The sequence below is a fragment of the Glycine max genome, chromosome 11, assembly GCF_000004515.6.
Source record: "Glycine max cultivar Williams 82 chromosome 11, Glycine_max_v4.0, whole genome shotgun sequence".
NCBI lineage: Eukaryota > Viridiplantae > Streptophyta > Magnoliopsida > Fabales > Fabaceae > Glycine > Glycine max.
Window position 1 is genome coordinate 2,558,884 of NC_038247.2, and position 107,250 is coordinate 2,666,133.

At 32.1% G+C, this 107,250-nt stretch overlaps 11 protein-coding genes, 1 non-coding gene and 2 pseudogenes across 39 annotated transcripts; 2 read left to right on the forward strand and 12 right to left on the reverse strand.

Annotated features, from left to right (window-relative positions):
* Positions 1-4,332: 4,332 nt before the first annotated feature.
* On the reverse strand, positions 4,333-5,917 carry LOC100527469 (uncharacterized). The gene is given in 4 exon segments (NM_001249556.2): positions 4,333-4,711; positions 5,401-5,478; positions 5,544-5,718; positions 5,795-5,917. Coding segments are annotated over 4 exon segments (354 nt in total). The 5' UTR covers positions 5,867-5,917; the 3' UTR covers positions 4,333-4,682.
* Positions 5,918-9,566: 3,649 nt separating this feature from the next.
* On the reverse strand, positions 9,567-16,038 carry LOC100779024 (E3 ubiquitin-protein ligase HOS1). The gene is made up of 10 exons (XM_003538938.4): positions 15,731-16,038; positions 14,561-14,951; positions 14,174-14,308; positions 13,899-14,074; positions 12,899-13,300; positions 12,632-12,790; positions 11,687-12,184; positions 11,056-11,193; positions 10,105-10,820; positions 9,567-9,954 (listed from the first exon to the last, which is right to left on the reverse strand). Exons 1-10 carry the CDS (start codon positions 16,031-16,033, stop codon positions 9,780-9,782), a joined length of 3,093 nt encoding a protein of 1,030 aa, XP_003538986.4. The 5' UTR covers positions 16,034-16,038; the 3' UTR covers positions 9,567-9,779.
* Positions 16,039-17,709: 1,671 nt separating this feature from the next.
* Positions 17,710-19,746, reverse strand: LOC100783851 (homeobox-leucine zipper protein HAT4). The gene is made up of 4 exons (XM_003538946.5): positions 19,298-19,746; positions 18,610-18,899; positions 18,446-18,525; positions 17,710-18,350 (listed from the first exon to the last, which is right to left on the reverse strand). The coding sequence occupies exons 1-4, from the start codon at positions 19,446-19,448 to the stop codon at positions 18,014-18,016; spliced, it is 858 nt and encodes a 285-aa protein (XP_003538994.1). The 5' UTR covers positions 19,449-19,746; the 3' UTR covers positions 17,710-18,013.
* An 11,167-nt stretch (positions 19,747-30,913) lies between these two features.
* On the reverse strand, positions 30,914-36,862 carry LOC100818036 (palmitoyl-protein thioesterase 1). 22 transcript variants are annotated; one of them, XM_041006580.1, is made up of 11 exons: positions 36,470-36,862; positions 35,705-35,978; positions 35,621-35,641; positions 35,471-35,524; positions 34,633-34,682; positions 33,916-33,983; positions 32,900-32,961; positions 32,663-32,701; positions 32,257-32,379; positions 32,035-32,150; positions 30,914-31,506 (listed from the first exon to the last, which is right to left on the reverse strand). In XM_041006580.1, exons 2-10 carry the CDS (start codon positions 35,783-35,785, stop codon positions 32,052-32,054), a joined length of 597 nt encoding a protein of 198 aa, XP_040862514.1. In that variant the 5' UTR covers positions 35,786-35,978; positions 36,470-36,862; the 3' UTR covers positions 30,914-31,506; positions 32,035-32,051. The 22 variants fall into 22 exon arrangements, 2 of the variants coding, with proteins under 2 accessions (XP_040862514.1, XP_014619291.1); XR_001383413.3 differs by lacking the exon at positions 34,633-34,682 and having other exon boundaries at positions 31,023-31,506; positions 32,900-32,963; positions 33,946-33,982; positions 36,470-36,844; XM_014763805.3 differs by lacking the exons at positions 32,035-32,150; positions 34,633-34,682 and having other exon boundaries at positions 32,900-32,963; positions 33,946-33,982; positions 36,470-36,854.
* A 3,238-nt stretch (positions 36,863-40,100) lies between these two features.
* Positions 40,101-41,821, reverse strand: LOC100818574 (uncharacterized). The gene is made up of 3 exons (XM_014763808.3): positions 41,315-41,821; positions 40,603-41,224; positions 40,101-40,437 (listed from the first exon to the last, which is right to left on the reverse strand). The coding sequence occupies exons 1-3, from the start codon at positions 41,489-41,491 to the stop codon at positions 40,322-40,324; spliced, it is 915 nt and encodes a 304-aa protein (XP_014619294.1). The 5' UTR covers positions 41,492-41,821; the 3' UTR covers positions 40,101-40,321.
* A 352-nt stretch (positions 41,822-42,173) lies between these two features.
* Positions 42,174-46,973, reverse strand: LOC100797619 (UPF0326 protein At4g17486-like). Its single transcript, NM_001254282.3, has 5 exons — positions 46,733-46,973; positions 46,267-46,521; positions 43,675-43,962; positions 43,299-43,379; positions 42,174-42,810 (listed from the first exon to the last, which is right to left on the reverse strand). The coding sequence occupies exons 2-5, from the start codon at positions 46,424-46,426 to the stop codon at positions 42,665-42,667; spliced, it is 675 nt and encodes a 224-aa protein (NP_001241211.1). The 5' UTR covers positions 46,427-46,521; positions 46,733-46,973; the 3' UTR covers positions 42,174-42,664.
* Positions 46,974-48,277: 1,304 nt separating this feature from the next.
* Positions 48,278-51,447, reverse strand: LOC100819109 (nudix hydrolase 8). Of its 2 annotated transcripts, XM_003538703.5 has the most exons (9): positions 51,229-51,445; positions 50,734-51,014; positions 50,456-50,521; positions 50,172-50,309; positions 49,929-50,006; positions 49,744-49,794; positions 49,593-49,627; positions 49,155-49,263; positions 48,278-48,769 (listed from the first exon to the last, which is right to left on the reverse strand). In XM_003538703.5, the coding sequence occupies exons 1-9, from the start codon at positions 51,368-51,370 to the stop codon at positions 48,578-48,580; spliced, it is 1,092 nt and encodes a 363-aa protein (XP_003538751.1). In that variant the 5' UTR covers positions 51,371-51,445; the 3' UTR covers positions 48,278-48,577. The 2 variants fall into 2 exon arrangements, with proteins under 2 accessions (XP_003538751.1, XP_040862515.1); XM_041006581.1 differs by lacking the exon at positions 49,929-50,006 and having other exon boundaries at positions 51,229-51,447.
* A 3,808-nt stretch (positions 51,448-55,255) lies between these two features.
* On the reverse strand, positions 55,256-56,207 carry LOC100800788 (ethylene-responsive transcription factor 5-like protein). Its single transcript, NM_001317437.2, has one exon. The coding sequence runs from the start codon at positions 56,152-56,154 to the stop codon at positions 55,324-55,326; it is 831 nt and encodes a 276-aa protein (NP_001304366.2). The 5' UTR covers positions 56,155-56,207; the 3' UTR covers positions 55,256-55,323.
* An 8,469-nt stretch (positions 56,208-64,676) lies between these two features.
* On the forward strand, positions 64,677-66,228 carry LOC100819649 (ethylene-responsive transcription factor 2). Its single transcript, XM_003538704.5, has one exon. The coding sequence runs from the start codon at positions 65,099-65,101 to the stop codon at positions 65,906-65,908; it is 810 nt and encodes a 269-aa protein (XP_003538752.2). The 5' UTR covers positions 64,677-65,098; the 3' UTR covers positions 65,909-66,228.
* A 3,879-nt stretch (positions 66,229-70,107) lies between these two features.
* LOC112998402 (G-type lectin S-receptor-like serine/threonine-protein kinase LECRK3) lies at positions 70,108-71,066 on the reverse strand (annotated as a pseudogene).
* A 1,584-nt stretch (positions 71,067-72,650) lies between these two features.
* Positions 72,651-75,322, forward strand: LOC100820182 (G-type lectin S-receptor-like serine/threonine-protein kinase LECRK1; annotated as a pseudogene).
* Positions 75,323-77,152: 1,830 nt separating this feature from the next.
* Positions 77,153-79,889, reverse strand: LOC100775269 (G-type lectin S-receptor-like serine/threonine-protein kinase LECRK1). The gene has a single exon (XM_003538705.3). It carries the CDS (start codon positions 79,887-79,889, stop codon positions 77,481-77,483), a length of 2,409 nt encoding a protein of 802 aa, XP_003538753.1. The 3' UTR covers positions 77,153-77,480.
* Positions 79,890-82,818: 2,929 nt separating this feature from the next.
* LOC100816782 (polycomb group protein EMBRYONIC FLOWER 2) lies at positions 82,819-95,513 on the reverse strand. Of its 6 annotated transcripts, none has more exons than XR_005887091.1 (16): positions 95,336-95,512; positions 95,017-95,168; positions 94,527-94,582; positions 93,168-93,232; positions 92,808-92,860; positions 92,259-92,312; positions 92,126-92,185; positions 91,116-91,162; positions 90,881-91,014; positions 89,815-90,091; positions 89,001-89,049; positions 84,558-84,641; positions 84,151-84,230; positions 83,905-83,994; positions 83,415-83,606; positions 82,819-83,091 (listed from the first exon to the last, which is right to left on the reverse strand). XR_005887091.1 is itself a non-coding variant. In XM_014763809.3 (15 exons), the coding sequence occupies exons 2-15, from the start codon at positions 95,140-95,142 to the stop codon at positions 83,504-83,506; spliced, it is 1,278 nt and encodes a 425-aa protein (XP_014619295.1). In that variant the 5' UTR covers positions 95,143-95,168; positions 95,336-95,512; the 3' UTR covers positions 83,311-83,503. The 6 variants fall into 6 exon arrangements, 4 of the variants coding, with proteins under 4 accessions (XP_014619295.1, XP_014619296.1, XP_014619297.1 ...); XR_005887092.1 differs by having other exon boundaries at positions 90,890-91,014; positions 95,336-95,511; XM_014763809.3 differs by lacking the exon at positions 82,819-83,091 and having other exon boundaries at positions 83,311-83,606.
* A 109-nt stretch (positions 95,514-95,622) lies between these two features.
* TRNAD-GUC (transfer RNA aspartic acid (anticodon GUC)) lies at positions 95,623-95,694 on the reverse strand. Its single transcript has one exon. It is a non-coding gene; the product is annotated as a tRNA-Asp (tRNA).
* Positions 95,695-107,250: the final 11,556 nt, after the last annotated feature.

Below are 107,250 nucleotides of genomic sequence, written 5' to 3' on the forward strand. Positions count from 1 at the left end.
TGAATTTTAGATTATAAAAATTTAAATTCTCTAATAAATTACTTTCCTCAGTTAAGATTTTCTATCCAAATGCACTCTAAAGTTATTGTTTTTCTCTCCGAAGAAGTCAGAGAATGACGAGAGGGTTACATCTGTCCAAAATGCTGGGACTTTTGAGGTTTTAAAACTCCAAATTTTTAAATCCAGATTATATAGGTCGTCTCCAAATCTCCTTTCCTAATGATGCCAGAACCCCCACACACAAGTCTGTGGCTGAGATTGGATTTTATTTTTAGACTTAAAACTCTCGCAACACGTTAAATCATTGAAAATCTATCATTATGTGAATAATGATATAAAGATTCAGGATTCAACCCTTTTTGTTTCTTATATTTGTGCTGCATTACTTGCCTTTTAAGTTTATCTTATCATTTCAACCTTTCCCTTTCTTGAATTTTACACAATGCTCAAAATATTTGTATTATCTTAATTAGTAGATAAGGCAATTTTTTACTAGAACGGTATTATCGCACGTGAGAAACATTTTTCTTTCGTTTTAAACGTTGCTTGCTTCTGTACTTTTCCTAGTTTAAAATGATACTTAGTTGTCTAAATGATACGAAAAGCCTAAATCCACGGGATTGTTGGTTCTATTGGAATTTCAATAATGGAGATGAAAGTATTTTAAAAATGAATAGTGAAACTTATGTATGTCAAGTTTATTAGAAAATAATTTTATAACAAAACATGTGAAATCTCGGCCCAAAATTACTAAAAATTAATCAAAACTACCTAATTAGCTTGATTTTTGTGTCAAAACTTTAGTTGGTAATACCATCACTACTTTCTTTCCTTTTCTATTTTTTTATTATTTTTCTAAACTAGAATTATATAGATCAACAGTTCAATAGAATCCATGCAAAATCAGTCAAGTTTGACATCATTCTCATTCATATACTTTGTAGAAAAGACATATGGCAGAGTGGCACTTTTGTAAGGCAACTAGGAAAAATAGAGAGAATGTTCTAGATGTTGTCCTCCAACTACGGTTGTGCTTTTTGCCAAGAGTTATATTATTTGAACATCTAAAATTGACTTATAATTTACATTTGGGTATAATTACTTCTATCCTCGTAGAGATTCTATCCGACTCCACAGAATTATTTCCTGTGGAGAATACCGATAATCTACATAAAAAAAATTACTTCTTCGATCTCTCTTACCTTTTATCTCTTTGCATATATATACATCTCAAATTCCCAAGATACAACATTTTTCTGTACACTTTTGATGTTCAGCAACATTTCTCTTCATTTTAACAATTAAAAAGATCTTAATTCAAACGAATTTTCGGAAATATTTAATTTTGAACTAAAACATATCGGTGTCTTTGATTCATGTACCTAATTGAAAGTGTTGCTATGTCGTCCAAGCATCTTACCTAGTGAAGCACACTCCTTGATAGGAAGAAAAAAAGAAACATATATATTCTCCTACATTGGAATAAAAGTCTCTATTCCTCATAAACTATGATTCGAAAAAGTTAATGGAACAAATATGACAAAATGAAGCGACTGAGAAAAGTAGCTTATAATTACCGAATAGCGTTCTTTGCCAGTTTGTTTAACCCGATGCATTGTTGACCTAAAAAATTAATGGCAGATAAGTTGAGAATGGCAACAAATAGTAGATCTCTTTAGGCTAATTGATAATAAGATATACCGATATAAACAATTAGTCCACCTCTCCATCAAGTCACCGATGTTCACAATAAAGGCCCTGAAGATGCAAACTAATGAAAACATTAACACTAGGAAGGCAGAGCAAATAAAATGACATTTTTAATGTAACCAGATAGTCTACAATAAATAACATATTTCAGTGAGATTCATATTGGCTTATTATTCATGATCTCACCCCTCTATGTGAGATACATTCTCCCAGACTCGTGGTTCCTCTAACTTGTCCCGACACATATGAAAATATTGAAGTCATTGAACACAAGAATTATAAACTGAAGAAGTAATATCTTAATTATAGGACTTGGGTTGGTGTCCTAGGAATACATTTTTGTTGGACAAATCTTTTCATGGCACGTGATAATCCCAGGTATAACAGACCATTCCAAGATGGAACTCAGGATTAGAACTAACAATGAATTAAGAAATCAATCGTGCAGACCCAGACAGAAGAAGGCAGGGAGAGACCAAGAGTAATAAAAAAGTATTTTTGAACATATTTATTAGTGAGCGTTATGTCATCTCTCTTGCAGACTCTTCAATGAATTTAAACTCAATGTTAGCAAATGAACAATTTATGAACTTTGGTTCTAGAAAATGTTGGGCTTTTTCTTAGGAAACTCTTGTTTTGGAATTGGAAACACTTCAAAAGAACTATCACCCCAAATTTTATAGGTACACCAAAATGAGCCTCAAAACTATTAACAAAATGGAAGCAAGACCTGCAGTCCTGGGACTCCATCGGTCACTAAGAGGGTGAGCGTGCCAAAATCTGAATAGCTGAGCAGATCTCATCGTGAGGTCCCATTACACCTAATTAAGTTTGAAGCCATAATATCTATAGGAATAAGGTCTCATTGGATGATTGGTCAATTACAGCAACATCAATAATAATAATAAATGACATAAAGAACCTGGAAAATGCCTTTTTCTAATGTCTACTATACAGATTGAACATGAATAACTATAAACATGAGAATATAAAAAATGAAAGAGTTTAATTGGTATCCACAGTCAACATAAAAGTTTTTATACTGTCATATTAGTCATCCAATTGAAAATCATCTTTAAAATAACTTTTACAGTGCGTTTGGATGTGGAAATTGAATGAAGTAATTCATTTTTTTAAAGAAATTGAAATGTTATGTGGTAAATTTTTCAGTTTAGACAAAACATTTAGAAAGCATTTAAAATTCAAGCATTTTAAGGGAGTATTTTAGTTAACTTAAAACACAGAAATTCAAATTCTTTCAAAAAGTAAAGAATTTAAATCCGCCGCTTCTGCTCCCTCCCACCGCTGTCACCTCGCGACAAAAGCGACGTCAAACTGGTCTCGAAGCTCCTCCTGCAGCACCACAACCCCACCCTCCAGCTCCACAGCATCACCCTCACCCCCACCCTCCTCCGCCTCAAAAACCACTCCAAGATCGCCCTCTCCCTCTTCCAGTGCGCCAAAACCCTCCCCAAGCCCCCTCTCTCCCACTCATACTACACCCTCCTCATCGACACCATGGCCAAGATTCGCCAATTCGACGTGCATGGTAACTCATCGTCGAAATGGACCAAAGCCACCTCACCCCAACCCCCTCTACTTTCCTAACCCTAATTCGCCGCCTCATCTGTGCCGGCCTCACGCGCCAAGCCGTACGCGCCTTCCACGACACGACGCCTTCTCATAAACCAAAACGACATCCGAAGACATCTACGTCTTGCTCGACACGCTCTGTAAGTATGGCCACGTCAGACTCGCTCGTCGTCGAGGTTTTCAACAAAAACAAACACACATTTTTTAAAAAGAATGTATTTAATTATTTAATCAAAAAAAAATTCAATTTCTTTATCTAAACACAAAATCTTGAAAAAGAAGAAATTTAATTTGTTTATCCAAACACAGAATTTTAAAAATGAAAGAATTTAAATTGAAGAATTTGAAATTCTCAAAATTTAAAATTCGTTCGAATTTTAACTAAAAAATTTAAATATTGCCAATGAATTTTATTTTTTTTTAAATTTTGTGTTTGGATAAAAAAAATTAAAATTGTGAGTATGAAAGAAAATGAAGGCAAAAAAAAGAGAAAAGAGAAAATATGATTGGTATGCTCCCAAAAAGAAAAAATACTCTCCACGTCGACAAGTACCTCTGTCGCGCGCGTGATGGATAGTTTCATGTGCTCCTACACCCATGCTTCACGAGCTCAGACGGTATTTCTTAAAGAAAATCATCGGTGTAAGGGAAGAGTCGCGAATTCGAGTGCGGAATCTCAAAAACTTTTCATGTGGAAGAGAGGATAAAGATTATAAATTATTTTCCTTAGTTAAAATTTCCCATCCAAATATACTCTAAGATAGTTATTATAAAAATCAATAAATTTACCATACATATATCATATATTATTCATTCTAAACTGAATCCTTATCTTTGCATTAGTGAAAGACTGAAAGGAGATAGAGTGGAGTATAACAAAGTGAAATGGAGTGAAATAGAATAAAATTTTCATTCCATTGTTGAAATATAATTACTCCACCAATAGTATATCTTATCATATAAGAGGAGCAGAATGAGAAAGCAACCTGAGAAAAAAAAGAGGAAAGCGGCGTATGAAAAAATCGTTAAGGAAAGGTAACTATTTAATAATGTAAATAATAAATTACTGGTTCCATCTCATTGCTCCCAAATTTAGGGGGAAGAAAAATGAAAGTACGGGATAGAATTTGATGGAATGAATTGCAATGGGTTCCCTTCCATTCTATCCTTTGTTTCATCTCCTTCCAAGCCGAAAGGAAGATCATATATATTTGAAGCCCATTAACAAGCATGTATAATGCTATGGTATGATCCAACTCTAACTAAAACCGTCAATGCTACTAAACCTGGATAGTGCAAAAGGCGAAGAAAAGCTGCTGGTTTGTCCTCGGCACCTATCTTCTCAAAGAAATCTTCATCCATATTCAAGGAAAGGGCAATTAGAGATAACAGTTTTTTTCCAACTCCGCTGTGGAAGAGAAAAACAACAATATCTTCTAAATTAATAAGAAGGAACAACAGAAAACGTGTATATATGAATGCTCGGCCACTCTTCCCCTCGCATATATAATTAACAAACACATGCAGAGAAAGAGAGAGAACTCTTGAATGAAAATCTAAATCAATTATTCCCTTGACATTTCCAGAAAATAAATAATAGTGAAATGCTAACAATACACTCTCTAACATGCTCTACTATTAGCTGAAAGCCTAAAATTTATTGGAAATAACAACATTTGGGAGTCCAACTTCTTATTTAACGAGTTCATCTATAATTTTGTAATTTTTAAAATAAATTTTAACTAATAGAAGAAAGTGTGTTAGGAGGAGTGTGTTGTTAATTCTCCTCTAAATAATATGCTAATTAGAGAGTATAGAAAAAAAAAAAAAAGGATAAAAAAAACCAAAAAGAACAACAGAAGATGTTGCTATTTTATTATGCTGGAGTTTACAATGCATAAAATATATTCCATAGGGAAAACAAACAAAGTGAGGGTAATACAACTTACAAGAGTTTCCAATACATGGATTCTATTGATGGTCTGCAATTTCCAAGTAATTCTAAAGTATCCTCGCAAGACAAATATCTCAAATAAAGTTCAGGTAGGTGTACAGAGGCACAAATTGTTTATATTAGTTACCATGGAGCAAGCGTACCTTGTGAAGGCCATTGATTCAGATTAGCACTTGTTGAATCTGACAAAGGACCAATGTAATAGCTCTCTTTTGAATCACCTGATGAACATTATATTATATTAGCAATGATGAGAAGTTTGGCAGAAATTAATAAGAAAAAGTACCTTGGAGTCCCAAAGAAGGATCAGGAGGAGTATAGCCTCTAAATTCCTTGTAGGCCAACTTCATTTTGTCTTCCAATGGAAGTGAGAAGAACCTCTTACTCTCATCAAAGGCTCTGACCAAGTCATTCTCCACCCCATGGTTCACAAGGTAAAAGAAACCATACTCAATGCACGCCTATTATATATTAACAAACACAGTTCAACAATGCAATGTATGGTGATGAAATGATTAAGGAAAGGAAGAAGCTGACCTGACGGATGGAAATGGCAGTGGAAAGACGGTCTGATTCAGCTGAGTAGAAATCTATGATAGGAAGATTCATCTCTTCAATTCCCAAACTGGATTCTATCCTCCACCATCACCTCTCCACAGCTCAAAAGCAATGAATGAAAAGTATTAATATACAAATAAAAATACCTCTTCAGCAGCATAAAAGACACGAGTATGAAAATGATACAAAAATATATTAACGATGGAAAGAGTAAATAGAATTAGCAAAGAATAATAATAAAATTTCCGAAATTATTAGCACAAATTAACCCAATCCCAAGCCCAGGCGCCACAGAAATTTGATCATTAAACAATTCAATAAGTAACTCTGGAATAAGCCAATTTACGCCCCACGTTGGAGCTAGTCAGAAAAAGTGGTCGCCATCGTTGTACAAGAATGTAATGAACTGCTATCATCAAGGACCTTCAAACTAAGCATGATTATAATTTTCATCAAATGTGAAATTGGTGATAAAGGATTTCTCCAACCTAATTAATATGAATAATTATAAATAGTTCTACTAATTCTAAAATTACCATAAATCATCATTTTTTGAAACCAAAAGTCGTTAGTGAGGTAAGAACAAGGATATACAATGAAAGATAACAGTTTGCTGATTGTAGGACTCAATTAAAAACAAATTAAGTTTTTAAAGATTAATTATCAATAAAAGTATGATATTTCGCATCAAAGTTATGATGATAAAAAATATATTAAAAACAAATTAAATGATAACAAACTTAATTAAAAATACACCGTTAAGCCTGAATAGGTTTCCACTTTCGACCATTGATCTACAGCATAGACCTGTTTGAGTATTAACTAAATAAAACAACACAAATATTAATAACACGGGTCCATTTTATATGGTTTGAGCCATAATACGCGAGGAAGTACTTAAATTGAAGCATAAGGTCTTCAAGTGAGTCTTTGCCCCTAACATGCTTATATGTTTACAAGTTACAACCCCATATATATAAAAGCTTAAGCTCTTTTGAATACATTAATGAACAACATTTTGAAACGCTCATTCAGATAGTCTCCACTGCGGATTGGAGAGAATCTGTAGTGAAACCTGCATGGATGTGTAAAACTAAAATTTAAGGAATGTATCTAAACTGGGGACAATAGTAAATTATCTTTTTGGGTTATGTGTATTTCAGTATATACCAACATGAATTTAGTTATATGAATCCAAAATAAGAGAACAAATTTATTTTTACCTTGGAGGCCAGATGATTCGCTACGGCAACTTTCAAGGCATTCCACCACACAATCGGGATGAGGGTCCAAGAAAAATGTTATCTACAAAATAGCAATTTTTAACATAATGTCATTAGACGACCAAATTAGAAAATCAAATTAAATTTAAATAATAAATTAGAGGATTAAAAATTAATTTAACCAATAAACAACCATAAGAAAAATAAAATAGCTCTGAAGACCAAAGTAGGATGTGTTTGGTTGGGCATTAATTATTTATGCGAATCTAAAACGTACACTTATTTGATGATGAAATGAATAATATGAGGAAGGAAGAACCTGACGGATGGAAAGAGATCTATGATAGGGAGAGTGAAGGTTGCAGTTGCAGACATCTCTTCTAAGTTCTACAAATCATACTTTATCAGCAATCACTACATTGTGGCCAGAGCACATTCCCTCTTTTTTTTTAATTCACCGCTAAAAGTTTTTTTAATTAAGAAATTATAAATAAAATCTTATATTTTATTTTATCTATATTTATATATTTAAATTTATTGACTCGGGGTCCTGTATCCATCACTGTCCGTAATAGTGCTCTTAGTATGAATTCAAATATTTTGTCTATTATCTTTTTTTTTTATTTCCTTCAAAAAAAAAAATTGTCTAAACTTTTTGACATGATTACTTATTCACATATTGACCTGGTGGGGGGCGACTAACATTTTACTTACTATCACGTGATAGGTGCATATAGAAAAACATTTGTTTCAAAGTTTAATTTTTTAATGAATCTTAATATCCTGTAATTACATTCATATTTTTAAAAATTAATAAAGGTCAATTTCTTAAATGAATATTAATATTTTCATGAATTAAATTTTGACTTCCGATTGAAAATATCCTAAGTTCACCAAAAAAAAAAAAGTTAAAAGTTTTGTGAGATTGCACATATTTTTTTAAAACATTTACATTGATTTTCATTGTAGGAAGATATAATGTAATATTTTCAAATAATAAAAAAAAAATAATGTAATGTATAAGGAGTGTGAATGTTAATAAAATATAGCGATAGGAAAATGAAAAATATTAAAGAAATATAACGAAACTTCAAGAATGTCAATATAATTTATTCTATTATTTTTAAAAGTTAGTGTTTTAGGTTTTACTCAAAAAATGGAGTTCAAACCCACTCCTATACCCGAATAATATTAGAACCATTGAGTTATTAAGTTTCTTTAATATATTAAGGAAAAATATACTACATGTTTTTCAATAGAGATTAAAATTGTATACATCTTTTTTATTATCAAATAAATAATAATATATTTTAAAATTTCGCTCATCTTCCAACTTTGTAACAATAAAAAATTGTCACTATATGTTTAGTTTAAACATGAGGAGAGGTCAAATTCATATGCTTTCAAAAATTAAAAGACTAAATTCATCAGTTTGAAAGTTCAAGAGCAAAAACCACATTTAACCCACTCCAAAGTCTAATTTGAAGATTGTAAACTCTGATTAGTTTATTGGTTAAATTATAATTTTGGTTCTCTAGAATTTAGAAATTCAGTTTTTTTAATTGTAATATTTGGTTCGTCCAGTTTTATAAATGGACAATTTTGGTTTTTCTAGTAGATTATTAACTTATAATTATAATTATTAGAGATATTAAATTAATTATAAATTAAATAAAAATTATTAATTATTAAAAAAATTAATAAAAAATTATTAATCCTAATATAATGTTGCTGCTGATGGAGTTGTGTGCAGCAAAGGAGGTGAAAAAAGTGTTTGAAAAAAAAAAGAGGAAAAACATAATGTTGTGGTTGATTAATAATTTTTTAATATTTTAATAACTAATAATTTTGATTAATTTATAATTAACTTAATAATTCAATTAATCAGAATTATTTATTAATAGTTTATCAAGACCAAAATAACCAATTTATAAAACTAGAAAAATTAAATATTACAATTAAAATTCAGAAAAACCAAAATCATAAATTTGACATACTAGAAAATGAAAATTACAATTTAACCTATTCCATAATATAATGTCTGCCAAAATCCCTTAGATATATTTAAACTGTCAAATGAAACCATTTTTTGCTAACAATAATCCAAATTGATTACAGTGAATATCAATTAGTCATTGGCGTGGAGGCAATATTTTATCGATTCATAATAGAACATCATGCCTGCAATAAACACTGTAAATGGTCCAATTTGGTAGCCCACTACGTCATATGACGGGACTAAATCGTCCGTATAAATCATGGATCACATTAAAATTGTATTTATTTCTCTTCCGAGTCCTGATAAACATTAAATAATTCAAGTTTTATATCTCTTAGTATTAAACATATGATCCATTCCCATGTGAACTCGACCTCCCATATATTGATTATATCATTTACTAGGACGAAATTGAAAGATACTGCCAGATGAAACGACTTTTGAATGCTCAAAAAATTCATTTTAAATGAATCATTCTTTAAATATAGAAAATTAAAAATATTAAAAACATCGGGTTAACATTGATTCATTGAAGGAAAAGGATACAAAAATGCACCTTTAACACTAAAATTTTCTTCATTGAATATTAGCTGCACAACAGCGACAAGCGTAAAACTACAAGTAAAATCTCCCGAGTTCCAAAAAAGCGAAGCTCTCATTTCAAAAACAACTCTTTTAACATACGTATTTTCTTGTTTCTTCCCATAAATTTCCAGAAACCTTTCACCAAAAAGTTGAGTTTTCATCTCCTGGAAACTCTGCTTCGTCTTGTCGTCCGAATTGGAGGACTTGCATAATAAGCTATATCCATAGCTCTTCCCAGATCCAGATCATCTTCCTCATCACTTGCATCATCAGATCTCCATCTAGGTCCACCATTGATGTTTACTTCGGTATTTAATTTCTTCTCAACAAGGCTAAAGAAATGAAGTACATAAAAGGATTCAGTTTACAAAAATATTATACACTTTTTGGTGAACATGGAGATTCTTACACACCAAAATTATACAAAACAGGTAATATGAACAAAAGCAATGAGCGAAAGAAATGAGTAACTAGAATCGTACCTCTGAGAAACATCCATTGGATCATTAGTGGACCCCATGTTCCAACTTCTATCATCTTTATGTGATTGGACATTCCTACTAGATATATTTGAGAGATCATTTGCAAATTCTTTAGGATAGCTAAGTGTGGATCTAGTAACAGGGTTGACTGTAGCCTTCCAGGAGTACATAGGACTGGTAGTTTGATTATGGCCAAAATGTAGATTTTGTTCAACTTCAGGCAAGATTTTGTCTGGCCTATTTTCCTGGGAATTGCTTGGTGATGTCCTATTAAATCCCTTCAGGGGTGAACCATTCATGAAACGGATCCTATGATTCCTTGGAGTTGGAGTGTTATCATTTCTTAGATTTTTGCCAATTTTACTTAGATGACTTGGAACCCTCTCGTTATTTGTAAATAACCCATCATGATGATATGAAAAGGAACCAAAATTACCAAGCTCAGTGCCAGTAGTAGGGAAAGACATGCCTATTTTGGCTGATCTTCCTAAAGTCGACGAACTCAACAAGCCAGTCGGATGATCTTTATGCAATGTCAGGGAAGAATTTGCAGATGAAGGAATCAACAAACTGGTCGACAAGAAATCCTGAATCTGGGGAACATCAAATTTGTCAGGAATTTCAACTTCTGCACAACAAGTAACAACACCTTCAGTCAAGTTTCCGCTCCTCAGTTGTTGCTGCTCAACTTCTGGCAACAATTCCAAGCATCTATTCTGTTTTATTCAAACATAAATTGTCCACAAATTCAGTCTAAGAGAGACAGTGTTCTCCAAACATGTTAAATAATAAATAAGAGTCCACTTAAAAAAAAAATTAAAAAAAAATGAGCATTAGAAACTTAACAACTGCTAGACATAATAAAAGTAACTAATGCCGGTCATGATCCAAGGATAAAATGTTCGTAGAAGAAAACATTTGCTTCAAAATTAAAGATTTTAAATCACTTACAATCAAATTGCCTCTAATGTGAATAGCCTTTTCTAATATGGGCAGATTTTCTTGACTTATGGAACCTTTTGAAATGCAATCTTGCTCCACCTTTTCAAGTTTAATATGAACTTGATATGCTTCAGAGTATCTGTGGCGCTGAAACCCAGATAAATATATAAGCCAGAAATTATTTCACAATTTCCTCAAACTAAAATATTATTATCAAGGATATGCTAAAATACTTTCACATTTTAAGAAGCAAAATAAAGTTCATATTAATTTATAACAGAAAATGGTAACCGAATAGGAAAGTGAGGTATGTATAAATTTCACACTGATACTATGATCTAGTATCTACTAGGTTTTGGAAACAAAATATCACATCAGTATGCAAGCAAAGATATGAAGATGGTAGATGCCAAGATAGATGAAGGAGGAATTATTTTGTTATCAAAGATAAGCTAAGTAAAATAGGTAATCGTGGTGTATCATATGCATGATATGGAACAGAACTCAACATTGGGTAATAAATAACATTTACAAGACTCCAAAGTATATACTGAAAAGACTGTAAGACAAATTGACTAACATGATTAATAAACCAGGAGAATCAATGTTGGACGTGGAACCAGCTATTGAACTTAAGTACCTGAAAATAATACACAACAAGTAGATTTCCTGATGTCCTTAGAGGGTCTTCAATAGCATAATCCAAAAGGCATTTATGTATATACTTCTCTTCCTCGGAATTCCAAGGCAACTCTAGCATTCGATCCACCAAGTTCCTCCTAATACAGAGGCAACAAATCTCAGTCACCAGGACCTCCACCCACTCCACCCAATTACTAAATTGGCCTTTTTGCTTCTCAGAAGTATTCCCAGATGCTGTTTTATTGAAATTCTTTTCCTTCACTCTGGTGCAGAGCACTCTCTGATGCATAAATGCTTCAGTCAGAAGCCCACACTCAACCCTCACCCGCACTGCAGTGACACCATCTCTGAGTGAAGTCAAGTGAGGTCCACCATCACGCCCAGCCCACCTCAAGACCATGAGAGCTGTATCAGGGATACCCCTTTCTAATAGTACTTCAGCAATTTTAGGATGTGATGTTGAGCCAGTTATTTCAGGAAGAAGGCGGCAAGCTTCCTAACAGGATAATAAATAAATCAATAATATTACTCTAAAAGGAACAGGTTTGCATTAAGTAACATCAAATACTAAGTTGCCACAAAAACAAGATCACATGCCTTATATGGGGAAGAGGAGACTCTTGGTGTTATTATTAAATGCCACTTTTTACTTTCAGTGAAAACAAGATAACGAAGAGATGAAAGAAAGACCCAAATAACACCTAAAACTAAAGCCTAATTACATCTTTACTGCTTTATTTTCAGGGTCACATATAAGATCCCAATATAACTATTACCAAATGGTCCTGATATTTTTTCCTAGTTGAATATAATGATTATCATTAGTCAGAAGTAAAAGGAATACCAGTAAAGCAACCTTGACACAAATAGATTAAAAAAATATTAAGACCAGGATATACGAGCTCCTCAAGACTCATTGGGCATAATATTTTGTTGGCGTTACCTGTAAAGCCTCCTCTGTGTGATCATCCAGAAGGTAAAAAGTCAAAGACTCAAGTAATGAGTGCCTGTTAACACTAAATGTAGCTGCAAAGTCCTCCAGTATGTATCTCCATTCCTCTTCAGGAATTGTCCAGTGGCGATCATATAAATAATACAGAAACTACAGATGTTAAGGAATGAAATAAGTATTGCTTCAACTTAATAACTATTATTAACAGAAACAAACACAGTTCTACACCCACAATAAAATTTGGGGGTAAAAGGATACAATGGCCTGTTTTGCAACCACCATATCAGAGCCTCCATGTAAAAAGAGCAAGTCAACAGCAGAACGAAGATTTTTGAAGGGATAGTAACCCAGCATCTGATCAGTATTTGACCCCAAAAATGATGCACTATCCTTCTGCAAGGATGCAATTTCTAATCCCTCTACAATTTCATTCCTAAACCCCTCCTCCAGATCAAGATTATTCAATGCATCTTCAATAAATAGAGACCCATCATGTCCTTGTGACTCCACAGATTGATTTATTGCATCAGGCCATGCTCGTCTAATTGCTTCTGATTTTCGTATCCGAACAACTGATGACCATGATGAACCATCAGTAAAACGTGACCTCACACCTTCCAAAAATTGATGTCTTGTACACCAAATAATAACATCCATATGCTGGGTAGAACAAAAACAAAAATTAAACACCAGGATGAAGATTGCAATGAGCTACTCTAATTTTTGGAGCTATATTAGAGTAAGTATTTAGTTACTAACAGATTGGGTTAGTTAACAGTTAGTCTCGCTATATATAGAGATGACTGATAGTTAGTCTTTCTTTTTCTTGATCAATGAGAAATCAGAGTTTATCAAACTCTATTACAGACAGACAGATAGAGGAAGACTAAATCCAGCCAATCACTCTTTATAAGCAATTAATTAAAGTGCAAGGCCAACTATCAGTCATTTCTACAAGCATCCCTCTTACACACTTCATCATAGCGAACAACAACAAAGGTTACCCATACTCATCCACACTTTTGAAGATTGGGTATAAAGCCCCTTCCAACAAAAATCACACCGAATCATTTGAAGAACACAATGCACAAAAACAATAGCAATACCATTAAAAGAATAGATAATATGTACAAATTTATCATGATGACTTGACAGCACATCAGCCAAGCAAGAAATGGGTCAAAAATCAAATATTAATGCAAAAATCATAACAGTTATGCAATAACTCCATTGAACATGAATTCTAGCAAAACCAAACCTGTTTTGTCTTCATGATGCTCTCTTGGAGATTCTGCAAATCGTGCAGTTGTGCTGAAAGAGTACCCTTAAAAGATGACTCCAAAATGTCTAGCACATTCGATATGCCCTTCAAGTATAATGAAAATTTCAGAAGTAAACTCAATCTCTCTTTCAAGCCTAAAATGTCCATATCATCTAGTGAAAATTGTCATGGAGTGCAAACATAATTATGGAAAAAACGTCATACTAATAATTAGCTTTAGATATCAACAATAAAACAAGGTTTAAGGATACAAATTCCCTGCAGTTCAGCAATGATGTTTTTGAATGTCCTCTTGCACCAATCCTTCACTACCACTTCATCCAACAAAAATGCTATGACAGGATCACTGGAAACAGCAGTTTCATCCATACATACATCAGTGATGTCTGTAAAATTTCTGGTCAAGAAAATGCGAAAGCGGAGACAAGTGACAGACAGAACAATATGACCAATAAGAAAATTGGGAGGATAAAGAAGAAAAAAAAACCTAAGTTTCTCAGGTGATAACATTAATGAGACAAAACCTTATCATATAATTTTACTTACCAATTGACAGGTATTTATATTTAAAATTTTAATAAGTAAATTAATAATAAAATAAAATATGCCAATAAAAGGACTGATGTAGAAAAGGATACAGTGGCAAATTAAAGAAACCAAGTTATTCTCAAGTGTAACATCAAACAGAGAATAAAGGCGCTGTACATCAGCAGTTAGGTCTTTCTCCCCATCTTCTCTTTCTTGAAATCTCTCATCACACCTTTTGGAAATAAGGCCTGCTTCTATGCACTCATAATAAAGTCGGAGATGCACTTTAGCACCACTTTTTGAAATTGGGATTCTACAAATTGGGCAGATATCACACCGTTGACTACATTCTTCGCATAAAGAGGCATGTCTGCAGGAATTCAAGACATGGTGGACATAGCGACCACAGCTTCTCAAGTCTCGAGTTGCTCGACAGCGCTCAACTTTGGCTTCTTTGCACAACTCAATCAGATCAATGGATGCCAAGTGTTCCAATGCTTCCTGAAATCAAACATCTTTCTTTCCTATTATTTAATCAATACAGTAGTTATAAATTTCACAAATATCAAATGCTAACTTCTATCCTACTTCTATCCTGCATCAGTAACATGCAAATTAACCCAAGAACAAATTCAATCTTTTAATTTTCCAGCATCAAACAAGGCACAATAAGTATTCAGAATGAAACAGAAATGCCAACCAAATGAAGCCTTTGATATAAATAACTAGGAAGCATGATTCATAAAATCAAAATTATGAATCAGAACAGCAGATGCCAAGCGTTCACTTTATCAGTCACTATAACAAGCTCCCACACCACAAACCCACAACTAATAATTCATTTTTAAAATTTTCCTGCATAAATTCAATTGTGGGCTTTCCAGAATCAGAACAGGCACAATAAGAATTCAGACTGAAATGCCAACCAAACAAACTAACAAAGACATTGACATAACTAGGATGCATGATTCACAAAAACAAAATTATGAGTAAGTCCAGCACAAGCCAAACACTCACTTTATGAGGTTAATTCACAGATCATTATGTCACTTAACAAATTACCACACCACAAAAACACACTATTACAACGAAAAAGATCCAAACTAGTAAGGCGAATTAAACTCAAACACACAATTCACATGTTGAAGCAAACATAACTCAAGCAGCACAGCATTCAAATATAAAAATTTCAACCAAACACTACGTCAGTTACATGCAGCTAGGGTTTATGAAGTAGCTCAGCAAGTGGCGGAACTTAAAATTGACACAAGAATGAGTACCTGAACTAATCGGCTACTGTAGTTTGGTTGAAGCGTAGGAGAAGATCGTCCGACGGCGGGGCCGCCGTTGGAGCTGGACGAAACGGTGGGTCCGTTGAGCCTCCTATCCATTACTGAGAAATAATAACCAAACGGAGAACTGAGACAGATTTGATCAAGCACTGAGAAATGAGGTGCGAGATTATTAAACGGTGCAGATTTATTTGTACTCGGAACAACTCTGTGTCTCGTAGAGGGAAAAACTCCATACAGATTGGAATTGGAGGGTTTTTGAAACGCTTTTTTGTTTTTCTTTTTCTTCATTCTTACATCCATTCTATTGTATTGGGTTGGTAGGGTCGGGTTACGGTTCAGATTTCTCGCCCGTTAAGCCCGTATTTCAAACATTTTTCTTCTCTTTTGGATCGGTGTTAATTCCTCTTGGGCTTATATCAGATATGGGGTCTGTGGAACATAATTTTATTTTTACCTGCATATGAGGCAGTAAAAAAAATTCAAATTATTCCATAGGTCTCTGTACGTTTTTCATTTATTATTTTTTTTCAATTAGCTCCTTCAACTTGTATTTATTTTTTAATTATTTTTTTTATAATTTTTGTGACGGAAAATTCACTTCCTAAGTTCGTTATACGAGTTTGCAACGAGGTTTGTATAGAGTAAAAAATTTGGAGAGATGTGTGAAAGAATACTTTAAGCTGAGTGGACCTACAAAATTAAAACTAATGATTGAGGAACTAGTCGAGAATATTAAACGAACCTACAAATGTAAAAATACTAACCTAAGAATGTGACTATGTGAGAATACTTTTTTTTGGTCTAACCGCTTTGCGTTCATTGGGAAAAAAAAAAGGGACTTAACTAACTAATTTAAAATTCAAGTAATAGGTAAATAAAGTCTGATCAATAATTATTTTTGTTAAGGAGCAGGTAATATCCGACTTATTTAATCTTAATTTCAAGATATTAATCATTTGTATACAATCACTTGGTTAGATGTGAAAATACTAAACCAGAACAAGTAGAACAAGAAAGAAAAATCAACTTTTTATTTTAAAAAAAAAAGATATGTTATACTACTATTATATCCCCAACATAAAGTAAATGAAAAGCAAATTATAAGTTTTTTGGTCAAAGTTTTTTTGGTGTTACTTGTTAGCATACTTAGGATACTTCAACTTAAAAATAAGTGAGAATATATGTTACGAAACCCTTATATATCAAGCAAATCTATAGTAAATTACTATACAATTTAAAAATTTTGACATCTACAAAACTTTCTATTTTTTTTAAATTTTGATGCTACCTTCGCCTTGGTCGAGTTCCAAATTAAAACGGTTAAATCATTTATATAATATTTCAATAACATTTCTTGTGTCTTTCTTTATTCTCTCTCCATGTTAATTATGCACCGTATATGTATAATCTATTATGTATCATTTAATTTATGCATAAGATCATAGTAATGAAACATGAGCTTTAATCCCGTATGTGCCAGGATCCATGGGAAGAGAAAAGAAATAGAAAGATTACGTATCTGAAGAAGTCAGAGACATAACCCCACCACACATTTGCATTAACCAATTTAACCAGACAATAGCAGGATAGCCCTGCGGGAGAGGGAGAGGGCAATTTCAATAAAACAAGCATGTACAACTTAGAAATCTGGCAATGCTCACATAATCCATGGAAATAAGGGTCTCTCCCCTTCTACTACTAGAAGGCATCATCAGTTGGGACCCATAATGACACAAAATTGTTGAACCATTGTTTGGTCGTATAGGGCAAACTCCTTTCAAAATGTTTTAATTTTCTTTTTCTTGTCATTCGTAACCAAAACCCGTAGTTGTCCCCACGAATTCCCGCATCTTCGAAATCAATTAAGGATCTTTTGAATATGTAACATAAGATCGCAATCAACCCAGATAGTAATTAATTTGACTTTATGTGTATGAGAGCAAAATCTGCTTACACAAGAAAGCTATATGTAATATATAATATTTATTAAGACTACTGAACTTTACAGAATCTCCGATTTAATCATGAGAAATGAGAGTAACGCAGTAAGTATTACAAACTAAAAAAACCTCTAACTAACTAAACCAGGTCATGCTCCGAAACCCAAAACAAAGACGAAGGGTCAAACTAGTACAAAACATTAGAGACCCACAAAATCAGTTTTCCTAACCACCATATCTTAGACCACACTTTGAACACATAATTCATGGCTTCCTACTATTACAACCGTTTTCTTTTTTTCAAATTTTGTCATTTTGTTTCGACGAGTCAAGATCTGCGACGGAGGGCATCGAAGGGCCTGTGCGGGATAGTGGCGGCAGCGGTGGCCCATGGGCCAATGGGGAAGGCCCGAGGTTGTGTAGGAGGCACGTGATGGTGACGCATGGCAGGATCAACGGCGGAGGAGGGGGGAACCGCGACACGCTCACACGAGGGGCACATGGTGAGAGTGGTGGGTGGGGTCATGTGCATGTAGAACTGCGGGGAAAGTTTCAGTGCTCTAAGCTCTTGCACTTCCTTCTGCAACCTCCTGTTCTCCACGGTCAGATTCTCGCAGCACCTTTTCAAAAACTCACAGTCAACTTCCGTTTGCTTCAGCTTGGTCCTGAAAATTTCAGTCAAAAAAAAAAAATCAGTTAAAACTCTTAAAGATCACGTGAAAAAGACCACACAACACAAATATTGGTGAAGTGAACCCACCTTGCCCTTCTGTTCTGGAACCACACCTCCACTTGTCTCGCTCGAAGACCCAGCTGTTTCGCCAGCGCCAACTTTTGTTTCTGCAAAACAACACAACATATTCACACGTTAGTGACCTAAGAAAACAAAAACATTGGACATCAAACAAATTATTAATTACTTACGGGGTTGAGAGTGTTGTGTTCTTTGAAGCTCTCTTCGAGGATAATTGATTGGTCTTTGGAGAGTCTAAGTTTCTTTCTAGAGGTTTCGGCATCTTCTTCGTCGCTGATGATGCCTCTGGAACAAGCTCTGTCTGTGTCGTTTTCTTCACCATTGGCTTCTTCCCTCTCGCTACGTTTTCCACTGACACTAGAAACCGTGCTGTTTGGAGATGACACACCTGCTTCCTCTTCGCAATCGACCACAGAAGGTAAACGGTTCACATCGATTCCTCGAAGGAATGATGATCCAGCTTCACCCGCATGCAAAACACACCATTTAGCATATAGCAACCAACACTAGGAATTAATGTTTTTTTTTCTTCTTTAATTTGATTAAAAAAATGTTGGATACTAAAGTATGAAGTAAAAAGAGGGGGATGGGGAAAATTAGGAAGCTTTGAATGAGCTTGAAAGGCGTGAAAAGAAGTGAAAATGATTGTTAAACTGCAAAAGTTGTGGAAATGAAAAGCAAGAACGGAAAGAGAAAAAAGGGGGTAATTAAAAGGTTAATCCGCTAAGGTGCGTTTGTTTTTTTGAGAAATAAGCGAGCTAGTAGGTGCCTGGTTAAAGTAAAAGAGAAAAGGGAAGTGCGTAAAGAAATTGGACCAGATCTGGAAACAAACGAGAGATTGAGAATCTTAACACACACCTGAAGAAGTGAAAGGGTCGTTCCAAGAGGGTTTCTGAGGGTTGTGGCTGGAAGGAGAAGAGGAAACGAGATTGAGATGAAGATGAGTTGGGGGGTTCTGAGGGAAGCTCAAGCTTAGACTCAAACCCAAATCTTCCTTTTCAACCGTCATCTCTAATAATAATGGGAGATTGAGTTATGAAGGTAATGGAGAGAGATGCTGCAAGAAGAGTGAGAGGGTGACTATGAAGTGGAGATGTGCGTATGGAGGTGGTTATATAGAAAGAAGGAAATGGGTGGGAGTGGGGAGTTCAATCATGCCTTTATGTCAGGAAGCCCCAATTATCTGAATCATGGCTTTTGCCCCACAAATAATACAACTTGGCTTGCCTTTCTCTATCCTATTTCCTATTCTCATTTCATGGCTCCAATTCTAACCAATTCATAGCCCCCCTCCTAACCCCATTCCCCTTTGCCTTTTTTGATCATTTGGTAAACTTCAAATACTGATGCTATTTCATATACATTGTTCTTTTTACACTATTGCTATTTTATAAAATTATTTTCGGAATTAATTTTGATTTTCAATAGGTTGGGTGCATTTATGTTATTATGAAAGTTATAAAATGATTCTTTAAAGTGTACTCTGGTACTACTAAAAGTCATATAAATCAGTAAGCATAGTAAAAAGTCATTAATTAGTGTAGACACGGAATGTCTTCATTAGGGTTTGAAAGTGGGAGCACTCTTAATTATAATTTGAATGTTAACAAAAGTGTTGAACTTTATAGGATGAGAATCAACAAGAATTTGAACTTGTCGGGGAGAAAAATAGAAGGTAAAGGTATTGCCCTGAAATTCCTTGATGAGTCAATCCACCAAACATAATTAAGCCCACTTGGTTTGTTCCATTTTGATGTCTAATCACAAATAGCAAGAAATATTATTGAGCATTTAACCCGGTGGGCCAGCTTGCACCTGAAGGCTCCCCTAATGAAATGGAAGTTCCCTACATCAACGGCTGAGGTCAAATGTCAATGGTAGGGACACCATCAATCCATCATCGCCCTTTGTTTTACACTTTACCGCCATCACCCATTGTCCAAATCAACACAGCGAATGGTCATGATTAGAACCAGACTCATAACCTTTCTCATTATTCACTCTGGCCCTCATTGGGTCCCCATTACTATCCCTTATTTTTTTTCCATCAAAGATATTCTTCATGTGATTATAAGAAATTAGTAATACATATCAAAATGTAAAATTTATCAACATAGATTATTCAGTAATTCTGTAAACAAAATCTTCCTCACAAAAATAACTAAAAATCAAATTCATGACAACAGCCTTGAAAATAAAAAATAAAAAAAATTCAACTAACCCTTAATACTATGTGACACTAACGTAGTAGTACTAGTTACAACAAGTGTCTTGGCCAGTTAACAAGGTCATTTTCTAAATTTCTGAATCCTTTCCCCCCTCCCAAGTCCCAACAACCATAACATCTCTTTCCTCTCTTGCCAGCAAACTCGCGCGTGGTTTATCCTCGTTCATAATGAAGTCCATGATTTACATCGGGAACAGGTCACGGTAACCGTTTGTTTGATTTTTCTCTTTTTTTAAAAAAACTTTCTTAAAAGAGAAATTAAATGAATTTTTATATAGAAAAGAAAAATAGCTAAATAATAAATATTTTTTTAAAAAATTTAAGTAATTTTTTTTCAATTATTTTTTAAGTTAAAAGAAATAGAAACAACTAAGTAATTAATCTTTTATTTTTAAACTTTAATTTTAAAATATTTTACTTAAAAATTAGATCAAACAAAACGTAAGTTGGGAATAAGTTGAAAGAGCACTAATCAATAAAGCTGCTTGTCAATCAACTTAAATCAGACAAAACTGGTAAATATTTAGGTATTTTTAAGCATAAAAGATAAATGTCTAATTATTTTATAATTTTTAAATAAAAACTGTTGAAAGAAGTTGTATTTAGACATTATCAATAAACAAATTCAATTCAATATAAATTACAAAAATTAAATTAAAATGTTTAAAATGGACCAAAGATTCAAAATAAATCTACCTCTTACTGAATTTAAAAAAAATTCTATAAATAGATTAAATATAATTAAAATGTTTTGTTATTATAGAATTTTGTATAAAATTTTCTAATTATGTTAAAAATGGAGTATTTATTTATATTGATCTGGTGTTTTAGTTTTGTTAGGCGAAGCAAATTGAAGAGTGGTGAAAGAGAGAGAAAAGGGACAAGGATGAGTATGGTTCACGTGGGAACAAAACCTTCCCCTAACTCACGTGGACCAACATGCCTGGCTGCATGACACGTGCTGCAACCACCATTTCGACCTCCCCGGACAAATTCGTGGGTGTCGCCCTGTCCCTTCACGCACCAACACCTTCCTCATCACAATCATTTGAACTCCTTCAATTTCATTATTTATTTAGTACTATTTCCCATCATCACCGCGTGAATCCCACGCACCTATGTAGGACCACGGCACGTGGGAACTTTGTCCCCACTCGCACCAAGTCAAGTGTAATTTAGATGCCAATGCCATCCCTGTCTATTCTCTAATGTCTTCCACATCTACTCCAACTGCGACTTCACCCGCTACCCATTTGGATTAGAATGATCCACGAATGCATTTGTTTTTTTTTTTTTTTTTTTTCCACCATAACAAACACCCTTCTTGTCCCCCAACACTCATTTTTAATTGAAATCATTTTAACCATCTTAATCATAATCCTTACATTATTTTCTCCATTACTAAATCAAATTCTTCCTTTATGTTGAATTATATGACATTTAGAGAATAGTTGTTAATTTGTTTCTCTACATTTATCACTTTAAGAAAATGAAGAAGAAAAAAAATTGTTGTTTTAAGGTGTAAGTATCGCTTTAAATTATAATTAATTTTAAATGGAGGACGAATAATTATTTTAATACCTTTTCGAATATTAAAATATTTCTTATGAAAACTCTGGTATTTTATAAAGATACCGACTCTTTACTATTATTCCACAGAGTTTCAGCATCTTGATTTCTTGACCATTTTCTAATTTTAACCACAAATTATTTTCATTATAGATTCCTTTGCACGCGTACAATGAATATGTCTATTAATAGATAGAAATCAAAACTTAATTTAGGAAAATCTTCGACAGAATGAGTTGAACTCCGGGGACGAGTAGTCATCAGTTATCACTCTAACCATCAGTCTTGGCTTAAAATTTAAAAATTAAGAAGAGGAATGAAGAATTTTTGTTAATAACAAGACATATCATTAACGCGTGGTACAAGTAATATATTAATTAAATGGTTTCCAAAAGTAGATACAATATTCTTTACGGGAAAGGTTAGGGGGTTTTCATTTGTGCTCAAACGCAAAATTAGATGCTATTGAAACACCATGATTAAAGTAATACTAAACTTTATTGCAAAATTATATGATGCGAGGTTTAAGTATTTACTGACTTCAAGCATATTTAGCCACAAACATAAATACCCAAGCTGTTATTAACTCTTAGCCGATGAATTTGCTAAGAAAAATTTTAAACCATTAGTTAAAAAATAAATATTTATAGCCATATAAGTAAGTTATCGACATATTTAGTGGATTGTAATATCTTGGATGACCAATTTTATGATCTTTTGGAAGAAATTGGAAGAGTCAAGAATGATATAGTACTGCTCTGTTAGGCATATTCATGGGAAATGTAATACTTTGGCAGATTCTTTTGTCAAGCATAATTTTTCTTTAAGTAGTGATTATTGTTATTTTATGGCTTTTCCGGCTTTTGATGAGCCTTCCTTGAGGGAGGATTTTGATGTAATTGTTTCTCAATTGGCTATAATATAAGTGTGGTTCTGGAGCGTTTTGTCCAGACCCGTCAGCAAAAAAAAAGAAGTTATCGACATATTTAATTATAAAATAGTTAATAAATTTCTATTTATTTGAATGACTAAAATAATTTAATAGTGTATACTAAACATATTCATTAATTAGCTAATACTTTAAGGTAAATATTAGAAATTTTCAATTTCAAGTTTCTAAATTAACTTTTAATAATGTTTTTAATCATTAATGAACTTGATTTTGCATATTTAAATAAATCACAACTTCTTATTGTTCACTTTATGCATCAAATATTAATATTATTATTAAATAGTATTTTATGAAATAAAATAAAGCTTTAAAACAAAACAATGATATAAAAAAACAATAAAGAATTTTATTGACCACAAAATTTATATTCTTAGTTAACATTTCACAATTATCTCAACTTAACCCCAAAACTTAAATTTCATCTCGCCAAAATCCCTAATCTTCACATTATCAAAAAAATTTAATTCTCAAAATCAGCAACTTTAATTTAATTTGAATAATAATAATAATGTAAGACATATAAAATAAGTTAACGGTTAATGTTTAATTTTTTAAAAAAAGATTCAGATAATAAATTTTAAAAAATTTAAAAAACTTTAATAATAAAATAAAAGCCAATTTAATAAAATAAAAAAAAATAAGAGGACTCTTTTTACCATTAAACCTTCCTTAAAAAGAGATGGAGAAACTTTATAAAAGAAGAACTCTAAAAGGAATCGATAACTTATTCTTGTATTTTATTTACAGTGTCATTTTTGTTAAAAGAAAGAAAAAACTTTTTGGCTGAAATACGACGTCTTGTCAATTGTCATCAGGCACCCAATAATAGAAACTCACTGTTTGACGACAATTCAATTATGGGCCCAATCTTTTCTCCTTGGGTCCGTTCATCACGTGATTCGCGCGTGAACTCCGGACCCTGACGTTCATTCATTCGCACTGTGTTTCGACTTTGGAGATATATGCGGAGATGGATCAAATTACCAACTAGCCCTGCTTTGTCCTTTCTATGATTGGAATTGGATGCTTCTGCCCCTGAAATTTAATTATTTCTGTAATTTCGATGTGTATGGAATGATTTTCACATTAATTAATTATACAGTAAATTATTTGTATTATAAATTTATTGATTTTTATAAATAAAAAATTAAAACCTGTATTTATTGTAATTACTAATTAAATGATAGTGTATATTTTTAAATTATTAATATATAAAATTATAATCTTAATTAATACTGCATTTTTACGGGTAAAAACAAGAGGAATGAAATACACCTTTGATGAATTTTCTATTTCAGGTGTTTAAAAATTTAAATATTTTTTATAGCATAAAAATATTCATAAAAAATTAAAAATTTTAAATTATTATGAATTTTTTTAACTATTTATTTTTGAGTGTAGTCTCTTTTACAACTTTTCAACTAAAGAAGCTTTTTATTTTTATTTATCTATACAATATTTTTTTTCTATTCTATTCCTTTTTAACATCTTAATTTTTTTTTATTTCACTCCTCGTCTATTTGAATATTTGTTAAATGAAAATTATCAAAAAATATTATTGAAAGATCTAAAATTATGAGATGAAAATTAAACTGGGATCTATATTGGGGTTTATTGATTTTGGTGTTAAAATGATTGGTTGTGGTTGTGGACAATTTCAGTGGTTTATTTCTCTAACTGGTGGGACCCCGCTCACGCGCGCGGACACACCCAAACTGATTAGACTCTTCACACGTCTTCGTTCGTAAGAATCTGGTTTCGATTTAATCTGTCCAACCAATCACACTACATCTGTCAGTTACTATTGTCACAGCCATGATAAATTATTGACTCTTCTTTAGAATTCTACTTCTTGTACTATCCTTCCATTTCCAAATTATATACACTAGTCCTACCATTCCTACGCTAGCCAGGGTAATCAATTTATTTCAAATAAAAATATGATATTCATATAATAAAATATGTTTTTCATCCGTAATTTATCTTATTGTTCTTTTCATTTTTTATTTATTTTATATATAAGAACTATTATATATTTTTTTATGAATGTAAAAAACTCATCCATATGTAAGTTACTTCTTAGAATAATCATGAGATGTGATGATTTTTTTTTAGGATGTGTTCTTTTAAGAAAAAAAATTAGAAGTAGACATGAAAATAAACAGGACTCACAGTTTAATATTTTTTTAATTTAATTTTTTTATCTTAATTTACCTCCTTTCAACTCTATCCAACTAATCTTTCGAATAACTATGACATGCGATGAATTCTTAAGAGTAACTATGACATGAAAAAACTTTCCTCTTAAATCTTTTTCTTTCCTGGAATCCAACACAATGAAAATCATGATTGGAATATAATAGGGACTTTCATACTCCAATTTCATCAACTACACTAATCACAATGCAATCCTGCAACTCAATTTCATCTTATTCTTATTTTAACTTATGGTATGTTTATTTTAAAGGAGATAAATAATATATAAAAAGTATATTTTATTCCGTAAGATTCACACTTCTTACGTTCTATTTTAATTATAAAAAATCTCTTTTATTTTTCACTTCTAAAAATACACTTGGAACTCTGCATAATAATGATATGAAATACTAGTCTTAATAAGGAAAAGAAAAAAAAGGTAGTAGTTACTTTGATAAAGAAAGGTCTGATGATCGCGCGTATTTGACATTTTCTTTAAAAATTAGTATTATTGCAATAAAGTCATTATATATAAGCAAATAGGCTAACTAAAATTATATGACATACATAACAAAGACCGAACTTAAGTGGTATTAATTAATTTAATCTTAATTTTAATATATTAATAATTTGTATCTCTAATCACTTTATTGCACATGTGTTGTTTTAAGTATATGATTAGTTTTCGTAAATGGACTCAATATGCATTATCACAATATTAACTGGTACTATTATTCTCTAGCCAAAATATAATAATAATAATATACATAAAGTACAATAACGATTGCTGAAACACTAATTTTAATGAGAAAGATATACTTAATTGATGGGGTCAATAACAGTTATCGAAATAAATTATATCACTTAACTAATGTTACATGAAAAGAATATCATGAATATCTATACTACTATATTCACATTTTGTAATTGATGGGGTCAATAAGGTGTTCTTATCATGACAAAAATGAACAAAAGAGGAGATGAAAGAGAGATAATTAATATGAAAACAATTCAACCATTTTAATAATACAATAATTGTTGTCAAAGAAAGATGTGTAAAATTAATTTTGGCTAACCAAATCACGATAGGGAGCGTCAACTTATATTGTGATCGATGTATATCTCTTAAGGGCTAAAATTTTGTGGTTATTCATCTCATGAAAATATCACAATCTAGTCAGCATCTTCAACGACTATTTATGAACACCAATTACAAGGTTTTTACAAGTATGACTTGTTTATTTAATGGTTATATTCGTTATCAAAGATGATCACGCTTCAACAATTAATAGATTACAGCAACGACCACCCTCCTCTCGCCCTATAATCATTATATAACTTATCACATTATTTTTCTTTTTTGGAAAATAAATTATTGGAGTGGAATAAGTTAAAAAATGGACTAATGGTGTTTATTTTCCCCCTCTCTCTTGGAAACAGATAATGGTGTTTATTTGATAATTGTCTCCCTTCGTACAGAGTTATCTCATCCCTAATTATTACCTCACATTTTCGTACCATAACATAATGATGTGAAGAAAAAACCGATAGGAAGAGTCCATAATAGAGTTTGAATTGAGGTTTAAATATTTTTTTTTTTGTAACGATTTATTTTTTGGCTTCAGATTGGGGTTCTAATATATATGCCATTTCTGTTGCCTAAAAAAAAAAAGGTTTCTCTTATTCAAATCACAAAAAAAAAATCATAAATGTTAAATTCATAATAAATCAAGATTTTTTTTAATTAAGGCAGAAAACTTTGTTAGTTCCATTCATTAATATGCGTCAGACTATTATTTTTTTTTTTACAGAAAAGTTTACTATAAGATTGATAATAAATTCAAAAGTATAGCACTTGAATTTATTCATATGCTTGAAAGTTTACCTATTTAAATTAAAAAAATACTAAGAATACAATATCAATTTCAGATATATAATTTAATACTATAAGATTGGTAATAAGTTCAAAAGTATAGCACTTGAATCTATTGATATTTTTAATACCTATTTAAATTAAAAAAATACTAAGAATACACTATTAATTTCAGATATATAATTTGATTAAATCTAATTAGAATGTAAAAAAACTACTTGAAATAGATGATATTAATATTGTTGAGTTATGAGCAAAGTTAAAATAAAATATTGATGAGTAATCAATCTAGTTAAGTCTTTATTCAATATGTTTCTATCGTATAAAATTTTCTGAGATTTACTAAAAAAAAATATATTTCCTAAAATAATTTTTATAAGTTAAAAAAAATTGTATAACATTTCTAAACGTCATCCATGTTTTGTTTACATTATTTTGAAATTATGTCCTACTCGTTTTATTAGTACTTTGATCCCTTTTTTTATGATTTGACAAGGTTACCTTTAAAATCTTTTTTTACACAAGCTAAATTTAAGTTAATTTTGAATGCACTCTCACATTAAATGTTAGGCGTTCTAAAAAGTTTTTTTTTCTACTATAAATTAATTCTCAAAACTATTTTTTAGAGAACAAGAATGAGAAAAGAAGATGTGAAAGTACAATAACACGAGTAAGAAAAATTTAAAAGTAGGAAAACAAAAAATATAAAACAACTGTTTTAGACAGAGTAGTTATATTTTCTCATCAAAATTTATTAATGATAGACCAAAAACCAAAGGCCTTATTATATTTAATTGTTTAATTAAATATTGAAACAAAGCTAACTGTTTGCATGGTTGCAAAGGCAATGTTCTCCATGTACTTCTCACCTCGAGTTGTGAGTAACCCACATGGATCCTACTTGTCTCGCAAATTTCCATGTCCAACTGGTGCCCATGGACAGCGAAGCACACGTGTACTTTTAGTTATAATTATTCTTATAATTTATTATGATAAAACATCTTTTCACAATTTTTCTATAAAAAAAACTTAGAATATAACCACAATTTTTTTAAAAAATATTTATAAAAGTAAATATTATTAAAAATTAATATTTTTTTATAATTTTTGAAATAATATGTTTTAAAAGAAGTATTTTTAAGAAAAAAATAAGTTTCTCTCGTAAATTATGTATATTAGTTTTTATAAACGTTAAATGAAAGAGTTTGTATAATATGACTAATTTGAAACTAAAAAAAAAACTTAATTTATTTAACATTTTTGATTAAAAAATTATTGAAACAAGAGCATTTTATTGTTTGCTTGATCTGGTCCACGGTCAAACCTGACTTTCCCAGTAATGATGATTATGATTATACCTTTGTGTTTTCTTAGAATGGTAATGAACAGGCTTTTCCCTCAGTCTTTGCCCCCAACACTCCTTAGCTGTCTTAGATTAGACTGTGTGATTCTCCACACGTGCATGTGCGACCACCTTCAACTTGGTTTATTATATTATTGTAATGTATGCAAGCTTAGCATTTTAATTAAAGACGTACGTGGCCATGTGACCGCCTGAGCTGGTTATCATGTGATTAACGGTTTAATGAATCATTTAATTGGTTGGGTTATATCGTTAATCGATGATTCGGCTCCTATTGCTTTGCACGTGCGGGGGGGCTCTTTCTTTTCTCGTACCGTGGAATGGAATTATACAAAACGTACGTGTGCTCCATAATACCCACCGTTAATTATGCTAAAAAGCCTTACACATGAGCACGGGCTGAAGGTTATAATCGGAAACAACGTGATCGATCGAATGGATTCGGTCCTTGCAGATGCTAAGCATTTTAAAAAATGGAGCAAGTAGCAGAGAATATGCATTATGGCACATGATGGTGTAATGATTATTTATAAATTTCATGATCTCGAAGTTGATTTCTTTACTATTTGTTGTTGGCTTGCATTAATCCAATCATTTCGCTTGCTGATTCTTCAAATGATGAAAGGTTTCAAAGTAATTATAATGAAGCATGAAACAATGATTAGTATATTCTATACGAATTCCTTTTCCCATCTCTAAGATTTATTTTCTTTCAGTTTCATTGAACTACTCTTCAAATTCAACGATCAAAGATGATCCACAGGCCCACATGAAATTAATTACTACTAGTTAACAAAGATAGGTGCCTTGTTGTGAGCATGATAGGGCCACCCTGTTGCTTTAAATAAAGCATAAACAGGTAGTCTATTTGCAGGTGTGTCCCCCTACTGTCCAGATTAGTGAGCAATTAGGGAAGCTTTTTGTTGGTGCAAAACGTGGTCTACTTGCATTACCATATCATAAATATATAGATTGGGTCTCAATTCCTTATTATTTGCTTTACAAAAACTTCTGCTGGGAAGTCAGAGTGATCCGTATAATATTTATTATTATTAAATAATAATATCGCTATCGGTGTAAAATCATTTCTGGGACGTGTTAAATACATTTTGGAACATTTATCTATTAGAATAGCAATATGTTTGGAAAATTAGTTCACGAAAGATTTTTTTAAAGAAAATATTAAAAATACAAAAAAGGTGTTCGTTTGACAATTACGAAAATAGCATAATTTGCCATGTTATATGACGAATGGAAAGGAAAAGCTATCGAATGAAAATGGGCCAAACTAAGAAAAGCATCCAAACAAATTGGGCTTCAGCATGTGAACAATTAAATAAATAAATAAAAATTAAAAGAACCGAGGGACGTGTGATGCTTGCCGGTCCGAAGTTGTAATAATGTGTTTGAAAGAGTGTTGACAAAATTAATTTTAAACGAAGAAATTGATTTTATAGTGATGTGATTTATGTTTAGATATTTTTATTATAAAAATAAGTTAGTAATAAAATTTAGTGTAAATTATTTGATCTAACGTTGAATCTACCTAAAGTTGTATTAGCTTAAAACTAATTATGAAATTAAAATCAATTATTTAACGTGAAATCAAACTTAGCTAAAATCATGTTGGCTGGTATTTTGACGTGATTATGAAGAATGAAACATGTTCTTAACAAAGCTTAGGGTGATGCTGGGTCATTGAGGCAGAGACACTGGAGCATTTGATTGTCATTAGAACAATGTTTTCCCTTTTCTTTTCTTTTCAGAATATGAAATGCAAAATAAGAAAATGATTAGCTACATGGATTGGCAAGCAACAAAGAAGCATAAGCAATCACATTCAAGTTCAACAAAAGCGAGTTTAAGTTGCCACTCTCTAGTCTTCAAAGTGATTTTCAGGTTGACGGGCAAAATGAGAGCATTTTTCAAGGTTTCCGTCAGCAGGAGATAGCATATATTGGTGAAAGAGAAAAAAAAAGCATGGAAATCTGTTGCCCACACTCTTGGGAGCACCATACTGCAATCAACAAAAGTGGAATTGGAATGCAGACAAAATACCTACCTCGTTCTCTCCTCTATTGAGTCACAAATAAAAATGAATAATTTGATTTTTTATTGTTTTTTTTATTTTTTTATTCTCCATTTTTTTCTTCTTTCTTTTTTGAATCGGGTCACACAAGTATCAGCTATGTTTTTTTCTTCTCATTTTATGTTCGCCCATACTATATTAGAAGATCATAACATATTTATAAAGAAAAGTTTGAAAGGAAAGAAAATAAAGTTAAAATCAGGTAGAATGAAATGAAATAAATAAAATAGAGAGAAGTCAAACAAAACTAGGTGTTCACAACTATTCACAAAAAAAAAGAAGATAATATTCATGGAGAAAATAGAACCTAAGCCTTCCAAGTGAAGCATTTTGATATTTATCAACTAAAATAATATCAGCATATATTACTGTTTTGCTATATCCATCTAATTTGATAAATCTTTTGATCAGTCCAGACACATGTAATGTGATTGTTTCCTTTATATAGATTCCTCTTCATGAATGCCAATCAATTCACCAAGGAAAGTCTTGAATGGTGTAGACCACCAATATGACAATGATCCATCAAGGAATGGAGTGGTTGATGGTTCTGCCTCCTCCTTTTGAGATTGCTCCATCATATTACTTGAATAACTTTCTGATTAACTCCTCGCATCCTGAACCTAGCCTTGTTGATGCTATCTTCTACGGATGTTTGATCCTTCAAATATGGCACTACAAGCTTTTCATATCCTCCTGGGATATTCCAAGATGATTTCCTGGAACACTAATGAAGTGAACTTTTCCATCTTCATCTAGAGTTCTTAAGCCTATCCAATCCTCAATTTAGAGTTCTGTCTGTGAAGCAGATCAATAGAGAAAAACAAAATCAATAGGTGTATTATAGCAAGAAACCTTTCACCAAAGTTTATATTTTAATGTTCCGTAGAACTGTTATTTGTTTTTCAAAGGCATCGGCTAACTTTTTTGCTTATTTGATGTATTATGACTTCCAAGTTCCAAGTACATGATGTAAAAAATCAAAGCATAAGAAATACATTGTATCACACTGATTTGTTATCTCATATGCCAAAGCCTTTAACAATATGCTTAGAAAATAAGAATAATGTGTCAGAACTAATAGAGTATAGTTTTAGTTACGACAGTCAATTGTTAGACCCTACCAGTCAATGTTACATCACACTGTAGTGGTTTAAAGCTACCAATAAACAGTAACTAATGCTAAGAATTCCATATTAAGAAAATTTTCATATTTATGACCTTAATAGGTAATAGAAGCTTAAGGAGGCAACTCCATTGATATCATTTAATAAATGCAAAGGAAAAGCCGGAGTAAGAAAAGTTTTATCACAGGAAAAGATCTACCCGAGTCGAATTGGGGATCATATCGATTGTGGTGGTAAAACGGGCTTGAAGTAGCCATCTGGGTAATATCCAAACCAGGAAGTTTCCCTTGGTATTAAAACAGTGTCGTGCTCTAACTGTTAAATGTATAAAATAAGATGACAAATATATAAGTTTTCCTCATGAAATCAACTAGCAATATTCTATTCATATTATCAACAAAAATACCTTTAGAGGACTTACCATGATAAGTACCAAATTCTGCAAGCTACTAAATCTTTCCTTGTAAGTGGAATTTCTCTTATCTGGTATTTCATTGTTAAGCACTGGAAGAAATCTACAGTTCTCCAAATAATCAGGTATGGCCTGAAATCAAATTGTATATCAATGTCAAGGTTGAGCATATTGAAAGAAAATGAATAAGTAAGATATATGAATAATGATTATTATATAATTGAACAGTGAGTGGAAGAAGAAAAAAACAAGCTCAACAGTTTACTGCATCGCAGAAAAATATATTTCAAATTGAAAACTAAATAAAGTAACTACCAAGAAACGAGTTTTTATTACTCAATTTACACTCTTTAGATAAATAAGTCATCGATTATTACAAAATTTCTTTTGAATTATTTAACAAAGAGTAACTCACGTTCGGTAATTTAAGATATCCACTAGGAGCCAAGTGTTCCTGCAATATTTTAAAATCGAGGTACGTCAGAGACAATAAAGTGTGCATGAAAATTAATCCCAAGTGCCAATATAATGAGACAATAAGTAAAGTGCACCCTAACATGTTACAAGAGGAAAAAAAAAGGAAAAATTGAAAAACTAAAAGAAAGTAGAGATCTAACAAAAGAGAAAACAAATAGAAAGTGGAAATGAATACTTGAATATAGCTACTGTAAACCTCTCCCTTGATGAGGGTGTCTGCAAGAACACAGAAGATACCTCTGTTGAAACAAAACACCATTCAAAAACATTAGAACTAGGCAAAATAGAATTTTAATATGGATTGAATTCTTCTAATTTGTTCTTTTGCACATATTGGCACCATGACCAATATATCAAAAATTAAAGATACCAATAAAACACACACACACACACAAAAAGATCTTGTTACATTTTAAAAAAAGCAATCAGTTTTTTCCATCATCAATTTAGAGTGGACAAAGTTAAGTAAGCTATGGCAAATGTTTCAATGTGAGGTATCCTAAGATGACTAAGTTCTATTGTATGGAAAAGATGTGGGTGAAGTGGGGAAAGTCCTGCATAGGCATGATAGGAGGTGTGACCTCATGAGACGACCTGTTGCACACATAGCAGCAAGAGAATGTTGGAAGAGAGTAAGGATTTGGGTATAAAGAGAGGGCATGTAAACAGAAAAGTGGGGGAAGAATGGGTTGGTAAAGGGTGGGAAAGAACCAAGCCTCTTGAATTTGGGAAGAGATCTCCCCAAGAAAGAAAAAAAAAAGCTTGAGAATCTCAAATGTAAAATCTGACCATTAATTCTTTTACAACTTCACTTTACATTAATAAAATTGATTGAAGGGCTAGCATCTCATCCAGTGGTAATGTCATTGGAGAGAATTCATTCCCCACAAATTTCCTAGGTTACCTGACTTACCTTCTATTTTATTTCTTGCTTGAGTTTTACACTTATCTTTGTTTGTAGTCATTATTGCTACTATTTCCTTAGAAGTTTAGTAAATAATACAGATACTCAGCATTCGATTCCAATTCTAACATTTAGAGTAATATTCTTTGTATCCCTCGGGACCTTCGTATGAAATAATTGGTGTGGTGACTGATTCAATTGGTGTCAACACAAAGAAAATTGATAATATAGCATGTGGTATTTCCAAAATCTATACAAGGCACCATGCTGGAAAGCCACAATGGTACTCACACCACATATGGGAACTGAAGCAGTACCAGTGTGAGGGCCTCCTAAAGAGATAAAGTTTTTAACCTGTTCCAAAAATAAGAAAGAAGAAAATCCCATCAATAAGTCGGCAAAGATTGGGATTTAGAGAGACTAAATACACAGAAGAACAATACAGAGAGAGAGCGAGCGAAGAATACTCACACAGATGCAAGAAAGAAGAGCAGAACAATAAGAAGGAACTAAATTGATATTTTTCAAAGCACATGAATAGCATTTACATTTCTTATATCAATTTAAAGAATCATTTCCATTTCTATGATCATAATAAGAAACAATGAAGGATGAAACTACATATTTTAAAACAAAAAAGCTACAATGGTAAATGGAAAAATGCATGTACATGTATAACAAACTATGAATTTGTCAGAGTTAACTCTCTTAATTTTCTTGGTACTGGTAACTTTTTTTCTTTGAAGTGAATCCTTCACTTGAAAACAGACATGGAGCAAAATCCAATAATTTCAGTTATTTCCTCTCAATTATGGGTGAGACTTCCAAGTTCCAAGTTAATAATTCCCAGAAATCGTTATTCTCTAGTGTATTTCCAATTACTTAGCTATGAATATGTAATTATGTATAAATAAAATTAGCAATTGAATATGTAGAAACATAGATAGAGCAACAAGTTAAAAATTAGAAAAGGAATTGTACGTGTAAAATTATAGATTCTTATAGGAGGTCCTCCTTCACAAAATTCCACAATGCCTCGACCAATTAAATTTCCCTGTAAGATGAGAAATTAAAAAAGTAAAGCACAAAAGATAAAAAATATATATAAAAAAGAAGCATACGTAAGATGAATTATGTAATTAAGTAATCAATTAACATTTTTTGCACTTGAAAAAAAAGATAGAAATTTGGAGATTCATCATCTGCCACAATAGGCCAACAGTATATGACCCCTCTTTTCAGTAAAATAAGTAACTAAATGATGTGAAGTGTATAATACGTTAAAATATACATAAGCAAAAGGAATAAAGCGAAGATATCATGACCAATCACCATATATTTTGCCAAGGAGACTTGGCTTATTCAAGTCTTTAAGCTGACAATAAATGGAATTTTTCATAAAGCAAGCCTTAAGAACAGACACGATTATGTCAAGGTTGTAACTACAAGGGCTTGAAGGATTGCAGCCACTAAAAGAAAGAAGAGGAATACAGATAACTGGGTATTCACAAGATCCTTGATGAAGCTGAATGGTGACCAACATAATGTATATAACTTCGCTGATAACTTTGAAATTTAATAAATCGTAAGAAACTTTATTCAACATCAGTTTTATCACAAATGAACATATATAGTTCTGCCAGCATAATTTTCCTACCTTGTTGTCGCCATCTAATAGTTTTTTTTTAAAATTGTAATGATCAAATACTTTCTAATAGAGCAATAACCAGCACACAATTGCATTAATAACAACCAAATTCTCATCCCACTAGGACCCACTTGCACTCTAAAGAATAAAAATAATGAGCAAAAATGAAGAAAATCCTAATTCTCATGCTTTACCTGGGAAAGTCCAACAATATTGTATCCTTCCTTCAATTCTTTCACTTGCTTCACCTGTACATGGTGGGAAATGGAGTAGCAAGTTTAAATTCAAAAGCCTAGTATGAAATGTGACCAATTATCACAAGACAGCAGCATTCCTTTTATCACCTTTTCACAGACAATCTCAGCCTTCAGACATGTAAGAAAAAAAAGTTAGAAATAGTCAATATGGACAATACCTGACCTATTTACCTGCTCTTTCAAAGGCTTAAACCATGAATCCCATGATCCATTTCCAACCGGCTGAAGAAATAGGGAAACTTTATTAGTCATGAAAACAACATTACAGGCTCTACTTTCAGAGGATAAAATGTTAACAAAGGCTGGGGAAAACAAATGAAAAGAATTTCTTTGTACACGCTAAGAAAATTAATATAAAAGTTACAATATCCTTCAGCACCAGAGAAGCTGCTCAGTTGCTGTGTGAATTTTTTCACTCCACGGTTAGAGCACTGATCCCCAATTCCTGCCATCAAGAATCATTATAATCTATAATTCTACTAATAAATATGGCAAACCAAAAAAACAGAATTCAAGTACTGCCAGACGATTTAGAGTTCCAAAAAATTCCAAAATATTAAGTGGATGGAAATTACGGATTAAAACATGCTGGATCCATATAAAATTGGAAGCAGAGATGGCAGCAGATAGTGAATCAGATCACCCTAATACTTTTGGTAATTTGTAGTCTACAACAATTGATTAATTACAAATAGAGTGGAAAAAGACAGTACAGTGAAAAAAGAAACATTTTTTAAAAATATCTGGTGATCAATTAGCATCTCAAGGCAAGCAAGAGCAAGACACTTTCCTCAACCCCATCAAACAAGGACATAACATGAAATGAAAATCTAAAAAAAAAAAAAAAAACATAATTGGAGTCACTAGTAAGTATTAGAGAAAAGCAACAAGATTATACTGGTTGTTGGAAAACAAAAAAAGAGAAAATGAAATTACCATGAATAACAATGAAGGGTATTGAGTGTGAGACGGAGAAGATGAAGAGAAAGGATAGTGAAGGAAGAGCCATAACATAACCGTAGGAACAGAACAAGTTTGAGTTTCTGTTAAGATTAAGGAAAGGAAGGTGGGTATGGTACTATGGTCTGTTACTGCTATGGTAGTCAAGGCTACCAGCAACTGTTAACTTGTTGGGTTCGGATTGGTGGCGTGGCACACGAGACAATAAAAGAGTGGTGCAAGGACGTTTGAAAAAGGGAACTTATGAAATTTCCATTTATTTGAAAAAGGGAAAGCTCTTGTTTAATGCGGTGGAATGGAGAGATAACAAGGACGTTTGTACGATTCATAGATGATAGGTCACTAGCACACGACTACGTGCTGCTATTTTACACTCATTTGCTTGACTTATCAAGGAGTACCATGAAAAAAACAGCATCAACGGGGAGGTAGTCTCAATGTGAATATGAATGAATTAGTTAAGCGAATTAAAATTAATAACTAATATTTTTAACATATTAGTTAAAAAATTAAAAAAAAAATTGTTAAAATATATAAAAATATGTTGTATATAACTTTTTTTTACATTTTTATATCATCTTTATAATAAATATTTTTTCTTTTAATTTTTTTAACAAATGTCCTTAATTAATAAGATCATTGATCCAAGACAAATAAATAATTTATGGATGCTTGTCTAAGTTCATTTTTATTTCAGTCACAAACTTGTATGATTAGGTAATAAATATGACATTTAATAATCAAATCGTGAAGAGAAACATTCTAAACTAACCTAAAAAATTTCAAAATCTATTATATTAAATTTTGGCAAATATCTTATATAATTTAGGTTATATTTAGTAAGACATTTTAATTAATTTTTAACTTTTTTTATTAGCCAAAAAATTCATTGGGTTGTTCAGTAAGCAAGTGTTTTTTTAATAATTTCAAGTATTTTTTTAAAACACTTCTTCAAGCAACATTTTTTTAAAATGTTAGCTTTTAACTGTTTATATTATCATTCACTCTTATCTTCTATACATTTATTCATTTTTCTTGTTACATTTTTTAAAAATAAATTATAATTTTATTATTTTTCTATTATTTTACACTTTTCAACTACTTTAATACCTAATTTATCAAAAAATTATAATTTAATAAATTAATTTTTCAATTTCCAAGTTAGTTTTTTAACTTGTGTTGCAAAATATAACATTAACATTTAATTCACTTTTCTGAAATTATGTTTAATTTCAAAATTCAATACTAGACTTTGAAAGTCAAACTTAGATTTGAGTTAACAATTTATAATTAATAGTAATAATAAAGAAATAATAGTTATTAGTATGTCTGAAATTAAAGGTCGATACAAAATGTCTCAAAAATAAAGTTATCAATTTCTTATGTAGTTCTCAAACAAAGATTAACTATAAATAATATTTAATTCCTCACATCAATTATAAAAGAGAGAATAATAAAGTCATTTGATTACAAATTTAAATATTTATAGCCATTAAAATAACAATAATATATTATAAAAGGAAAAATATTAGCAAAGGAAGAAACAAATTGAATGTTTTATTTTAAAAAGAAAAGATGTAATTATTTCAATGATGAAAACTATAAAAGAAAAATAGTATTTATAGAAAATAGTATCTTTGTTTAAAAAGAGAAAAAAAAAATATTTTTGTATTGAATACTATAAAGAAAAGAGAATAAAACATACCGTCAAGAAATAGAACAAAATAGATAATTAATATTTAAAAACTATAATTTCTATAATCAAAGTCTTTTAATAAAAAAATAATTTAATATTAAAATATTAAGTTATATATTAAAAATTTAGAATTAACAAAAAAAAAAGGGATGAAGGCCCCCTCTAATACAAGTAGGTCTCCCATCATTCCCAAAAAAAACATGAAAAATGCATAAAAAAATAACCATAAGTAAGAGTGAAAATGAGCTAGGTCGAGTCCTAACTAAGTTTAACTTGACTTGTCTTATATGTTTATAGTTAAAGTCTAGGCATGTTATTATTTATGAGCCTATTTTTAGGTCTAAGTTCGGCATTTATAAAAGTCCATCAATCCATTTAAAGGTCTATTTCATATTAAAAAGTGTAAAAATATTATTATTTTAAACAAAACCAAAGATTTTCATTAAAAAATAATAAGATGATTTAAAACCACAAAATATGAGTAAAATTTGCATTATACGGAACATGTTACTAAAGTCTTTTTTAAGTCTCACAACAAATAAATAGTTTATATTCCTGTTACCCATTTATATTACATTAATTAAAACGATTTAAATCATCAAACTATTAAAATAATTTTTTTAATTTAAATAAAATAATTATAATATTATATATCATATTAATAATAATAATTTTATTATAACATATTATTGTTAAATGGATTAGTCTATTAGGTTTATAGGCTTTTCTTAAGACATGTGTCTTGACCTATATAACTAAATATATATATATATATTTTTTAAAAATTAAACTTGACCTATTTTCTAAATAAGTTAGATTAAATCAGACCGTAAAGAGACCGAGTCATAAGTCCTGACGGACGGTCCAGCCTTCTTTCACCCTACCCATCACGTAGTCTATTTATTGATGTTTCTAGGGCCCTTTTAATCTTTTTATCTCAAGTCTCTTTTTGTTTTGGGCTTAGGCCAGTCTTGTCAAATAATCGGCCTGCAAAACATATTATCGGTTTTGACTCAATATTCCAACTTCTTAGTTGATCGATCTCATGAAAAGCTGCCTAAATCCTCATTGTCTCAGCATGATACATTGCGTTTGGAAATTTGTTGAAGACTCTGACCTTGTTTGCTGCAAAAACAATTAACTATCCATTTATCTACTTGAAAATTCCCAGTAATAGAAAAAATGTGTTGCACACTATTCTCGCCGAGAGAAATGATAGACTCTAGTCTCTACTCTCTAGTTCTTGGGTCTCAGAATGTCTAAAGTTGATCTTGAAGACTCCAGAATGTACAACTTGTCTTAGGTTTGTCTTCTAAGGCATATTTAAATGAGACTCTGATAACGAATGAAAAAAAAAATCAAGGAATCTCCTCCTGAAATCTTAGGCTAAAAATAAAATTATGGAAAATGATTTATAATCGAAAGAGTATGTTAATGGCACTATTTTCATAATAAACGTAACTCTAATCTGAGTTAACATGTAATGACTCCCTTAGGATCATCCAGACGTAGCCAGGGCCCAGGGGTCATTATCAACACATAACATTCGCGTCTACATTAACACGATTCCCTTTACCAACCTCGGTCTATTTGTTTCATTGTTAATGATCCACAAAGGTAACCCCTAACTTAAGTATAATTTGACTTCCATTATGAGCATTCTCATTGGGTGTAGTGTAGTCTAATCTTCTTGTTTGCTTTTGGTATTTTAAAACAAAATATGGAATTCTTGGTGTGAATTTTATTTATATTCGATTCGATGTATGTTTACAAAATACAAAACAAAACAGAACATGATGGTTATAAGTGATACATTTTAGTTTACTATAAAGATTAAAGATAAGAAACTATTCTATTATTTACTTGCGCAAAAACTCTACTTGCCTGCTTTTCCTCGCTAGTAATATTATATAACAACTTAACAAATTCAATATTCATATACTCACTAGGTTTCACCTAACGTGAGATAAGAAGAAAACATATTTAAGTGAAAAATGTAACAGGTAACGTCATGTTACAGGAAAAGAGGGAGAAAAAACACAAAGTAGAGGTAGAAGAGAAATATAAGTATTACGTAACTATAGGAATGTTGTTGAAAAAGCCTATCTATTACTGTTGAGCTAGAAATCCGTCTAGCTCTGCAATAACTGTTCTTCTTTCTGATGGAGATTCCTCGTGGCACCACGAACCTTTATGCTTATAAGCAATAGCATGGCCATCACGAAAACACAGATGCTAAAGCCTATAACTGCACAACATCGTTAAGAAAATTGTAAAGTGAACCACCAACAATCTAAATATTTACAAAAAAGAATTACTAATGTAATCTAAAGAAACAGTAATATCAAAAACCATCCAAAGGTCCAATCTAAATTTCCAACAAGGGAAAAGCAAGAAAAAGAAATTAATTTACCTATATTACGCGATTTGTGGGAACTTCTATTCAGGTTTACTGCTTCGTTGCCTTCAAGTTCACGCAAGTGCCATGTTAATCTAAGACCAAGACTTTTGTCTGAGAGATAAGGGCTATACGCAAAAGGAATGGCTACGGTTTTGACTCCTTCACATGAACCCGGCACAGGCACAGCAGGGTCAACTGTGTACACATGATAGCTCGAAGCACTTAAACACGGAACCTCCACGAAAGGACGTGGAAGGGTGGTGGAGCAATTGAGGTACGTGTAGTTTTTCAGAACATAAAAATAGTGGAACGGTGTGAGGGAGAGGTTGAGGTTGAGAAAGACACGATGGGCACAGTTGTTGGGGTCAAGGAGGTGAATGTTTTTGGTGTCATAGGAAATGGACTTAACTACCAAATTCCCATAAGATGGAAAGTGGATAGTGGTGAGGTTGTCTTTGCAAAGAAGCTCAAAACCAGAAAGGGCATCATTCTGTTGTTGCTGCTGACCTTTTATCTGATATGGATAGTGGATTTCAGGGCCTGCATCTCCGCACTTTGTTGAATAGGTCACCTTACTTTGGAAGCAGAAAACACACAAGAGGAAGAGGAAGATGAATGCATCCATCTTTTGGGACTGCAGAGGATGCAATGCAAGGTCAAGTCTCCCAGGGCAATAGAATATATGAGGCGTTTTATTTTTTCCAAGTTAATAATAATTAGATACCTGTTTGGTGGGGGACGAAGACCAAGAATAAAATATGAATCTAGTATTTGTTAAGAAACTTGAGCCGCCTAGACTAGAAGAATTTTGCAAAAAGCATTTAAAGACTTGGTTTCTAGCAGGCTTCAACAAGCTTCGGGTCATAAAGCAGTAGCGTCTGATGGGGGATAATGGTAACATAACATGAGCAATTTTTGTAAAGGCAAAAAACAGATAGAATAAACTTTTCAAAAGTCACACCAAGTGTCTGAATGAACTTCAATGTTGACCAATTCAGCGCCTTGCACCAAAGGGCTTGCCAACCACTCTTATGTCTTCCTCTTCCTCTATCCTAACTAAATTTCTCTGACTAATTTGCTTGACTTGTAGACTTGGAGTAGTAGTCTTTGTCAACGGTTTCAGACTTTAGTGCAATTTAGGAAAAAAAAAATGTAATTCACAAAAAATTGGCAACCATGTATACTAATCAGCTGATGATAATAATATTCAAATAATAATAATAAAATGTATAGAAATTAGAAAGGAAAGAAAGTTATGATCAGAATTCAGGGCACAATTAGTGGAGTGTTTTGTTTGCTTCCTAGGAGGAAGGAAGATGTATGCATGTTAACAATCCAAAGTCGTTGAATTCCGCTAACTTATCATTCACTATGAAACCTAAATCGTTGTAATAATTTTGAATGAACTAAATATGCAAATGAATAAGTCATTAATTTTGAGTAATACAGAACTCATATATCAGGGTTATGCCCATAATGGAGCGATTCGTGAGGCAGAAGAAGGAAGAACTAGATGAGTGCCTTTATAAAGAAAGAATGGGGAAAATCAGGACATAAGCAAAATTAATATCAGCACTTAACTTACGGATGAGCATGTCCCATTTCTTCGTACTTAAGAGTCTATCTTTAGAACAGTTGTCATAACAAAAGCAAAATAGAGCATCCACCTTTGCGTGACACTTTAAACTGATGCAGGACCAAATCACAACTCATGATATTTATTATTCATAAAAAGTGCAAACAGAAGATTTACATGAATTTGTCATTTTGTGCGTTACTACAACATTGTGGACACTTAGTGGTAGCCACGAGAGGGACAAAAAGGATGGATTGGCAAAGGAATAATTCAATCAGATTTTCTTTGTACTCCTAATAGCCTCTACAGAACAACCAGTCCATTTTGACACTTACAGGACATTATACAACAGTTTATCGTCTTTGTTCTACAAAGCATGCATTTTGAGTCTTAAATATTACAGTTGAGAAACTCGTTGCACTCAAATCTAGGATCATAGATAGGTACAAGCCAAGAGAACAAAGAAAGAATACAAAACAGAAGGTAAACCAATTAATATCATAGGTGCTCCCGCGCCAGCCTAACTGGTTTCTCCTTTAGAAAGGCAACATCACCATTTGGTCCAGTTAGTAAATGGTGATTGGACTCATCCTCTTCACCCTCCAGGGATGCAGAAAGACCATCAGATGCTGATCCATCATCATCTGCAATGACGGAAATTTAGATCCTTCCTCTCATGGTTTAGTTAATATAAAGTATGGAACAGAGGCAAGATTCCATTATACTAAAAGATCCAATGAACTATGCAAACAACAAATCTATATTTTACAAAACACCAAGATAAATTTCGTTGGATATCTCTTCGAGATATTGAATGAATTGAAAAGGAAATACTTCAATAATTAACCAAGGTGTTTTAAAATGTCAAACATGTCTCCATGGATATTTTTGCACGGGAAAAAATAGAGTTCCGGTTACTTCTGGGTTCATGATGAAGTGCATGTTTTCTTCAACCTTTTCCATAGGTATTAAAATGGACTGTATATATAGAAAACATATTAGGCTTATGTAGTCTATGCGCCTATCTGTAATAGATATTTATTTACTTTCTTGGTCAGCCTATGAAAACTAGCTGAAAGGACACATAGACTGCAAAACCAATTTGACTAACTATATAATCTTTGTATCTTACCATCAAATGCAAGACGTTCAGGGAGATGTCTAACTGCAGCAACCTGGAGGCTTTCTGGCAGAAGACAATTGCAGAAAGAACCTAAAATGTTAAACCACACATGATCAGATGAGAACAAAACTAGTAGGCGTAATCACCAGATTCACAAAATAAAGCCCAATTGAAAGCATGCTTGTGTCCCTAGTCCCATCAAACTCTTATATAACCTATTTCCACTGTAACATGAAATTGACATTTGGTGCAGGCAGGACCGCATCTTCTTAAAACAAAACCAAGAGGCAGAATGGAAGGTGGTATACCAGTACGTTACTCATACATGTTAAAAAAAAAATCAAATTATGATTTACATACAACAAGCAAGTAGAAAGATTCTCACCTACACGAGCCATCCGATTTACCCATCCAGGTATAGGACTTCCTGTTAGATGCTGGCAAACTTCATCCGTAAAATGGTTGCAGTTTTTGGCAATAAGATGATAAGTGTCTCCATGATATTTTGCAGACAAGTGCTCTATGAAAGCTCGAAATTCTGAGTTAGACATATCAGTGCTGCCCAACAACACTGATCGTCGAAAGATGAAGCCAGGGCAGCTTCTAGGTTCCACCTCAAACACACCACTACTTGGATATTCATGTGCTCCAAAGCCATATTCAATGTCATGCACTGTTCAGAAACCAATAAGCTATAAGTTGTTGCGAGATGGTATTAAACAGCAAAACAATACATCCAAGCTCCTTGTCAACAATTTGTTCAGGGGATATAGTTCTTTCCAGCCTAGTCACTATATTCAAAATAGAACTTGTAACCAACTTTAGTCACAGTACCAGAAAGCACATTTTAGATATGAACAATAGTAACTAGCCTCTAGACAATTGTGATAATAGAAAATGAGCAGAAAACCAAAGAAAACAAGGAAGGTACAAGTCACTTAATCTTGTCGTCCTTTAAACTATTAAACTACACATTTGCAAAACCATCAACAACTGTACATATAATGTGCTAAGCTTTTAGTAAACGGACATGATTGAAAATGGCGCATAGATCAATATTCATCATTGAAAGACTTTAAGTACATTAATAATTGATAACTGCGAAATTTAGATTTAATTGATAGTCAAATTAGATAAGAATGGTTAGATTTCCTCTACTTTACTGTTGTTTTTAATAGAATAATGAAGATTTTAATTATTAACCAGCAAGATTCAAAAAAAGAGAAATTACAAGGGCTTTGGAGGTAAATTGATGAAGAAAGTTAAAGAAAAAGTCTTGAAGAAGAAGTTGAAGTTGGAACATCTCGCTTAGCGTGCAAGACAAGTCCAGTGCGATGCCTCGCTCGCCAACCCAAGCTTAGAAGAAGGCACAGATGTTGTGAGAGGTCGCGTGAATTTTAAGCTAACTAAGGCTTATAAAAGGAGTAGGAAGCAAAGGAGAAAAATACATCAAGACTCATCTACTGAATACATCCAAAGCCTAAGCATTTCTAATAGGGAAAATCCTCCACTCTATAGCCATTCCTTCTCTCTCCATCCCTATTCTTCTTCTTCCATCCTCATTAACTCCTAAAGTGTAAAGCCTCTCGTGACCATAAGAGGCTAAACCCCCCATTGTTGGGAGCCTAGCAGCCAAACTAATTCTCCCCTGCTATCTATTTAATTTAATGCAAGTTTTATTGTTCCTTTTTTGTTCTTATTGTTATTGATTGTGGTCTAATTACCCATACTTATGCATCTGTTTAGAACTTAGGCATTGGAAAGTGTTTATTTGCTAAAGGACTGAGAAAGAGCATCTAAATGAATCATGTCTAGGAATAAAATATTTTGTTTAGCCTATTCATGCATCTCTATGTAATTTACTGTTTTGTCTTTACAAATAAATTTGAGAGAGAAAATAGATAAATTAGATTCTTTCGATTGAGTGAATTGAATGGGTAAAAACTGGAATAATGTTAGATAGAAAAACATTACTGATATGCTAGGCCCAATACATTTGCATTGTGAATTAACCTTTGCATCTAAAAGGTGTTTGTTTTTCTTGTCTTTTCTAATCTTAATTTGTCTATCCTTAATAATTTCTTTAAATTCTCCATTTCTTCTCTTCAATTGATTGATTAAAAATTGGATATAAACCAATCTAAGTACATTCTCTGTGGACTCACTCGAATTTTCGTTTTATTTTATTACTTTTGACAATTTAGTGCACTTGCCAATGAATTAACAATAATCCCAAAGATAGATAAATTATAAAGCGTGTAGCAATACTTTCTTTAACTTAGAAGAACAACAAGGAGAGGGAGAGAGGAACGAAAAGTTGAAAACACAAGTATGAAAAAATCACAGCAGAATACAGAGCGAATATGGGAGCAAAGTCACAATAAATCAGTTACTTTAGTAAAAGTTTTAAGAATGCCTGGTACATCACCGAGCAATCCAAATCGTAGAAAATACAATACACGGCACGATACTGTCTAATAATGTACTCTCTAGTATCTGCCTTGTTTTGAATTACCCTTTATTCCTTTTCTTTTCAATCATCAAATATTGTGCCATAACATTATCTAGTAATGGTAAACTTTAAATTAATGTTCATTATATCGGCGAGTTTTATGTTTGCTATCGAAAGCCTAACACAATCCTCTTTCTTAACGGGTGAGAAGAGTAAATTGAATGGTTTTTAGTCCCGTGAAAGGAGGAGAGAGACCAAGAATATTCTTGAAGATTGGTTTTTAACCAAGCCAGATGCCGTCATATGATCCATGTGACATTATGTGATTCATGTAACAGACCTCACGGCTTTGTTGTTTTAAACTGTAAATTAGTTAAATTCTTTCGTAAGTTTAACCTTCAACCCGGCTAATCTTCTTGATATCACGGCACATCCCACAATAAGCAAAGAACAGAAAAATACAGAAACAAGTTCAAAATAAGAGAATAAGAGCAAAGGAAGTGTAAGGAAAAGAGACACACAAACCTTGTATACCCGAATGAAAAATTCCAAGGCCAAACATGTAAAGGTAATTGTTTATGGGAGTAAGATCATATACATTGAGATACACCGAAGTACGACTAGTGTTCTCTCTATTCCGTTCTCTTTCCGAGTTTGAGGTAGTACTCAACGGAAACCACCGCATTGTGGCCGTGGAAAGTGTCCTCCCTCCTCCACTTCACACAGTTCTCCAATTACAAATCACAACCCCATCTTCTTCCCGTTGCCAATAGAATAAACCTGTAAAAGCATCAATTAATTAAAACCAAGATATTCAATTCAATGCTTCTGCTATCATGTTTCCTTAAATCCTCTGCTGGAATTGAATAGTGAGGATTTAATTTGATAAAAATATACAAAAATTTGGAAATTGCAACGAAAAAAGTGAGCATTGCATGTATGCAGAGCAGGATGGAAGAAAAGAAGCCCTAGAAAAGGAAGAGAAACTTACGAGTAGGGATAGAAAATTGAACAGGAATTAGATGTGGAAGTGAAAGTGAAAGTGAAAGTGAAAGTTGGATATGAAACGTTCCTAAACTGAAATTAGGGTGGCCATGGCTATGGCTTTGAGTTTGGGTATTAGTGGCTTGGCCGCAATTATTCTTTAGCAGCCAACTATTATGTGTCGTGTCTGAACTATCAAAGGTTATTTTCACACTAACGTTTTAACGATCACAGTTGACAGTTTCGATATCTGAACTCTGAATTTATAACTCACTGTTAGTAAGATTTATTTATTACAACTTTTTATTTTTGCGCGAGGGTATAGTTTAGTCACACGGCAACAAATTATACCACTGTCAATCTAAGATTTTATTCTTTACATTCTTTATTTTTCTATAATTTAAATTTATAAAAAGTAAATATTTTTGCCATATAAGTAATATTTTAAATTTATAGTAATTAATTTAAACTGTGATACAATATTGTTTTTAATTATTGATTATTGATATTTTTTTAATAGAAACTACTAAAATTCAGTTTAAGGAGTTAATTTGAAAGAATTATACAGTTAAAGAATTAAGTACATAAATAAAGATAAAAAAATAGATAATTCGAAATGGTTATCAGAATAGTATATGGAAATCATCTCCAAACAAAATTGAAAATGCTTAATTAACAGGATGAGTTATTTTTCAAATTATGTATTTAAATTTATAATATAAAAATAAATAGATAAATTATTTTTTTTCTTAAAACCGTATCATTTGTTTAATAGTTTAATTATTTGATCGTTAAATAATTAATATCTTATACAATTTTTTTTATTTTCATCTTTTTTATGATACATATCATAAAAATATTTCCTGAAATCAAAGAGGACAACACACAAAATTTTAGATAAATATCGTTTCATATATTAAATCACATAAAATTTTAGAAATTTTTATAAATATAAATAAAAATTACAACATATGATAAGTATTGGGTACAGTGAAATATTTTAAATATGCAAGACTTTCTTTTGTGGCTTTGTTTTTCTAAGGACCACTCACTTAGTTGTTACTACGCCTTTTTTTTTTTTTTAAAAAAATCTCGTTATTTATATGCGAGACTGATCTATTGGAAACAGTGTAGACTTACTCATAATTTACCTGTTCGAATTTTGCGTGATAGCCCCAATGATGTTACATAGTTTTGTTCAATCAAAATTGTAAGGCATGGACAACCATTTTGGTTTGAAAATGATTGAAGCTTAATAATGATCTGTTGGATTTTCTTGCTTATGCATGAAGCTCTGAAATCTAGCATGATGCTGTCGTTCTCCGGTTGGGGGAAGAAGCCAACCTACTCCAAGTTCTTCGCCATATTGACTCCAAATTCACTGGCAATTTTAAGGTGAATGCAATTGCTATAGCAGAACATGACGCTACAGGTGCCAAATTGTTCTATTTGAATTTTGAAGGCATCGACATTGAAGAAGAATCAATACACGTCCGTCCCAAAGACCTTACTTGATAGTACTGAAAGTTAAAATTTTGTTTGACACGGATAATTAATGGATTAACAATCATATTGCTTGGCTTAATTCGGAGCATGATAAAAAAAATTCCACTGCCAAAAGGCGTGATGCGGGGTCATCATCAGTACCGGGGAACAACTGAACAAGTGTGACAGTTACGCATGCTCGTTGGGAATAAAACTTCGGTTACATCTCAACAAGTATAGTGTTTATCCTAGGTATGAGGTATCAACCTGTGCTGATATTTGAGAAGAATAGAGTACTACTAGTACTAGTATATATAAGTTGAGCAAATTTTTACTTGTACATGCTTTGAGTTTTGAGCTCTTTAATTTAACTGCCAATACAGTTGATGACATTATAGTACAGGGAAGATGACTTTCCATCAAATTTGGAAACCATTTGATGAGCATTTAGGCCACAATAACGCTTCTCGAGACAAGCAATACAGATATCTATGATCTTCTTGAACATAGAATCTTCTTGGATAAGTGGTTGCTCTACAAACTCAACTAGAGGCATCCACTGCATATATAACACCACACCAACTATTCCAAGTTAATAAAACAACAATCATGCCTCATGAGAAAACCAAAAACCATGGTCGGAAGTTGGAACAAGAATCAGTTTTTAATTGTCCCATCTCAAATCCAATTTTCTAGAATGAGATTAGTATCACACTATTATATCTGCATGTAACAAAAAAAGTGTAACAACTGAATGACAAACAAGTGTCTTAAATGCAAGAACAGTATTACACTATTCATTTTATGCAATGCACTAATATTTCTCATAGTGTACGTGTAATTTATCTTCAATACGGAGATTGAGAGAAAGGGAATGAATAGTTACTTGATCTTAATTGGTCGTTATTATTTCTTTCATTTGTAATTGAGTAAGACTATCTAACCTTTGCAGCTTCTATTTCAGGATCATCAACAATGATCTCAGCTGACAGGGGTCTTAACATGCAGATGAAGAACAAATCTGACTTCTCAAATGCCACATTACGTGCATGCCTGGAATTGAGGATGCAATTCATCAAATCTTTGATGGTTAAGAAAATTACGATGCAATTAAAAACCTTGTAGCACATTTTAATTATTAACAACGTCATGAGTAGTGTACGTGTAGCTAAACAGGCCCTTTGACCACACTGGACTCAGTAATTAGTTGATTTACGAGAGAAAATTTTCAGGTAATGAATTTCTTTCAATTTAGATCACATCGTAGTGAATTGGTGAAAAAATTGTGCGAACAGGATTTAAGTTACACAGAAATCAAAATCATTAAAAAGTTATTTAAAATTTCGAGATTACATAAATGTGAGTATGAATTATGCTCTTACCTGAATGCTATGACTTCAACAAATTCAGTATCAATCTGCAACATAGACAACAAGCAATAAAAGAAAACTGACTTTACGTAATAATACTATATTATACAACATGAATAAATTCAATATCTGGTAACACCAGAGAAATATATCGCAGCCTTACTCCAGTTTCTTCCTTCACTTCTCTAATGGCTCCGGCATATAGCTCCTCTGACTGACAAAAATTTAGACTAGTGGTAAAGAATTTAAGTTGGAATATAAAATGTAACGTAAGCAAAACTTAACACCACCACTATTTTTATTTCTAAAGCCTCAAAGAAAATTGGGTGAAGATGAAAATTTAAATGCCTGAAGAACAAATCCAGTTGGTATTTTCCATTGACCACGATTTGCAGGAGCACATTGCTTCTCTTGGACTACAAGCACCTTTACAAATTTATAACATGAAATTATATTTACGTAAGTGCTTAATTGCATGAATCAACTAATTGGCTAATAACGGTTTGAGATCATGTAAAAAAACTCATAAACTACTTAGTTTGTTTTCTTTGTTTTTCAACTAGTATCAGTTAGTAGTAAAAGCAATCACACCTCACTGCTGTCATTGATGACAAATCCCCCAACTCCTACTTGATGTGATGCATTGGCTGGAAGCATGCAAGGTCCTTCAGGAATCCAGTATGTTAACATCACATATCCTGGCTCTGCGTGGTGGTATCGAAAGCCTTCCTGACACCTCATAGTCATAGGTTCAACAACTCTTCAACAATTAATATCAGTGGAAGAACTGAATACAGATAAATTGGATGACAACTGACAAGACATTTTTATAGCCAATGAATTTTCTAAGGGTAAACAAACAATGAGTATGATACCTTAATAGCTATTGGAACAAAATCAGATTGCTCTGATGGCAATCTAAGCCAAATCCCCTTCTTCCCCTGCAATCATCAGATAACTCTTTATGTAACTTAACTATTGGCAATGCTTTCATGAGCCAACGAATGCAGTCACAAATAAAATCAAATTGAAAATACTCATGTCTTCTGATTTCTTGAGCAGTAACATCGTAAAATAAGAAGCTCTTTCATTTCTCTGTTACATTATATATAAGCTTCTCTTATGGTTAGAGTAACATGGCCAGAGGTTTTACCATCTTTTTCCAATGAGAAAGAGAAAAACGCAAATTAGCTGCGAAGGTAGAAGGGTTGTCTGGTAACCGGTCTGAATCAATAACAACCCCCTCATACACATCATCAAAGGCATCAAGTACTCTCAGATTTCTGGAACACAAACTAGAAGTTGAGCCATTTGTGCCATTAATATGATGAAAACTCGTTTCTGCCGCAAGATTATGTGGGCCAACTGAACTGATGACAGCTTTATCAGCCAAGTAAATTTTATTCGAGGCTTCGTTGTTCCTTCGAAATAACCCTGAAATTGAAGATGAGATAGTATTAAAACCCGGCACCAATTATTAGCAAAATGTCAGTTCTAGATACACCTTAATGAAACAAAACACATAAATTTTACCAGCCTTGTTTTTATCCATACACATACTCAGGAAAAGAAACATGCAACAACTAATGGGCAAATCAGAAAAAAGAATGAAAGAAAATCCAATGAGTGAGGCTCTATTTGTTGTTACCACCGAAACAGTTGAGTTGTCTAGAGACTCTAACGCTCCTGAAATTTGAGAGCAAAGAGGAATAGGTTCCTGTTCTTGTTCTTCCCACATGGACAAACTCCGAAGTGCATACAGAATTGGAAGTTAAGGATTTCAGCTCCATCTATATCAGAGGTCCCAAGCTTGATAACGAAATAAAAGTTGAAGGTGAATATATATGAGAAACTTTACCTAAATTTAAGACTACTTTATTCCTCTAGCAGGTAACGTACTATGATTAAAAAAACATCACGTTCAATTGATGCATCGTCCTTCGTAGTGTACTATGACTTCATTCCCATGTTTAGGAAGCTTGATAATCCAACGGGGCACGCAATAAAAGCAGGCTGATTCACCCCAGCATTATACCACATTGTATCAACTAGTTTTGGTTCATTTCTTGTTCATCATTAGAAAAATGTTAAATTGTTGGGGTCGGTGAAAAATCTGGGTGCTAATAATCTCTTAAGTCATATGAAAAATGTCCGGACTAAAAAATGTCACAGACAACAAATATTACTAAATAATAAATCTCCCTGATCAAACTGAAATATTAAACTGAAATATTCTTATAGCATGATTAAATTTGACCAAAAAAATTATTTAAAAAAAGCTTTAATTCAGTTATTTATCCACGCATTCTAAAAGGATCGTTATTTATTAAACTGAAATATTCTTATAGCAGTTAATTGGCATAGTGAGAAAAAAAAAAGAGGGAAGAGACTCATAAAAATAAAAAAGTTGACAGGGATCACTATTATGCGGGAACGTTGTTGGAAGGTCATTTTTTAATTTTTGGTAAAAACGTTGTTGGAAGGTCTAGTCAGTGAGCAATTGAACATGTGCCATACTGCAATAGCACCGGATGGCCAGAATGCTGCATGCACACGTCATCAAAATCTGCACCGTATCAAATATGAAAATAAGAATATGCTAGCTACTTGCTTTTTGAACCCTTGTTTATTTTTTAACTTCGAGTTTGAACCGTAATTACGATACAAAATTATATATAGATTAATAACAATTTAATATAAATATTGTTTTACTAATTTACTCTTCTATATTGCATTACATTAGTTTAAAATAATAATTAATTAAATCTCTCAATGTGCTTTCCGTTAAAAATAACGATCGAGTACAATTATTAAAAGATGTTAGCCCATAACCTCATATTTGATTATAAGAATTATTCCGATAGCCATGTCGTTTTTAAACACCTCTCCTATGGGTTAATAATATTTTATTGTGTGTACGTACCTAATTAACGAAGGTTGCAGTTAGATATTTATAGCAAGTTAGAGGTGACAATTTTTCATCATCATATTGCCAATTCTACTAAGAAAACTAATTAGATGTAAGTTATGTTATACGTACATAAGATTAGCTCTTGGTTATGTTAAATATCTTTTATATATACGCCATGTCTTTGCTTGTGAAAATGATGGTTGCATGATTTTAGGAATTGAAAGGCCAAGTAACCTAGTTGAGGATAAACTTTCGTGGAAGTGAGCCTAGTGCATAGTTGGCATTGGCGGACAAATCAATCATATGGTTGGTAGTCATCCAGCCAAATTGGGTTGTTTGGTCCCGGTAATTCCATACAGTAATGGAATATAGTTATATTAAAATATACAATTTACTTAAATTGGAATCAGTATTTATCATCATATTTTATAACAATATTCAAAATGAATATATTAATTCTATAACACAATTAATCAAACTGAGTATTGCTTTCATCAGTTTCGTATTAAATAAGTTTTCCCTTTAAATATACGAGTTTCGACTAAGATGAGCAACCAGGCTGGAGCTAATCCTGAATAACACTTGGTGGTGGTGGAGGGCAGAGATCGATCAGTGACCAGACACACCTTATATATGCCACATGCGACTCTATTCATTATTTAGCCTTTGTAAACGCCCACCCATTATCGCTGTTGATACCCTTGCTAATCAATCAATATGAGGTTCCATTATTACCTTCAGAACAATTGAATATTTGCTTACAACAATATCATGATTCGGTTGGGATTTAGATTTTTGTGGTTAATGTTTTGCGTGCATTCAACTTTACTTTTATTTTTAAGTCTCTCAACTAAACATATTTAGAAGAAAGTGGTCAATCTCTTTATCTGACTAATGTACAATATATATACGTGGTTTCTATATTTTACTACGTGGATAGAATGAACACGTGAATTCAGAAAGCCTTTTTGACCAAGCTTAGGCATGGTATATTTCAACCACAATCATACGAGCACGATTAAATTAACGTTAAATTATTTATTTGATGCCTATAATTTTAAGATTTTTATTTTTTTGTCCAAAGTGATTTTTTCAATTCTTATAATTTATATTTTAATTTTTTTTTAGTTTCTATAATTTATATTTTAATTCTTATTTAGTCCCTATGATTTAAAAATGATCTTTTTAGTCCATATATTTTATATTTTAATTCTCTTTTAGTCCTTACCATTAAAATATAAATAATATTATCAATTATAATTAACTATAAAAATATTAACCAATAATTCTTAACTAATTTATCATAAGATAATTTATAATAAAAAATAATTAATAATTTATAATTAATTTGTAGCTAATTATTTTTATATTTTTTTATAATAAAAATTAAAAGATAATTAAAATACAAATTATACAGATTAAAAATGTGACTTTCAAATTATAGGAATTAAAAAAAAATTAAAATATATATATTATAAGAACTAAAAATAACACTTTTAAATTATAAAGATTAAAATATAAATTATATGAACTAAAAAAACCACTTTTAAACTATATAAATTAAAAATATAAAAATCATGAAACTATCCAACCAAATGAAAGAATCACCAAGTTCAGGTAACCGGCCGTTGAATCTGATGGATGGGTAAATATTCGGACCCTCACCCATGCATGCTGGGATCAGATTTTATTTATTTTTGGGGTACATCTCAAATTTGAGTTTTGAATAAAGATGAGACACAGAAACAACATTATTGGCCGCCATGGAGTTGAAAATAGACACAGATTGTATTAAAAAATTAAAAAGTTGTACATTTACATTACAGGGGAATTAAACTAAAATATGTTTAGTGTTTGGAAGCCCTCCATTTTCTCAAATCTTGTCCTCTCATGGATTGAAGCCCGCAATAGAATTGAGAGCCGAGACTAATTTTCAGCTAAAAGTGTGCGATCACTCTAGGTAACTTCTAGCTAACTTGTAGAGTCACAGTTAACAAACACAAACGAGAACATAAAACAGTAACAATCGCATTCTGTGAAGCACGTGTTCAGATCATGAAATTCCACCTCTCACGGAATATCATCTCTTTTGAGTTCGTGTTCAGGTCGTCACGATCATGTTCTCCAAACGTAAACAACTATCGTGACAATCGCAGTTACTCTTATCTTTCGAGATTCTGTTTCCATAATGGGAAACCACCAATGCAATCTTTTGAGATCTTAAGCCTCTCGCATGGACCTTGCATATTCTGTTCACACGTTTCGTGCCATTCCTCTGATTGTTACCTGCAAGCGTTTCTGAGATTGCTCCACGCCTAATTTTCCTGCATTCGTTGACTTCAAGCCTTATGTAAATAATGGAATCGTATTGTTCTTTCACTTCAGATTCGGTGCATTTTTAATTCATGGCACGCTTTCGTTGTTACATATATATATATATATATATATATATATATATATATATATATATATATATATATATATATTGGCATGTAAATATATATGATATTGTTTCAAGGTGTATCTTCAATATTAATTAGAAGCATCTTTTTTTTCCTTGTTTGTATTGGATGATGAGTAAATTTCATATATGTATTGCATGTCTCCAAGTCTCGGCATGTATGTTTCCTTTAATCTATGATATGGTTTTGGTGAATCTTGTGGACAAAGAAGCTAGTAATGTTGCTTCGTTGACCAATATTAAATGGATTTTACTTAGAGGAATACTGACCGTAATAGATAGAATAGGCAAAAGCAATAGGAGTTCAATATAATAAATAAATGAATAAATTATCTCCATATTCGACAAGGAAAGAAGAAAAAAAAATGATTTCACACAACCATAAGCTGTGGAAAACCCAACGCCGGGTGGGGAGATAACGGTGACAAGGGCGGCACGGTGAATATTCCGTTTGCATCACTACCCCAGAACCCTAACCAACTAGACGGCGTTAAAGGATTATTCTTAATAAGACTAACGTCGGATTCCCCTATCTTTTCTCTCTTGACGACTTCAAGCACCGGCTCCACCTTCTCTTCCCTTTGGCGTTTGCGGTCATCGGCGCCGGCTTCGAGGGGGAAGTTGAGGATGGCTTTGGAGCCGCGAAGCCTGAACGCGGCTCGGTCGTAGGCTTTGGCGGCTTCGATAGCCGTGTCGAACGTCCCAAGCCACACCCTGGAGCCGCGCTTGTTCGGGTCCCGGATCTCCGCTGCAAACTTCCCCCACGGTCTCTGTCGCACTCCTCTGTAGTGCTTCTTCTCTTCCGCGTTCGGGTTACTCTGCGACACCGTTTCGGTAACCTCGGGCTCTCCAAATTGGATCCACTCGGTCTTCTTCGGGAGAGAGATTTGCAGCGACGGCCTTCGACTCGATTTGCAGCGTGTGGTTGGAAAACTGAATTCCAATTGTGGCTCAATTATTTCGGGTTTTGGCTCAAACTCGAATGCAGAAAACTGGTTTTGTTCTGTGGAAGAAGTAGTAGTAGTTGGGAAATCGAGGAATTCGGAGAAGATTTGGTCAACTGTGGTGAATGAATCGGAAGTTGAAGATTGGGAACAGAGGGAGGTTGTGTTTGGTTCCTGAAATTGGGTGAGGGGAGAGAGTTCTCCTAAAAGATGCAGCTTGATGCGATTGAGAGCAGAGACTTCAAGAGCGTTTGCCATGAGATATTGAGAGGAGAAGGAGCTTTAGAAATGTTAAGATGTGAGGGTGAGTTGAGTGAGATGGGAGAGTGGAAAAGGTATATATAGCAGAAAAAGGTGCTTAATTTTCAACGCAATCATTGTAGCAGGAACCTTCCACTTACCTTCTCAATTACTATTATCATCTTCCCTCTCTCTGGATCTAATTTTGTTGGATAAGATCCGAAACCTGACCCGCTAACTTTATTAAGACTCATATCTGGTAATCTGGTTAAACTTGAATCCGACCCAATTCACTTCAAACTACCTTGTCCACGTCAACGACAGTTTCTTTGACTTTTCAACCATTCTTCCCTGCGTCTTCCCTTCTGGCTTCTGCTGTCCTTGTCCACGCCCGCTCCTTTGTCTGTTTGAAGATAAATCAATTAAACTAAATCAAAATTTCAAATTATTAAGACAACTTGTTTATATATATATATAGTATATAATTATCTATATTTTCTAAAGGGGATATATACTTATATATATTAACCTTACGTTGTTCTACTCCTTCACTTAATATTATATTAGTGTATCTCGAAAAAATAATAATGTTAATTAATAATCAGATTCAGTATACATGTGTTAGATAACTTATCCAATATGCATGTGCATCATAAAAAAAAATTAAACTACGTCAAATTGAGTGAATAAACATAGAAGATTAAAGTTTGAGGTTCTTGCTTACAATAGACGTGCATATGATCGGTGGACTCGTGCAAACAATTGAACAACCACACTTTCAGATGATTTTTGTTTTGAGGAAATCGTGCAGTCCAAAACAAACAAAGCCTAGAGTTTTGGCTAGGTTTAAGGAAGCGAAACTTAACGTAAAAGCAAAGTTTATTTATATATTTATTAATTGTAAAATGTTTAATTCGGAAAAGCGTAAAAGCTATCCATATTGTGGTTGTTAAAACTTAAAAGAAAGAGAAGAGGAAAAAAGTAGTGTAATATATATAAATATAACTATTAATATATTAGTTAGAGATTAATGATTAGACGCAGTCATAAGAAAATTAAATAACATATTCTAGAATGGTCATCTACGATGGTCATGGCACATGGCTGATTTGGATCATGTTGCTTTCTTCTATATTTTTTTGTTATTTTGACCTCCTTATAATGTTGATGCCAAATGTTTCTAGTTTGACTTTTTCCGCATTATGATCAAGCATGAAGTAATGGTCTAAGAATATTGTATTGTTTTGTTAATACTACTAGACCCTCTCAATTTTGATATTGTTCTAGTCCAAGATCATGTTTCCATCTTTCGCATCTGTGGTCGCGTGCATGAGATTAAAGGTTGTGTTTTGGTCCAGATGGGATCATATTCTGATCTGTTATCATGCATCAAGTCCATAAAAGAGGCTTAGGTCAGTTTGCTTTCAGAGTTGGATCAAATGATCACTTTACGGTACGACCATTAATCATCATGAAGGACTAACATAAACTTAACAACACAATGACATTTACCGTATATGATGGAATATTTTGATACTGCATAAAGATCCGACCTGTAAAAATTGCGGAGGGACGTGCCCCAAACATGAATAAAAAAAAGCTTTCATTCGATAGGTTATAAAATACACTTTAAATGATTGCTCTGGATTTAAGTCACCTCCATTCCTAGAAAGCTTTTTTCCGATACAGATACATGCAAGTTTCACATGCTCTTCCTTAGTTTTACAACATCGTTCCTTTATTTTAAATTATTTATGATTGAAAATAGCCAATGAAGTAATGTTCTGCCTAAGCTTAAGATTAAGGCCAAGCACGGATAATTAAGATTCTTATCCTTCACTTGTCCAAACAGTGTGTGGTAGAAATACTTGGGGGGAAAAAACTTCAATGCTGAAATAAAATTATCAAAATAGATAGTGTACTTTGATTTTAGTTATTTATTTATAGTATTGGGAAGCATAATTTCCATAAGCAACCGTAGGATGTGAGGGACGGTAATAGAAAAATATTCTCAAAGCCTTGGTTTGATATGTCATATGTGTCGCGAGGGATTCCTTGAATCAGGAGTAGCATTCTATGTTAGAAGATTGCGAGAAATGTGCTATGTAATGTCCATATATTTTGTCTGTTGGGCCGGCCCAAATAGAACTTGTTATCAGATTCCGAATAAGTAATTGTTAATAGGAGGCTTAATTGTATTTTTAATTTTTTAATTTTTGATGAATTTTATCTTTAATTTTTAAACTTGATATATTTCATCTTAATTTTTAAGAAACTTTCAAATTTTACCTTCAATCATTTTTCATTAATAAGCACAAAAATAAAAATAAAAATTGGATGTAAAATTTGTCAATTAATAAAAAGTTGGAGATAGAAAATGTAATTATATTAAGAGTAAAACCACCCAGGAAAAAATTTATAAGCTTCTTAAAAGCAATGGTAAAATGCGTCAAATTAATTTGTTGAAAGTAAAATTCACTAAAAATTTAAAAATTAGAGGTAAAAAATACAATTAACCATTAATACTATTTCTTTTTTGTCTTTTATTTACTTTTTTCTTGATTGAATTGTCTGATTTTTTTTCTTTTCATTCAGTAGTTTTATTATTTTATCTTTTACAATTATTTTATTTTTTCTTACTTCTCTAGGATTGTTTCATATTCTGAATTCACAAATAATAAAATTTGATATGTTAATTCCGAACAAAAGTATGATCCACAATTTACTGCCAAACCTGTATCTTTATATTATATATTATCATTCATGCTCAGTGTTAATATATTATCATTCATTTTGTCGGGCTTCTGTTTCAACTTTCAACCACTCCCATTCTTAAAACTTTATGGGACCACTAGAGGATAACTGGATAAGGTATCCTGATATAGTTTATTCATTTTGAAATCCCCTTCCTAAACAGAAAGTAAGGTGCATTTTATAACTAATTAAGTTCTAGACTTGTCCTAATCATGATTAAAGAAAAGTTACATCAATGTCCAAATAATCACGAAAACTCGATTCTTAACTGTTGGACTTCAAAAGTGGTTTCGCATAAACATGATTCTTAACCGTCTTGCTAGTTGACAAAATTTGACATGCAGCATGTTTAACGTTGTAATTTAGTCTCTTTTAAAATTATTGACAATGTCAGCAGCTGAATTAATTAGCAGAATGTTTCGATACAAACTTTAATGCATTAAAGACATTTCAAACGGAAATGACAGAGTCTATTGTTTGACAAAGTGTAAGAAATGTCCATTTAAGTTATAATTTACACGTTGTTTTTGATGTCGTCGGAGTAGCATGTAATAGAATTATAACTAGATCTTCTACCGAGGAAGCTCCAGTTAAATAAAGCATTAAATTGGAAGTGGGTTGCGCCAATAACGTAACGTTACATTTTACTTGGTCTAAACAGGATGAACCAACGGGGAATTGGAAAGCAGTTGAATGACTTAGCCACAGGCTATAAACAAAGACCAAACACCTGATCAAAGTTAGTCAACGGTTAAACCAGACACCGGCCACCGAGTAAATCTTAGCCACCGGACATCTAACCAAAGTTATCTTTTTTTCTTCTATTTCTCCCCTCACATATTGTGCTTTGATTTACAAAATTGAACAATTTAGAATTTACATTAACTTCTCACCTCTTTCGTTTACCGTATTGATAAGTTAAAATTTATGCTTCAATTAATGAGTAGTATTTCGTGAATTTATTGGTATTTTGTTTTTGACGGAAACAATCAAAATAATTAATTTAATCAAGTTAATATCTGAAATAAAATTAAAATAAAAAATAAATAATTATTAATTTTATAAAATATAAACATTTAGCAAAACAAAATATAACAAGAAGATGTTTATATTTAAAATAAAAAGTTTTTTTCGACAAGAAATAAAGAGTTAAATTCACGATATAATACTAATATGAATATTTTATGATAATGTATTAAGTAAATATAAAGTTGATTAAATACTGTTAGCAAAGTCCATTAGATCTGCAGGGTTTGAAGCCGCACTTTTGCAGAAATGGCATATCAAAGAGTCGTTCTAGCTAATTAAATAAATCCAGGTTTTTCTTGATCAATAAATAATCTTAGACTCGTAAGAGATTTGGATGCTCCAATTTTCAAAGATAATTAATTTGGCCATTACATAGAAAACTTATTTTGAGCTGCTAGCATTGAATCAGTTGTATGCTGGAGAAGGTTTCATCCATTATTTAGTTATCAACATTCAACATTGAAGTACATGCATGTACCCGACAATATATATTATAAAATTATCAACTTGATAAAGTACTGCTCTTTTTTTTTTATCGAGAAGAATTTCAACTTGTTTGAATTAAAAGATTTTCACGACAGGACAAATTAAGATGCCGCAAAACTGTTCGGGGTTGGAATATTTATGCAACAACTTCTTTATTTAGAACTGGTTTTTGCACCCCATCGGATGATGCACATGACGTTTTATGATAAGAGTAAATTATAATAGAATATAATGATGATCGATGTAACGAGGGTTTAAAATAATTTTTTATTTTTATTCAATAAAAAAGTCGCATGATTATCAATGCATATAATTTTTTTTCATAAAAAATAAACATAACAGTATAGAACTAATTTTTTAAAAGCAAGTACAGTGAATAAAAAATTATAAAAAATGTTACGATAAATATTAATGAAAGATATGTACAGATATAAATAATATTGTCAAATTATAAATAAGAAGATGACACAATAAATATTATCTAAACTTCATTAATAGTTAAATGAATTTAATTTAAATTGACTAATAGTTTAAAGATTTTTTATATTATCATCTAATCGTTGGTTGTATATGATAAATTTTTTTAATTTTATAATAATTATTTTTAAAGTTATATATAAAATAATTTGTAATTGATTAATGATATAAAAATATTTACACCTAAAAATCAAACTCTAAATAAATTACTCTTATATATACATAATTTAAGATTTGGAAATTGAGATGAACAGTCTCTTTTGGCACACTCTAAGTCATTATTATACTATTAATTTAAAATTTTAAAATGTTACATTTATATATTTTTTTAAAAATAAAACACTTGAATATGAGATTGTGTGAATTGAATATAACTTTTTAAAATGATTTATAAATATAACAATACATAGCATCGACTTTATTTTTATGTGCTGCATAATACATAATAAATTAATGATAATAAGTTTAAATATCTAAAAACTCAACGCTTGAAAACATGGGAAGAAAAATGCTATATTCTTCGTCATTCAGAAGAATTACGGGAAGGGGCCATTGAACAGCTGGAAAAAGCCCAAGCCCGCTTAATAACATTCAAACACACCCTCAGAAAGTTGCTAATAGGAATTGCCTTACGTAGCGGAAGAATTACAAACATATTTTATAAGGATTTGTAGAGTTACATGCACCATACGATTTATGCACGTGAAGTTTTCTATTTCTTTTTTTTTTTTTTAAAACTTTTAAGATTCTAATTTTCAACTCGCAAAGAGTTATTTATGGGATATTATTACGCCCACCATACAAATTATTGATACACCTCACATAACTTATGACATTCTTATTTTATCATTTCATAAAATTGATACAAATAATATTTCATAAATTTTATACAAATTATCAATCCATATAAGACTTACATATTATCATCATTCTGTAAGTTCAATCTGTAAAAATACATATAAAATCAAATTAGATATATATTAATAAAATATTAAATGAATTTATATTAAATAATAAATTATAAATATAATAATCTACACGATAAATTTGAAAATAAATTTAGGTAATAAACATTATTAAATAATGTAAAGATTAGTATAAATCATAAGCAGCTAAAAAAAGGAAAGAAGACTCAAAGATTGTGGTGTTGTGCACGTGTTAGTTATGGGCACGTGGACACAAAGCTAATATTTCACTAGTATTAGTAAATTAGTAGCAATAACGAGAATTTTCAAGTAAAAGTCAAACGTCTATGGTCATCGGTCAGCTTCAAAGTTCGGCGCTACATAAACTCCTTGCCACAAAGATTCTCTTTCTTTATTAAATTAAAAAGTAGTACTCCCTTATTCAATATTAAGATAATCATTTTAAAAAATAAAAAAAAATTACAGAACTCTTATTGTAAATGTAATTTTTTTTACATGTGTATCAGCCAGCTGTTCAAAGAAAAATAATTTTATAATTTTTTCATCATGAAATAAATGAGGCTTTTATTTAACTTCTGATTAGTTATCTTCTACTAAATTGGTTTAGTGATACCATTAATCATAATTTCATATTCAAGTCCAAAATGAAACATCAAATTTTAATTAAGATACTCAAGTGTCAAATCATTTATGTTAACTAATTTTGATTCTTATAATATTTTACATCATAATTTCCTTTAAGTTATTGTATTATTGATGTAAAATATCTATAAAATTTATTAATTCTTAATATCTTCTTGAAACTTGATTAATTATTTTTAATGAGATTTTTTTCTACGAGATTTGAATATTAGATATTATTTAAAGAATTTGAGATCAATTTCAATCAAACAAATGACAAATTGATATATCATTATTTAATAAGAATATAATGATAGCATAAAAAATTACACTATAATCTTATCAGGTATATATATATATATATATATATATATATATATATATATATATATATATATATATATATATATATATATATATATATTATCTATTGATTTTCCATTAATGGATAATCTTTTAAAACTTAATTATTTATATCAACACCTAATTTTAAAAAATACATTATCTATATAAAAATAAGAGTAAACTACACTGATATGCTTAAGGTGATACTCTTAATTAAGGTATTTTGAGGTTGTGTATATTTTTTCATTGTTTTAGGACCTTCCTGCAAGGGATGCATAATATAACCCCTATTTTGAGATTGGTTATATATATATATATAAAGGAGTGTTAGTAATATATTTTTCAAACAATTCAAAGCAATTAATGTAGGGACAGAAAATAAAATATAAAGAAAAAATTGATGAAAAGTTCAGAAAATATCATTATAATTTACTCTAAGAATAACTTGAGTTTAGTCTGTTAGTACTGTTGAAGTAGGTGAGAAAAGGTTCGATTGAGTAGTTAACTATAATTAATTTAGTCCAAATTTAAAATACAAAACTAGTTAATCAAATCAATCTAATTAATTTAATTTGTCAAGTGGATGTAGTTAATGCAAATCTAATCCCATTATCTCATTACTGCGCAAGATTTAAATGACTCGCTGCTATCATCTTTTTGTTTTGATAAAGGGAATGCAAATAAATGAAATCTAAAAAGAAGGTGAAGGTTTGTGAATTGTGGGGGGTGACTGTAATCCTCCACCTTCCTGGAAGCAACACTAGAAAAGGTGATGAGTTACTGTGAGATGGAAAATTAAAGAAAGAAGGTGGGGTCTTCCTTCCTTGGCTAGTAGATTAATTAATGGGGGATTATTGACCTTGCAATGCAATTTTTCTTTTCAAACCTCACCAAACATACATGTCCACATCCTCTGCATTCCTATCTTAGTCCACTCGCCAATCGCCAATCGCCAATCGCCAATAGCCAGCCATTTTCTTCCAATTTTCTATTTCTTCTTCTCTCGTCCTTTTATTTTTCTTCATTTTTTTTTCTTTTTTAATACAATCAAAATTAGAATTTGATAACGAATCATATGCGTGGAATTAATTCAAAATGTATGCATTAGCCAAATTGTAATTAAATCTTTTCTTCTTCCAAGTTTTATTTTTCAAAATAAAGTTAATCATATGGCGGGTTTAGATTAGTTTAAACTATTATAAAAATGTTTTCTAAAATATTTTTTATTCGTTTTTTTAAATAAATTATTTAAATTTCACTATAAAAATAATAGTAAAATAACAAAATATTATCAATAGTATTTTAGTAATATGTTCAAAATTAATATTTATATAATTATTATTAAATAATAAAAATATGGAATAGTACTTTATGACAAATAGTTAGTTTTAAATTTATAATTTTAAATCTTAAATTTTATTATTCTTATAGAAATATTTTTAACAAGTTTTTAGGTTATGTTTGATAAAATTAGCTAGAAGTTAAAAAATTAGTTAATAGTTAGAAGCTAAAAAATTAACTTATTAAATTAGAAATGTTTAATAAAATTAGCTATTAAAAAATAAAAAAAAGTGTAAAATGATAAAAAATAATAATAGTATGATTTATTTTAAAAAGATAACAATGAAATCAATAAATATATTAATGATAAAAGTGAAAGAAAATATAAAAAATTAGAAATTAATATTTTAAAAAATAAAATTTCAAATAACGTTTAAATAAAACATAGAAACTATTGAAGAGTTATAAAAAAAATTCTTATTAAACAAACAAATCAACTTTTCAAGTAATAAAAAACTAATAAAATATCTTGTTAAATATATTTTTTTAATGGTTGCTATAACATATAATAGTATTGTGAATGTTATGTGTGCTAAGTTTTTATTGTATTAAAAATGATATTTATTATAATTATTGTTTATTGATGGAAAATATAAAATGTTTTACATGAATACTTATTAATTACATAAGATTAAACTTGATTTATACTAGTGGAAGATACGTATTAAATGGCGAAGTAAACTAGTTTGGCGATTTTGCGGCACGGAAAGACGACAAAAGCAGCAGAAGCGGACGAAGAAACAAGTTGTGTAGGACGAATGACGTCATAAAGGGAATAATTTATTAGCAAAAAATGGGGAGATTAAAGCATGTGATAAATCTCACCCAACCTGCACCTTGCATGCGAACTTTCGGAGAAGCCGAGGGCGAGCCAGACTAAGAAACAATCCCAAAGAATTTAAGTTAAACCCGAAACCGTAAAGCAATTGAAAATTGAACATTTTTCTAAACCCCGTTGATCTTTAAGTTTATCATCCAAGTTCATGTACCATAGCTTTTATAAATATCCCCATCCATTTTCCCTTCCAAGTTCCAATATTCAATTCAACACCTTCCCTCATTCTCTTCAAATGTACGGACAAAGTTGCTACGAGTCCGATTTGGCCCTTTTGGACTCCATTCGCCGCCACTTACTCGGCGACTCCGAGGAACACAGATTCGGAGCCCCGAATGTTAATTCGGGTAGCACTCCATTGTACTCTCGGAGCTCCAGTTTCGGCAGGTTGTACCCTTGCCTGAGTAACGATTGGGGCGAACTTCCTCTTATGGAAGACGATTCAGAAGACATGCTTCTTTATGGTGTTCTTCGCGACGCCGTGAACGTAGGCTGGGTCCCATCTCTCGACGCTTCCTCACCGGAGAGTTTCTCGTCGGCTTTCATGCCGCCGGTGACCGTGAAATCCGAAACGGATCTATTTCCGGCACCGGAACCGATTTGTAACCCTCCGGTGGTTCAGGGCCCGGCGCCGGCGGTAGTTCCGGCGAAAGGGAAGCACTACCGGGGCGTGCGGCAGCGACCGTGGGGAAAATTCGCAGCGGAGATCCGCGACCCGGCTAAAAATGGGGCTCGGGTTTGGCTTGGGACTTTTGAGACGGCTGAGGACGCCGCGCTGGCTTACGATCGAGCCGCGTATCGAATGCGCGGCTCGCGGGCTTTGTTGAATTTTCCGCTCCGGATTAATTCGGGCGAGCCCGAACCGGTTCGAGTTACGGCGAAGCGGGCTTCAGCAGAACCGTGTTCTTCGTCGGAGAGTGGATCTTGGGTGAAGAAGCGGAAGAAGGTGGTGGGTTGAGAACGGGGCACGTGGAGAGCAGTTGTTGGTGAAGTAATTTGTGATGCTAAAAAGGGGTGGAATAAATGGGTTGGCATGCTCACTCATTGCTCAAGTGGGACTGTGGGACTGATCAAATCTAAAGCTAAAAAAGAAAACAAACCACATTTGGAAAAACTGATTAGGGTCGAGGTTCTGTTTGGCTTTGTGAATACAGTTACAAGATTTCTTATTTTTTGGTTCAATTCTATAATAATATCTGTAACATAGTTGGGTAGGGCACCCACCCTTGTGCTAAACTAAGTGATTTCAATAAAATATATTTTGCCTTTAAAAACAAATCAAAACTCCCACTATTAGGCTGAACATAATAGGTTATACATTGAGTTTAATGTAATTTTCTTCTTGTTTTTCAAAATTTATGATTTTCCTATTTTTTTAATTGATATATTTTGTTTCTCATTTTTTTAAAATCAATAATTTTATTTTTTTATTTTTTAATTGAAATATTTTATCTCTTATTTTTTTTAAAAATCTACGATTTTAATCTCTTTTTTTAATTTCAGACTAGACTATGTATTTATTTATTTATTTTTTAATAAATTAAATTTACTAACAATTAAATAATTAAAATGAATAATAAATAGACACACCAGACAACATTTATCAAATATATAGATAAGCTTTTGAAATTAATTATAAAAATTAAAATTACATATTTTTTTAAGTGTTAGACAAAATATTTTAATTAAAAATAAGAAGTTAAAATTGTAAATTGTTTAACAATGAACATAAAATGTTTCAATTAAAAATAAGAAAATAAAATTGCATATTTAAAAAAATAAGAGGATGAAAATTACCTTTTAACCTAAAATAACCAATATAAAAAAAGTTTTAAAATAAACAAAAGTCGCGTAAGTTGAAAAATAATTAACATAAATAAATCCTATGATTATGATTTATGACTACAAGGCAATACAATCCAAATTGATTTCAGTTGACGTTACAGGTCCCATATGATTATTTAAGTTGGTTTATTTCGAAAATGGGCAATATCTTTGTTGATACTCATCTAGTCCCACAACCAATCACATGAATGCTTACTGCTTAAATAATTTTAATAATAAATGTTGCGTACCCTACTTAATGTAAAGCAAGTGAGTTTACGTACAAAAAGAAATCAAATGAGTTTTATCTATGTAATTTGAATTTGGACTTTAGAGCATATTTCTTCATGTTTTCACGAGAAAATACTTTTATATAGCTCAATTTTGATATGTAAAAGGTTTTTAACTTTTTTTCCTTTTATTTCTTTCTTATTTAAGAAATTACAAAATCATCGTAGTTTTTGCTTCTTTTTTTTTTCTTTTCTTTTCTTTCCGATTCTTTCCTGAAGTATATATAAGTACTTGAAAACGAATACGCCCAAGATAGGATTGGGGTTTGAGTTTAATTTTGAAAAGCGCTGTAATGAATCTTAAAAAATCAAAATGTCTACGCAACTTTATCAGACGGCTTTGAAAATAAAATAAAATTAAGTTAACATTATTAGCATGCATCCGCTTCATTCCAAATCAATGACGACTTAACGAGAGGTTATCGTCGATTCCATTTGCTAAAGGCACACCACACGAGGGCTACTGTGACATTTTTTTTATATATATAAAAAAAATGCTAAGTAAAACAACTCATGTCTATTAGTATATTCAAGTATTCCACACTAGACAGAAATTAATTCTTGTTGCAAAAGATTCCAACATTGCCCAATCACCTTATGTTTTTATACAAATGTTTTATTGTTTAAACGTTTTTTTAAGGAGGGTGTTTTAACGTTTTTTTTTTTCTGTCAAAAAAGATGTACACTTAATAGGACAGTTTTAATATGAGCTTGCGGGTTGCCGCACGCTGCGGTGTTTGGCCTTGACTTTTTTCTCCATTTTATGAAATTTCCATTTGTTTTTAACATTTTTCATATATATTTAGTTTATGGAAAAATATACTACCATATAGTTTGTGTGAACATTAATTTTACGAGATTGAAATAAATAAATCTTGATTTTATGGTCATATTTAAATTATTAAAATAAATGTTACTTAAAGTTATATAATTTATTAAAAACTAAACAAAGATGAATTACAATAATCAAATAAGAAGTTGTGGTCTTTTTGGCAAAGATTGATGGGATTAAGAAGAATATAAACCAAAATAGGGATGCATCCTAGACTTGATTTTTGGGAGATGGGTTTTGATTGAAAATTGATACCAATTTGCTCTTGGTTAGTTGAAGCTAGTGGTGTGTGTGAGTGACTTACTTTGGGGGTATTGGCTGTTTATATTGGGAAATATCTAAGTCTCACATCGATTATCTTAATTTTTGGAGTGCAGCTTAAATATCTGTTGGACAACTTCACTTAATTGTCAATTGGTTTTAAGATGAAATCTAACATGATATCAAAATAGGCAGGGCCTGGGACCTCGCCCTCGTTTCCGCTGCGACGAACACCCACCATTTGTTGTTCACGCACCATGCCCAATAAGTATTAGACATGAAGGGGTGTATTGGGTACACTGCAATATCAACCACGACGACAATCATAAATTGCCAACAAACCACCGCAACAATGCATCTTCAAACCAGCCACAACAAGAAACGAGGACCTTGGGCCAAAAGGAAATAGAAATGAAATGAATGGAGTATGAAGAAAATAATAAAAGAAAGGAAGAAGGCACTACCACATGTAATTTTGAAATATTTCAAAAAATGTTGGGTGTAGAAGATTTTCTTGAACAAGACCCCTATTTTGAGGAGGTGAGGCCCAATTGTAAGAGAACTTCTGATTCGGGTTGGGTACCACCAAAAAGAGATTTAACCCTATCTCTAGAGGAGGTCAGTTACGCAAATCATTGGACCAAATGAGCCTAATTACAAATGCAAAGAAAAGCTGCGATTATATGGTGTTTTGAATCAGAGTGGCCCGAAAGGAAAAAGAAAATCTCAATTTTGTTTGCACTTAGCAGTTTGCTGAAGAAATGATTAAGCTAATCATAATTTTGAAAGCGTTGTTGGCAGGGGAGATATTTTCAAACTATTATACAACATGATCATGTTAAAATACGGAAGATCTGCAAAGACCCAGACTCGTAACGTCAATCTTATTGACATTCTAACAGCAACTTAAGACACAGTTTGTTCTAATTAGGATGACAGGAATATGACAGAAAGCAGATAAACTATCTTACTCAACTCCTAAGAAAAATACCATTAAAAACAATATAGAAAACAACCAAAAAAGATAAAAAAGAATTAATATAAATTTCATTAATTTCTTATTGATTCATTTTCTAAAAGAGAAATACATTTATATAGATGTAATTGATGTTAATCAATGGCTATTATCTATCCATGTGTCAAAATTTAATTATTTATACTAAAAATAATACACAAATATCAATTCTAACTTATATAATCTTTTAACCACTTTAAATTTATGATATATTTGAGTCTTTTAAAGTCCATTTTAACAGAATAGTATGCTCCATTATATGTTTGAATATTTAGTTCACTTTGCTTTCATGTTTACTACAATTAAATTATACCCTTTTTTATATATATTTTATGATCTGTTCTGGACGGTCTTTGTCATAAAATGCATAAAACATATAATGAAACGCCTGTGTCTTATGTCTACCAAACGTATAATTTTATAGATTTAGGCTCGGGGAATGCCGAAAATTTACGTGCTAAAATTTGAGTACAAGGCTAACCATTATGTAGAAATATAAAAACAAGAGAGAATAGAAAATAACCATGCATGCATATATATTGTGTAAAAATCGTACAGGAACAGAAGCAGTTAAGATATGGAATGTATGGAAAACAGTGTTGGTGGGTTAGGGGACTTGAACAAAGCCTTCTAGCATTTGCATGACCATCCCCATTGTTGTTCCCATTTCAGGTTGCTCATGTATGCACCTTAATGCTATTTTGACCCACTTTTGTAACCTGCCATTGTCAGATAAGACCTCCTCATTATTCTCCACCAGAGCATCTATTCTCCCTTCCATATGGCAATCAGAAGCCCAATCTGTCAGTATTGTCTTCTCTTCTTCCCCTGAGTCCACCATCAAAGCACTTCTTGTGCAGCGAATAATTTCCAACAACATTACACCAAAGCTGCAAACATCCACTTTAACCGTCACAGCAATGTTCTTGAACCATTTAGGAGCCACATATCCTCGAGTTCCTCGGATCAACCGGTACAACCTTCAAGAGAACAAACAAAGCAACCGTAGCCAGGAGAATACTGTTAAAGACAGGGGAGCCAATAAGTGATCCTATAAGAATTGGCTTAGCTCGATCTTCTTTCATTGAATCGGCACCAGGGGGAAGTTCCTCGTTTGGACCTAGATAAAAGTCACGACTAACTCTTGTTTTGATATAGACAAAATGTTGATCATTAACATCGGTTACTCTTCCATTAGAAAGGGGCAATCTCTTCATCCAACAAGTGCTACCGCCCAAAATGTCCATAGCACACTTGCAATCGTGCAAGCAAGATTGTAGGCATTCCTGTTGAGTGTAAGGCTGTATCTTTTAATAATCTCTACCAGGAAATTTAAAATTTTTGGGTTGGTGCATATCATATAGTTCTTCTGGCAGTGCTTAAACATCGGCTCCACAACTGGGTTGGCATCCACCAATGAATAACCATAAGGGCATTTACAAGTAGACCTATTATTTTCCGTGGAGCAGTAGCTATTATAGCCACAGGAACTGCTACCGTTATCATTGAATATTGCAGTGCAAATGTTGTCAGGAACAAACCGCATAATTGTCCACCCTTGGTAGGCATTGTTGCTCCTTGGATGAGCATACTGTGTGAAAACTCCATTGAATTCAAGTGTTGCCCTGTAGTAATACCCCTTAGGATCAAGACTTGAGTTGCCCCATGTTGGTCCTTGAGGTTGGATTCTTGTCCCATTGACTGTCTCCACATAAATATTCCCCAATTCATCAAACACTAATCGTGAAGGAGAGTGAGAAGCATCAATTCTATAATAATATCTGTTACGTAGTTGGGTAGGCCAGGAAAGTGGACTTAGCAAGAGAACACCGTTCTGAAAATGTAGTTGGAACCTTCCACCTAAGCCTAAATCGTTAAAAACACACAGTTCCATTTTATATTTCCTACATATGATGGTGATCCTTGTACTCTATAAAATTAGTTAATGTTTTTATGTATGTTGTTCAAGATGTTGAATTTTAGGGTTCATTTCACGTGGGAATTACATAATTAGCCCGAATATTTTCAGCATTTCATCGAGCCTGAAAAGGTGCTGTTTATTTTTAATACGATAATGAGTTAATAACATATTAACATTGATCGAAGTTGTGCGTTTGGATTTTCCGAATCTTCCTGATCTTGTTAAATAAATTTAAAATTTTTCATTTGCCTTGCGATGTTCTTATTCATCAATAATTTATATATTTAAAAGTGTTTATTTATTATAAATTTAGTCATATAAAATAAATATTTATTTATTATAAATTTGAATTATATAAATAAATATTTATTTTTGTGTAGTACATAGGCTAAAATTACTATAATTTACCAACAGTTCGAAAAGTTTTTTCTTAGATTTCTAAGGACCCCACATATTGTCCTCTATAAAAAAATATAATGAAAATGTTATATTGGAGAGAAAATTTCCAAAAGTGTGTATAGGCAATGGAAACTTATATTTATTTATAAGGTTTGGTATTTGTGTGTAGCTTATAGACAATATATTAAACAGGAATTGACAAGGGACATAGTTGAGTTGATCCACTGTATACTTGAGTTATTATAAACTTATTTGTTTTGGTATTTAAGTTATTATGTGTACTATTATTAACGTATATAGAGTTTGCTAGTCACTATTTTTTTTTTCTATCTCCAACTCCAACATCTGTTATTCTGTTTATATATATATTATTCTCTCTAAGCGTTTCATTTTGTTTATTTATTTGTTCGGCCGGTGAGAAGAGTCAAAATACCTTGCTTAGGGGACAGGTTTCAAAGAAATAAAGATTAACTATACTCAAATGGATTGGGGTGTCATAAAGAAATAACCAGTGATAGATTGTTGTGTGTCAGAAAAGAAATGACCGGTGGCTCAATTCAGTTGATGACTGGTATGAATGAATCAAAATATCAAAGAACTTGATTGCTCATTTGCAGTGTTACAAAGAAATATCCAGTAATTGGAACACTGGAACGTGTGGCGGAGGACACACGTTGGGGCAGCGGTGTAGTTATAGGTTCATGCATAATTGATATTTTGTTTGTTTTCGCTCTTTGTAGTTATATATCATACAAGTCTTGACGAGTAGAGGTTTTCATATATCATGCATGTAATCAGGAGGATGGCAAGTTAGTAGGGACAGAGTTGATTGAATGATTTTTGTTTTGGTGGGTATATGTACGCTGCATTATGAGATCAAGGTATATATACATGCAACCAAAACACGTGTCACTTTTTGTACTGTTTCGTGCCTCGTATTATAATACTCCTAGTGATTATTTCTTTTGCCAAGAAAAAAAAAAAAAGAAATATTCAGTGATTACTTGTCAATCTCGGAGTCAAAGTCATAAGACGATGGAGAAGAAAATATCTTGTTATCTTCAGACACAGCTCATATTCCGAGTGGAAGAGTATGTCACACGTACGGTGAAAGTCCTCAACAAATTAAATAACCACACATTCAATCAATCATCATGATATCCAATCCATTTATTCGATCTCGTAATTAAACCCACGGCTGCCCTAACCTTCCTTATCTGTACACTTTTCTTTCTTCATGTTTCCTTAGTTTTTGCAAAAGTTGAGCTGAATAAGCCACTTACTACCGATGACAATAATGCATGGCGTTCAGCTTCGGGCGAATTTGCTTTCGGGTTTCGGCAACTGAATAATGACACCAAGCTGTTCATGGTTGCCATCTGGTACAACATGATGCCCGGCGACCAGACCGTTGTTTGGAGTGCAAAAAGAGGTTACAAACTTGCAACAGCACCGACAGGATCACGGATTCAGATCACCTCAGAAGGGCTAGTGCTGACAGGTCCCAAAGGAGATTCCATATGGATAGCAAATTCAAAAGATATTGTTTCGGAAGGAGCTATGCTTGACAGTGGCAACTTTGTTCTCCTAAACGGAAACTCGGAACATGTGTGGCAAAGTTTTGACTATCCCACGGACACCTTGTTGCCTAACCAATCTCTCCAGCTCGGAGGTGTGTTGACTTCTCGATTGACAGACACAAATTTCACTACAGGAAGATTCCAACTTTATTTTCACAAAGGTGACAGTCATGTCTTGCTCTGCCCCCTTGGCTGGCCTTCTCAATTGCGTTACGAATCTTATCATACAATTGATGACTCTGGCAATGCTTCACAGTTAGTGTTCGATAAATCAGGGGATATCTATGTAGAGACCACCAATGGTACTAGAATCCAACCTCAAGGATCAACATGGGGTAACTCAAACCTCGATCTCGACAGGAATTACTACAGAGCAACCCTTGACTTCACTGGAGTTTTCACGCAGTATGCTTATCCGAGGAACAGTACTATTGCCCAACCAGGGTGGAAAATCATCAGGTATGTTCCTGGTAACATTTGCGAAGCAGTCAATCAGTATGGTAGCGGTTGTTGTGGGTATAATAGCTACTGCTCCATGGAAAATCAGAGGCCTACTTGCACATGCCTTTATGGATATTCACTGGTGGATCCAAGTAATCCATTTGGTGGATGCCAACTCAATTTCACCCTAACATGTGGAGCAGATGTTCAAGCACCTCCAGACGAATTATATGAAATGCATGAATTCAAAAACTTTAATTTTCCTCTGGCAGATTATGAGAAGATACAACCTTACACTCGACAGGAATGCCAACAAGCTTGCTTGCAAGATTGTATGTGTGCTCTTGCCATTTCAGGTGACTTTTGTTGGAAGAAGAGATTGCCCCTTGTCAACGGAAGAGAAGTGAATGTCACTAATAGACATTTTGCCTATGTCAAAACAAGAGTTAGAGGCTACTTTTATCCTGACTCAAATGGGGAACTTCTCCAGCTCGGAGGTGTGTTGAATTCTTTTGCCTATCCTGAATTCTTTGGGGATCACTTATTGCTTCCTTTGTCGTTAACGGTATTCTCTTGGCTACGGTTGCTTTGTTTTTTCTCTTGAAGCCGAAACTGAAAAAGGTAGTACAAGCTTCCAGTCTTTTGGAAACAAATTTGCATTCGTTTAGTTATGAGGCATTAAAAGAGGCCACATGGGGTTTTAGTGAAGAACTAGGCAGGGGTTCCTGTGGCATTGTTTACAAAGGCAAACTAGAAGCAGCAACATCTTGTAACTTGATTGCCGTCAAGAGATTGGATAGATTGACACAAGAACGAGAGAAAGAATTCAGGACTGAATTGAGCGCCATTGGTAAAACCTGCCACAAAAATCTGTAAGGTTAATTGGATTTTGTGACGAGGGAATCAATAGACTATTGGTTTACGAGTTCATGAGCAATGGTACTCTTGCAGACATCCTATTTGGACAATCCAAAGCACCCATCTGGAATACAAGGGTTAGACTTGCTTTGGGGATTGCAAGAGGATTGTTGTACTTACACGAAGAGTGTGACTCTGCCATCATTCATTGCGATATAAAACCTCAAAATATACTCATAGATGAACATTTCAATGCAAAGATCTCTGATTTCGGGTTGGCCAAGTTGCTGTTGTTTGACCAAAGTAGAACGAATACGATGATCCGAGGAACTAGAGGATATGTGGCTCCTGAAAGCTTCAAGAACGTTGCTGTGACGGTTAAAGTGGATGTTTACAGTTTTGGGGTAATGTTGTTGGAAATGATTTGCTGCAGAAGAAGTGTGATGACCATGGAAGCAGGGGAAGAAGAGAAGGCAATATTGACAGATTGGGCTTATGATTGTTGTGTGGAAGGGAAGTTACATGATTTGGTGGAGAACGATAAGGAAGCCTTGTCTGACATTGGCAGGTTAGAAAAGTGGATAAAGATAGCAATTTGGTGCATTCAAGAGCATCCTGAAATGAGGCCAACTATGGGGAAGGTCAACCAAATGATGGAAGGTTTGGTTGAAGTCCCTAACCCACCATCGCCTAATCCTGATGTTTGATTAATCTCTTGACATAATTCCCATCCTCCCTAAAATATTTGGGAGAAGTGATTATGCACCGTTCCTGTTCGTGTGATTTTACTCTATGCATTGTTATTTTCTATTATGAGTTATTTTTTGTGTACTTTTTTTATTTTCTGCAGATATAATAGCTATCCATATATCCTTGTACTGTAATTAAGTTATTGTTCTATGTAGTTCAAGATGTTGTCTTATTTGGAATCATTTTATGTAGGACGCAAGCTTAATTAGCACGAATAGTTTCTGCATTTCATTCAGCCTAGATGTTGCTGCTGTGTTTACTAATTAGAGCTCCAAATGAGGCATTGTTTACTAATTAGAGATCAAAATGAGCTCCTCTAATTTAGAAGCGTATTTTTATGAATTTCTCAATCAATGGCTCGACGACAGTACATGAACAAATGTAGAAATTTTTTCCCCTTAACGCCAATTTAAACGTTTCTAGCTAAAAACAAAGGGGGAAATATTTATCCGTACAAACAAGAAGATAAAAATATTCATGTACCATATATAAATGAAAAATCAATTATATATTTAATAAGTAACTTTAAAGTTTTTTTTTCCTAAATTATTATTTTAGTCTTCTAATTTATTTTTAAAAGATTGATTTCGTCTTCTAAATTTTAAATGATTCAATTTAATTCTCTAGTTTAATTTTTTAAATTGATTCAAGTCAATATAATTTTTTAAATTGATTGAAGTTAGGTCTTTTTTCTAATATGAGATTCACAGCGTTGATATGTATTGCTTTTACATTTTCTGGCAGTTTAAAACTGCCAATAAATGGTTTCTTTTCAATACATGAATTGCGTCGAGCCATGCTCCAGATGCGTGGAAAATATGGCATTAGATCTACAACTATTCCCACAGTCCAAGACTCACGCAACAAACCCAACTTTGCCGGGTTCAAAGTCTTGTTTGACAGCAACAATTAGGTCGTCGTTCTCGCCATTGGTTGTAGCGTTGGTTAGGCCGAGGAATTCGCCATTGGGTGGCGTCAAAGAAAATTGCAATGCTGGGGACCAAATCAAAGATGGTTGAAGGGATCAAAAACGTAAGTTCCATATCTGGCTGAGGGGAGAGAAGAAGTGAAGATGGAAACAGGATAGGGATATATCAGGAAATAAATGAAGAAGAAAAAAGAAAATAATATATAAAAACAAAAATATCCTAGTCATTTGTTCAAAAGAAGACAAAAAAAAAAATCTAACTGTTGTAAACTTGTCTCCCACGACGGGAGATATCTGAACATTAAATATAAAATAACAAAATAACTAGTGCTGGTACGTGAAAAGGCCAACACGTGTTCCTATTGTTTTAGCACCGTTATTTCAATTTGAACAGAAGGAAGAAATTTAATCAATTTTTAAAATTGAAAAAGCTAAATTAAATAAAATAAATAAATTAGACGACCAAACTAACTTATTGTTGTTTGCATAACTTTGAAAGTATTATGTTTACTAGATGTTTTTTTCTATATAATCAAATTCACAGTTTCTAAGGATAAAACTTTAGTAAACTATTATAAGTATTATTAATATTGCTCTTTCTATATAGCAATATGCTGCATTCACGAGAATCCTGAAATGAGGCCAACTATGGAGAAGGCAATGCCAATGCTAGAAGGCCTAGTTGAAGTCCCAAACCCAACCCACCACCGCAGTTTTCCTCATACTCAATATCTTAATTAACTGCCATCCTGCCAAACAAATTGGAGGAGAAAGGTTGGTTCTATATATGTACCAATTCCTATTTCTAGATGTTCTTATTCGGGTTCATTTCATTATGCTTTAAGTTGATGGTTTTTTTTTCTTTCTTTTCCTTCTTTTGGTATTAGTAGACTGAATCATTGACACTGAAGTTGGGTGTCTGGATCTTCCGAATTTTCCTGATTTAAGGTAGGATCTTTAAAATAAGTTCAAAATAATCCATATATATATATATATATATATATATATACATATATATATATATATATATAGAATTTTAAAAAACCCGTGCAACACGGTTCATAGTTTTATTAATAACCCAAATTAGACATTCATAGATTACATTAATATCCACCAGACCCAACAAAAAATGTTTAGCTAAACATAGAGAAAATAGAAATACACATAAAAAAAGAAAAGAAGAAAGGATAAAAGAAAACTCCATAGATCATCGGATAGACGTGCGCTTCCACCATTTTCATCTTTCTCATATTTGTAGAGCTTGCCCCAAAGTGAGTGAACAGGTTAGGTGACAGGCAAAAAGCAGCACTCTATGGAGTATGTATCGAGCAACTTGCGAGAAAGTGAAACAATTAAACAACTAAAGCATAATAAAAACACATACAATTACATACGAAGCACAACATAATTAATGTTTTGGCTGGATGGAAGTTAAGATATAGAATGCATGGAAAAAGGCGGTGGTGGGTTAGGGACTTCAACAAAGCCTTCTAGCATTAGCATTACCATTCCCATTGTTGGCCTCACTTCAGGATTCTCATTAATGCACCAAAATGCTATTTTGATCCATTTTTCCAATCTGCCATTATCAGACAATGCCTCCTCATCATTCTCTACCAGAGCATCTATATTTCTCCCTTCTATATAGCAATCATAAGCCCAATCTGTCAGAATTACCTTCTCTTCTTCTTCAGCTTCCATGGTCAACACATTTCTTCGGCAACAGATAATTTCCAACAACATCACCCCAAAGCTGTAAACATCCACTTTAACCGTCACAGCAATGTTCTTGAACCATTCAGGAGCCACATATCCTCGAGTTCCTCGGATCATCGTATTTGTTCTAGTTTGGTCAAACAACAACAACTTGGCCAACCCAAAGTCAGAGATCTTTGCATTGAAATGCTCATCTATGAGTATATTTTGAGGTTTTATATCACAATGAATGATGGCAGAGTCACACTCTTCGTGTAAGTACAACAATCCTCTTGCAATCCCCAAAGCAAGTCCAACCCTTGTATTCCAGATGGGTGCTTTGGATTGTCCAAATAGGATGTCTGCAAGAGTACCATTGCTCATGAACTCGTAGACCAATAGTCTATTGATTCCCTCGTCACAAAATCCAATCAACCTGACCAGATTTTTGTGGCAGGTTTTACCAATGGCACTCAATTCTGCCCTAAATTCTTTCTCTCGTTCTTGTGCTAATCTGTCCAATCTCTTGACGGCAATCACGTTACAAGAAGCTGCTTCTAGTTGGCCTTTGTAAACAATGCCAAAAGAACCCCTGCCTATTTCCTCACAGAAACCCCGTGTGGCTTTTTCCAATGTTTCATAGGTAAAGGAATGCAAATTTGTTTCCAGAAGACTAGGAATAGCTGGGACAAGCCTTGTTAGTTTCGGCTTCAAGAGAATAAACCAAGAAACCGCACACAAGAGCATACTAATACTGATAAAGACAAGGGATCCAATAAGTGATCCCAAAAGAATTGGCTTAGCTCCATCTTCTTTCTTTGAATCGGCACCAGGGGGAAGTTCCTCGTTTGCACCAGGATCATAAAAGTCACGCCTAACTCTTGTTTTGATATAGACAAAATGTTGATCATTAACATGGATTACTCTTCCATTAGAAAGGGGCAATCTCTTCATCCAACAAGTGTTACCGCCTAAAACGGCCATTGCACATATGCAATCGTGCAAGCATGATTGTCGGCACTCCTGTTGAGAATAAGGTTGTTTCTTTTCATAATCTCCCAGAGGGAAATTAAAATCTCTGAATTCATGCATTTCATATAGTTCTTCTGGTTGTGCTTTAACATCCACTCCACAAGCGAGGGTGAAATTGGGTTGGCATCCACCAAATTCATTACTTGGATCCACCATTGAATAGCCATAAGGGCATTTGCAAGTAGGCCTATCATTTTCCATGGAGCAGTAGCTATTATAGCCACAGGAACCGCTACCATACTCATTGAATATTGCAGTGCAAATGTTGCCAGGAACATACCGCATAATTGTCCACCCTTGGTAGGCATTATTGGTTCTTGGATGAGCATACTGTGTGAAAACTCCATTGAATTCAAGTGTTGCCCTGTAGTAATACTCCTTAGGATCAAGACTTGAGTTGCCCCATGTTGGTCCTTGAGGTCGGATTCTTGTCCCATTGACTCTCTCCACATAAATATTCCCCAATTCATCAAACACTAATCGTGAAGCAGAGTGAGAAGCATCAATTCGATAATAATATCTATAACGTAGTTGGGTAGGCCAGGCAAGTGGACTTAGCAAGAGAACACCGTTCTGAAAGTATAGTTGGAACCTTCCAGTCGTGTAGTTAGTATCTTGGAGTCTAGAAGTTAACTTGCCATCTAGCTCCAAAAATTGGTTAGGCAACAAGGTGTCTGTGGGGTTTTTGAAACTTTCCCATTCAAAAGTAGAATTCTTGTTTACAAGAACAAAGTTGCCAGTGTCAAGCATAGCTCCGTAGGAAAGAGGAACGCTTGGTTGTGCTTTCCATATGGATTCTCCTTTCGGACTTGTCAGCGTGAGCCCTTCTAATGTGAGCTGAACCTGTGATCCTGCTGGTGCTGTTGCAAGGGTTTCATTTGCTTTTGCATTCCACACAATGGTCTTGGCTGGTATTTTGTCATACCAGATGGCAACCACGAACAGGTTTGTGGAATTAAGTTGGCGAAATCCAAAAGCAAATTCACCCGAAGGCGAAAGCCATGCATCATTGTCGTTGGTGGAGAGTGTGGAACTCAAAGTAATGTTTCCAAGAACAAACATAACATGAAGAAAGACAAGGGAAAAGATGAAAAAAAGGGTGGGGGAAGCCATGCATGGTTTATAACTTCTTCCTAGCTACTTATATAAGACTGAAAAAAATATCAGTAATCAGTAAGTCTACCAATTTGACTAATTATTTGTTTATTAGTGGGCAAAGCAAAGCAGAATGAATTGCCAAGACATTCACCGAGAAAAGATTAGGTGTTGTTGCAAGAGTGTTTAGTTTTTAGAAAGAGTACTCTTTGACTAACATGTATAGTATGTGGCTATTGGAGAAGAGAGAAGGGCTTGAATGCCGTTGAATTATTGAACATGTAATAAGGCATTCTCTTTTTGTTGCGATAAAGGAAGACTAACTACCGCAAGGTCAAGTCCTCAGAGAAGACCTCACACTCACATCACAGGCCAACCAATCACAAAATCACCGTTCCCTTTTTCTACCTACTCAGACGTATTTGCAAAAATTATCGGAATATGAATTCAACTCTACTTTTTATTATTATTTTATTTTTCTCTCTCTTGTGTGGTACTGTTATGTATTTCTCATATTTCTTTATTCTCTTTTTATGATACATTTATAGACTTAAGGACTGTAATTATTTTTATTAAAATATGAACACCAAATTTTATACAACATGCACGGTTCTTTTGTTTCTTATTTTGTATATTTATACATGATAGTTATCCTTGTCCTGTATACGCTTATCATATCTACATCGTTCAAGATGTCATACTTGGAATCATTTTATGAAGAAATCTTAGCACGTACATTTTCAGCATTCTCTTAAACTGATCCAACAAATGGATGACTTTGATTTTCAATTACTGTTTTATACTATCAATCAATGAAAAATCATTCTTACTATGATTTTTAAAGTAGTTTTTATAATTATTAAAGTAGCTGTAAACTACGAAAATCGAACCCATCTTATTATATTCCTGGTTTAATTCGATATTCAACCTAGTTGTTGCCTAAAATCATTCTTTTGTTTCGATGCCCATAAAATTAATTGTTATACTTAAGTTTGTGGCTAACCTAAGTTTAGCTCAAAAGTAACTGATGACATACTTTTGGATTCTTCAGTTTCTCTAGGACCTATTACAGGAAATAATTTTCAATTTCACCCAAGCTTCAATCATTGCAGGAAGCGGTGTTGAATATGGCATTCGGTTATGTATCTACCTGTTGGCTTGCTTGTAACTTGACAAAGCAAAGAATATATCCTTAATAAATTTAATATTTGAATGCATTTTTTTAGCGCAGCATTCAAATTTCAATACATATTTCTCAATATGCAGTGTTTGATACTATATCATTTCGTTGGAGGTGGGATTGGATTTCAAAAATACAGAAAATGGAAAAGAGATTTATTAATGAAAATATTTAATATTATTTTATGAATGGAACAATACATGGGGTGAATATTAGTGAAAATATTCATGATTTTGGTGTTGATACTACTTCCAGTACTGATGAAAATTAATGAAACAGTACATGGGATGAATATTCATGATTTATTATGAAAATATTATTTTATGAAAGAAAATACATTGAATGAATATTAATTAAAATATTAACGAATTGGAGGTGAATTGAAGGAGGATTGGGAGCGTGAATTGGAGGTGAATTGAAAAAAAAAACACTGGTTAAATCAATCATTTACAACTGTATTTTTTTAGTTTGCTTGTGTTTTTTTTTACTATATTATTAGTGTAAAATATCAATGACTTTTTTTTAATTAATTTCTATCATCAAACTTAATTATCTTTAATAGGATTTTTCCTTTTTTTTTCCATCTATAATACTCTAAATTTGATTGTAGTTGTGATTGTTATTACTACTATTAAAATTTAATACAATATAACCGAACCTCACCTTTAATATATTTGTAGTGCGTTTCTTGTTATATCTCCATATTAAACTTCGAACCAAACTTTTTACTATACAAGATTCTTAAAAGCTAATCAGAACTCAAATGATTATAAGATTTTGTATTATGCTAATTCATTTTATTACGTGTTCACTTAAAAAACAACTTTTAAAAATATTATAAAAATAAATTGAAAATTCAAAAAAATCAATTCACATCAAATCACAAAAGAATACTTTATTTTGGCTCAAACTTTATATTACTTTCAAATTTGATATTTGAACCAAAACTGACAAAAACTCCTGTCAACTAGAACATATCTAGTTGTCCTTTCTTTTAAACATAATAAAAGCCCGCTTACAGCATTTTTTTATACGCCGGACGGAGTCACAATTGTTATATTGCCATTGTAGCCGGCTATTTAAAAACACTGGCCACTACAAGAGATGCTTATAATACTTTTGTAACAATCCATGCAGCATTTTATGGTTGGCCAATCCATCACATTCCCAAGAGAATGCATCGCATCTTGTACATATGACCCATGAAATAAGTTCATCAATCTATACACTATTACACAAGTTAATCTCTATCCATTGCTGTTTCAACTCGCAATAATACTCGAATAAACATATTTAAGAATATTACCTTGATTTTATCCAATAGGATCTCACAATCACGTTTTGCACTCGATACCCTATGACATTGAACTTATTGTTCTAAGGACTTTACTACGTTCATTTAATTGAGCTAAATAACTAAATAAATTAAATATCTCGTATATTGAATAAACACGATACGATATACTCTAAAGGCCAATATAAAATATACATTTGGCCTCTAAAGCACACACCACTCTATCTTGCAGTAGGAGAGACTAAAAATTAATCAAAACAGATTATTCATTTATATGGCATACTTAATTATAAAATATCCTCAATTATCTTGTTTTATATGTTAGAACGGGAAATAAAATGCTTCTAATATCAGTCAGGTCTACATAAGGAAACTGACGATCTTGAAGATTAGACAATGAATGAGAAAAATGCATTTGGTAATTGTCGATTCAGGTCAATATAATTTGATGCTACCTACTGGCTAGATAGTGATTATTTTAGAGAAATCTTATTTAATATGGAAGAGGAAGTCTTAAATGTTTTGACGCCAAAGGCCAGATCATTGCCTTGTACAATTGTCATAGGGAAATAAATTATTTAAGGCCAATTTAAAAATTTAGTCACCGCAACTACTATGGTACCTAGAAGCTAACATTGTATTCAGCCCAATTGTGTCAGCCAGATCTTGCTTTTTCTCAACCACACAACATATCTGTTTCAACTTTCAAAGTACTAAACTTTATAAACTTCAGCACAATAACCCACCTATCCAGAAAAATTCACACAATTACCAATGGTCTGAGTGGAGAGGGGCAGAATTTAAAATGTCATTAAAATTAATATGATGACAAAACAAAATTTTAAATATCCCGCTAAAATTTTATATGATGTAATAAAACTTCAGTACTTTATACATTTTCATATATAAAAAAGTTATATTTGTTAGACAAGCTACGATTCAGGAGTAAAATTACTGTGAGGGAATACCCTAAATTTCAATCTCAATACATTGGCAACATTAATACAATGTACAGGACAATAACAGTTCAAAAAATCATGATAAATTATGCAAATAAGAAAATGGGAACCTGCAATCAAGCAAAATACAAGGCGGGGAAGACTGTATATTCTTGTTGAGTCAGTTTCCTTCTGGTCTTTAACTTTTTCTTGTACCCAATCACTCATTTCTGTAACTATCTAATATTGTGCTACAGTTGTTCATAGTGCACGCATCAAGAAGACCATGATTCCAAAGTTTGATCATGAATAACCTCCAACACCTGCATTAAAGGATATTAATTTTTCTAAAAACAGAATTCCAAAGTAAATAGATAAGATGAAGTATGACACAAAAGTTTACAACTAAAGTACTACAAGTGGGTGATCAGACATCGCAAAAAGATTACACAAAGAAATATAAGGTGTGTCTTGTACTCTGGTTATATAATTCAACTAAATCATGACTTCCATGCTATCCAGGACAAGTAATCACAGGTAATTCTTTGATCATTGAGCATGATTCCTTTTAGTAGGAAAACTCCATGAAATTAGATAAATATCAATGGAAGATAGGAGTACCAAAATAAAGCAGGAGATGAGATCAGCTCTTTTCCATGAAGCTTGGAAAATGCCTCACAGGCCCACGGAACATGACCATCTGCCAGCACCCTGCCACAGTAAAAACATGTGTAACCAACAAGAATCATGCACATGACACAGAACGTTGGTTTTATTTATCATGCAAAACCTAAAAACCAAAATAGTGTTACTAATGTGGGGAAAGAAAACTAAAGAAAGATTAATATGACTGCCAGTATTAGACACCTTTGCTTCCTCATAAAAGAGTTCCAGAGATGCATGAGCTGTTTTTCATCTTTGGAAACATCCACAAAATCATCAAGCATCTGCAACATTACAGTTCAACATTAAATTATCGTGATTAATATAAGTTTGTTGCACTGTAAATATCCAATAGTAACTGCACAAGATCTAGACGAGCAACTAGAGTAGGGAAGGACCAAACTGAAAAGGGAATTTTTTAAGACGCGAAAAGGAAGAGCATAATGTCAGTAAAATTTTACTTGGCAATGAAGTGCTATACTAAATTTTATCATGTTCCCATTCTTTACAAATTGTGCCTTGAAGTAACAAATCCAAATGCAATATTTTGACATAGACAAAAGAGGAAAAAGTGAAAAAGAAAAATGAATTTGAAAGGCTTTCAAGCTTACCCTTCTATCTTCAAGATCTGCAATGTCGTCATCAACTTCGTCTTCACTATCACGGTCTGATAACACTTGTTCTAGTGCCATAGGCTTCAATTAACACAAACGAAAAGTGAGGTGGAGCTTAGGAACGAATCAAATATTGATATAGCATTAAAAGAACAAGTCCACCAACAAGTAAACTCAATTTTATTATGAAATAATGTTACATTTTATTAAGCTAGATGAAGGTTTCAAATACAACACAATGATGTATTCAGCTAAGAAATCTAAGATCCAATTAAAAAGAAAAGTATTGCATGAAACTTATGATAAGCAAAATACTGTATAAGTCACAGCTGATGCTAGTGTTACATAAAATACACCAGAAGATCATAATTGTCTATCAAACTAAACATTTCGTTCAGAGATATACCCAATTGAAAAGAAATTCAGATGGGAACCCCTATCGTGAAACACTGTATACAATATGCATTTGAATAAAAAGAAATTACAAAGAAAGAGTCAGGGGCCCCAAGCCAGAGAACTGCCTCTAGGCTCTAACAATTCACTAGATACAAGTCTGATACACTCCCTCCTCTCTGTGTATAACTACCTCACCCTCTCTCTGACCCAAAAAGCAAAAGAAAACATAGCACAGCCAGAAAACATTGCCTTCACCGGAGAAGAAAGTCGCACAGGAGAGAAGTCTCTAGGAAGAGAAAACGCCCAAGGAACAGGATTGTCTCCGCACCATTATCATGGTTGCTCTGACCGCATCATGAAACCGAGACGCAACATCCGCTCTACTCCAGTGCTATAGAGGCCACTCCGACCACTATTGACTACTATGGTTATCCTTCCTGATATAATCAATTGTTTGGAACGTCAATAGCATTTGATTATCTTATCCTACAATCTATTATATCCTGTTGGTTCAGTGTAATCCTAAGGAAAGAATTGGATTAGGAAACAACATGATCATGTTAATCCAGTGTAACTTTTTTCCTAAGAGGAGAACTGGATTGGGTGTATATGTCTCTATCTATATAATGTACAACATATTTGTAATTTTAGGAGAAGAAAATGATTTTTACTTTTCTGCATTGATCAGATTACATGAGAGTTTACATAGGCGGAGATGGATAAGAGAGACCCTAACTACCTAGGTTACAGAATAAGATCAAATCAAATTTGAATAACTTGATCTTTATCTCAACAAACTAAATCTTCAAGAATAAAGAAAAATCAAATCATATCAAATTTGAATAATATGATCATGATCTTAACTACCTAAATCATCCAAACTCCCAGTGTTATAAAAACCGGCTCATATAGGCCAATCAGACCGAAAACCGGTGGTATCACCGGTCTGAGTTGGTCATCAAATTGGATGTGCACATGACTCAGCGATTTTTTACAAAACTGGTGACCCACTTCAAGGCATGTCCTGTTGACGGTTGTTGCTGGCTTCTCCTTTACATGTGGCTCAACACTACTGGAGTAGAAAAACATACGTGAATTTCCAAAAATTGAGCAAAAAGTGAAAAATATGCTCCAACCAAGGACAGAACCCAAGTCCCTCAAGACATTTAAAACATTTCTTACCACTGCACCAGCATATCATGTTAGAATATGAATGACAACTTGGTTTTATACAATATCATTAATATAAACTTATATATATTTAATAATTTATCAATCCATGCAGTTCAACCAATGAACATTGCCTTGACCGGGTTGATCACCGATAACACGGCCTACTCCTCCTAAAAACTAAGTGGATGTATGTTAGCAAATACATCACCTGCTTGTTTTTTTAGAAGTAGTAAGTTAACAAACTATAACTACAAATTTCTAAAAAAATACCCAAGGTGTAACTTGCTAACATACTCCTAAAAACAAGTGGGTGTAAGTTAGCATATACCTAGTATATATTATATATATTAGGTTATCTTGTGTGAGTGTGTGTGTCTAAAATATAAAATTTGTATTCAACATATAAAAACTTTGACATATAAAATTAAAACATATTATTAATTAAAATATTAAAAACTAAAAAAGTATTACTCAAACAAATTTTAGAATTTTCATAAAAATAATATTAAAGATAATAAAGAATATAAACTATACCAATTACTAAAAACATGCTATAATAATATTGATTTATTACAAACTACTCAAAGTTAACTTTAATCTTTTTAGTTAATTTTTAACCTAAATTGCTATTTTGGTCCCCCTTTAATTCCTAGTCTGCAATTTTGGTCTCCATATTTTCTTTTTCTGTAATTTTAGAAAATCCGCAATTTTGCATAAATCACCGTTTAACTTAATGTTGACTAAAGTACTGAGCGCAAATTAAAATTTACTTAAATTAATTAAAATGTAAAAAAAAAAAGGAATAAATGTATGCAAAATCGAGGATTGGACCAAAATTGCGGACTTTCTAAATGTTGTGGACTAAAATCATAGGGGGGGGGGGGGGAATAGAGAAAACAAAATTGTGGATAAGAAATTATAGAGAGACCACAATTGCAATTTAGCCTAATTTTTAAATAATATTTACAATTTTAAAAAATGAAATAATGCATAAAATTCAAGAAATTAATGGTGAGAGTAACATGAATGTTTGTTAGAATACTAAAAAAGTAATATTGTATTAAAAGTATAGAAATATATTAGAAACTAAATTTTCAAAAAAAATTATACAATTATAATAAAATGGTAGCACATGCGCACCCCAACACACATGCATAAAGAATAATAACCTATTTAAAGCATAACACATAATATAATAAACTAAATAATAATAGTAATAAAAAACTTGAAAATAATTCCCACCATAGCATTTTTGGGTTCACCACTCTTTGCCGCCATCCAAAGTTTAAAACACTTTTTTTTTATCAGCAAAGTTAAATGTATTAATATGAAATAGAGTACCAGAGGTACTAATTACAAAGAGTATGGAGTATTATATGTAGTGCAAGAGTAGTCAAATACGAGCTACTTGTGTGGTGTACATCTATTGTTGTTCTGTGTGTACTACCCTCTACAAAAGCAAAAAACCTTGTCTAATATTGCTTGACCACTGATCAAAGTGGAAAACACTAAATTTGAATTCCAAAACGGGACTACTGAACTGACGTTTTTCCCTAGCAATCATGTGATTGCTTAAATTGATCCTACTCTAAGTGGTGATCAAATTCTTTAAGTAATTTGAACCAATGTCAAGTCATCCCCTAAATGCTAATTTGAGCAATAGAGCTACAATTCCAATGGAGTCTCTTCAACAGCAAAGTACGTCTTTGTCATCGATATTCATTTGACGGGAAATTTGGTTGTTGTTGGAATCCGTCTCACCTCAGCATGCAAACCTGCAATAGACTCGGTGATATCTCCAACACTAGTCACCAAGGAGCTTAGGTGGGTTGTATGCATCTTTTGTGTCAAATCATGAGATTTCACCATGGAATCCTCATTTTACGGCAATGTTCCTGGTTTTTTAGACTAGTCTAATCCGTGACTTAAAACATCTAAACATTGGGGCGTCATTCTTGTTTGCATAAACTTCAGTCCCTCTCAACAAAAGAAGCACCAATGATACATTAACAGGATAGTGAGGATGTTTGATACCCTCTCTCCTCACTCTAATCTGCATATAACTACCTTGCAATCTCTTTCTAAAACTAACTCATAACACAGGGTTTTTAAGCTACCAATGGCAATTTTAAAAGGGGGGAAACTAATAAAACTATCCGAAGGTAAAAAGATATATGAAGAGAAGTTGAGGAAGATTAGGTCCATTAACAACATACAAATTAGCCAAGGGAAAGGGCAGAGGAGGCAGAGGAAATACAAACAAGGAAAAAGAAAAAAAGTTTAACCAAATTGTTAAAATATTTTAAAAAATTCATTAATGTTTTTTTGGATTTTTAAGTATCTTGGACGATCTTTTAAGAGTGCTTTTCATATTTCATGACTTATTTCTTGTTTATAGAATAAATAAGGGCCAATATATTTTGTATATACATCAAACCAATGTCAATTTCAGATTATTCAGTAGCCTATTTTCAATTTCTCCTCCCCTACCTAAAATCTCTATAATTTCAACAGAAGATCTATCAGTGTCTCTAGAATATGAAAAAATGAACTCCCATAATTAGGAGATGGGAAAGGCAACAGCCTATTAGTAAAATTGACCCCATATACTCTTGTTAATTTAAGATCAAATTTCCGAAAGCTAGATTAAATACAATGAGGTTTAGTGGTCTAGTACCAAATTTATGCATGATAGATAGTTCTTTAACATAAAAATCAAAGGTTTCTACATTTAAAAAAAAAAACACAAACCTGAGATTCAGTTGTAGCAAACGAGCAATTAACTTATACATAAAATATTCCATACATCAAGCTGATTATGAAGCACGTATGCAAATAAAAAAAACTCAGAGATCTAAGATAACTAATCACCTGGACTCTGTGTGAGTGAAAGAAAAGTCTCTTCTGCAGAAGCATCCGGCTGGAAAACAATTTTGAATCAAAAAACTGAATCAAAATGCTCAAACCAAGGACATTCGTGAGAAAGATTATAATAAAAAAAAAGTCACAGGTATTACGATTCCTCTCAAATTAATCAAATTTCATGGTGATACAAAGTATAAAAGACATTCTTAAAAATAAAATAAAAAATCAGATCACAGATGCCACATTGGCAATGATAACAGTAATGATGCATTTGCATAAGCTATGAAATTTGAATCACAGGTGACAGAAATACAATACAGATATTCTACAACTCAAACATCCATACAGAGGCATTCGACTTTGTATTATTTTATATCATTCACTTAAATTGTTCTTAGAATTTTAATAAATACAACTTGATGTTTCACAAAATTACCACACTCCTAGCAGAAACTATATTTATTATACCCCACATGACATAGAAACTACTTATTTATAAAACAGAAACTAAAAGAACAATAGAAATAAATATAAATAATAAAGACAGGAGTGCTAGGAACACACTATGTTCTATTGGTTATAATTTATTGAAAACCACAAAATCATGAAAGAGATTCATTAAATATGATGTAGCACCCACACAAATGTGTCTTCCTATAAATTTCAACCAATAAGAAAAAGTGTATTCAAGAAAGAGTGTTTGAGAGTGTGTTCCAAACATTTCTCTAATACAGAACTCAAAAATAGTTGAGTCTTCATTTACAACTTAAGTTTATGTTTTCAAAAATCAAAGATAAGCAAAAAGGTTTTATGAACATACTTTCTTGAGTCTGATCGATCCATGCTTAGCTTCTTTGTTTTAGCAGGCAGAGCTGGATCACTTTTACATATTGATTTACTACATTCAGGGTCCACAGAAGATTGGGGCATGGCAATTGAAACACCTGGAATGTTGAAACTGGATTCAACATGCTCCAGGTCGTCCATGGTGCAAGAATGATCAGGACCAAATTTTCCTCCATCATTTCTTTCTCTAGACAAAATTTTCTCACTACGAGATGTTCTAGACACGTTCTCCCCTTTGCAGGATAGTATATCTACAAATAATTTTAGAACTTCAGTCCATCCCACAGAATATAAAAACCAAAGAATTAGATAGACATTACTCATGATTAACAAACTGGAAAAAGTATGTTTTTGCCCCTCCCCCTATTTTCTGCAGTAAAAATAATCCATCAATTTGCAAACTTTTATTTTGAAAGGGAGATTGGAGGAGTTTTCCAGGGCATGAAGCACTTTGTGCATCTAAATAAAAGATTATATTAAGGCATCATCCATTCCTAGGACGCTTTTGTGTGGGTGTTTGATAAATGAAAACATAACAAAAGAGAAAAAAACAAACACAAGGATCAGGAGTTATCCTAAAACAGAAAAAAAGGGTGAAATACACTTTAGCTCCTTAAAGTTTTTGTCCTAATTAATTTTAATATATCAAGAAATTAAAGTTTGTCCCCATCATGTATCAGAATTACATATTACCCTTTGAACCCATGAAGATTGAAGAAAACTATAGCTGTTAATGATTAAGTTAAAAATGATAAAGAGGTCATTTGGCTCTGCCACATTTAGTTTCTTTGCCTAAAATCCACCAACAGTGTCCACGTAGTCTTTCTCTGTTTTACAGTTCAGGACCAAAATTTATTGCATCTCTCACTTTTCTTTTCATTTTTACGATTTATTCACAGAAGAAGAAAAAGTCACTTCCACTAGCATGTTTTAAAGACAAATAAATCCTCAATGCATTTTAGGGAATTTTGGGTGCTTTAGGCAAAAAAAATGTATCTAAATATTGTTTCAAATATTAGTTACAGCAGGCATCAACATACAATTCCTACCATCATCATCTTTTTCTAGAAATCCATTATGTATGCCTTCTGGTGAGTCCAACTCCAGGAATTTTACATTGGTGCATTTTTCATTTTGAACAGAGTCCTTTCTTCTACGTTTTCGAGGTCTTGAACTGTTACAGATTTTTGTTAATGAATAATTTAAAGTTGGTAATCTTGCTCAAAATTATATGAATTAGTTAGTGACTGCTTTAAATAAATATGCACAACAAACCAAAAGAAGAAAGTTTGCGATTGTGGAATTACTCCATCAGCAACATTCTGCATGCAGATAGATAAGTGTTAAGAAAATAAATAATATAAACAAATCCATGCATTTCAAATGAAGAACGGAATTCAAATAATATATTCTTCAAGAAAAGGAATTTTCATCTCCCAATCTTATTAAAAAGACAGGCACACACAAGAATAAATGTTCTATTGAATATTGCCAGGCACATCAGACTAATGCTACTCTGCTAGGTCATTTGGGGAACTGGCACCTTTTGCTGTGGGGTAAAAATTTTATTAGACAAAAATGATCTGCATCTGATCCAAGCATAAGATGTAGATCCTATATTAAAGTCAGATTAATTATTGACGATGTTTCTTTTCTTCTGTGGACATGGTTATCAAATCTGGAGAAAGGCTTCGCAGTACACTTCAATCAATGGTCTACTAATATCAGACAGGGCTTTTTGTACTAGTATTTTAATCTGGAGAAAGACTTTTTGTACTAGCAATTTAATTATGGCAGGGTGTAGCCTTTTTGGTTCCAACTCAGACTCTATTTTAGTCTGATCTGGAACCAGATTATGGCCATCCAACTAATTGTATCTCAAGTACCTCTGGTACTTTTCTCATATATATGAATATAATTATATTTGCTGATAAAAAAAAAAAAAGTCAGATTAATTAGTTGCTGCATTATGTCAGTACAAAAACATAGTGCACATCGCACATAGATGTTACTCAAAAGTCTCAAATACATGACCCATTACATCCACCATCAATACTACAGATGATAAACAAGATAACCTCAAATACGTGACCTCAGTCAAGTCTATTCTATTTGAGAAAAACAACAGGGTATCAATGGGATAGATCTCAACAAGGTTTATTTTGTTAATAGTACCAAACGAGATGCTTTTGATAATTAGAACAACAGAATCTTTTGTAAGCAAATTACAATTTCTAAGCAAAATAAAAAATTTACTATAAATCAAAATTGAACAAGGTTCTGACCTCTGATCTCAATATATTAATTTTCACGGAGACATTCACTGCTTGGTAATCTTCAGTAACCTACAAACAGAACAAGGACAAATTAAAAGCCATTCAGAAGGGTTAAAACTTACTTTTAGTTACAACTGCTAACCCAGAACTCAAAGTTGAATAGATCATGTGATGAACAAAGATGAAATCGCAAACCCTGCACAAATAAACTGAGATTGATAAAATTGCCAAAGTGTGGAAATGATATTAGCTATGATTATGTAAAACTTTTCAACAGTAATTTCATGTGATTTTATAGTTTTATAGTAAAATTTTGAACATAATAAAATAGCCAAAACAAATTGTGGAAAACAAGGCATTATTAATTTGCCCTGTTAGATTCTAGCTCAAATTAGGAAAATATTTTCTAACAAAGAAAGAGCATATTGAGAATTGAAAAAAATTAAAGTTACCATGTATATCCAATCAATATTTAAATATCATATTTTTTACCACCTCAAAACAATATTACATCTACCCTTCAAAGAAGACTATAAGAGAATCATTACATTAAATAAATTCAATTTTTCATGACAAATGGTTTTCAGAGTTTTCACTTAACTTCTAAAACAGAGAAAAGTGACAACAATCCTCCTGATTATCAAATTATGAATGGAACAAGCACAATAAAAGTACAACTCACAGTACATACCTTAAAGCTTCCACACTGCATCAAGCAAAACGGACAAGAAAAGTCTTCGGTCACTGCATTTGTAAAGAGATCGGAAACGTATCAGTGTTCTCAAAATCCCATTTTTAAATAATAATAGATGTTCAAAGAGAATAACGAAAAACAGAGCACAAAGAACAAAGAACACTGAAAAATGTCAACTCAAGATAGCAGCATTGTTAAAATTTATAAGTCCAAATTGTAGGTGGATGCAATACTTCACTAAAAAACTTTCAGCCATAAACAAATGACAAAATGTTGACAGCTATAATTGAAAATCATAGTATAGGACACAAATAGCAAGATGCAATGTTGAACCTAGTTATTGATAATATGTTGTACCTTCAGTTTTCCGAAGAATGTTGTAGTGATCCCTATAATTGAAAATCACAATTCCTGCTCTCAACCTATAAAACAGAAAGCACCCCGCAAAATTTCCATTACCATCCAATGCAGCAAAGTAAGAGATAAAGCATAATTGATATGAACTCCTTATTGCATTAAGTGTTATTCAGGAAAATTACTACAGCTAACCAATTGTTAAATGTAAATTTTAAAAAAGATACAAGTTTATAATGCTAAAATTAAACTAGAAATCAAAGCACCAGCCAGAAACAATGAACAACACAACCTGTGCCTTTAATTTTGATTCATTTACTTTTGAAGTTGACTTACCATTAGCTCATAATAAAAGAAAAAATCTTATACAGTTACAAGTTTAACTTGTGTCCACAATTGATTAATAGTCATTTGCTAGTGAAATCAAAGGCAACAAAAGGAGGGCCAGCAGGAGCCAGCACCTCTTGCTGGTTAAGGTGCTGACCCTTCAGTGAAGTGCACTCCTTTGGTGCCTTACAGTTACACATGCCATTTTAGTTCAAGCATTGCATGCCTTTAGTGGTTATTAATGATTGTAAAATTTCCCAAACAAAACATCAAGCTTGCTATCTGTGGTAACAAATGGGACAAAATAGTCAGAATGTTGGGAAAAAAATGCTTGTGCACCTTTGGGACTTGGGACCGTATGCAGAAAGCAACTTTGGGTTTTGTAAATTGACCCTCTTAACCTTTTGTTGTTACCATGGATGTAATTCAAATATGGAATAAAAAACGAAACCTGAGGGAGCTCATCTCACTCCCTTTTATTTGATCTGTGTGCCAATCCTGCTTTTCAAATTAAAAATAAAAAGAAAGGGGTTGATTTAGGATCCTTCCCTTCCACTAAACTAGGTAATTTATATAGAAATACAATGCAAAATAGTCAAATGTTTTATTTTCTCTCTTTCCTGATCTTCAAGCCTTCTTCAGTGAGGCATATGTTTCTCAGTGCCTATCACCTCAAGACTTAAGCACCTGTCTAATTGGGGGAGTAATGAAAACAGTATCTAAAGATGATGAATCTTTATCTGATACACAAATGGACTGGTTACTTTTTTTAACTAAAGAATTCTTTTTTTACTTCTTTTCCTTTGTTGCCTTTGGTTTTTTTGCATGAGGACTCCAGACCCTCAAAATTAAAATTTCTTTTATTAAATTATTATCAATTAATTATCCTTTTTAACAGCACAAGTACTTAAAGTAGCTTCAGTGATCATATTAGCAGTGTGGAAATAGTATAAACAGCAGTGTAGTTTAACAAATGGAGTCACCAAACAAAATATTAAATAATACCCATATACTGTAATTAGAAGGAATATTTACCTCCTTTTACGCCTTGCTCTTATTTTATAAAGCAAACATCTCCTAAGAAAAGAAGGCTGCAAGAGAAATCAATTATAAAGTAGAATCAATCAAGCTTTGAATACTTTTCAGAAAACAAATGCTGGAATCTAAGCTAATTTCGAGAACAAAATTCAAATGTGGAGGAGGTGTGCCCAACAACAAATATAAGACAATTTTATGTGTTAAAAAGTATCAGAAAAATCGTACATCCGTATCCCCCTTGGATATTCAATAGGATTCTTAGCAAGCTTCGCTCACAACAATAGTTAAAAGAAGAAAAGAAAAAAAAAGACACGCACACTCAGATGATAGTAAAAGGTAATCATAAAAAAAAAATGATAGTAAAAGGTTTTGACCTAAATTGGATTGTTCTAATTATGAAAAGTAGGAGAGTAAATTGAAGATTTGAAATATGACAACACAGCACAAACTCAATTCAGCAAGAAAAAAAATGTATTTATTATATTACATTTTGAAGAGCGCGGCGGTAGAGAATATTGTACAGTTCAACAGGCTTGCAATAAATTAAAAGACTCTCATCAGCTGCAATTTCTTCTTCACCGGCATGGTGTACCGGAGAATTTTGCCGGCACATGCTGTCGGTCCTTAATAAGCTTCAGCCTGCACAACACCAGATTCACTTTATACATACACTGATACACAGACACGGTTGCAATCTCAAATGCTTAGGTTAAACGAATTATGAAGCAATAAATCAAAGTTTATTACAATTAACCAAGGTTATTGCATCTAAAAATTGAAAGTGAAATGAAGAGGGAGAAGATTACGAGAGTGAGAGGTGGAGACAAAACGACGAGGAGAAATTCGGCGGCAGCGGCGGCGGCGGCGGCGGCGGCGAGGATGAGATCTGGCGGAGGAGAAGGGAGGAGGTTATCACCGTCAACTCGGTCCACCGCGCAAGGTATAGGATTCTTCGCAAAACAAAAATGGCCCATGGAAATTCGTAGCCCAACTTTTCTTATACGCTACCAAAAATCATTAATGAAACGGTCCAATTAAGCCCAAAACGACAAGTTGTATCATGTCTTTTTTTTCCGATAAAAATAAACAAAAACGCCGTTGCCGGGGATCGAACCCGGGTCACCCGCGTGACAGGCGGGAATACTTACCACTATACTACAACGACTTACTTATTAAGTTCTATTTATGTTAAAAATATAAACAAGTTTATTTACACGTCTGGAGATTCAAACGGCTGTTGACCTATTATGAATGCCACACCCACATGTTTGGCAAATTTATTTTTCGTTCAGTTGAATGTAGTTACCATGTGAATGTTCGTTGAAACCAAAGCTTTTTTGTAGTTGGGAATTGGGATGTTTGTTATCGTTTTTTGGAATTATGTATGCGATGGGCAACACATTGCATTGTCCATAGTCTTTTATTAACTTTATTTTAGTTTTCTTAATCAATTGATGATCTTTATTATGATGGAATGATGTTGTTGGATTTTTTTTTAAATTCCCTGACTTAACTATTCATTGTTCCTGACTCGATTTCAAAATAATCCGAGATGATACAAATATTTAGCCAATTGAGAATTACACAGTTTGATATATCCCAGTACTCAAAGATGAAGGAATACTCATGATATGATATGAGTATTTACATAACTATAATTATATTTAATAAATAATTAAATTATAATTGGATATTATAAATGCAACCATATAATTAATTTGAATTTAATGTGTATGTACGGATGATATGAAATATCATAAATTAGTATTTAAATTATTTTAAAATAATTATTTTAATAATCAACAAATTTATTTTATGATTAGATAATTATATAAAAAAAAATTATATTGTTAGTATATAATCCTTTTTCTCAATTAATTTTTAAAATATGGGTATAATTTGATATAATTAATTTTTTTAAAATATGGATATATAATTAATTATCAATAAACTAGTTAGCTAGATTACCAATTATGTGATAAGGTATATATAAAATCGATTACATATGAATGAATAACAAAATATATATTTAAATTACTCATAACTATAAAATCAATTAGATAACTAGTTATGAATGAATCAAAAGATATAATTAAATTACTCATAACTATACTTTTATACCTACAGACATGGGAACGTCTCGCGTAATCCCTAGCTATCGCCACATGAATCTATGACTCGTGACTACAGTAATTAACTAACCTTCCCACCAAAACTTAGGTATTTAAGTAGATCCCATAATCAACTATAAGCTATCTAACACTATTCCTCCCTCAACCTCCTTTTGGCTCTAACTTGATCCTCAAAGTCCTTGCAGATACACCTCAGACAGAGCCTTACATTGTCGCACACAACCGTCGATGTCTGAGACTTTGCTTTTGGATCATATTTGCCATTTCTCCACCAGACATTCTCGTATATACTCTTTATTATATGTTGATCAAGTTTAGTCTTTGATTTCAGAAAAATTGTGTAGCTCATTACTTTTGAATTTTACCTTCGATCTTTTTATTTGTTTATATTTAACGAAAATATATTATGTCTATGAGCAATAATAGTTATGATTATAATCTTCATATAATATCTAATTGAAAAATATTATATTTGTAAACTCTCTGCTACCGAAAATCAACCGCTTCCTTTTGAATCTGTGTGTGTGTGTAATATTTTGTTGAAAAATATTATATTTGCATTTAATTCTAATCATTGTTACAACAAGCTAGAATTTAAATAGATTGTTTCTAAATGATCTATTATTTCTTCATGTGCTTGCTCGGAATCTAAAGATCGGTCGATTTTACTGGTGTCATTCATTATTTGTCTCTAGCTTATGTTTTAGGAAAATATCTTTCATTTTGCAGTGAAAGATGTAGTATTTTGATTATTAAGATATTGTGTAATATTGAAGGGAAAAAAACGAAAAAAGTTTAAATATAAGGACGAAATGGAAGAAAATTAAATAAAATCAATTAAAATGTAACAAAAGGATTAACAAATTATTTCATTGTTTAAATATTCTATGATCGAATGGAAGAAAAAAAAATTGGATAATAAATGAATCGCAATGGATTATAATTTTTTTTACATTATCCTTACTTTAAAACATTAATAATTTATTTTTATACCAATAATAAAGTAAATGATCCTCCTTGACCCACTACTCTTAATGAGTGTGAGTGTCAATGCATGGTGTTGTTGCCAAGAGAAAACACAATTAAGCTTGCTATATGGTATGGTGAATTGCTGAATCGCCAATTTTTCAGCAATCATATTGGCCGCATACACACATGTATACCAAGAATGAGTCGTAGCATATGCGTACAATAGTGATCTTATTTGGCTGCAACTCAGACCTGCCCCAATAGTGTGCTCTATTGTTCCAATTATCCAATATTTTATATTGGTACGAAACAGACACTTTTAACAACAACAAAAAAGATGTAACATGCATGTGCAAATAAAGAGACGAAATCTTTTTATTTTTAGTGTGGAGTGGAATGGCGTGGATGCAGCTTAGTGTGTTTTTGCACTGTTATAACGGGACCCAGATATGGATGCCAAATTGACTAGAGAATCACAACGTTAATTAAAAGGTGTAGATGACGCTGAGTGACCAATGCATAGAGAAGAATAGGCATGTGAGCATGTGATGATCCACGGCTCAAGATTTTTATTTGGAGGAACTCATAACTTTTTTAAAAAATTACTAATTTTATTTTAGTGGATTTTTTAATATATAAGAATTTTGTGTATTATATTTTTTATAATTGAATTTATAAATTTATGAACTTTTTTGTTGATAAATTATTTATAAAATACATTTATGTTGTTTAATATCTTTTTTTTTAATTTTTACTTCGGACCCTAAAGATATGTGAGAAAGAGAGGTGTTGAACCAACAAACAAACGAATAAATGAGTAATCATAATAGGATAGTATTAGTAACAGATTATATTTCTACCAAAAGAAAAAACTAACTCAAAAATAAAGTCTGTTAGTTATAAATTATTTTCTTATGTTTTTCTTCAATCTTTACCAATAAAAAAAGATTATATATGTTTCATTAGTTTCTATTTTCTTTAACTCTCTTTTATGTATTTAGACAAATTAAGTCAAATAGAAAAGTCTACCTTTTCTCATAAATTGTGTAAAATTTTCATAGTGTATATGTAAACAATTTAAGCAAAGTCGTGCGTCACCTGGTCTGCTTGTATTCTTAGTCATTTTTTTTTTTAAATAAGACTTTACACTAACATACACACTTCAATTGATTATAATAAATAATGAATTACTAAGATTTGCATAGTGATAAAGTTTTTTTTTAGCAAACAAACAAATAAATTATATTAATTAATGAAGAATAAAGGGTATAAGGGGACCAACACGTTATATCATTCTATACCCCTGTAAACTGTTTCTGTGCAGTAACCATCAAAAAAGAAATCTGCATCATAAACCAGATCATAAAAAACCCGATCAGCAAAACCAGGTAAAAGAATTTAAATAGCAAGTATAATGTCTTAAATTTGAATTTCAGTGTGACCATTATACCAAAAAATATAAAAATAAATAAATCGACCATGCATTACAAAGGTTACTAAACCAATTAAAGACATAAGCTACTTTCACTAACTACTGATTTCTATAATTTAATTTTTAGCTCAAGTTTTGAAGTTTGAACGAGGAACGAAGCACATGATGAGATCGCGCATCCACGCCATTTTTCTTTTTAACATTGACAGTAACCCTTTTACTGAACTATACATGATCTGGTTCTTTAAATAATAGTAAGTATCAGTATAATAAATTTCAAGCAATTAAAAGAAAATTACGGTAGAGATCGAAAAAAACAAAAATATCATACATAATCTCGAAAATTATAGAAATATTAGTGTAGTTGGCTCTATTCTTTTAATTAGTTTCAAACTTTTGCATCAGCTGCTCCACGTTAAGTGATGTGGATCCGTCCCTACTATGTACTAACGAAAACCAATTTGAAATAACATGCTTATAAGATGTTAAATTGGTGTGATGAATATAATATAAAGTTCCTGTATATCATGCGCCGGTGATGCGACTTGCCCCCCGCGTTTTCAAGAGTTATCCCTTCCACTCAATCACTCTCACACAAAAACACCATAAGTTGACTTTGATTATTTAATCAGAGGTTATTCTCCAATATCTAGTTCACATTTGTCGTTCTCAATACCCCAACTAATAAACAATAATTGCAGACATCAGTTACCATAAATTGTTTTTAGTATTATATAATTTAACTCACTATATGAGCACTTTTCCCTGATCCGTACTCAAGCGAATGTGGATGCACGGTGTTTGACAATTAAACATAATATTCTCTTCCATGGCAGACAACAATATCATATTTCCACAATTTTTTGTTCACCAAACGACAAAAATTGGTGAAGGAGCTATATTAAATTCCGAAGCCTAATTAATTTATTACTTTTTTTAATACTCAAACAAGATCACATGCATATAAACAACTTGCATATGTTTATCGATATATAATTGCCAATGAATATCATTTCATAAACTTCTAAGTATGTGCTTTATAAACTAACCATTCCTTTCCCTTTCATTGACAGGATCCATAAAGTACACTTGCTACGGTAGACACGCTAGGCGCATATACACAATTATCATATATGGTTGAGAGATTATTATATCCTTAAGCATCAGGTAAAATGTTGACTTCTAAGCTTCTGTATATAAAGCATTTATTGGAAAAAGTCAACTCTTTAAAAACATTTAAGTATATTTGAAATTTATTATTTGTTTTTTAAATTATAAACTAGAAAACTAACAAAAATTAACATCCATTTTCTATTAATAGTGCTAAATAATGTAAATAATTAATAACTCTTTCATTCACTGTTTTGTATTTTTGGCAGTAGTAGTATTTTTATTCTTCCTTTCCCTTTATAAGAACATACTAGAATCGTATACTTGTGTTATGCACAGAGAGGAGAGACAACAAAGAATGGGAGAAAATAAAAGAAAAATAATAATAATACCCATGCATAAAATGTCGAAAATATATATGGCAAATAAAAATTAAAAGATTTGGAATGAGGGATTTTCTTCTTTTTTTATCAGCAAATAACATACTTATACTGGAGGAATTTTTTTTTTTAAATCAGCAAAAGATATATATTAAATAGAGGATAGAAATGAGTGCCCAAAACCATATACAAGATCACATATAAAATCTCCTCTAGTGTTCTAACAATCCACGGTTACTCAATATTGGGGAATTTTCTTTCTTTTCTTTTTGTTTTTGTGATGGAACGAGGGATAAAAATAAAATAGTTATAGTATGGTGCAAAATCCATTTGCTTTTACTCTTTTGACTTTATGTGTTGCACAGAAGCTGCTGTATCATATATAATAGCCTAATATTTTTTGTATGATTTCTTTAATAACACATGCAATGCCACCTCAAATTCTCAAAAGACCAAAAAGAATGAAAAATGAATTAACAGATTGATACATTGTGAGAAAAATAAATTAAACTCATGCCATGTGATGAGACAGAAATTTAGGGCAGTGAGCCGGGGAAGGACCAATAAAAACATAATCCTGAAATGATAAATATGAAGACAACGACTAAAGTTATAAAACTTATTAGTTCGACAAATTGTGTCAAATAAAACTCACATTTCAATCAAATAAATCATTTTTATATTGATTCCATGTTAAATTATTAAGTATTTGACAATAACTTTATAGATATTTCTAATAAATTATTAAGTGTTTGACAGTATTATATTCGACTATTTGCACATCTTTTCCTCACCATACTATATAAAAATTATGATAAGAGTTATGTTAAATTCTGAAGCTAGATTAATTATCTTTTTTTTAATCAAGCAAGATCACATGCATATACAACTTGCATGTGTTTGTGAATATGTAATTATCAATATAGATCATTATATAAACTTTTAATTGGAAACAGATTTAGAGGAAACGATCAGGGATTCGACTCTCTTTTCTTAAAACTTTACATATATATATATATATATATGTATATATATATATAATTAATTTTGTGTGTTATTATTATAATAATGATTAATAGTAATTAGTAACAAATTTTATAAAATTAATTGTGTTTTTTTATTATAATAATCATTTAATATAAAAATTAGTTTTAATTCTATGTGTAAAAATGATTTTTTTTAAAAAATATTATTTATTAAAATTCAGACATTTAAATAATTATAAATGAAGAAGAAAAAAATTTCAGCCTCTGTACCATTTCTGGATCTACTTCTAACCCGTCGTGATTTATAAACAAACCAATAGTAATTATTTTCTCCCCATCGACAGGCTCGATGGCAAAAACACTAAAAGGGGGCACTTTTACAAATTATTTATCAAAAAGGGACTCTTTTGCAATTATTTCCGGGAGGGTCTGTTTTTTTATTGCAAAGCGTCCCCCACCCTGGGGGGTGTGAGAAGAAGAGACAGGGGGCAGGCGCCTGGCTGCCCTGCGCTAGCCGTAACGCCTACAGCAGGGGCGCCACCAGTAGTGTCTGACCCCTGGGCACTACCAAAGATGCCTGCGTCAGGGGCGCTACCTCCCTGTGCCACGTGTCACGTGCACAGTGAAGACGTCTGGGTGGGGGGCGCTTTACAATAAAAAAACAGACCCCTTTCAAAAATAATTACAAAAGAGCCCCTTTTTGATAAATAATTTGTAAAAGTGTCCCTTTTTGTTGTTTTTGCCCAAGCTGGATACTTTTTCTTTCATAAAACATTAAAACTATATAAAAGGACATTATTACCGCATAGACACGCTAGGCGCGTATCTACTTTTTTTCTAGGACAAAAGGCCTCAGGTACGGGAAGTGGGAACCCTGAATAAAATATATGTTTTAACTTTTAAAGATCTCGAGTGAAAGAAAAAAGGATAATTGATAAATACTTAGAAATCAAACAGGATTGAAGGTTTGTTTTTCAAATTCATGTATAGAGAAAAAAATATTGAAATAAATATAGTACTACTAGCCATGATGTAATTTAGTATTGGTTTTTAAAGATTTGGAATGAGGAATAAAATTGATATGGTATGATGCAAAATGTATTTGTTTTTTTCTTCTTCTCTTGGCTTTATATATGTTGTACAGAAGCTATGAACTATTGAATCTTAAAACCAAAATCTATTTTCCATCTAGCCTAACATTTTTTATTTGATTTCTTTAATAACATTAAGCAGAATAACAGATCATAGAATGTCACCTCGAAAAGCAAAAACATACAAAATTAAGAGTTTAATACATTGTGAGAAGAATAAATTAAACGCATGCCATGTGATGTGACAGAAATTTAGTGTTAGCAAGCCGGAAAAAGCCAATAAAAACAGAACCATGAAATGATAAATATTAAGAAAGCAACTAAAGTGACTGACAAAGCTTTATATATATTCTGAATGAAAATAGAACTATAAATATAAATCATTAAATTATATATAAATAGTTTATTTAAAAAAAAAAAACATGCACATAGTTTTTTAAATAATACTGACTACTAATTTTGTTTTAATTTTTAACCATATATATATAATTTTTTTTCACAGCTAATATTTGCTTTCTTCTTTTTTATGTATAAACTATGAAGTGAAAATAAGAGCATATCTTTTCAATTAATACATATATAAAAATTCATTAATATTTTATTATGCATGTAAATCTTGTGTATTTTTTATTAAAATTAATTATATTCGACTCGCGTATAAAATTAAACTAAAATAACTTTATGTCAGTTAATCAATCACACACTCAATTAATAATAGAAGAAATGTAATCTTTAATTTTTAATTAAGAATTTGTCGGTGAGAAAGCAATTTGAATACCGTGAACTATTTTTTCTTTTTAATTGTTCATAGCTAGTATTTGGATGTATTTTTTCTAAAATAAAAAATAATGCACGAACATCTCATTAGTTTTTTTCTTTTTTGGTAGTATGATATCTCATTAGTTGGACAAATCGTGTCAAATGAAACTCCCATTCGAATAAAATAAAATAGTTATTATATTGATTCTATGTTGAATTATTAAGTGTTTGACAATAATTTTATCGATAATTTAAATAAGTTATAAAGAAAAAAAGATTACTATCGCTTTTTGCAGTATGATTTTAGTGGGCGTGAGTGGTTCTTCCACTTCCTATAAAGGAAGCAATGTGGTGGGGTATAAATATAATTGAAGACACACGATAGCTACCACGTGAAATGGCTGACTCCTCTCATCTGATAATTGCCATCGCGAAAAATTGTTATTGAAATAAAAGCCTGTTGCTGCTTTATAATATTGTCATATTTTTCCTGTCCTAAGGTTTTGTTTTAGTGTGTGTCGTGATTATCTTCGTTGTTGCTTATCTTTTGCATGCATGCCTTTTGATCTGTTAAAATGATGTAGCAGTGTTATATGCTTTGATTTGCAAGGATATTTTGTATTTTTGTTTAATTACGTGAATAAATCATGTGCTCTGATTGCTTTAGGTACATCAATGCTTTCGTTCTAGAGTAGGATAATAATTATATCGTAAGTTGTTGAAACACTTAAACTTTCTTCTAATAAGTAAAGTATTAAAAATAAAATTATTTAAGTATATTAATATTTTAAAAATTGATGAACTGTATTCATTTTTTTAAAAAATTCAAATAAAAATATATATAAGTATAATTAAAAAAATAGAAGAAATTAGTAATACTTAATAAATAAAAAATTTCGTTAATTTTGTTAGTTATACTCCTTATTTAATAAACCTTACTCGTAATTTTGTTATTTTTAGTCCTTTTTAAGCTAATGATAAAAATGTGTCATGAAACATGTTTAAGTATAGTAACTCTATTATAAGGAATTTGTGTTTTAACGTCAGTTTTTGATTGATGCTAAAACACAAAAGTAAATACTAAATAGACATTAATGTTGACTTTATTGTCACTTTTGGAAGTGAGTAAACCTTGTATGGGTTAACGATTTGGGTGGGTAGAAGAAAATCAATAAGAGAATAAAGGATCAAACTTTGTTGTATGCAATCCTAATTTTGTTGTTTAGTAAACTCGTATCCTTACAAATTGTTTGCAAAGGAAAAACAATAGGTGGAGAGTTATTTTAGTCCCTCTAACTTTATTGTGGCAATAGGAAAACACTTTTCAAAATAACTTGCTTTTTTTTGGTCAGCCAAATAAAAAGTATATTTTTAATTAAGATAGGCACAACAAGGGTACCTAGCTAACCCATATACATGGGCAAAAACCTTGACACCATAGTGACAAAACCCCTTATACTCCAGATAACTCTCATTCCTCATCAAATGCATTATCCATGAAATATTGTTTGTCCTTTTGGTTGTAAGTTTGAAAAACAATTTAAACATTAGAATCATTTTTTGGGCTGTTTTATTTTCCTCATCACTGATAAAAAGGCTACAGACACGAGCTCACGTAACAGAATAACCCTAACAAACTTTTATATCATCAAACGATATATGTCCTTTTTCCAACAAAAAAAAAGTAAATGATTGAAATTAAAATTAATTAAAATAGCATTTAATATACAAATTTAACTTGCCTTATATCTAACATTATTTTTAGAAATATTTCTTATATTGATTGGTATTAAAAATAGTTTGTACGAGATCCCCTAATAAATAAAAAAGTTTGTACGAGATAGTTATATTTTAAGGTGTGGTTTAACTCTTCCCATTCCTGACTCCACACATGTTCACTCACTCTGTCACAGAACGTAATTGCTTGATTGCTTTTCTATTTAGTCTTTTTTATTCGCACTCCATTGTCTCTCTACTCTTGTAAATATATATAGGTAATGTTACTTTATCTTTTGAATATGAAAGATCTATTTTTATAGGGGAAAAAAACACTGTTCGTATATGATTATATTTTGGATTATTCGTAAACTACCCGATGGTTGAGCTCCATGCATGTTACATGTATGATGTATATACTGTATGGGCAATTAATATGTTTGCATTGGAACGGATATTATTAAAAAAGAAAGTTTAACTAAAGAGAATAAATTTGAAAGCATAAAAAGAATAAAGCAAGGCGTCCAACATAAGACCATGAATTCAACCTCGCATCCGGCGGCATTATCCAAAAGTTCAAGCATAAGCAATTAAGCATAGACTTAAATGCTAGCTTTAGTATGCAGTGCAATAATTTACGATCGTAATATTAGACTCTATTGCATGTGGGAATTGAATAGGTAAAGATATAGGCCACCAACGCACAACTAAGACAAACAGAAAGATGCCCTACCTATGGGGAGGTTTTCCTTATTTTTTGTGAGTTTTGGCCTTTGACGCAAGTATTTGACTTGACTAGACTTATTCCATTTTTTTGTGTATTCAATGTTCAAACTCCTTTGGTGCAACATTAAAGGATCAAATTTTTTGGCCTAAAATGGAATGTCCAAGTGTCTAACACATATATGTTGCATGCTTGAGTCTTGAATATATGTTAAACGTCAAAGCGATATATCGAAGTTTCAAACCAGATTGAGGCACAAACTTAATCGCATTAATGAGATGTTCTCATTAGTCCGAAGAAAAGTAACGTTGTTTGACAATTGACATCAAACGATTTTTCAATATTTTAGGTATATATTATTATTTAATCAAATCAATGAAACTGACTATATGTTGGACGCACATAATGACATCAATATTTTGTAATTAACTGTTTGCCTATAAAAAATTGTAATTAATGTTTTTTCAGCTATTATTAAAATTTTATAATTCAATAATTCATATTTGAATAATTTTTTTGTTATACGATTTTACCAAAAGGAACAGAAGATTGACTTACACAAATATTATATTTATACCATTTTTAATAAAAAGTTATATCATGGGAAGGATAAAGAGAGAAAAGAGAAGTAATATATAATAAGATAATTAATGTAATAATAAGAAGAGATAAAAAAAGAAAGAAAAAAAAAAGTAGCGTAGGAAAACATAAGCCATGTTAGTGATGTTACAGTTTTGACCTTGGGAAGTTGACAACATTTACATATATTAATAATACTATTGTATTATATTTTTACGAGTCAAAGAGGTATAAATCCAACCCAATGCTGTGATGACATTATGTTATAATATCTTGATTCCCAGGGACAAATATGTCATTTCACACAAAAGCGAGTAACAGCGTTACGCCGTGGCCGCAGACTTTTATGGAATGTGACTAGACTACAGCGTTCTCAGCTTCCCTTGCCAAAATATCGAAGGCAATATTCACACTCAAACTAAATCTCCCAGACGCGGTCCATATTAGTACCTTTAATTAATTTTTTTTTTCGGTGTACTTTAACAAAAGGTTTGTCTTTTTATTCCTTACAAGTAATAATTATTAGTAGGAAAAAAAAACTGTAGTATGTAGGAAGAAAAACAAAAATTAAAATTAAATTAATTTTAAAAAATTATACTGTTAATATAGGAAATGATTTTTATTTCACCAAAAAATAAGAAATATTTTTCATAATTATTCTTCTGAGAGTTTATCTTAAAAATTTTATTTAAGAATTTAATACCCATGTATTACCAAAATTTTAAATTATTCAGCAAAAAAAAGAATCAAAATTTTAAATTGTCAATCAATAAAAATTTATAATAAATATGATTTTTAAGTTGGCTAGTATACAAATCAATAAATTTAATACATTTACCAGTA

Coding starts and splice junctions, on each gene's coding strand:
- LOC100816782 (XM_014763809.3), bottom strand. CDS start 95,142: ATGTGCCGGCAAAATTCTCCGGTACACCATGCCGGTGAAGAAGAAATT. Junction 92,313..92,807: donor TGCAGTGTGGAAGCTTTAAG/GTATGTACTGTG, acceptor TTATTTGTGCAG/GGTTTGCGATTTCATCTTTG. Junction 89,050..89,814: donor GATCGATCAGACTCAAGAAA/GTATGTTCATAA, acceptor ATTGTTTTCCAG/CCGGATGCTTCTGCAGAAGA.
- LOC100819109 (XM_003538703.5), bottom strand. CDS start 51,370: ATGGAGCTGAAATCCTTAACTTCCAATTCTGTATGCACTTCGGAGTTT. Junction 50,522..50,733: donor TTTCTCATTGGAAAAAGATG/GTAAAACCTCTG, acceptor TGATGATTGCAG/GGGAAGAAGGGGATTTGGCT. Junction 50,310..50,455: donor TTGTTCCAATAGCTATTAAG/GTATCATACTCA, acceptor ATGAGGTGTCAG/GAAGGCTTTCGATACCACCA.
- LOC100818574 (XM_014763808.3), bottom strand. CDS start 41,491: ATGTTACCATTATCCCCCATCAGACGCTACTGCTTTATGACCCGAAGC. Junction 41,225..41,314: donor CTTCGTCCCCCACCAAACAG/GTATCTAATTAT, acceptor CATCCTCTGCAG/TCCCAAAAGATGGATGCATT. Junction 40,438..40,602: donor CCACAAATCGCGTAATATAG/GTAAATTAATTT, acceptor GATGTTGTGCAG/TTATAGGCTTTAGCATCTGT.
- LOC100800788 (NM_001317437.2), bottom strand. CDS start 56,154: ATGGCAAACGCTCTTGAAGTCTCTGCTCTCAATCGCATCAAGCTGCAT.
- LOC100818036 (XM_041006580.1), bottom strand. CDS start 35,785: ATGACTAATAAAGTTTCCCTATTTCTTCAGCCGGTTGGAAATGGATCA. Junction 34,683..35,470: donor ATATTGTTGGACTTTCCCAG/GTAAAGCATGAG, acceptor CTCATCTTACAG/GGAAATTTAATTGGTCGAGG. Junction 32,380..32,662: donor GATATCTTAAATTACCGAAC/GTGAGTTACTCT, acceptor ATTTGATTTCAG/GCCATACCTGATTATTTGGA.
- LOC100819649 (XM_003538704.5), top strand. CDS start 65,099: ATGTACCATAGCTTTTATAAATATCCCCATCCATTTTCCCTTCCAAGT.
- LOC100775269 (XM_003538705.3), bottom strand. CDS start 79,889: ATGGCTTCCCCCACCCTTTTTTTCATCTTTTCCCTTGTCTTTCTTCAT.
- LOC100779024 (XM_003538938.4), bottom strand. CDS start 16,033: ATGAAGAAAAAGAAAAACAAAAAAGCGTTTCAAAAACCCTCCAATTCC. Junction 14,309..14,560: donor GGTTTCTTTAATTTGCCACT/GTATCCTTTTCT, acceptor GAAATTTTACAG/ACATCACTGATGTATGTATG. Junction 10,821..11,055: donor ACATTAGAGGCAATTTGATT/GTAAGTGATTTA, acceptor TGAATAAAACAG/AATAGATGCTTGGAATTGTT.
- LOC100783851 (XM_003538946.5), bottom strand. CDS start 19,448: ATGACGGTTGAAAAGGAAGATTTGGGTTTGAGTCTAAGCTTGAGCTTC. Junction 18,526..18,609: donor AACACAACACTCTCAACCCC/GTAAGTAATTAA, acceptor GTTGTTTTGCAG/AAACAAAAGTTGGCGCTGGC. Junction 18,351..18,445: donor TTCCAGAACAGAAGGGCAAG/GTGGGTTCACTT, acceptor TGAAATTTTCAG/GACCAAGCTGAAGCAAACGG.
- LOC100797619 (NM_001254282.3), bottom strand. CDS start 46,426: ATGCGGTGGTTTCCGTTGAGTACTACCTCAAACTCGGAAAGAGAACGG. Junction 43,963..46,266: donor TTTTCATTCGGGTATACAAG/GTTTGTGTGTCT, acceptor GTTTCTGAACAG/TGCATGACATTGAATATGGC. Junction 42,811..43,298: donor TGAACGTCTTGCATTTGATG/GTAAGATACAAA, acceptor CCGTCATTGCAG/ATGATGATGGATCAGCATCT.